Raw genomic sequence first — 144179 nt, 5'->3', positions numbered from 1 at the left:
CAGTAACCTCACTGACATTAAATCATAAGAATAGATAAAATTCCCATATATATCAAAGACCAGAAGTTGTAATTTTATCTTCATCTCACATTGTGTCTATTTTTATAACTCACTTGTTGGCCTGCCTTTGATGGAACTAGATTATTTATGTAATTATCTAAAGGTAAAGGCAGCATTGTCATCTTTATGTATACTACATATTTCTCGGAGGGAAAAAGGAAATTATACTTTTATTTGCATAGAAGATGTTTTGTTTTCTTTAAAAATTTCTGAATATTTTTAATAAAAAATATAGTAGGCATCCAGGTTTATAGAGGACATGTTCAAAAGAAGAATGGAGAATACAAAGACAAAGGGAACAACTCTATATAATTTTTGAAGCTGGTACATTAAAAATGAAGTCCAATACTTTTCGTCTGCTTCGATAGATGATTACCCCAAAGAAGGGACCATCTGTGTGGGACTAAAGATAGAGGAGAAAGAAGCCTTGTATTAGTAAGATTAATTGAAAGTCTCGTGTTCCTATTTACCACAGGTCATGAGAAATCTGAAGTGGAAGCAGTAAGGATTGAAACAATTAATGCAAAATCCTGGACCAGTGGAAAGTTCATGATCTTTGTTTAAAAAAAACTTGTGGCAACACAAAAAAAAAAGAATTCTACAAATTTCATGATTGGGGTGAGGAGAATTACTTTATTAATACATTTACACATAAAGGGTATGTCTACACTATGGAGCTATTTTGGGATACCAGAAGTATCCTGAAATAGCTATTCTGCATCTATTGAAACAGCCTGTTATTTCTGAATAGATTTCAAAGTAATGGGCAGCTTATTCCGACATTCTGGTAATCGTCCTTCCACGAGGGTTAAGGGGATTTTTGTAATAGTGAGTTATTTTGAAATTTGGCACTGTGTAAACAGTGCTAAATTACATAATAAGCTATTTCAAAATAGCATCAAAATAAGCTACTCAATATGCGAAGTGCAAATTGTGTAGCTTATTTTGAGTTAAGGGTGCTGTGTAGACTCACCCAAAGAAAGTAGTTTCAGGATAATTGAGAGATCTGAGTTGATAAAATTCTGGTTTTATACTATTCCTTTAGTCAGGCAGAAAATAGAGCTAATTCAATGAAAGTGTGATATTTTCTTGTGGAAAATAAACCCTTTTCCGGAAGATCCCTTTCAAGTAGGAATAAGGGATCTTCCGGAAAAGGGTTTATTTTCTGCAAGATCCCGTCTAGACTGGCGCTTTTCTCCGGCAAAACCCCGAGTCGGAAAAAAGCGGCAGCCATGTTCATGCAAATGCCGCGGGGGATATTTAAAGCCCCCACGGCATTTGCAATTCCGATTGGTCTCATTAGCATCCCTTTTCCGGAAAGGGGTGCCAATGTAGACACATCCACAGTGTTGGTGGAAGAGCTTCGCTCAATAACATAGCTACCACCTCTCAGGGAGGTAGATTGACTACCCCAACAGGAGACATTCTTTCTAAGTGTAGGAGCATTTTCACTTAAGTGCTGGAGCTGCACCAATGAAGCATCTTAAGTGCAGACCTGCTCCAAATCACCACTCTCCAATCACTCAGAGTAACCAAAATAAAAATTGTGCAATTATTAAATATGCAGCAATTCAGATTCCATAGGCTGCTAAGTTCTCCATTATGGAGAAAGCACTCAGATTTCATATAGCGACATTCAGATTGACATACAGTCCAATAAATGACTGGTTGTAGATGCGCCTGTACAACTAATCAAGGTGAAAATTGAACTAATATTCATCAAGTGTGACATCTCATTTATTTGAAAGATATATTAATCAGCCTGATCCCCTTGATCGATAGATCCTTCAGTCCTCATATAGATTGCACCAGTCACAACACATCTTCCATTCATCTTGTAACCTGGCCTTTCTTCTCTATGTCCAGCTAAGTCTTTTCATAATAAAATTTTCCCATCTTTTTTGAGGTCAGCAGAGTGGTCATTTTAGTGCTCGTGGGTATAACTCAGTAACTTCTACAGTTCATTGGTTGTCACTGAGCCTCCCTATATGCCCAGATCATAGATGCCAAATTCTGCTCTATCCAAAGGCCAGGAGGCTGGACCCCTGCACACCCAGGACCTACACTCACTCCACCTCTGCCTTCACCTGCTCTGCCCTGCCATCCCCCATTCCAACCCTTCCCTAAGCCTTCACCCCACCCCTCCTCTTTGGCCCCCTGCCCTGAGCATGCCCTAAGCATGCTACTTCACTGGGGACTCAGTCATGGATTGAAATTATCATATTTTTCTCCTATACTCAAGGGAGAGATTCTTCAAGCAAAAGAAAAACAAGTCCCTTATGAGAGATGGAAGTCCATATTAAAACAGAGAACCAAGGGTGACCTACATATCAGTCAGTCATACTGGGTTAGCACTTTGGGCTTAGTCTGAAGTCTACTGCTAGTTCCTCTTCTTGGGGCATATTGCTTTGAGACCACATAGAATCATAGGACTGGAAGGGACCTCGAGAGGTCATCGAGTCCAGCCCCCCGCCCTCAAGGCAGGACCAAGCTCCGTCTACACCATCCCTGACAGATGTCTATCTAACCTGTTCTTAAATATCTCCAGAGAGGGAGATTCCACCACCTCCCTTGGCAATTTATTCCAATATTTGACCACCCTGACAGTTAGGAATTTTTTCCTAATGTCCAATCTAAACCTCCCTTGCTGCACTTTAAGCCCATTACTCCTTGTCCTGTCCTCAGAAACCAAGAGGAACAAATTTTCTCCTTCCTCCTTGTGACACCCTTTTAGATATTTGAAAACCGCTATCATGTCCCCCCTTAATCTTCTTTTTTCCAAACTAAACAAGCCCAGTTCATGAAGCCTGGCTTCATAGGTCATGTTCTCTAGACCTTTAATCATTCTTGTCGCTCTTCTCTGTACCCTTTCCAATTTCTCCACATCTTTCTTGAAATGTGGCGTCCAGAACTGGACACAGTACTCCAGCTGAGGCCTAACTAGTGCAGAGTAGAACGGCAGAATGACTTCACGAGTTTTGCTTACAACACACCTGTTGATACAACCTAGAATCATATTTGCATTTTTTGCAACAGCATCACACTGTTGACTCATATTCAACTTGTGGTCCACTATGACCCCTAGATCCCTTTCCGTCATGCTCCTTCCTAGACAGTCGCTTCCCATCTTGTATGTATGGAACTGATTGTTCCTTCCTAAGTGGAGCACTTTGCATTTCTCTTTATTAAACTTCATCCTGTTTACCTCTGACCATTTCTCTAACTTGCTAAGGTCATTTTGAATTATGTCCCTATCCTCCAAAGAAGTTGCAACCCCACCCAGTTTGGTATCATCTGCAAACTTAATAAGCGTACTCTCTATCCCAATATCTACATCATTGATGAAGATATTGAACAGTACAGGTCCCAAAACAGACCCTTGCGGAACTCCACTTGATATCCCTTTCCAGCAGGATTTAGCACCGTTAACAACAACTCTCTGACTATGGTTATCCAGCCAATTATGCACCCACCTTATCATGGCCCTATCTAAGTTATATTTGCCTAGTTTATCAATAAGAATATCATGCGAGACTGTATCAAATGCCTTACTAAAGTCATGCAGTTTTTAGAGCAGTGAGGTCTGTGGCCATCTCCCTCTCAGTAAGACAGCCTTATTCATCTTCTCCACCCTTTCCTGTGGTAGGGTTTCCTTTTTAACCACCCCTTTCCCCATTCCGACCTCAGTAGATAGAACAAACTTTGTGGGTATAGCTGGTTGGTGTTAAGCAGCCTGGGGGTAGAGCAAGGGGAGAACATTACTCTTTTCTCTATCAGCATGAGGACATGCCCCTTAATTGGATCATATCTGCCAAGTAACAGAAAACATGTCTCTGTGGTGAAAGCTGATAAACTAGGAATTAGGGGTTGCTAAGCCACTATTGCATTTTTCCCAACTTTCTTTCTGATCCCATGGGAACTGTCTTCCCCAGCATTCTCAGTGCATTTACGATTCCATCTCTTCAGAATTGCAGCTGGATTGGATGGGTTGTGGAGCTGGGGAATACTCCTGTTCATGTAGTTAACTCTCTGCAGACTCACCAGAATTTTCCTGAAAAATATGATGATGACACTCAGAAATACTTATAGGAGGCTTATTTGGGGGAAATTGGCTGCCATTTGGGATGGGGGAGACCCAGGGAATTGCTAAAATTGGAGAATTGCCTCCATCAGATGGGCCCTCTTTGGACACATGTGGATCTGAGAAACCATATGACAATCTGTTATACCCCATTTTCCAACATGGGTCCGTGTAAAGATGCAAGAATGATTTTTTTAAAAAAGCCCTAAAAATGGGTGATGTTCTTTTAAAAGAAGGTAAAAGAGAAGACTTTTTTCACAAACAGAAGAAGCAGCTGTATTTGTATGCTCAGGCCAAATTCTATCCTCATTATTTACTCTGTTTCCAGTAGCATCGTACATTCCTGATTGAGAGCAGAATTTAGCCCAGTTCAATTTAAAGATTTGAATGGCAACATAACAAACTGCTGTTGTTTCCCATTTCCCAGAGTGAAGGAAAATATTGGGTGCTTGTTATTGTACAATGCTACACAGTGGTAACTGAACCTGGATAATGGGAAACGTTATTTAATGATTTTTAGAGCCCTTTTCCCTGACAGGTCTCTTCTGAAATGTTTCCTGACAGGTCTCTAAAGAATAACAGAGAAAGAAAGTGGGTTGTGCTGATAATGTGATTGTATGGGAGGAAAGGTAATCGGTTGCTTTCACACAATCTGATGTGAACAAAATACGAGCTGTGCAAAATCTGCCCACACATAGTAATAAGAAAGATGCACAATAAGCACTCAGGGTGATTAATTATCTGGGTAGGTTTGTAACCAATTTAACAGTGAAGACTGACATGGTCAGAATACTCTGTCTGTTTAGGGAAAAGAACATAAGTATGAATGAAAGGGATTGAAGTGTATTCTGGCAAATGTTGCACTTAATGCATTTGGTTTAGAATATAAAGCATTGGAGGTAATTCGTAAATGTAGTGCCAATGGCTGTATGTACATGACTCCCATTATTGTTAATGGTGCATGTGTTTTAATTCCCTGAGCAAGCTACTAGAAGTTTATTGAAATAGTTTAAAAAGTTGGCCAAAAGTGTGTATGTCTTAAGAAAACAGAGACTGCTAGAGTTAGTTCACATGGCAAATAGTTGCCTAACTGCCCATTTAGATACATAAACCCAACACGAAGGTACCTAAATCCAATACCAGCATTCATAAAACTATCACTTAGTCACTGCCTAACCCTATAGATGTTTAAATTCCCTTGGTGCCTAAGTTTTCACTGGTAAAGTCTACTGGGCACCTAAGTTTATGCTGATAGGCATGTGCAATGCTACTTAGATCTGACAGACACTGCCAAGCAGCTCCCATGACAGCAGAGCTGCAGAAAGGCTCCCTGGGCTGATGCAGGTCTGGTGACAGGGCTGGTGATCCCTGAAGGTGCAAGGTGTAGAGAAGGCTGCAGTCCTGACCCAGTGTTGCAGAGACCCTGGCCAGGTCTGTAAGTAGGAGGAGGATGACGATTTTCTAACAACAGGAGAGGCCACCCCACTGCTGAATGGCTCCTGCCTGGTACAGAGCCATTCGGCGACTAGGCTCATCCTCTTCCCCCTCACAGTCCTGGCCACAAGAGGAGAGGCAGTCTCTGCTCTGTTGGGCCATGGCTGCACTATCTCTGGCACCTTGTGTCCCAGTGTCTTGATTCACTTGCTGTGCTGGAGGTCCCCTGCAGGCCTTCCGTCAACAATGTCCTCACCCTACACTCAATCCTCCCTCCCTAATTTTTAGCAACAGCAATAATAAAAATAGTTGCAAATCTAAAAAAAAAAAATCCTTTAAAATATATAAATAAAATAGGAAAAATAAAAAATAAAATTATTTTTAATTGTCAGAATTAAATGATAAAAATAAAATTCTGAAGGGCCTAAATATCTATATTATGCACATTTTGTATGTTTATGAAAATTCATGCAAATAAATATGCACTATTAAAAGTTAGATAATACTGGGTTTAGGGATAAAAATAATAAGGGATCACCACAATCTCTTCTCTTCCTAAGTCTTTGCAAGAAAAGGGTTAGACTTCTAATTTTGGGAGGTTCTTAGGTGCTTCACTCTCTCAACAAGCTATGTAGGACTAACTTGGATTCAGCTGGATGGGCTCTCAAACATTAATTGCAAAACTGAGCCTAAGTCTCTGCTGTGGATTGAGTGATTTAAACACACCAGAATACATTTCATATAGTATTAGTTCTTAAGTACAGAGCTGAAAAATATTTTACCATAAATTTAGGAAGCATTTACAGCCGAGATCAGTTACAACACATTAACTAGGATTGGAAAAGGATCCATTTTAATTTAAGTGTTGTGTATTTTAAAACTAGCAATTTATCAGATAGTTATACAACACTTATTATGTATCTTATTATGAACAGTTTATTAGACTGGGGTAAACTATGAAAAATCACTACAAATACATTCTCTTTAATGTTCCATGTTACATTAGAAATGGCTGACTAAACATATCTGCACCATTTATGGTTTGAAGTGCAACCCTTAAAATGTATTTTGGTGGTGGGATGTATTATGACTTCTATGCCGTAAACACTACATACACAGGTTGTACCTGCCTAGTCCAGCAACCTCAGAACTGGACTAGCCTCAAACCAGGGAATTTATCAGATCAGGGGAGGTCAATGCTGGCTGCAATGTTGCTGCTGGCTGCAGGGCTCTGCTCTGCTGGCAGCAGAGGGCCAGCACTAACTGATCAGGGACTGCGGGGATACTCTTGGGGGGAAAGGTAGGGTGACTGTAAAACCCTGCAGCCACTGGAATATGCTCCTAGCCCCTGGCCACAGGGCTCCACAGCCACCTTCCTCTTCCCCTGAGCATCCTCTCCCCGCTCCTCCCCTTTCCTCGCTGAGCCTGAACTCCACAAATGAACTATTTGCTGCACTCTGGAAGCTCTGGGAGGGCAGGAGAGGAGTTGTTGAGCATGAGGGCTGGAACACATGATTTATGAGGAGAGGCTGAAGAATTTGGGCTTATTAGGTCTACAAAAGAGAAGAATGAGAGGGGATTTGATAGCAGCCTTCAACTACCTGAAGCAGGATTCCGAAAAGGATGGAGAGAAGTTGTTCTCAGTGGTGACAGATGACAGAAGAGGAGCAATGGTCTCAAGTTGCAGCGGGGGAGGTTTAAGTTAGATATTAGGAAAAACTATTTCACTATGAGGATGGTGAAGCACTGGAATGGGTTACCTAGAGAGGTGGTGGAATCTCCATCCCTAGAGGTTTTTAAATTCCAGTTTGACAAATCCCTAGCTAGGATGATTTAATTTGAGTTGGTCCTGCTTTTAGCAAGGGGCTAGATCCGATGACCTCCTGAGGTCTCATCTAACCCTGTGATTCTATGGGACCCAGGTTTACCCCATGAGTGCTACAGTCAGGGAACACACAGGAGGATGCTGAATCACAGATGCTGACAGATGAGGAAATTCCAGATTATAGAAGTCGCACCCCATATTATTTATAATATGTTTTTAAATTGTTCAGTTCTATCTTTAGCAGTCTAACAATTACATTTACTAAACCATATAGGAAGACTAGAATGCATTAGTGACATAATAGACAAGTGAAAAATCCTCAGATGTACACAGCAGATATCAACTTTGATATTCCTCTCTCATTTGTGCCAGTATGACCATAGTTACAGTTAAAATGAGCATTTCAAAAACTGGGATGGTTATCTGAATTTTGTTGATCTAGAAATCCAACAATGACTTATTTTAACTGTTGTTAACTAAGGTAGGCTGGAGACAAACATGAGCACAAAACTTCATGTTAAACAGATAAGGTATATATGAGGTAATATCTTTTATTGGCCCAACTTCTACTGGTGAGAAACAAGCTTTCAAACTACACAGAGCTGTTCTTCAAGAGTGTCACAGATAAATACAATCTAGAACAGATTGTTTGGCATAAATAGATAATATATATTTCCAGAAGCCATTCATCAGTCATAAGGGGAAAGAAAGGAGATGGAGAAAGGCAGATGGGAGGAGGAAATGGTTGTTACTGGGTTATATAATGATGTAATAAGACCTAAAATCAAGGGTCTGTATTCAGTCCATGATTCTTAAATTCATAACTTTGTTAGACACTGAGTCTATGTCTATACTGCAGGGTTATTTCAGAATAAGCTATTTCAGCAGAGTTATTTCAAAACAGCTTTTTCAAAATAGCATGTCTAACCTGCAGGGAAGCCTCAAAATTAGTTGGAGGCAGGCTTCCCTAATGTAGACATGCTATCTCGGTTTAGAGCCCCAGAAGGAATAACTTAGAATAAATTCCGAAATAACTGTGCACTGTTGATGTAGACTCAGTGTCTAACAAAGTTATGAATTCAAGAATCATGGACTGAATACAAATCCTAGATTTATGGCTTATTATATCATTATATAACTTAGACTAGCCTTGGTGAGGGGCTATTTTGAAATAGCAGAAATTGAGCATCTACACGGCCCCTATTCTGAAATAACTATTTTGGAATAGCTGTTATTCTTTGTAGAATGAGGTTTACAGAAGTCGAATAAATCAGTCTGTAACTTTTAAATTATTTCAAAATAAGAGAATTGCTGTGTAGACACTTGTATAGTTATTTCGGAATAACAGCCGTTATTCCAAAATAACTTTACTGTGTTGACATACCCTATGTTCCCACGCTCATCTTTTTAAAGTGCTGTGCAGCTTTCCTTTGAGGGTGAGGACCGAGAATCAGATATAGAATAATCACTTTGTGAAGAGAGTTCAGTCACAGATGATAGGGAGTTTTCATCTTTTATCCTTTTCCTGTGTTAGTTCATTCAAGAGCACAGTGATTGTCTTGTTTAACCCACATAGTTGTAATTCAGTACACTGGATGAGGTGTACCACACACTGTGATACGCATGTGTAAGACCCCTGGATGTTGAAAAGGGTATTATATGGAGGTATGTATCCTAGCACTGGAAGGCTATGGCTACACTGGCATGATTTTCCGGAAATGCTTTTAACAGAAAAGTTTTCCATTAAGCGCATTTTCGGAAAAGAGCATCTGGATTGGCATGGATGCTTTTCCACAAAAGCACTTTTTGCGGAAAAGCGTCCGTGCCAATCTAGACGCGGTTTTGTGCAAAAAAACGCCCCGATTGCCATTTTAGCCATCGGGGCTTTTTTGTGCAAAACAGTACTCTGCTGTCTACACTGGCCCTCTTGCGCAAATGATTTGCGCAAGAGGGCTTTTGCCAGAACGGGAGCAGCACAGTATTTCCGCAAGAACACTAACGATCTTACATGAGATCGTCAGTGTTCTTGCGGAAATTCAAGCGGCCAGTGTAGACAGCTGGCAAGTTTTTCCGCAAAAGCAGATGATTTTGTGGAAAAACTTGCCAGTCTAGACACAGCTGAGATGTATCTGCAGGCTTTGCATATGTTGTTTTGGCAGGGGCTGGTGTCACTTTGAATGGGTGCCCCATGTTCTGTGGAGAGCTTGCTTCTTATGATACCCTACATGAGTTCCAGTGTAGGGTTGTCATGAAAGCTAGCAGTGTGGAGTTGGACTCCGATTTTAATTCTGAGTTGAAGCAGATTGATTGAGTATTTGTGTGGCCTGATGGGCGAGGAGCAGGAACAGGAAGGGGACAAGGAGGATAGCTGCAGGGATGGGGCAGGAGCTTGCAACAGGTAGGGATGGATAGGAGTGAATGAGGATAGCAGTTGGGGAGGGGCCATTGTTTTAAAGTAGCTTTTAAAAATTACTATATAGATGCATAAAAGATTGGCTGTCACAGGAAGGAGTCCTAACTGAGGGTATGTCTAGACTACATGACTTCGTCGACGGAGCCATGCAAACTAGTTTACCCGACATAGTCAATGAAGCAGGGATTTAAATAATCCCCTCTTAATTAAAATAAAAATGGCCACCGCGCTGTGCCGACGATCAGCTGATCCGGCACAGCGCGGCAGTCTAGTCGCAGATCAGTCGACAAGGGAAGCCTTTGTTGACCGCTCCTGTAAACCTTGTTTCACGAGGCATAAGTGAGCGGTCCATAAAGGCTTCCCTTGTTGACTGATCCATGTCTAGACTGCCACAGTGTGCCGGATCAGCTGATTGTCTGCACAGCGTGGTGGCCATTTTTATTTTAATGAAGCAGGGCTTATTTAAATCCCTGCTTCATTGACTGTGTCGGGTAAACTAGTTTGCATGGTTCTGTCGACAGAGCTATGTAGTCTAGATATCCCCCAAGAGTGTGAAACTCTTTGTTTGGCAAGCTCTTATGTAGCTATAGTTAAAAAAGAGGACCCATACTAATTCAATTCTAGGGTTGATTAAATTTCAGAAAAAATGTATTTTAATGTATTCAGGGGATCATGTAAGGCAAGTATGTAAGCGGTCTATGTTGGTCAGAGCCTCATGTGTTGGAAACAAATACATTTGCATGTTGTCTCCAGTGAGGATGAGTGTATTAATGTGAACAAAATAAGAACTTCCCCATTCCACTATCCAATAAATGTACTGGACCCAAACTATTTTAATAAATGGCAACATTTTTATCTGATTTTAGTTTTCGTCTCTGCTTTCCACATCCAAAGTTGTCTGGTAATGGCAATACCAAAATCATATATCCAATACATATAAACTTGAGGGTGCCTATATTTTGGTCAACTGAGGCAGATAAAATTTAAGAATATATGACCTTAAGAACATAAGAATGGCCATATTGTGTCAAACCAAAGGTCCATCTAGCCTGATATCCTGTCTTCCTACAGTGGTCAATGCCAGATACCTCAGAGGAAGTGAACAGAACAAGTAATCACCACGTGATCCTTCTGTCATACATTTCCAGCCTCTGACAGAGGCTAAGGACATCATTCCTACCCATCCTGGCTAATAGCCTTTGATGGACCTAGTTCTTTTTTGAACCTTGTTAAAGCCCTGGTCTTCACAATATCCTCTGGCAAGGAGTTCCACAGGTTGATTGTGCACTGTGTGAAGAAAAACTTCCTCTTGTTAGTTTTAAACCTGCTGCCCATTAATTTCATTTGGTGACCCCCAGTTCTTATATTATGGGAACAAATAAATAACTTTTCCTTATTCACTTTTTCCACACTAGTCATGATTTTATAGACATCTATCATATCCCCCTTTAGTCTTCTCTTTTCTAAGATGAACATTCCTAGTCTTTTTAATCTCTCTTCATATAGGACCCATTCCAAAACCCTAATAATTTTTGTTGCTCTTCTCTGAACCTTTTCCAATGCTAATATATCTTTTTTGAGATGAGGTGACCACATCTATATGCAGTATTCAAGACATGGGTGTACCATGGTTTTATACAGAGGCAATAAGAAATTTTCTGTCTTATTGTCTAGCCCTTTTTTTAGTGACTCCTAACAATCTATTTGCGTTTTAGACTGCTGGTGCACACTGAGTGGATGTTTTCCTCAAAAAATGAGGAAGAACGGCTCTTGCGCAAGAGGAGGGGTTTGCGCAAAAAGGAGCAGTCTACACGTCTCTTTTTGCGCAAAAGCCTCTTGTGCAAAAACGGCTGCTCATTAATTATGCAAATGAGGCATGGCAATATTTCATGACAAGCTTCATTTGCATAAGCTTTTCCACAAGAAGGCTACAGTGTAGATTTAGTTTTAGTTTGGTGAGATCTTTTTGAAGCTCTTCACAGTCTGCTTTCATCTCAACTATTTTGAGCAGTTTATTATCATCCGCAAATGTTGCCATGTCACTGTTTAGCCCTTTCGCCAGATCATTTATAAATAGGTTGAATAGGATTGGTCTCAGTATGGACCCTTGGGGGACACCAGAAATTACCTCTCTCCAGTCTGAAATCTTACCATTTATTTCTACCCTTACCATTTCTTCCTATTCCTATTATTTTTTAAATCAGAATTGCCCTTACAAACACTCCATTTTATAGATGGATAGTCATTGTCAGGATAATACCTATGCTAGAAGTTTTTACTTTATTATTTACATTTTAAATATCCTTAAATATAATCTTTTTCTCTACATTTCTATTCTGTCTAGAGGCGAATCTCTTTATAGAGCAAGGTGGAGCATTTCAGCACCAGTCTCCAGTTCTGATTAGTTTGAAATTATATAATTCTTAAATTAACTATTGTCTGTCTTCTATAGTTTTCCATTACATGGGGTCAGGCACAGGAAGAAATGATTTGCTAAATCAGAAAAGAATATTAAATGACATCGCAGATAAATATGAACAGTGGTGCAGAAGATTTATTGAGTAACATGTTAGGTTGATAAATGATAACATTTATTTGCAATTTGAAGATGTGACCTAACTGACACTAATTAGCTTGGCTTGTATAGAACCGATTAGTTTTATAAATTTATTGTTTGTCTGACACTATTGGAAGAAGAATATTTTATTTTTAAAAAATTGATTGGAAGCCTGATTTATTTTTGAGAAGATTATGTATTCTGTTCTTAATTGCATCTGTTGCTTCCTCTTAAGCGTTATGGGAATGAAAGTCTATTTACGAGAGCAGGAGAATATTTATTATCTCACTGAAAGATAGTCAGTGATGGGGTGAAACAGAGTAATTCTGTTGCCCATTGACTCTCTTGGAAAGAAACTGGTAATGAAATGGTACAAGAATTTGCCAGACATAAATTAACCTGGTTTCTTTCTGGTCTTGGATCTCCAGTGACAACAGCTCTATCTTCCACAAGGGCTAGATTAAGGGCATAATTCTAGAAGGTGTAGAGCAACCTCACAGGTGATTAACTTGAAGGAGAGTAAAGGTGCTCAGCAACATGATGCAGGTGCTTAGCACTTTTCTGGATCTCTAGCATCCAAGTATAGTGACATGGAAGGCACCAAGAAACAGTGAGAAACCAAGCACCAGTACTGGGTCTGGGCAAAATCTTTTGTGAAAGAGTCTCATCGAATGTAAAATAAAATATTTCTCACCAGGCTGGGCCATTTTTTGTTTCTGTTTCTGAGATACTATTTTGAGATGCAATTGATACAATTTTGTAGAAAATGATATCCCTGATATAGAATTTCAGGTGTTTATAAAACAAAACTTAGAAAAAGATCAGAATTCTCTATTACCTTTTAGCAAGTGATTTAGATGACTGTTTTGGGGGAAAGTGAGGTGAGACTGCAAGTCTTTGTACAGCATTCCAGGAGGAAGTCTTCATATTTGAGGAAGGAATAGTTTGTACAAGGAGCTGAATTTGGGAAGAAAGTGGGAATGAAGGTTTCATGAATATTGATCTAATTTAATCTTAAGCCGTACTTACTTCCCCCTCAGAAGCCAATGCAGGTTTTCAGCTATTGAAGATAGAAGAGGTCTCCTTGTTTCTACAAATAATTTACCTGTGATAAGCAGAGAAAAGATTAATTAGGATGGGGAGTTTCTCTTTTAGAAAGTTTACCACTTGGGATCCATGTATACTCACTGGCTGTGTCTAGACTGGCCAGTTTTTCCAGAAAATCAGACGCATTTCTGGAAAAACTTGCCAGCTGTCTACACTGGCCACTTGAATTTCCGCAAAAGCACTGACTTCCTACTTTAAGAAATAAGTGCTTCTTGCGGAAATACTATGCTGCTCCCGTTCGGGCAAAAGTCCTTTTGCGCAAAACTTTTGTGCAAAAGGGCCAGTGTAGACAGCTCAGATTTGTTTTGCACAAAAAAGCCCCGATCGCAAAAATGGCTAGATTGTCACGGACGCTTTTCCGCAAGAAGTGCTTTTGCGGAAAAGTGTCCGTGCCAATCTAGATGCTCTTTTCCGCAAATGCTTTTAACGGAAAACTTTTCCATTAAAAGCATTTCCGGAAAATCATGCCAGTCTAGACACAGCCACTATGCTTTCAAAGCAAGACAATTTTTCCTAACAGTGAAACCATTTCCTATTTCCAGGCCACAGTACTGGTATCCAGAGTTGGAAAAGTTGCTCAAAATGGTGTATGAAAAAGACTTGGTTTTGGTGAAGAAATCAGTTCAGGAAAATAAGAATTCACTTGGCTTTCTTCGCCTATTTATATAGAAAGTGGAAATAAAGCCTTTGGAAAGTTCTGAAGCAATTTGGTTATTTTCCTTTCTCAGTATTTTTGTTTGTTTTTGCATGCCCTGCACTTCCAAACTATGACCAAAAGTAGTTGTGTTGAAATACAGCTGCACAGTGCCCTCTAGCTCCATGTAATTGCACTGGTACAGATTTGACTCTGATGAAAAAGAGACCTTCTTGCTGTAATGTTAAGTGTTACTGTCTGCAATATCTATTGGAGGCTTATAAAGTCTCACATACAATCAATGACTTATCCTGATCTGTCTTAGTTTATGTGATCCTTGCACAAGTTTGTCTGAGAGAAACATAACCCATTCTGAATACAGGTCAACACAACTTTTTGTTGATATTAGAAAGGGGGTTATTTTTGCACACACTCATTGAGTGAAAATGTTTTCCAGAAGAGATACGGATTGAAAATTTGTTATACATACACACACAGAGAAAAGTTGCATGTGTCGGCCTTTCTGTATTCTGTTTTGATTGGCAACACTTTGAGAAAACATTTTACTTGAGATTTTTAATTTATTTTATCAGAGACTTTTATAATTTAAAAAAACAATTTTAGTCTACATTCCATAATGGATAATAATCAAGTATCCCAAAGATAACAAATATTCCCTGGACATCAGAAAGTGTACTATTTCCTTATTGTAGGCTTCAGTTTATCCACCATATGGAGGGAATTAACAATCTGGAAGATAGAGGGCTCATGATCAGTGGTTCATTACAAGAGAATAGTAACCTGTTTGCTAAAGGCAACAGATCTATTTACTTATCTTTTTACCACAGGAGACATTTCTGGCACGGTTATGGGCAATTAATAAATCTCTATCACCACATAAAAAATGTGACACTAACATGCTGTCTCTCAGAAAAACCTGCAGCATAATACCTGAAGCATACTTAAAGCAAAATCAAGAGACGTACAAAATAGGTAATTTAACAACAAGATGGCATTTTTTTCAGGTTGCCACTCCAGCTGCCAGTGAAAAGGCCACAGTTAAATTATTTCTTGGCCATCTTCAAGAAAAAGGGCAAAATATAATGGGCAAAATCCTAGTACAGATCCATCAACACAATAAATAATGTTTGTGCAACTCCATACTGAGATTCCTGACCGTGTAAAACTGGATCTATGATACCTTCAACAACTTTCAGTGGAGAGGTGGTGCAGGTGCAGTTATCATCAGATCATGCTAACTTTGCAATGGGGACCTGAGGAGTGAAGACTCCCTTCCCACATCTGCCTCCTCCTGTCCCCTGGTTCAGTTTGTGGATCTCTTGATAGATTGAAAAGCTGATGAGTAATAACATGCCTTTGCTTCAGAACTGTATTACCTACCCCTTTTCCATGCTCCTAGTTTAAATTACTTTTTCGCTCTTCCATACCAGGTTCTTTTCTGTTCCCTCCTCTAGATACCCTTCTATAGTCCCTACTCTTTTCTCCTTTCTGGTCCCCATTTTCTCCCAAGTTCTGACCAGCTCTCCCCTCCCCCATCATTCTCTGTCCCAGGCTAACTTTTATATTCCATCAGAATCATATTTCTTTATGCGGCAGCTATTAAAGTCCTGGAGCTGGCTAGAGAAATTGCCTTACTGGAGACATTGTATTAGCTAGCTTCATTCTGCCCTCTGAAGCCTCTTGCACACCTTTCTGTAAACCAAAGCATAGGAGATTTGTTGGGGCCTTGGAAAGGCCAAGAGCTTGAGGGAGTGGGGCCATACCACATACTACCACAGTACCTCTGGTCAGCACCACTGCAAAAGTGTTTTAAGGCCACCTTTGCCCCACCCCTTCCCCAAGCTATGAAGTTTGTGCCAAATCGCTAAGGTATGGTACAAAAGAGTACCTATATCCTTCTTGATTAAGCTGCATAGATTTTACAGTAACAGCTTTAATCTGGCACTAAATTCTCAGTGATGAGTTACTTTCATCTGCTATTTTAAGTGTCTCAGTGTGCAAACAAATCAGTTCCTGCAATCAAATGTCGGTGGAGGTAGAAAATGTTGTGTGGCTTTGAATGAAAATGTAGACTTCCTCTTATCTATGGAGTTACTACTTATGCCTCTGAAATGCCACTATCCCTTTTGTTGTTAACACTTTAAATGTACAAGGCAAATTAATACAAATGTAACATTTTTAAATGAATGCCATTAGGGTTCATTTCCATGATCAGATACTCAGAAACAGAAGGCAGAAAAATGTGGTATTCTGGCTTTGTGTTCAGAAAAGAGATTCTAGTCAGACTTGAATAAAGCAAGCGAATAAATGCAATTTTCCTAATGGTTATCACTTTTAGTTAGGGCCAGTCTGCCAGCAGTACAATGAGTCTATGATGCTTTGTGGATTATTAAACAAACTTTTTCTGTTGAGAATCTTTGTTTTATATGAACACCAATAGTACAAATTGGAACCCAACAAATCACTTGCAGAGCCTGTATGAAACCACAACTGGGAACAACTGTTCTAAAATTATGCATGTCCATTCTTTCAGTAGTACTGAATCTGAAGCTCCACTATTGTCTATCCTACAATTCCTTGACCTACTGCAATGGTGCGGCTACTTCGGTTGGCGTGGTTCCTTCATGTTGATGCTGCCACTTTCTGTTATTTATATTATCTCCTGATCAAAAATGCATATCAAAATGTGAGAATTTTCACACCCGTGGTAAGTGGCCTCCTGCTTATTTCCTCTTCCTTTCAAAGAGTACAACTGAATATTTTTTCTCTAGTGCTAAACATGCAGTCTCAGTAATATATGCAGGAGAAATTAAAATCAAATGCAGCATTTTAACCTCCATTTTCATTTCCTAAGTATGTTATCTGCAGTTTTCAGGGACGTAGAAATTAAGGGACTGATGTTTGCATTGAAAGCAGTTAAAAAAAGGAAGATTCACTTCATCACTAACACAGAGATGACAGCAAATGTACAAATTATTATTATTAATACTACAGCACCACTGGTGAGCATGGTGCTTTACAGATATGGCCTTTTAAAAAGGACACATTCTTTTACCAAAGGGTTCATATCTCAAAGCTGGAGAGGTTTGCCAAGTATTTATTCAATCCTCCTTAAAAGCCAAATCCTTGGCTCCATATTCTGTGCAGATTGAGGGGGAGAGTAACGTAGCTTTAATCCACCTTTTTCTCTGCCAATATCCTAGGGCCACTGCGTGATGGTCTTATTCTACAGAGCAATTTAGAGCAACTGCTTTTGGTCATAGGTGCTGTGCCAGAGCAGGAATTGCAAAGGTGCAATATTTCCCCATTTTCCCTTGTGGAAGCCAGCATTACCTGAGCATTACCTCTACACTGTTTCGGAATAACTAGCACTATTCTGAAATAACTTAGTCCGTGTCTACACAGCAGGCAGTTATTTTGAAATAGAGTCAAAATACTGTCAAGCTGGAGGACTTCTCATTCTGACCCTTATTGTATGAAGAGGAAGGGAAGTTGGAGGAAGAGTGCTCTGTTTCAAAATAAGTACTGTGTAGATGCTCCCTATTTCAAAATAAGGAGCTATTTTGAACTAAGCTATGCAATTGATGTAGCTCAATTTGTGTAGCTTATTTTGAGTGAAGCCCTGAGGTGTAGACAGCAGAAATTCTCAGTCTAACAGAATTTTCAAGCAGGAGTAGCACAAAGCAGCCACGTCAGACTAAAGCATTTGGCCCAGTGAAAGCTGGGGGTATACAGCACCATAAGGATTTGCCCTAACTTGGAGAAACCAAAACTCAAAAAATAGATTAAGCTCAGAAATAATATGGTATAAAAGCTGGACTACTATGTACAGTTTTGACTGTCTTATATCCCTGGACATGACCAATTTTACCAACATAACGAATCTGTGAAAGTAGCAAAGATACAGACAATAACAAAGGATAATGAAACCAGAATGAAAGGAACATGGGATTTATTAATAGTGTTCTTTGAAGATGGGCTGGATTATTATGTGTTTACAAATTTTACAGAGGAAATGCACAGAAATAGTATGACAAATTCAAGCTAAGTTATTAACAGTACAGATGAATGCACATTTAATCCATGTTTATAATCATTGCATAGATATATGAAAGCCTTTATATGCTATGTTGTAAAACGAACACCTTTGCAAGGACATGCTAGAATAGTGATGATTAAAAAGAGGAAGCAAAACGAATGAATATAAAGTGCATAGAAAAAAGAGGGGAACAAAAGAGTGTGGGGGAGAAAGTGATACCAGACACTTCAGATCAGTGCTTTCTCAACTGATTCACTTCATGAGTAGCGACTACAGACTCATACATGTTAAAAAATTCAGGGTTTCTCTATAGCTACTTGTAACTCCTAGTTGGCATAGCAATCTAAAAAAGGGTTCAAGGTCTGGCCATAGGAATTCACATTTTATAGGTCTTTCAGTAAATTAAAAACACGATTGAACATAAATAAAAAGTTTGGTCTGTAGCCAGTGAACCACAATAGAACATTAAATAAAAGTGTTGGTGAGGAATTTAACAACTAGGGCACTCCGCCACATAGCCTAAAAATTAGGAAATTAAGAGCAACAAGGGAATCTGTTCATGCAGAGCTATTTTACTCAGGATGGAAAACACACAGAGTAAGTTATCAAGTAAGGTCATAAAAGCCAATGGCATAAATGAATTTAAGAGACAGCTAGACATTTTTATGGAGAAAGGGGATTGAAGCATTCAGAGCCAGTGACAAATCAGGGAGATGGGGCTGATATAAAATTAATGAGGACAGGCTTGCTTGCGGCCAAAGACAGTTTGCTGTCCAGTAATGCCTTATGTCCTCTGTCATCACATCCTAATCTGACACTGACATCTGAAGGTAACATGAAATCTATCACACCCCTCTTGGTACATTCAAAAAGAAAAGGCCATCAACATATTTTTTCATGGAGAGAAGAACTCAGTTTTGTCTATCCCCTTTTAATGTATGCACATATTCCAGTTGATGTGAACAGAACACTGTTACAGAGTATGCATTATGATGTGTATTATAAGCCCTAAATGTTTGTTCCCAGTTGTTTTGAAATTCTCAAAGAATCTTATAAGTGGAGACATAGCATTCAAACACATGTATTCAGTTTTCATACAATCTTTCATATCTTCTTCTCTTTCAAATCTTGGACAGCACTCTGAGAGCTTCCAATACCACTGCAATACTCCCCAGGGGTTGTACAAAAAGGGTGCCTAATTCAACTGGCCCAAGATCATTGTGATGCAGGGGACCCTCGCGATTCACAGATTCAGTATTCACAATTCCGTGAGCCTCCTGTCCCAGCCTGGGTGTTGCAGCAGCTCCCAATAGCCGCTGTGAGTTCCCCGCAAGCTCACAACAGCTGCGGTAAGTTCAGAAGCTGTGGGAGGCTCACCGCAGGGGCCGAGAGCCACAGATCCCAGTATTCACAGATGCTGCCATTTGCCGCATTCCTGCATCCACTGCAAATGGCGTGGGTGCAGCGCCATCTTTAGCCAGAATAGGCAGTTGCCTAGGGCACCAGTATTTCTGGGGCACCAATACTGTAAGCTTATGTTTGTGATGCTAAGAGCAAGTCAGGCATAGGGGCACCAGTTTAATAATCCTGCCTAGGGCATCATAAATCCTAAGGTCGACCCTGCGTGGGTTTCCTGTTCTTCAGCATGAAAATGCCGTGTAAGTGCAGAGGCAGATTGTGTTGGGATTGTTGGAGCACCAACATACAGCCCGAGCTCTGATGTGTCCTAGGAATGTGTAACTATACTGCACTGGGCTATGTGAATGTGATACCAGTGTTCTGTAAGGAGCAGATCACAATATGAGGCTGTCTACATCACTGCTAAAAGAACTGGTAAATGCAATGCTTATTCTGCATCAGAGCAAGCAGAGAGCCAAGCAACTCAGCATAGTGAAGGGAGAGGATGATGAAAAGGAACTCTAAAATTTGAGGAAGATAGCGTAACAGTGAGTTAATGTTGAAAGTACAAAGGCCCTCACAAGAAAAGACATCTCCTCCAGGAGGCTGAAGATGTCTCAGCTGTTTGAAGTTGAATTCTAATGCTACTAGTAGAAGGAGGACAGATTTCAGATGGAAGGTCTCTCATGCAGACATACAAGATATATCCCTCTGTGGGCAAAGGGGGAAGCTGGAACACAAACTAATCACCCTGTACTCCCCAGGGGGCTACCCTATCCACTAGGCCAGTCCCTAACTCATCTTACCTCGTGACCTTCAGGACATTCTTTATCCTACCTTCCTAATGCTTGGGTCTGCTCCTTCCATGGGGCAACTGGTGTTGCCACCCGCCCACCCCCACATTAGCTGCCTCTTGGGGGAGACCTTGGGAGGGTCTCTTATCCTGTGTTGGCTGTCTGGTCACTTATAGGATAGGTGGGGGAGGTCGCCATCAGAGCTGCCGAGGGGGGATCTTCTTAGGGGAAAAAGCAATATGTTGTGTTTATTGAGAATGTAATACATAAATTAGCATTCAAACACACACACAGTCATGCCAACAAGATAGTTACCAATTAGAAGCTTGGACCAACCCAGTGGTCAGTTAGGTCAGACAAAAGCCAGGCTTTGTTGGTTGTGAGTCAGATGTTTTGAAGCTATTGGCAGAACAAATCGAAGACACCCAATCTTTTCTAGGATTTTTTATGCAAGTTAATGGATTTTGATGCATTATGTTGTAATCAGTCTAGAACGTGACGATTCACCCACCAGACAGAAAGAGATGACAAAAAACTTTCCTTGACTCAGCCTTACACCTTTCTGGCATTACAGTAAACAACACGCTGCTTGGCATTCCATTTCCCTTGACCAATCATAGACACGTCTCTGAGATCAGTGAGAAAAGACACTAGTCAGTATGCTTCTAATTCTGACAAAAAACAAGAGCCAATTGTCTGCCAGTCTGACTCTATTGACTCCAGTGCAGTATAGTTGGATCCCAGCTTCTTCCACTGTCCCTCCTTTGCACAGGTGGGAAAGGGAGGAAAGGATTCTCTAGTTCTGACATAACCATGTTGACAGGAGCAGGACAAGCCTGTTAGGGATCATGACTGATTTCAAGAATGGAGAGGGCAAACACTTCTTCCTGAATATTAAAGGCACCAAATCCAAGCACTCCCTAATTCTTCTGTTGGTGATCTGTGCACATCCCAAATCATCACTGTACTGGTGCTCACATTTTAGAGGGTGACCTCCAGGAAGTGATTAGAATAAGAAAGCAGCTTCCTATTCATTTATATCAGATATTTACAGAGTTCTGTGATCAGCTAGGCAAGTGTATGTACATAAATTCCAGCCCACCTCTGATCTCATGTTTGTGAATGACAATGAGCACAGATCTGAGCTAATAAAGTGAATTTTAAGCTGTGTATTTTGTTGACAGTGATAGAGATGTAGTCGTGTTAGTCTGATCTTGCGGAAACAAAAGACAGGACTGTGCAGCACTTTAAAGACTAACAAGATGGTTTATTAGGTGATGAGCTTTTGTGGGCCAGACCTGAGGAAGTGGGTCTGACCCACGAAAGCTCATCACCTAATAAACCATCTTGTTAGTCTTTAAAGTGCTGCATAGTCCTTGCTTTTGTTTCAGCAAGATCAGACTTACACGACTACATCTCTATCACTATTCTACATGCAAGGCACTACATTTAGCTGTTTGGAATGGAAATCCATCAGTCATATGAAAAAACTTGCACAGATCCAGACATTGATCTGAGGAAGTAGGTCTGGCCCTCAAAAGCTCATCACCTAATAAACCATCTTGTTAGTCTTTAAAGTGCTGCATAGTCCTGTCTTTTACTTTGTTGACAGTCACTATTATTCTTAGATTTTAAAATTATTGTGAGGTTAATAAAACTTAAAGCATCTCCCTATAGGCACAATGGGTTTTTATTCTGCTTATGGATAAAATAATCCATACACAAGCAGAAGCTACTTCCTAATGAAAATGTTTTTCCCAAATCCATTGCACATTTCTCCCTTAAAACCTAATGGATCCTTCTCAGTAGGTAGTCTTAAAAATAATCTTAGAAAGTACAGCACTAATGTAAAGTTTTTGCATGGAGTGCGTAACATAAAGTGCTTATTTTACTCTCAGATGAAATGTTGATATAGGATGAACTTCTAGCTGTGGTACCAAACACTAATCTCCAAACAATACTAATTTGAAAAGTACCTGATGTGATTAGACTTGCATGGAGTGCAACAATAAAAAGAAACATGATTTATTCTGTTTCCTCCTTTGCCAGTTCCATAATAATCTGCATACCAAAATTTTATATCCATCAGAATCCCAGCATGTGACACACCTGTATGCAGAACTTTACTTTTAAAAATAGAATGAAATACACTATTATGGGCCATCAGGGTGTGTGAGCTCTGCAAGAGCATTCTACTTCACTCCTGTGAAGGAGAAGAGGGGGGAACACCACAATTTGCTCTTATTTTAAAAAACCCAGTGTGGCTGACCCAGGAACTTTATTAATAGATTCTGAAGAAAACTGAGTTCAGCTCTGCATGGTTGGAAAGATTAGTCACTGGAATGGCATTTAACTAGCAGCACCATGAAATTACCTAATGACAATGATAATGCCAACATCATTGCTAAACATAATTCAGAATCGGCCATTAGAAAAATAATTGCATAATCTAATGCTGCTCAAGTCTTTTAAATAGAAAATTCTCTTGAATTCAGATTACTCTAGTATGTATTTAAATAACAAGACTACCCTAGCACAAACAGAAAACAAGACAACTCAAAGTTTGGCTGATACATCCATAAACTTCAAACCATTCTTCAGTGCAGTCAACAGGGAGAGAAGAGCTACCCAGAGGGTTTTAGAGAAAACAGAATAGCAAAGTTCTATGACAGTTAAACAATATGATTTTTGTCATGCCATGATTCAGCAAAATTAAATTGTGAATTCCGATGCTTAGTATGAGCATGCAGCTGAGGCAGGAAAACCAGAGAACATCTAGCATGATAGAGCAAATTAATGTTTCTGGGACAATTTTATGCCTCGGTCCTGTTTCATTGTTAAGCGGAGAAATGCTTTGAAGGAAAGCAAAGATAATTTTAAAAATATGGCCAGAGCAGAGGAAAGGGAGCTGAGAACACCGACTTTCTAATTCCTGCTCTGATTACACTTATTCCCTCTCTGGGCTTGGAATGATTCACTTTATTTATACATGCTCTGATTGCACCAGTATGACAATAGTGTAAATCTTAGCCAGATTTCTCATAGTCTCAGTTACCAACGGTATAAATATGGCACAAATAATAATAAGCTCCCAAAAGGCAGTTTTATCATGATTACTTCCTTAATGTGTGGAAGTCACTTTGAAGATAGGAAGCATTGAACATATACTGCTACTATGTGTTGGTATTAAATACAGATCTTATTTCTCTTAAGCCATCTGTCTCTATTTTCTTACTTGCATTGCTATTATAGCCAGGTTCATCCCAGAGCATTAGAGACAAGATGAGAGAGAAATTTTTTTTTATTGGGCTAGCCTCTGTTGATGAGTGAGACCAAGTTTTCAAGCTTATAGAGAGCTCTTCTTTAGATCTGGGATGTGTGTCACAACTAAATACAAAGTAGACTAGATGGCTTGGTATAAATAGTTAATATATATTGCAAGAGACCATTCAAGGTGCAGTAGCCAGTTACTAACTCTGTAGTTATACAACAACAACAAAGGGATGAGAGTGAGTTACAGATTGTTTAATAAGCCATAATTCCCATGTCTTTATTTAGTTCATGATTTTAAATATATAGAAATATTACTGATACGCTCTCAGACATACTATTTGAAGGTCTTATAAGGGTTCATTTTGAGAATGAGGACTAAGAGGTCAGATACATAGTGATTGCTTTGTGAATACTGTTTACTGATGGGTGATGTGGTGTTTTTGTCAACTTGCCACAAATAAGACCCATCTTATCTGACGATGGCATTTTTACTGAAGGAATATCAGGACTCAGAGAAACCATCCCCAAGCCACTCAAAGGGCCAACTTTCTCCAGGACACGACTGACTTTCTCCATAAACTCTACAACATTAATCATCTCCCTCAAAACATCATCCTTGCCACCAGCGATGTTACCTCCATATACATCCACTTCCCTCACAATGATGGCATAACTGTCTGCCTCAAATATCTACAAGAACATGGACAATACTCAAATTTCCACCCCCAAACACATTGCCAAATTCAACCTATTTCATTCTCTCCCATAATACCAATTTATCCAAATAGCCAAGGGTAACAGGACAGCTTATGCCAACCTCTTCATGAGCCAACTTGAAGAAGAATTTCTGGAAAAATGCACCACAAAAATCAAAGCTATACTTAAGATACATCAACGATATTTTTTACCCACTAAACAGACAACCTAAACTCCCTCATGCATTTCCACCATAACTTCCATAACCATTGCTTTTCCATTGAACTCTCTATAGAACGCTCCCACAGTCACATCAGCTTCCTAGTCACTATGATCAACTGCAGTAGTAGAATTCTATAGTCAACTATACACAGATACCCATAGATCACCACACTAGCCTTCAAAGAGACCACAGGAACACAAAACACACCAACAAATCTGTTATCTATAGCCAGGCACTCAGATACTCCAAAACATGGTCTAAAGAAAAAGTGCTAGATACACTTCCTACCCCACTGTCACAAAGCAAGGACACTTCAGAGAAGTAGACTACCTCAGGGAATGAGTATCACAAATACCTTGGATGCTTCAATATGGAAAACAAACAAACAAAACCCCCTTATCACACACTCCTAGTTGTTATCACCTACCTTGTAAGCAATGTTGGGTGTGTTTAAACAATTACTTGATGAGGACCAATCCTGAAAAAAAAGCTTTCCTGAACTCCTTATTTCTGGCCTTCAAACAACCCTCTACCTTCTCCATGCTTATCTTCAGAAATTAGCTCCCCACAGACCAGGTCCTACCAACTCAAATTGGCACCAAACCCTTCTACAACAACAGAGCCAAACCCATAGACATAACTCCACTGCTGCCATGGACGATATCCTCCACATGAAAAAAACAACAAAAAAATCCCCCCAGTTTAAAAATTAATTTTTAACTATCTTAAGAACAGCCATATGGGGGCAGACCAAAGGTACATCTAGCCCAGTATCCTGTCTTCTAACGGTGGTCCATGCCAGGTCCATGCTCTAGAGGGAATGAACAAAATAGGTTATCATCAAGAGATCCATTCCCTGTTACCTATTCCCAGCTTCTGACAAACAGAGACTAGGAACACCTGCCCCTTCCTGCCCATTCTGGCCAATAGCTATTGATAGACCTATTCTCCATGAATTTATCTAACTCTTTTTTTAACCCCGTTATAGTTTTCAACTTCACAACATCCTCTAAGAATTCCACTGTGTGCTGTGTGAAGTAATACTTCCATGTGTTTGATTTAAGCCCTACAAGGTATTAGCTGCATTTGGTAGTTCTTGCATTATGGAAAGGAGAAAATAACTCACCTTTATTTACTTTTTCTACACGTCATGATTTTATAGACCTCTATCATATCCCTGCTTAGTCATCTCTTTTCTAAGCTGAAATGTGCCAGTCTTATTCATCTCTCCTCATTTTGTAGCTGTCCCATACCCTTATTCCTTTGTTACCTTTTTCTGAACTTTTCCCAATGTCAAGATATCTTTTTTGAGATGAGGCGACCACATCTAAACCCAATATTCAAGATGTGGATAAAGAAATACCTCAATCTGAGACAGTTACTTAAATTTGTTACCTACAAAGAACGGCTAAAGTTTGGGAATCTCCCTACTGTCCTCAGCCATAAAGACTGATGTAAATAAGTACTTTAGTTTCTCCACAATGACCTTATAATCCTTGCGTGCTCCTTTAGCATCTTGATCATCCAGTGGGCCCACTGGTTACATATCAGGCTTCCTATTTCTGATGTACTTAAAATGTTTTTGCTATTATTTTTTGAGGTTCCTTAAATTCCTTTTTGGCCTTTCTAATTATATTTTTACACTTCTTTTGACAGAGTTTGTGCTCTGTTTTATTTTCCTCATTAGGATTTTAATTTCACTTTAAATTATACCTTTTTATCTCTCACTGCCTCTTTTTGGGTATGTCTACACTACCACCCTAGTTCGAACTAGGGTGGTTAATGTAGGCAACCGAAGTTGCAAATGAAGCCCAGGATTCGAATTTCCCGGGCTTCATTTGCATGTTGCTGGGCACCGCCATTTTTAAAGCCCCGTTAGTTCGAACTCCGTGCCCGTGGCTACACGTGGCATGGACTAGGTAGTTCAGATTAGGCTTCCTATTCCGAACTACCGTTACTCCTTGTGAAACTGCACTGCCTCAGTTTATTTGCCTTTTTGGCTACTTAGCCTTTCAGCCGAATCAAACTCCTGTGAGTCACTCTAAACCCCTTGCCTGGCATATGCTTAACATGGGCTCATCCCAGTGCCCACTGCTAGTGTCCCTCTTGTCTCTCAGTTTGTTTCCCCACTCAGCTAGATAATGGTACCTTTAGGTCTTTCTTTCCTGGAGACAGTGTCCTTGTCCTTACCTCAAGTCTCTATCACGGTTCATCATGGTCTCTATTCAGCTCTCCACTTGGAGCTCTCTGTGGTGCTGCTGCTCCCTCAGCCAGTCACCACCAGTCTTCACTCCTTCAAGATGCCAGACACACAAAGCTGACTCTGATCCTGCAGCTTCTTCTTATAGGCCTTCCTTTCCTGATTGGCTGGTTTCATTGCAACCATTCTAGCCTCTTTGGAGGACTTCTCTATCCCCCTATTCTAGCCTCCAGACCTGATCTGACCTGTCACAAGGTCTCAGAGAGAAAAAGGAAGCATCTTTTAAGGAAAATGCCGGAGTGAGACATGGTCAAATTCTGCTGTCAATCAAACCAGTCAATAAATTTAACATAAAATTATCTGAAAGCAGAATTTGGCTCACAGACTTCATTACATTTGGAAGATATGTGCTGGTTACTATGGACACCACCAGGAAAATTTATAGCTGAAATCTCAGAATACCTTAAACTAAACCTATTTTTGTTTTATTTAATGAATATAATAGAATAAAATTTCTTCCCCAGATATTTTGAGAGCATCGGTAGCAGATACAGTAGGCAGAGCATTCTTTGGATGGACCTGCTACCTCAGAATGCTGGGCTGGGGCAGGAAGGGCCAGCCAGAGTGGGTGGGGCTGGTCTAGCCAGGGTTCAGGTGAGTCAGCTCTCTATAGCCAGCCTCGGGTTCCTTTGGTGTTGGTGGGGTAGTGGATTAGGGTTCCAAGAGCCCCAGGGCTTCTCCAACTGGAGGAAAAGGGGATGAGAGGCTCAAGGCTCCTACTGTTGTGGCAGGGCCTCATGCTGAAGGGGCATGGCTGTGGGACTAGCCTCCTAGAAGGGAGGGCAGGATCCATGAACTGTCCATGCTTTGAGGAGCTGAAAATGATGTGGTTAAAGATTTAAAAGCTTGAATTATCCTTATAATTAACTTTTTAGATTCTACATAAATAGCAAGTATATAAGGCCTTTTATGTTTTAAAAACTCGAAACTTACTGCTGTAATTAATTTTCTTTGGTGTGGGGAGGAGGAGTCGTATTTCTGGGGCATGAGCAGTATTAATTCTGACAGGAATATTATCTCATTCCTGTAAAAGGGGTAACAAGAAGGATGTGTTGAGTCTAGGAGTCTGTTTTCTAGTCACTGGTACAGAAATGGCAGCAGTCTCTGCTGAGGTGAGAGGTCTGAAGGACCTAGAGATACACAGTGAGCACTGACAAACAACCTGCAATTAAGAGGTAACATCACCTCAATAGTAATACGTAATAGGTAACTGGAAAGAAAGGCTTGCTCCTGCAACCCATAAATATGTGATCCTTGACTTCAATGGCACTATTCCAGCACTTAGTTTGTAATGAAAGAGTTGCGGGGGCTCTCACAATTTTTTTTCATTCATAACTGATTCAGCAAGCCCAGAGGTGCTGCAGTTATGAATTGTCAAGCCTAGATATGCAGGGGCTCAGTCCAGGCAAGTCCTGGCATAAATTAAGCACTGTGTTATTCATGATTGAAAATACTTTGTGGACGAATCCTATTGCCACTGACTGCGAGAGGGCAAGATTCTATCCCAGAGGAATCAGTGTTGAAGGACAGGTTGGAGAAAGAAAGAAAATTCTGAGGGAAATCTGGCACCAGAATCACTAAACAATTCCATTGCTTTGTGTTTCAAGTACTCATGTAAAACTACAGACTTGTTTTAATCACCCGGAAGAGTCCGTGATGGTTTCCTGATAACGATAGTTCATGTGTAAATTAACATTACTACTTGCAAAGGTGCCAAATGGTTTCTATTTTCTTTCTAGCCAGAGTCTGAATTAAAGTGAACTCAAGCCAAATATAAAAAATAAGGTGTTTTTGTTCCGTTTAATACTTTAAATATTTGTTTTTATCTAATCCTCTTTTTAATTTATGTAAAGGTTATTCAATAAAAACTAATTATGCCTTATTTCAATTATCTAATGTTGTTGATGACAGAAAAAAAATCTGTAAAAAAGGAAAGAGATGTTATAGCATAAATTAGAACAGTAATTTAAGACTTGTGAAAGAGGAAAGAAAGAAAATTATCCAAGGATTTACCTGAGACTTTATCTTCTTTTAAAATGAGACATTTATGTGGGAGATTAAATACTTTTATAATGTTTTGAATCTGAAAGGTCTTTTTACACATTTTGGGATCCCTGAAATCTGTGAAAGGGTTCATTTCTGAATTTTTTAAAAAAATACAATACATTAAAATTTTATAAATTGAAATGTTTTAACTGAAAATTTAAGTTTTATATCTCATTCTTTGTTTATTTCCTATATGCTAATTTCTGTTCTCCACCACACTCACCAAAAAACAGTGTCTGAAACGCGATAGACCTATTCCACACCCATTGTATGGGGAAAGGAGACATCTTACAAACATGCTTTGTATCCATGTGTACCATGTGTACCAATGCTACAGTTACCTCTGAAGAAGACTGGAGGTATAGTCAGTATATCTATGAACCATTGACCTAGTGATTAAACTCCCCGGCTACGTCTAGACTGGCATGATTTTCCAGAAATGCTTTTAACGGAAAAGTTTTCCATTAAAAGCTTTTATGGAAAAGATCGTCTAGATTGGCACGGACGCTTTTCCACAAAAGCACTTTTTGTGGAAAAGCGTCCATGCCAATCTAGACATGCTTTTCCACAAAAAAGCCCCGATCTCCATTTTCGCGATCGGGGATTTTTTGCACAAAAGAAATCTTTGTGTGAAAGGACTTTTGCCTGAACGGGAGCAGCATAGTATTTACGCAAGAAGCACTGATTTCTTACATGAGATTGTCAGTGTTCTTACAGAAATTCAAGCGGCCAGTGTAGACAGCTGGCAAGTTTTTCCGCAAAAGCAGCTGCTTTTGTGGAAAACTTGCCAGTCTAGACACAGCCCACATGTACACAGCAGGGATGTAGCACTACTTCTTAAGCCTTCATGGGAATCCATTCCCTAATGTAGGTTGTGGGGAGTGGTTTCCAACACAAATGCATATAGAACTTCCACAAAGGTTCCCTCTGCAATATCTGTTCAGCCAGACTTTGTGCAAAGAGATGAGTATTTGGCTACATATGTGTGCTGGCTCTATTCCTTTTAAATAAATCAGCTCCACATCAGTTATCTTCAACGGCTAAAAATAATTGCTTCATTTTTGCAAGAAAGCATTTAGGAGTTATAAAGTAAGCCCAAAGGAAAGAAATATCCCTGATGCATGCAATTTATGTTTTTATTTCTAGCTTGCGTTTTAATTCAAAGAGTCAGTGGAAACATCTTGTCCTTTTTGTAAGGGGATCAGTATGTCAGAAATCCATCAATCAATCAATAAAATGAACTTCCTCAGGGCCACAACTGGATGCAAAATGATGTCTCACATAAAAGTGACAGCCACATCACCTATTTTCATTTACCCTTCTATACACTGAGAAATAAATATTTTGACAAGATAAAAACATGTAGTAAAAACAGTATATTGGATATCTCACTTTTTCCTTCCCCGTTGTTCATCTGTGTCAAAGATTTATTTGAAATATGGATGCTCTTCACTCTATTGTTGGATTTTAAAAGAAACATATGGTGCTTTGCAACAAAAGATAATTAGATTCCTTGTCTGCTTTCAGAGTTCTGTTTTGTTAACATACTTTAATGGAGTTTGCAGAGAAAGTAGGCAAGATAAGTGAACAATGACAGGAAGGAGTAAGAGGCCTTAAATAATTATTCTGGGCTGTTCTGGTTTGGTTTTTTGGTACCATCACAAGAATCAGTGATCCATCCAATCCAGTCTCCGATGCTTAACACTTGGGCAGTACCAGCTGCTTCAGAGGAAGGTGCCAAAATCTTGATAGCTAACAAATGTGGAACAACCTGGACATTGGGGAAATTTTTTCCTAACCAGTCTCATATAACAGTGGCTTACAACATCAGGCACAAGGGTTCATCTCCCTTACATTTTACATCCTATCTAATGCAACAGTGCCTGTTCTTACTGTGATACTGGCAAACCAAATGCCAGCTCTGGCAATGTAGACTTAGCTAGAAAGCAAATCATCTCACTGATTTGTTAGTTTTGTTCAAAAGAGGTATTATACAAATGTATTTTGTATTTAGAGTCTCTGAAATGTTTGTAAGTTGTTCCATGCATTAATCTCACATGTAATGGCTGCATTCCATGCTATAAAGAACGACATAAATTTTGTGTTATGACTTTAAAAATGTTTGCTGTGAACTTTTAAACCTGGGCACAGGAATCATCCCTCTCCCTCCCGCTAGTCCAGCAGGACTATCAAAAATTAAGTGGGTCATCATAAAACAAAACCTTTGTTAATTACCTGATAGGGAAATACATGCAGAAGGTATCTTCCCAACCATCTCAATACTGGAAGAGAGAAATAAAAACATGTGACAAGAAAATTTTTCATCGCTTTGCTACTTGAACTCTCACAGGGCTAGAGACATAAAACAAAGACAGAGATCCCCAAAGGTTACCTGGGTCTATCTTGAAGGCCATTTTGAAATGACAGATTAACACAGCTCTGTCATCTTTAAGAATCATAGATGGTAACTCATTTGTGACTATATATTTACTCATTTCTTTTTTCCTAGTAAAAAGCCTGTAGATAGTTTATTACAGAGTTGGCTACAGGCATTGTTTTTGGTGTAAGGTGGAGGTGATCAATTGAACTGAGGTAAGTGACTGGTCTCTTGGGACAGGAAACAACCTAAATAGTTTTTGATTTTTGGTGTAAGTGACCATTTATCACTAAGTCCAGCTTGTGTGGGTGGAAAGATAGATTGGAGAGTCTCCAGGGACTGTCTGTGACTCCATCATAAGACTGTCATAGTGATCCAGGAGTTCACATTCGTCACTGGGTAGGTGAAATCTAATTATAGAGCATACTGCCAGTTGGAGGTGTCTGCTGTGTTTTTGGCAGTCAGCCCTGCAGTCGTGAGTCATATCAGACACTCATTGTCCATATAAATGCCTAATCCTTCATATGAATCCCTCTAGACATCTGACTTCTCTGATAGCTTGTGGCAATAAGTGCAGCGGGTTAATTATTTATTGTGAAAATAAAATAAAAAATAAAATAAAATAAAATATTTACAATTTTAAAAATCCAAGTATTAATTTACATTTTCTATTGTAGAAGTGATGACATTGAAATAAAATGCAAAAAAACCACATTTTTTTAAATAAGGATTTCAGCCAAAACCTGTTCTCCTGCCAGCCAACTTGCCGGCCTAGCATTCTGGCTGCTGTGGGGCTGGAGAACCTGGACTTCTAGAGACTCCCTAGCTCCCAGCCTTATCTTTTAGGTACAGGGTCTTGAAGCCTGGGCTTCCAGGCTCTCCAGGTTGACCAGATGAGTGCTTGGCAGGCTGCCAGGGTGGCAGGTAGCAAAAAGGGCCTCAGAGACATTTAGTCAAGTATGAAAAGGAACTTTTATTTTAATAAAGTTGAAACACATAGTGGAATTTCCATACCAGGGGGAAATTACAAATTTCACTTTTCCTCCCTATTTGGACAACAGGGCTGTGTCTACATTGGCACCCCTTTCTGGAAAAGGGATGCTAATGAGACCAGTTGGAATTGCAAATTCCGCGGGGGATTTAAATATCCCCCGCGGCATTTGCATTTACATGGCTGCCGCTTTTTTCTGGCTCGGGGTTTTGCCGGAGAAAAGCGCCAGGCTAGATGCGATTTTCCAGAAAATAAGCCCTTTTCCGGAAGATTCCTTATTCCTACTTGAAAAGGGCTTATTTTCCAGAAAATCGCATCTAGACTGGTGCTTTTCTCCGGCAAAACCCCGAGCCGGAAAAAAGCGGCAGCCACGTAAATGCAAATGCCGCGGGGGATATTTAAATCCCCCGCAGAATTTGCAATTCTGACTGGTCTCATTAGCATCCCTTTTCCGGAAAGGGGTGCCAATGTAGACACAGCCCAGGTGTTTTTGTTGTTGTTTTAGTTTTTTTAATTTTTAGCATTCCCTGAGAAATTCCATTTTACAGACAGCCCTAATAAACCCTGTAATTAACCTGACTGGCAGCCTGCAACAAAACTAAGCCCCAAACAAATGCCTCAATCCCACTTAAAAAGAAGCCCCAGCCTCTCCAAAGCCCCAAATAAATAGGTCAAAACACTCAAGCAATTTGGGATTGAGGTCGGTATGCGTGGAGGGAGAGAGAAGGGGACAGCAGTTTCTAAAGTTGAGATCCCCTTATGGAAAACCCATATATTTGAAATTGGAAAAGGCTTCTTCTTGAACTTCTCCACCAATCGTAATTTTGGAGCCCTGCATGGATACAAAATTTGTATCCACTGCCATATCTTTAAAAATGAGCCACAGATATTCATGGCCACATCTGCGGATGTGGATACTCACAGATACAAAGTGGATATCCACAGATTTGCAGGGCTCTACTAATTATGTCAGTAAGCACCAGATGAGAGGCATTGTCTCAAACAGGCAAGTAGAAGTCATATCTAATATCATTGCCACTTGGAAACCAGGCAGCCAATGCATAGCCTGTGGTTCAGTAAATAAACTGATGCATTCTGTCCTAGTTTCAGTTTCTGGAATGCAACTGAAGGCCTCCACTGACCGATACACATACTCACTTGATGGAGAGATATAATTCTTAACTTATCTTCTGGTTGCTTTCCCAAACCTACCAACACTACTTCAGTCTTATCTGAATTCAATATAAATAATACTGTAATCACACTTCTTATTACTCCTTTATTGCTAGCTTAATTTTACTTTTAATGAGTTTTAAGAGATGCATGGTATCATATATTCTTAATCATTATGCTTGTGGTAGCTTACATTTCCATTGCTGATTGTTTTATTAAATAAAACAAAATTTACATTCCAGAACAGTAACCTCCTGGGCCTCCTTTTTCAACAAAACAAGGACAAATTCCCTTTTCATGTATATGTTGTCACTTAGAAAAGTGAAATGACATTGGCTATAAAGTTTTATAGGTTTTAATATTTTTATACAGACCCACAGCTATTACATTAAGACTACATCTTACTTTGAGTAATTTGCTGTTCTCTTGTGCCATGGTTTAAAGAATTTGTGTGATTTGTTTTATTTAGCAAGGTATTGTTCTTTGAATAAATATTTGCTATAAGTCTTCACTCAAAAACTCAGATTTTAATTACACCCAAGCTTTCTTTATAAGGTAAAACTCCAAAAAAATTGTTCCTTGGGAAAACTATATTTATGGTACTCATAGAGGACATTTTCTCAATGGCAGACCTATCAGCCACTGTATAATTTGAAATTTCATCTTAGTAAATGTGAGAATAAATATATTTTGCTAACTAGAATTGTATTTATTAAAGAAATGACAAATTAGGGCAGCAATGGGCAATCTAGGCTAGTGAGTGGGCTGAGTTATGGGCCACAAGATTGTTTTAACTGAGATGGTCTTGGAGGATAGTTTTGCTAACTGTGTTTGTGTATTGACTGTCACCTTATCATGACTGCCTATCTCTGGAAAAAGTGTGTTCCAATACTCCTCTGAGACATTTGGACACCTGCTATAAAGTGCCCTTTTTAAAGCAAAAATGTGGCCTTGCACAAAACACATCACCATTGTCTGAACTGAGACTTTTGGTGTACACTACGAGATTAGGGGTAGGCCCACAAAGTATCTCCTGTGATGTCTGCTCCTGTAACTTTTCTTTATAGCTGGGACAGCTACTAGCTGGATGCATTCCCCGCCTCCTCCTGCACCTGCCTGACTGGTTGGGATCCACAGGCAGAAATGCACCAGGGATGAACTGTTGAGGAGGCAAACGGAGTGCTTGCACCCTCTCATGCAGTAGATCGAGGATAAGCAGCAGGACCAGGATGCCAAGTGACAGGAGAGGAAGGCTGAATGAGCAGACAAGAAGACCAAGTGGCAGGAGAGAAAGACAAGTGAGAGGAGAGGAGGGCCACCCAGGACCAACTCACACACCAGCAGCAGACAATGTTCTCCATCCTGACCTCGGTGATGGAGCACATGGCAACATGTCTAGAAACGAGCCACCAGCCAGAACCACGTCTGTCCTGTGGCTCCCACTGCCAGGCTCCCCAGACACCACCAGGGCCCCAGAACACAGAAGGGGGGACCTCTAGGGCAGCTGGAGATTCCAGGACTTCTGGAGGCCAGGCAGTTTTCCTAATCCCATTCCCATTCCCAAGCCCCCCATCCTCTTCCAATTCCCAAATCATTCTGTTCCCTGTTGTTTTTCTCCAAATAAACACTTCTGTTCTTTCAATAACTGTCTTTTTATTGCTTGAATTGGAGGGGTGGAGTAGGAAGGACAGAAGAGGGGAGTAGAGGACAGTGGAAAGAAGGGAAGGGGTGGGAGATGAATGGCAAGCCAGGCAATGCTGTGGCTCCTTGTGCAGAGTCACAGGGGAGAGTATGAAAACTGGCCTTGTATAAATCTATCCTTCAAGGCCTCTCTGATTAGTACTTCCCCTTGCTATGCTCTCCATATGGTGATGGTGTCTGGCTGCTCAAATGCCCTGGCCTCAGCTCCCCACCCTGGGCGAAAGGTTTCCCCCTTGTTCTCACTCAGGTTGTGAAGCACACAACAGTCCACCACCATGAAGGGGATGTCGTGGTTGCTGTGGTCCAACCTCTCTTTTAAACATCCAAGGAGGATTCTTTTTTAAACATCCAAACGCACATTCCACCACCATTCTGCACCAGCTCAGCCTGTTATTGAACTCCTTCTTGCTGGAGTCCAGGCTACCCATGTAGGGCTTCATGAGCCAGGGGAGCAAAGGGTAGGCTGAGTCATGATGGATATGTCAACCTCTCTGACTCTGACGGACTGTTCGGGGAAAAAAGTTCCATCGTGCATCTTTCGGAAGAGGCAGGCGTTCTGAAAGATGCACATGTTATGCATCTTTCCCAACCACCTGACAAGTCTGGGTGTGGTGAACTCACCTAGTGAGGCTCAGTTGGGGAGGGTCCAGGTTCAGGAGGACCGAGGGGTAGGGCTCATTGGAGTGGAGTTATGAGTGTGGAGGATTCAGTAGGGCATGGTCTTGGTGCTAAGGTGAGAGTCTACATGCAGAAGGAGGGGCTCAGCAGGAGTCTGGCTGGAGAGTGTTGGACTCAGTGAAGATTCTGGGTGTGGGTAGTGGGGCTTGGCAGGTTGGATCAGGTGAGAAGGCTCCATCTGCACAGGGTGAGGCTCAGCAGAGTTCAGATGCATGAGTTAGGTATCCATATAATTAATCCCTCACCCCACAGCTGAGGACAGAAGCAAGCAGAGTATGCAAGGAGACTCCTGCAGTCGAGGGAGATTTTTGGGAATGAGTCTGACTTGTCCTCAACTGCTCCTTGTGGGGAAGTAATTTTTCTGTGGGGAAGCAATGAAAATTCTTTGAGGGACATGAATTCTGCATGCACACATTGGCCTGGAATTCCCCCAGAAATTCATTACAGGGCTCTGTGTATACAAGCCTGTCCATCTGGTCTTCAATTAGGACTGAAAATAGAAAGAACAGATTCAAACCTTTAAATGTAGTTTATTTGAAGAAGGGAGTAAATATATCAATTGAGTAGTAATTTATATGAATACCATAGTTATGATTTTAACTGTTATAAAGAATGACAGCACAGGTAATATGTTCAGTCAAGCACAAAGGATGGTATAATGTGTAAAGACTAGTCAGTAGGGATGAATGAATTCAGAACAGCTATTGGATGTAATTTTAAAACTAGGAAACATGGATAAAATATCTTAACAAGTGAAGGTCTGAGGGTTTGGTACAGCAGAATGCGAGATGCAAAACTCCAAGGCTATGTCTAGACTACAGGCTTCTTTCGAAAGAGGCTCTTTCGAAAGCATCTTTCGAAAGAGCCTCTTTCGAAAGATCGCATCTAGACTGCAGGCAGATCTTTCGAAAGAGAAATCCGCTTTTTCGAAAGACAGCACCCAGCGAGTCTGGATGCTCTCTTTCGAAGACTGCCTCTTTACATTGAAGAACGCCTTCCTTCGAAAGAGGAACTTTCGAAGGAAGGCGTTCTTCCTCGTGAAACGAGGTTTACCGCCATCGAAAGAAAAGCCGCGTTCTTTCGAAATAATTTCAAAAGAACGTGGCTTGAGTCTGGACGCAGGGGAAGTTTTTTCGGGAAAAGGCTACTTTTCCCGAAAAAAACCCTGAGTCAGGACACGGCCCAAGAGAGAAACCTCTCATATCTCATGCAAAGCAAGTTCCCCAAAATCACACGTCAACACAGAAAGAGAGCAAACAGGAAAGGAATTAAAATAAATACCTGCAGAAATAAAAACTATGGAAGAGACTTATGGTTAATAAGGTTATTTATCTGGGGAAAGCATTCTGAAAGAAGGAAATATGTGTGATGAGGACCCTTTAACCTGGATAAGATCTGTAATGCAAGCCTCTCTTGCCAAGTTAGCAAGGCAGATTTCTTGAAGCCCAAGGAATGAATATGTTTGCAAGCTACTTGTTTGGAATATATGACATACTGTGCTAGAAATAATTTACTGCCACTATTATTGTTGCCTCCAGTCACTGCCTGACCTAGACCTGGAGCTAAATGTGTTTACTCACCTAACATCCTCTCAAGCCGATTTTTCCCCAAGAGAAGAAAGTTTACAGTGAAAGAGAATTAATGTGCACAACTCATATAGAAAGATTACTACTTGGTGGCAACTCCAAGCTATAAATATTTGCAATGCTGAGATGTCATGCACTGTAGGTATTATCATAGGCGCTGAATCTGTGGGTACTCCAGGGCAGAACCTCCTATGGAGTGCATACCTTCACTCCAGCTGATAATCTCCATCCCAGAATACTGAAAGAACTGGCACATGAACTTGTGAGGCCCCTAGCAAGAATTTTAAATGAATTTATCTATTTGTAGGTAATACCACATGACAGGAAAATAACTTATGTCATTCTTATATTTAAGGAAGGGGAAAAGGTGATCTAGGCAATTACGGAGCTATTAGTCTGACATTAGCAGTATGAAAGGCTTTAGAACACATGATGAGGAAAGAATAATTACATTCATTGAGGTAAATAATAAAGGGGATATTATATAACACGGGTTTATCCAGGGTAGCTCATGCTAGAATAACCTGATTTCCTTCTTTGAGAAAATAACTGAGTTTTTTTAGACAAGGGAATTGCAGTAGATGAAACATAGCTGGACTTAATTTCCCTTGTGGTAGCATGTCAAATGCTTTATTAGTTAAATTAGGGAAGATGGGGATCAGTACAAGAATTATAAAGTGGATAAGGAAGTAGCTAAAAGAGAGAAGGCAGTAGTGAAAGGAAAATTATCAGACTTGAGGGAGATTATTAATGGAGCTCCTCAAGGATCAGGCTTGGGACCAATCTTATTTAATATTTTTATTAATGACCTTGGCACAGAACGCAGGAGTGTTTTAATGCTACAAAAGAGGAAGGTGCTACAATACAGATAATGTTTGGAATATTATACAGGATGTTTTGGATGATCTTGACAAGTAGAACAGAAATGGGATGAAATTCAATAGTACAAAGTGGAAGGTCAGACACTTGAGCTCTAAACATTTTTTGCAGCAAGCTGGAACATGATCAGTTGGAAGTAATGAGAAGAGAGACCTGGGTGTAAGGCTGGGTCACAGGATGACTATGAGCCATCAATGTGATGGAGCTGTGAAACCAGGCAAATGCAATCCTAAGGATGTATCATGAGAAAGGGAGCAGTGACGTAGCTCAAATCAGGCAATTCACACACTCCAAAAGTGCTGGGAAGGAGGCGGGAGGAGTAGAAAGTATGGGGCTCCAGTGCCTCAGTGCATGAGAGACACATGAAGGAGGGCGGCAGCCTACGAGGTCTGTGGGCCACTGGTGGAGGAGCTCCATTGGGCCGCATGGTTGGCCACCAATGTTCTAAAGGTAACAGTAAAATGGCTCAGCACAACTTTTCTAAAATGTAAAATGTGACTGCAATCCAGACAGCTGTTTTTTTTTCAGTAGGAAACTCTCAGTAACAAAATTCAACTTCTCTGAGAAGAACCAGTTATGATTCATTGATATGCACACATTCAAAACACACAGCCATAAATCCCAACTGTAGTTTATGACAGTAATCCTAGATTTAAAAGTTTGATTCCTTGGTTGTCAGGGTGAGTAATCCCAAATTCTGTATTCATAGCAATGACCCTGGGCTGGAATGTCTTCATATATTAGTTAGTGATTCTAAGAGTACAGGCAGTCCCCGGGTTACGTACAAGATAGGGACTGTAGGTTTGTTCTTAAGTTGAATCTGTATGTGTGGGTATGTCTACACTACCCCGCTAGTTCGAACTAGCGGGGTAATGTATGCATACCGCACTTGCTAATGAAGCCCGGGATTTGAATTTCCCGGGCTTCATTAGCATAAGCGGGGAGCCGCCATTTTTAAATCCCCGCTGCTTCGAACCCCGTGTAGCGCGGCTACACGGGGCTCGAACTAGGTAGTTCGGACTAGGGTCCTATTCCGAACTACCGGTACTCCTCGTGAAACGAGGTGTACCGGTAGTTCGGAATAGGCACCCTAGTCCGAACTACCTAGTTCGAGCCCCGTGTAGCCGCGCTACACGGGGTTCGAAGCAGCGGGGATTTAAAAATGGCGGCTCCCCGCTTATGCTAATGAAGCCCGGGAAATTCAAATCCCGGGCTTCATTAGCAAGTGCGGTATGCATACATTACCCCGCTAGTTCGAACTAGCGGGGTAGTGTAGACATACCCTCCGTCAGAACTGGCGTCAGCTGCTGCTGAAACTGACCGCCAGTTCTGACTTACATACAGAATCAACTTAAGAACCCCAGGCGTCCCCAAGTCAGCTTCTGCTGAAACTGATCAGCAGCTGATTCCAGGAAGCCCGGGGCAGAGCAACTCTGCCTCAGGCTTCCTGTAGTCAGCGCTGGTCAGTTTCAGCAGAAGCTGACTTGGGGACGCCTGGGGCAGAGCAGCTGGGGTGCTGCCGGGTTGGTCCAGTAGCACCCAGAGCGGCGCTGCGGGACCAACCGGCAGCGCCCCAGCTGCTCTGCCACAGGCATCTGGAGAAAAGCCTAGTCTGCTGGGGGGGGGGGCAGGGGGGGAAGAGGCATACTAGCTGCGCCCCCCCCCACCCCAGCAGACCAGGAAGACGCGGGCGGTGGACCAAGACGCACCATGGTCCCGTCACCTGGGTCCTCCGCGGCTTTGCTCCCAGTCTCCCTGGTCTGCCAGGGAGACGGGGAGCAAAGCCTCTGAGATCGCCAGCAGCGGGACAGCCGCGGGGTGTCTGGGCTGTCCAGCTGCCGGCTTCCCCGAGGCTTTGCAAAGCCGCGGGGGGGAGGGGCTCGGGCAGCGAGGCAGCCCAGACGCGCCTGGGCTGCTCTGCTGCCGGCTTCCCCACGGCTTTGCAAAGCCTCGGGGAAGCCGGCAGCGGAGCAGCCCAGGCGCGCCTGGGCTGCTTCACTGCCCGAGCTCCTCCGCGGCTTTGCTCCGCGTCTTCCTGGTCTGCAGACCAGGGAGACGCGGAGAAAGCCCCGGAGCACACGGGCATCAGGACCGCAAGGTCCCACAGTCCGTGTCCTCTGGGGGAGCCCCGTTCTTAACTGCGGAATAAGTCGGATCCGCGTAAGTCGGGGACTGCCTGTAATGTGGAATTATCTAACCTTTCTGCTAAGAAAAATAAGTTGCTTTTTAACCATAGAAGCAAAATGAAGAGAGAGAAAAAAAGCCTTATAACATGTGTATTTTAATGTACCCCAAAATAAAGTGAGGGAGACATCATCCCTGTATTTAAGTGGAGGATTTTAAAAGTAAATGGTGACGTGATGGAAAGTACTTCAGAATAAAACAATGTAAGCATCTGGGACTGAAATTATTCACAATTGCATGCCATGCGTGCTGACAGTTCAAGAGGTAAAGCATGGATATTGGAAGTGGCAGAGAAGATATATGAGAAAGTGTGGATTGCAGTATCTGTTTCCCCCCCTCAGCTACTGTATCTGGGGTTAAGAAGGAAACAGAAGAGGATTCAGATCACAGTGAAATACTGTGCCTCTCCTAAAGCAGAAGCAGAGGGAAACAATAAATTGCCTTGAATAGATTTTAATCTCACATTTGAATAAAATGGATATTCTTGAAGCCTTCAATGACCTGAACATTTGTTCAAGAAGATAAAGAACCAGAATTTGAGCTCACTCTCATACATGACCCATGTATATTGGTCTTTTACTTCTTATTTCAGGCAAAATCCTGTTCTGTAAGAAACTCCGAGGGATTGAGTCGCTTAAAAAAATCACAGGTGAAGAATTGTTCAAGTTCAGAGAGCTAATGAAGACCTAGGGTAGTAGTGTTACTATTTGATAGCTATTTAATGATCTATATGAAGTAGGTTAAGACTGCTTTCTTGTGGACACAAAATCATAGAAATGTAGAACTGTGGTTTAACTACCCTTACACTTTGGAATTTTATCCTAATGTCAATCCTAAACTCCCTGGCTGTAATGTAAATCCATTACTTCTTGTCCTGTCCTCAGTGACTAAGGAAAACCATGGCTTGCCCTCCTCTTTAAAACAACTTTTTAGGTACTTGGAAACTGTTAAGTCCCTGTCTTTTATTCTCCAAACCAAACAGACAGATTTTTTCAATTATGCCCTATAGGTCATGTCTTCTAGACCTTTATTCTTTGTGTGTGTGTGTGTGTGTGTGTGTGTGTGCACACACACTCTGGATGCCTATGAGTTTGTCCTCATCCTTACCAAAATATGATCTCCAGCATCGGACAGCTGAGGTATTATCAGTGCTGAGTAGAGGGGAAGAATTACTTCTTGGAACTAGCTTACAACACTCCTGCTAGTACATCCCAGAGTGACATTCTTTCCTTCCTCCACCCCTCAAAGAAGTATTACATTATTGTCTCACATTTAGTAGGGCATTTATTATGACACTCAGATAATTTCTGTGGTACACCTTACTGGGAAGTGATATCTCATTTTGTATGTGATCAATTTATTATTCCTTCCTAAGTGTAGTACTTTGAATTTATCCTTATTGCATTTCATACTGTTTAATTCAGACCAGTTCTCCAGTTTCTCAAGATCATTTTAAATTCTAATCCTGTCTTCCTACCCACTTGCAACCAACCCCTCTCAGCTTGGTATTGTCCACAAAAATCTATAACTGTATTTTCTGTGTCATTATCCATATCACTTAAGAAGATATTCACTAAAATCAGACTCAGGACAGACCCCTGCAAGATCCCACTCAATATGCCCTTCCAGATAGATTGCAAACAATTGAAAATTACTCTGAGACAGTGTTCCTGTCAGTTGTGCATCATCTTGTAGTAGGTTCATCTGGGTTATATTTCTCTAGTTTGTTTATTAGAAGATAATATAAGACTGTATCAAATGCCTTACTAAAATTGAGGTATATCATATGTACAGCTTCTTTCCATCTTCAATGTTCGACAGCCTATCAAGCTAGGATATTAGGTTGGTTTGACATGATTTGTTCTTGACAAAACCATGTTGGCTGGTACATATTACCTTATTTTCTTTTAGATGCATACAAACTGATTGAATATTTGCTTTATTATCTTTTGGGTACCGAAGTTAAGTTATCCTGGTCTGTAAATCTCTAGGATATCCTTATTCCCCTTTGTATAGGTAGGTACTATATTTGTCCTCTTTTAGTTCTCTGATATCTTGCCCATTCTACATCAGTTCTCAAAGATAAGTGCTAATGGCTCAGGATCGCTTCAGTCAATTTCATAAGCACTCTGGAACATATTTCATCACGCTCTGCTAACTTCAAAGATAGCTAACTTGTCTGTGAAATTACTAGCCTTTTCTTTTCCTATTTTAGCCTCAGATGCTACCCCATTTATATACAATACATAAGCAACCACAAAAGGTATAATTAATATCCTCATTGGTAAGCTCAGCAGAGAACCCAAGGTTTAAATTGGAATAGAAGCTGAACTATTTCTCCAGCCCTTTAGAGCTGGCTTCCCATAAGCGAATCACTTGTATGTGGAAGTCTGCATTGCTCCTGCCCATATGGTATTTGTTCTATGAGTAAATGATGTCACTCCCAATGCTCTGCTTGACACCCAAGAATTCACCAGTGGTCTTTATTTGCCTTCAAAGAAAACTAGCTATAGCACATCCACCCTACTATGCCAAAGAATCTGAGGGCTTTCACATACAAAATATAAATGATGGATAAGGTAGTCACCAGGGGATGAGCAAACCCTGGTTCAAGCCCCACCCACACCCCAGATAAGAAGCTGGAATTTTAACAAGGAATCAGCCACCTCTCATGTGAATGTCCTAACCCCCAAATCACCCACTCTTTCTCTGTCACAAATTATAATTAATTAGTTTAAATGCAGCAACTTCAATAGGAGAGTCAGGGAGGCCCACATCAGAATATTATGTGGCCTACTGACTAGGACACATGCTTGAGAGGGGAAGATCCCTATACAAGTTTCTTCTCTGCATCATGCATAGGGAGATCATGAACTGGGTATCTTCCACTTCTCTGGTGGATGATGAGTGCCTTAACTGTGAAGCTAAAAGTTACAATGGATGCCATATTCCTCCCTTTCCTCCCTTCCTCCAAGACTGTTTTGTACAGATAAGAGTGGCCTCTGAGGACACCTACCTGCTATTAATTGGGTGGAAGAGCCCCATCTTTCCCTGGTTTATGGGTCACTTAGGCCATGTCTATACTAGGAAACTATTTCAAAATTAACATTGACTTAAGTCCAAATTTACCAAAATTGAAATAGCTCATCCCCACTATGGAGAAGCCTTGAAATACCGTATATACTCGAGTATAAGCCGACCCGAATATAAGCCGAGGCACCTAATTTTACCCCAAAGAACTGAGGAAAAATATTGACTCGAGTATAAGCCAGGGGTAGGAAATGAAGCAGCTACTGGTAAATGTAAAAAATGAAGATAGATACCAATAAAATTACATGAATATTTATTTCAAAGAAAAACAATAACCTAGCTCTGTAAGGGGAAAAGGGGGTCAACAAAAACAATATGGTTCTGCAGGCACGGCCACAGCTCAGCCCCCGCCGCCCCCGCCCCCGCCCCCGCCCCGCAGCCTCCACGTTCCGGCCCCCTCGCCTGCCAACGAGCCCCCTCTAAACGAGCCCGCGGGGGGGGGCTGTGAGAGACCAGAGCCGGGCATCGATGGGCCAATGAGCCAGCGGGGGGGGGGAGGCTGTGCGAGACCCGGGCCGGGCGTCGATGGGCCAATGAGCCAGCGGGGGGGGGGGGGAGGCTGTGCGAGACCCGGGCCGGGCGTCGATGGGCCAATGAGCCAGCGGGGGGAGCGGGTGCCGGTGCTGGCTGGATTTTACCACGGGAGGGGAGGGGAGGGGAGGGGAGGGGGAGCAGGGAGCAGCGGCTGGTCCTTGTGCACCTGCCCCAGAATCGGGCCCAAGCTCGTGATCAGGGCTCCCGGGCGCTTCCAGAACAGACGCCCACGGTGCCGAGTCAGCTCCTGGCACAGCTGTTCCCGAGCTCAGCGCTGCACCCGAGCGTCATGGCGAACGGCCCCAAACGCCCTTCCTCCCACGTGGCAAGGGCCCATGGTGCCGGGCAGGCAGGGGCTCGGGGGGACAAGGGGACAGGGGGGCCGGGAGGGCAGGGGCTGGGGGGGACAAGGAGACAGGGGCTGGGGGGGACAAGGGGACAGGGGGGCTGAGAGGGTCAGGAGGGCAGGGGCCGGAAGGGCCAGGAGGGCAGGGGCTGGGGGGCCGGAGCTCCGGGCTCACGCGTCTAGACCCGGCCGGCGGCAGAGACGCGCTGAGCCCGCCCGCGAGCAGGAGGCTGACTCGAGTATAAGCCGAGGGGGGCATTTTTCAGCACAAAAACTGTGCTGAAAAACTCGGCTTATACTCGAGTATATACGGTAAGTTAGAATTAGTTTGAAATAGCGCATCAAGATTCAATGGATCCTGCATCAGACTTAGAGCCCCTGGAAGCACTCTGGGGAGGGCACCGAAAGGGTGGAGACCTCCTGTGGCTGCTTGGTCAAGCAGACTGCAACATGTGCTTTCAGGGGCTCTTCTCTATATCCATGTCTTGCAAGCCATTCCTCCGCTGCGTCCCCCTTTCGGGACACAAAGGGAATGCAGTGGGCACATGACTTAGGGTGTGTCTAGACCACTGAGTTTTGTCGACAAAAGTGGACTTTTGTCAACAAAACTATACCAGCGTCTACACTACTGCTGAGTTCTGTCGACATAACGTCGACAGAACTCATCAGTTTTGTCGACGCTGGTATACCTCATTTTACGAGGCATAACACCTTCTGTCGACAGAGTTCTGTCGACAGAAGGTGTTATTGCCTGTAGGGTTGCGTCTAGACTACAGGGTTCTGTTGACAAAGCAGCTTGCTTTGTCGACAGAACTCAATGTGTCTGGACGCTCTTTGTCGACAGAAGTTTTGTCGACAGATACTGTCGACAAAACTTCTGTCGACAAAACCCGGTAGTCTAGACGTACCCTTATTGTACTCTGGTTGCCCTTGTGGATGCCACAGCACTTACAGCATGGAGCCAGAGCTACTATAAAACAGTGCCAGGCCTCATGGTGCAGTACTTCCAAACTGTCCACATACTGTTCCAGCAGGATGAAGAAAAGGACCAGCAGGATGAACCCCAGCGTGGCCTGCACTCTGTGCTCACCCAGGTCCTGGCACTCCTACTGCTGTGCATACCTTCTTATTATTGGAGCATGGAATTACTATCCATAGCAATTCTATTGAACATGTTGATTCATTTAATATTTTTATTTCATTTGATTCTACATTATCTTTCACATACAGTGCCACTCTGCCACCCACACAGCCTGCTCTATCCTTCTGATATATTTTATATCCCGGTATGATTGGGTCCCACAGATTTTCCTCATTCCACCAGGTTTCAGTGATGCCTATTATGTCAATCTCCTCCTTTAATACTAGGTATGCTAGTTCACCCATCTTATTAGTCAGACTCTTAGCATTTGTGTACAAGCACTTTAAAAATTTGCCACTGCTTATTTGTCTGCCCTTCCCTGATGCATTGGATTCCTTTATATGCAATTGTTTGTCTGTTCTGGCCCATGGTTTGTCCTCTCCCCTCCTCTCTTTCTGACTACAGCTAAGAGAATCTCTATCAATGATTCTCCTCTAAGAGAAGTTACATGCACCTCCGCACCAATCGGCTTTCCCCCATCCGATTTACATGCACCTCCACACCAATCAGCTTTCCCCCATCTCTTAGTTTAAAAACTGCTCTACAGCCTTTTTAATGTTTAGTGCCAGCAGTCTGGTTCCACCCTGGTTTATGTGGAGCTCATCCTTCCTGTGTGGGCTCCCCTTCTCCCAAAAATGTCCCCTGTTCCTAATAAATCCAAACCCCTCTTCCCTACACCATCGTCTCATCCATGCATTGAGACTCTGAAGCTCTGCCTGCCTACCCAGCCCTGTTCATGGAACTGGAAGCATTTCCAAGAATGCTACCATAGAGGTCCTGGATTTCAGTCTCTTTCCTAGCAACCTAAATTTGACCTCCAGGACATCTCTCCTACCCTTCCCTACGTCATTGGTACCTACATGTACCACGACCACCGGCTCCTTCCCAGCACTACACATAAGTTTAAATAGATGCCTCGAGAGATCCACAACCTTCACACCAGCAGGCAAGTGACCATACAGTTCTCCCGGTCATCACAAACCCAACTAACGATCGAATCACCCACTACTAACACCTGCCTCTTCCTAACTGGCATTCCCTCCCCCTCAGAGGTATCCTCAGTGCGAGAGGATACCACAACATCCTCTGGGAGGAGGGTCCCAACTATGGGATGGTTTCCCTCTGTTCCCATTGAATGCTCTGTTCCCTTGAGACTTTCATCCTCTTTAAGAGCACTGGGGCTCTCAGACTGGAGGTGGGACAGTACTATAGTGTCTTGGAAAGTCTCATCAACATAGCTCTTTACCTTCCTTAGCTCCTCCAGTTCAGCCATCCTGGTCTCCGAAGCCTGAACTTGGTCTCTGAGGGTCAGGAACTCCTTGCAATGGGTGCACACATACACCATTCGCCCACAGGGCTGGTAATCATACATGTTACACTCAACGCAATAAACAGGATAGCCCCCACTCTGCTGCTGGGCTTCTGTCTCCATTTTTCTTATGAATAAGTTTAAGTATAAACTGGGCTTATTAAATGTCTGGAATGCAGATTATTATAAAGTTATGTTTAAAGAAGGTCAGGAGTCATTAGCGCTCTCTAACCTCCACTCTAAACTCCCTGTTAGTTGCTCCTGTTTGCAAGCTTCCTGGTCGCTGACTCCCAGCTTATAAAGCCCTGGTAGCCCCTCCCCTGACTGAGGCTCAACCAATTAACAGAGTCTTCTAGATTTCAAACCTTTTAGAAGCTCCTTCAAACAAACAAACAAACAAACAAACAAACACAAGTTCAGCATACAGCAAGTAACCCCCCCCCCCACCCCCCCCACAAACACACACAAACACACACTACAGACAGCTACTTACCACAAGGGTCCCATATTTACTCCTCCTTTACCTGGAGAACTCCCTCTCCAAACTCCCTGTCGGCGGCTCCTGTTCGCAAGCATTCCCTCCACCCCCAGTTCAATCAGGAGCTGGGGGTGGGATGAGCACAGGAAGTCTCTCATTCCCTGCCCCCAACCTGCAAGGGGCACATGGCACTTAATGTGGACCGGTCCACTCTAAGGGTATGTCTACACTACCCCGCTAGTTCGAACTAGCGGGGTAATGTATGCATACCGAACGTGCAAATGAAGCCCAGGATTTGAATTTCCCGGGCTTCATTTACATAAGCCGGCCGGCGCCATTTTTAAATGCCGGCTTGTTTGAACCCCGTGCCGCGCGGCTACACGCGGCACGGGCTAGATAGTTCGAACTAGCAAGCCATTCCGAACTGTCTGTACGCCTCGTGGAACGAGGTGTACCGGTAGTTCGGAATAGGAACCTAGTCCGAACTACCTAGTTCGAGCCCCGTGTAGCCACGCTACACGGGGTTCGAACCAGCGGGGATTTAAAAATGGCGTTTCCCCGCTTATGCAAATGAAGCCCGGGAAATTCAAATCCCGGGCTTCATTTGCAAGTGCGGTATGCCTACATTACCCTCCTAGTTCGAACTAGGAGGGTAGTGTAGACATACCCCTAGGTACTCAAAGTCCAGAGTGTGGCTTCAGTGTGCATACCCAGAGAAAGAAACATAGGCATAATGAGTAAATTTAATGCGTACGGGATTGGTCAGCAGCTGAATGAGAGTTTCACAAATTGAAGTAGCATCTAAAAAGGAGACTTTGGATTCTACATCTGGGAGTAAGAAGTTAGAGCTACATCTCTCCAAGAAGAAAAAAACTTGGAGAGTATCTAGACTATTCTAGACTTTCGAAAGAGGATATGCAAATCCTCTGAAAAATTTGCATATCTTCTTTTGAGCTCACTTCTGAAAAGGGCACTTTTGAAGGCGAAAGTAATTAAGATGCAGTTTTGTGGGCAAACCCTCCCGTTCGTAAACAAACCGCGTAAACCTCATTTTTTAAGGAAAAGCGGCTTGTTGACAGATGGGAGGGTTAGCCGACAAAACCGCATCTTAATTACTTTCACTTTCGAAAGTGCCTCTTTCAAAAGCGAGCTCGAAAGAGGATATGCAAATTCCACTCATTCGAAAGTTTAGCATAGTCCAGATACGCCCTTTTTCTGCAAACTTCAATTTTGCATCCATTGTCTTTATACTGTATCTCCCAACTCCTCGAGTGATTCATTACAATGTAATATTGATACAGAAATGTGAGTAGATATTGTTTGCAGGGGGAGAAAAGCCCTTAATAGAAATCTTATACAGTATTTTTCAGACTCATTCTGGGCACAATTATAGTGTGTGTTCAGGCTCATGCTAGCCAACAAGTGTTCCTTCAGGCAGTTATATAAGATATTTGTAAATTATGTGGGGAGATATCTAATAGAAATACCCTCATAATGAGGCTATTCATTACATCTAGTTTTAATTGGTGGTAACAGGCCCTTCCTGGGATTGCTTTTGGCAAGTAAACTAAGTATAGGAGTGCAAACTTCTGGCATTTCCATTTCATTTCTTGCTTCATTAATTTCATTAACTTACAAATTGATGAATACATAGAATTAAAAAGTCATTTCGTTTTAATATTTTTTTTTTAAAAATCACTTTCTCCAAGTTTTCAAACCTTTTAATCTGTACTTCTATGTTCTAGTTCTAATTGTTTTATCAGAAGCATAATTGAACTTGTATGAACTGAATGTCAATGAGACCTGGTATCAGAAAGCTAAACAGAGCATTTCTTTCACTGGATAAAATCCAATAGTTTCTTAAATGTTTGATACACCCATTTATTTTCAGACTCGGACACTTCACTAAGTTTTTAGCACATGATGTGTGTGGGTAGAGAATGGGCAAGTGTTGATTTATGTGGGGAAATCAAATCCGGGCATGGGGAAAAGGTTCCTTTTTTTCTTATACAAGGACAGATTACATGAAATTTTTATTGTTTCCTGTTTAATAGAGGTAGCCTTCATTTTGATGTTTCCCTACAACAGTGACTAATGGTGGCTAATGAGAAATGGAGAGAATGTAATCAATCTTAACACATTTACAATAGTTGAAAACAGAGACAAAAAAAAGACAGAAGAGTGGAAATAGTTTAAAATAAATAATTTTCTGCTGGATAAGAAAATTGTAAGAGAAAATTTAGGGGAAAGCTATATTTTAGGCAGAGATAGATACTGCTGTTCTGCCACCCCTGGATGCATGGAACACCTGCTGCCATAGATATAGGGTGTTAAGTGTATGGAGAATAGACTATTGAAGTTGAACAACACTGTGGGAGTTTGAGAACAAAACATCTGCTGGTAGTAAATTAGGAGGCTTTTCTTTTTTAAAAGTTCCAGGGTATCTCTGTCTACTGTGTGGTGACAGCAGAAAATGCTACAAATCAAGTTGAACCATACGCTGCAAGTGATGTCTGTAGTCAGTCAATTAACCACTATGCATATGGGTTTTACTGAAAGAGGAAGCCCACAATAACAGTAAAATTACAGCTGGTGTCTCTGAGTGAGATATCATAGGCACAATGAAATTTCATAAGCCACAAAAAATTACAAATCAGAAACTTCAAATTTGTCTTCAGAAGTCAATTCCCAATGCTCCCATTTGGAACAAAAAAATCAAAATAGGGACTGTCCTGATCCAATTCCATTGAAATTAGTGGGACTGTCTCCTGTAGGCGAGTTATCGGTACACACACACACGCACACCCCGGTATTGAAGTAAGGGAGGACAGAAGGAGCAAAGGGCTCATGAAACAATGTGAATTTAAAAGTGACTGATTAATAAAACTATATTTTGATATTCAGCCAGCCAATCTGTTATTCATGGATAACCGAGTGGTTTCTATAGAACTATATTTTTCAAGCCACCCTAAAAAACTTCCTTTTATGTTACCATAAGCAGCTGCACCAATACTTTGGGAGCAATACTACTAGTAGATTCTGTTATCTAGAAGCACAGGTATTAGGTCTTCAAAAGTGCATGTCCATACGCATTTGCATAGTTGTATTAAATCTTATGAAAATCAAACAATCCTTTGTTATTTAAAAAAAAACTTCAACTGGTGCATTGTTTTTAAAAACAGTATCAACTATTGTTTTCATCTGAATTCACTGTTTGACTACTATGCTGCAGTACAAAAGCACAACATGAATACTTAATGATGAATTTTCTATCTTAGCTGAACTGATGTTTTCATGATTTTAATGGAGACACTTGGGGGTGTATTGTTATGCAATGTTTAGGGGTTTACCTATGTAATTTGCACTAAAAACATACTGCCCACACAGTTTGTAATGTAAACCCCCCGTAGAAAAAGATATAGCACAGAAACAGCATGCGTCTGGAATTATTTTCATTCAGTAAAAGCAAAGAAAACACCTCCAATGATTTATATATTTTATATTTATGGAAATCTTCCCTTACAGTATTGGAAACCTAAACATTACGCCCCAGTACACTCAGTAAAACTGTCTATCAGCAGGTGCTGAAAAGTTATTGCGGTTTTTCAGTATAGATACAATGGATAAAATTTTACTAAAAATCATGTACAGTGGCAGGACCAAGCCTTGGCAGCCAAATTGTAGCATTTTTAGGGACACATATTGTAACCAAAAGGGGGCTTGGGTGCTACTGAGCTCTGAAAAGTAGAGCGCTGTTTCTGCATTCTGATTATTGTTATTCTTCTAAAACTAACCAAGCATCAAGCCTTCATAATGCAATTTTAGGCTTATCCCGTTATCCTTCTAGCCTTGCATATTATAGGAGTTGTATATTCCAGTATTATTCACCCTCCAGCCTCCTCACAGTAGCCTCATCAAACTTATGTTTCCTGGGCTGGGGAGGCTGGGCTGAATGTGAATGTTCTATTTTCACTTATTCCCAAATCATCTGACACACCCTATAACATGATGATTGCTACCCAAGTTCACCATTGTGGTCAGAGGTTACTTACTAGTGCCTACTCATCTAGCAATTAGTAGGCCCTCTGGCCCCCAACTCTCAAATAATCACTAAACACAGAATCCTTAACAGATCACACTGCAAACTTTAAGCAAACTAAAAGAAAAACCAGACAGATAAATAAGCTCACCTTACTCACTCAAGTGGGTGAGTACATCCCATTGCCTTCATACTTAGCTCCATTCTTCTACTCCAATGTTCTTCCTCTATCTGTCTGCTACACTTGAACCTTCAGTCCCAGATCCTTCTGTCTCAAGCACAGACTCTGGCACTGGCTTCCTTCTTCAGTGTTTCCCCTTGTTCAGGGAGAGAAGAGACTCTATAAAGCCCTCTCCCCTGGAAAGATTTTCCCAGTAAGATGGAAGAGAAAGGAACCCTGCCACACCCTACACTATCGGGATCCTAATTATGGGTGTTTACATAAATAGTGTCCTTGTATTCAACTCCTAATTTCATAAGACTGCTTTCCCTACCAGGTCCTTTTCTGAGAATTTGTTCATTTCAGTAACTGGGAATAGGGTCTTCTGCTCTCCCTATTATTCATAAAGGGATAGTACAACCCATTACTCACCCCACTGTTAAGTTGTCCTCTTTCCTATCACACCCTTTTGGCTCGCAACAGCAGATCTCAACTGGGGATTCACAAGCAATTTCAGAGGGTCCACCCAACAGGGCTGGTGTTAGAATTACTAAGGCCCAGGCAGAAAGCTGAAGCTTCAACCCTAACACGCAGACCTGAAGCCCATGCAACTTAGGTATGTGGGGCTCCCTGTGGCATGGGGACAAGGGCAATTGCCCTGCTTCCTACCCCCTATCACTGACCCTGGCTTTTATATGCAGAAAAACAGATGTAGCACAGATGAGCTGTGGAGTTTTTATAGCATGTTGGGGTGGGAGCTCAGAAATCCTGCGGTAGAGACCTGTATGCCCATTGCTGCCAGATTGCTGATACAGACTATTTTCAGGCATGCCTATACTAAGCTCTCAAAATATTGGAGGTCAAATTTGCATTGCATTTACATAACCATGTAGGCTAATTAGTATGCTCGTGATTATATAATTTGTGCAATCACTGACAGTTTCAAAACCATGCATTCTCTAGTCACCCTTCAAATTTCCTCATCTCTGTTTCACCACTGGCTCTGAGAAGATTTCTGGCCTCATTATAGCTTTTTTCCCACTGTTCTGTATCCTTTTCCTCCCAACTCTCTACTTGTATTTTTGCTCCTCAGTATTCACCCCACTGCTTCCTTCCTTTCTGTCCCTGTTTCTATTCCTATGGTTTTGATTTCCACCCTATGTTTGTTTTCCAACTGTGCTGATTATTTCTGTCCTCCTCTCTTATTACCACTCTGCATCCTAGCCCTCAGTTCTACTCCTGTTTCACCTTCTCATTTCTGGCTTCTCTCTTCTCTGTGCCCCTGTAAATGTCTCTTCCATGCCCTATTCATTCCCCACCCCCCAAGGCCTCTGTCCTTCCACTCCTGCCTTTCAGTTTTCTGCATTCCATCTCTCTGCCTCACTTCCACCTGCCATTTTCTTGTCCCATCTCTCTAGCCCCATTTCTATTCAAGCCCTAGTCTCAGTTCTCTTCCCCCTACCCTAGATCCCAAAGGCTTTGAAATTCCACAAGGGAAGACAGGGTGTCTTGCTTGTGCAGATCTCTTTTCCCTAGGTAGCTCCTTCTTTGGCTCACTTCCTGCAGAGTCCAAAATGGATTCCTTGTGACAGTCAACAACCAGAAGTCAGCATATCGTCTAATGGTAGTTAAGAGGGAAAGCTCTTTAAAATACACCACATATACAAAATGTGTCAAGTTTTCTGTCTCAAAAACCCATATTTCTACAGGGAGATCAAGGCACAGCAGATAAACAGCATAAAACCAAAACCTTCAGGCAAAATCTAGAGCATGGACAGTTCTGTCTGTCTCCCATTTCTGCTCCTTACTTGGCTGTTGCCCTGAGATACAGTGAACACTGAAAGGAGGCAGAGTGACCCCTGCAACCTGCAGAGAATCTGCAAGAGAGACTTTTACTGATGAAAGGAGACACCTCTGTCAACTATAAGACCCTAGAGCAATGGTTCTCAAAGTGTGGTCCATGGACCACTAGTGGTCCGCAGCTGCTTCCCACATGGTCCACGGTGGAAGCTCAATGCCTTCTTCACCCATGCAGCAGGGAGCCCTTGCTGCTGCTGAAGCCTTGCAGTTGATGCACAACTACGAGGCTGCAGCATCAGCTCTGGCCAGCTAGTGGGAAAGTGAAGAAAGCAAACCTGTTATGCTTAAATGAAGCACACGAGATCTTTTATAGGGGAAAAGGCAGTACGCTGCATTTATTGAGAATACAACACTTGCATATGCTTTTCAATCATTCACGCACAAACACACACACACACACACACACACACAGTCTTGCCAAACGATGTTATAGTTACCAGTCCAGAGTCTGTATCAGTCTAGTGGCCAGCTAGATTGAACAGAGTGGGGAGCAGGGCTTTTGTCAGTCAATCGATTCAATGATCCTCAGGATTTGTTGGTAAAATTAACCCAAAGTTCCATAGCAAAGCACCCTTCTTTTATAATCCTTTTCTCTGTTGAAATTAATGTATTCTACTGTGTCATTCTGTTACCGGAGTGTTATCTTGTTGATGTCAATCATTCCCAAACATCTCTTGAAGGATCATCCTGTCCTGGATTGTTAGTTGTTTTTAGGGGTGCCCGCCCTTCACCTTTAGAGCCATCAATTCTGCCAATCTGATGCATTCTTGACCATGGGCATGCACTGGTTTCTCTGCTCTTTGCAGTCTGTCTTTTACAGTTTGTCTTCACCCCACATTCTCCCCCTTCTCTCTTGACCATCTAGCTCTAACGATGACCTTCACACGTTATCTCATTCACACAAAGTTTTCACAAAATCCTTCAAAATTAAACAGTACTGTTTTATATTAAGTAAAAGCAAAAGCAAAACAATTCACATCGAAGGCCCGGGCCTTCAATATTTCTAATCACATTAACAGACACAATATGAGATCCTGTCTCTTTACTTACTAAAACTTTAGAACAAGGAAATATAGGAGATATATTAATATATTACCTTATATTACTAAACCTAAGATACCAATATAAAAAAGAATAAAACTTTCAATTCCAACAAACTCCCCCCCCCACACACACACACACACAATTACATGGGCTGCAGAACTTCACGTGGAGGAGCACTACCTCCATGGTAAGAGTGGTGCGTCCCTTGGTCGCACTCGTGGAGCAGGCAGCAGTTTGAGCTCCATAGGGCACGGCCAGGCGGGGTGGGCTCTCATGGTGCAGAAGTGGCCGTCACCTCCCTCTTCCCTGGCAGCAGGTTAGGCTTTGTAGGGCTCAGCGGCAGTGGGGGGAGGTGACACTGGGACTGAGGACCCTGAACATACAGGAAGGAGTTGGAGGCTCAGGACCCTTTGGGATTTTCACCCACAGGGACTTGGTCTGGGGGGAGGGCCCCATAGACTGGATCCCTGAGGATCCCCACCCCCTCCTGGGCTGGACACCCCAAGGTCACCTACCTGCCCACCCCTGCCTTGATGTGCAACGCCCAGCCTCCGTACCCTCTGCCCCTCTATTTCCCTGATCCCCTCCCAAAGCCACCTTGACCTCAGCTCTGTTCTCAGTGGCACCCTTCCCCCCGTGTCCCTGAACCCCCTTGGCCACCCTACCCCCAGCCTGCTCTTGCACCATCTCTTGCTCCTGCACCCTCCCCCTGGCCAGACATCTACCCCCAGCCTGCTCCTGCAGACATGGTTGCTCCTTGCACCCTCCCATGCTCCTGCTCGCTCCCTCTGGCAGACACCTTACTCCCAGCCTGCTTCTGCACTTTTAACTCTCACTCAGACCCGGCATCCTTACCCTCTTCTGCCCCCCACCTCCATCCCTGATCCTACACTCAATCCCTATTCCACTCACTGGCAGCCGTATCCCACACACTGAACCCTCATTTTTGTCCCCACCACAGAGCCTAAGGGGGTTCGTAAAATCCGCTAACTCCAGAAAAGTAAATCTGGCCTATGGGAAGTCCTGAACCTCAGTCCTCCCTGTCCCTTCCACTCACCCTGTGGGGGCTGGAATGCCAGAGTGAGGTGCCTCAGTTGGGGGCCACATCAGTGAGGGTGAGGGGCTTTTGGAAGAGTTTATTTGCTTCTCACTTGTGTGGTCCCAAACTGATTTTCTGTGGGTCAGTGGCCCCTGACACAAACAAGGTTCCCCACCCCACCGTAAATAAAGAAAACATTGAACCCTTTTGTGTTGGACATAAATTAATATTTTATTTAATTTAAAATGAAGTTTGATAAACTAACATGAAAAAGATGAAGTACTTCATCTGTTTAATAATTTAAATTAAACCAGTCTCCCTAGTTGCAGCACTACAAAATGTCTCAGGCATAATTATGTAATTAATGGTGAGTTTCCATTAGCAACTGGGAGGGGAGGGGGCATGGAATTATTTACATTGAGCCAGGTGGTCTATGGACCAAAAAGTTGAGAACCGCTGCCTTAGAGCAAGAAGAAAGTGTAGTAGGCTTTAGTTTTAAGAGGGAAATCTAAGATAGTTTCAGCCAAACTAGGGATTGTCAAATTCAGATAAGACCAGGCCTTCATGAGTTTGGCAAATATAAGAAGTGTCTTTCAAATGGAACTTAAAATACAAAAATCTACTGTTTGTTAATGATCTTTCCTGAAGCACCAGAAATATTTATTTTAGGAGTTAATTATTTTTGCATATTTTAAAGAGATATGAGATATTTCTTTTTCTTTCATGATTTGGTGATTGAATCATAAAGATTATCAAAGACTAGCACTGGAGGAATTGGGGGGAACAATTTAAATCATAGAAAGAATGCTACACCAGATGTCTCGTATTCTTGCATTAAAATCAGGCTACTAGCAAATTAAATTAACTTCTCTGTGATGGAAGTAACTTGTGACTAACTCCTCCAGTTCTGCCTCTGAATTCTAAATGAGTGTTAATGCAAAGGGGGGTTATTTATTACTTTAAAGAAAGATTATCTGTTCTCTAGCATCTGGCATAGCTTCGGTTGTGGAGGCAAAAATAATGCTGTGTCATAGCAAGGTAGGATCCATTTAAAATACAACAGGCCAAATCCTGAAATTCATACTTAATTAGTACTAAATCAAAATTCTGCTGGTCTTAAATGAGGTTTGATACAATAAACCTGAAACAAATATTTCATTAAGATCTAGTTACTGTTTTGGACCAGTAAATTTAAATTATAACTTTTATTCCATCAAGAAAACCAAAGTCCTGGTTCAAAGCCCACATTAGTGAATGGACTTTGGACTCTGCCCAAAAAGAAGAGAACTCAGAAATCAGGAAATGCCAAATGTTAGGATACATATACTACTTTCATTTTCTCTTATTATATGTTATGATGGTGGTTTTTCTCACCAGTTCAATAAACAGATCAAGACCACCAGCTCCTTCTAACTCAAAGAAAAGGTATAAATGGTCGCTTTTCAACATAGCAGAAGTTTAACCGTAGGTAGCAAACAAGATTTTTCTACTAGGGCCCATGCTATTTAAGGATTAAGGAGTGCAAAAGGAACTGAGCAATTATATTTTGTATATATTCTTATAGTACCCTTGTTGTTGCAGTATCTGAGGGTATGTCTACACTAAAGCACTAATTCAAACTAACATAATTAGAATTAGTTAATTCGAACTAAGCTAATTCTAACTAGTGCATCTAGACCTAAAAACTAATTCGAATTAGCATTTTGCTAATTCGAACTAGCATGTCCACATTAAGTGGACCCTGAATTGAAGTTAAGGCTGGCCGGAACCAGTGCCGGCAGGGCATCAGATTAGGACTTAGAGCATGGAGCTACTGCCTCAGGCTAGCCGAGGGCTGTGCTTAAAGGGACCCGACCCCCACCCCGGACAGACAGTTCTCAGGATTCCCCGCTTGCTTGTCTACCTTAATGAGGGACAGCAAAGCAGACCTGACTTGGAGTGTCCTGAGTGCTCACACTCGGCACATCAAAGCACTCGGCCATCAGCCCGGCTGCACTTGCCGCAGGCTGCCATCTGGGGGGGAGGTAATCGGGGGGCTGTCAGGATCCAGGAGGCCCTGCAGGAGAGCTTCTACCTGGAGGAACCCGCAGAGCCACCCCAGTCCTCCCCATCAGAGGCTCGTACCCCATTCCTCCCTCACCTCCTTCCACTTACCCCTCCCTAGTCCCCCTTCCTGATGTAAAAAATAAAGGACACGTGTGTTCAAAAATAGAAACTCTTTATTTAACAAAACTGGGGGTGGAGGGGATTAACCTCTGGGGAGACTGGGAAAGGAAGTGGGAGAGGGGAAGAGAGAGGGTGGAAGAGGGGAAAGGGAAACCTGGGAGGAGGGAGCTGGAAGGGGGAAGCCAGGGGAAGAAGGAGGAGGGGAAGTATAAAACTATGGTACGCCATATCTTCAGTACTATGTACAGATATGGTCCCCTCACCTCAAAAAAGATGTTTTGGCCTTGGAAAGGGTTCAGAAAAGGGCAACTAACATGATTAGGGGTTTAGAACAGGTCCCATATGAAGAGAGTCTAAAGAGACTGGGACTTTTCAGCTTATAAAAGAGGAGTTTGAGGGGGGATATGGTGTCCCTGGCCTCTGTTTGTGGAAGGCTGGAGATGGATGGCACGAGACAAATGGCTTGGTCATTGTCTTCGGTCCATCCCCTCCAGGGTAGCTGGTGTTGGCCGCTGTCGACAGACAGGTTACTGGGCTAGATGGACCTTTGGTCTGACCCAGTATGGCCATTCTTATATTCTTATGTTCTAAGCTCAGTTCTCAGGATCGGGGGGTCTCACTGGACCAACTTGATTTTCATGCAAACCTGCTCCTGGGTTCACATGTGGTCTTTGGTGGCCAGGCTGGCAGCTATCCTGCCCTAGATGGTCACTTTCCTGTGCCTAGTGCGGAGGTCGTGGACGTTGGAGGCCTCCCCCCAAACCTGGATTAGGTCCACGATCTCCGCACTAGACCAGGCAGGCGCCCGCCTCTTGTATCCCCGGGCAGGCTCCTGGGAGCTGCCAGCCTGGTCCTGGGAAGAGGGGGAGGGTTGGGTGGCAGCGGGTGGCTGGCTCATGCCATGCCAGGTGCAGGGTCTGCCTGCTAGGTGATGGCAGGCTTGCACCTGGCACAAGCACTGTAGCCAGACCGTGCCCCTTTAAAGGCTCTGGGGCTGGGAGGGGGGCAGAAGAGTGTCCCTGGTTGTGCCCAGAGTGGCCACCAGGGCAAGCTGGGAAGGGCTAGCCTCCCACTAGTTCAAATTAAGTGGCTACACAGCCCTTAATTTGAACTACTTAATTCGAACTAGGCATTAGTCCTCGTAAAATGAGGTTTACCTAGTTTGAATTAAGTGCTCCGCTAGTTCGAATTAAGTTCGAACTAGCGGTTTGTATGTGTAGCGCCTATGAAAGTTAGTTCGAATTAACTTTGTAGTGCAGGCATACCCAGAGTGCCTTCCAGAAACTCCAGGGAGCTATGCATAGAAAAAAAATGCAAGGAAGAAATTCAAACTATGCCAAAGTAGACGGACACTTTTTTTTTTTTACAGTTAATATACAGGATAACACTACTAATCTAACCTCTTTATAAATATATGGAGGCCAGCTTTTGTGAATTTTGTATTCATATAGCATGTTTCAGCACAAAGGCTATCAAAGTGCTCTATCATCAGGTAACAAAACATTTGTCAAACACTCATCATATGTGTTTATTAACCTAGATAGAAAAGGATAGAATTTTCAAAAGCACCTAAATGTCAGTCAGTAGGGGATTTGTGCTCCAATGTCACATAGGTACTTTTTAACTTCCCACTCATTAACTAGGAGAGTCAAGACTTAAAAGAAAAGAAAAAACTATACGGAACTTCACAGAGACCTAAGAACTGAGCTGGCTGAAGAAAGGTTTCCATAATTTTTTAAAGCTTTCAAAATGTAGTCAAGTATCAGAGGGGTTAGTCTGAATCTGCAAAAGCAACGAGAAGTCCAGTTAGTCTATAAGGTGCCACAGAAGTGTTGGAGCATAAGCTTTCATGGGCGAAGACCACAAAACTCCAGGAAATATTTATACCTGCCTCTGGAAATTTCCACTACTTGCATCTAACGAAGTGGATCTTTGCCCACAAAAGCTTATGCTCCAACACTTTGGTTAGTCTATAAGGTGCCACAGGACTCCTCACCACTTTCAAAATGTATGGTCTTTAAAAAAAAATAGCTATAGAGCTAGTTGAGAAAAATAATGGTGTTCATCAGTTTTTTGTGTGAAAAATGCAGTGGCATGCTATAATAGCTTTAGGAAGGCATGCAATAGCTCATTTACATGCCTATGCAGTATGCAGTTGTGTCCTTCTTGTGCCATAACTTTGTACATATGGCGCATGCAAACTCACCATGTTGTTATACAAAATAGCATACTCCATAGGAGCCTGACTGCTTTGTTTATTGGGCCACCAGCTCTCTAAACAGGCCTGTGGTCTTAAAGGTGTATGTAGGATGGTCAGGGATGGTGTGTGACACAATGATGATGGTAAAATGTCCCTCGTATCCACCAATACGTGCAATAATAGAAAAGTCCTGCAAGTACTTAATAATAGAAAAGCTTGAAGTATTTCCACTGAAGTATTCTGCAGCAAAGTGGTCTGGTGCACAAATAGGAAAATGCATCTACCACCTTACTGCAGTTTGGGAACTCCATTGCTTTCAGCTTCATCTACTATGCCCTGTACATTGCCCAGAGTTCCAATCCTTCATAGCAGGATATGGTCAATGACCCTGCACAACTCCATCACAACAAACCCTAATGGTAAATTTCCCTATTCCAAACTGATTCTCTGCTGATTGGTACCAATGTGGGGTTGCAAGCTACCCCCACAGTCATCACCACTTGCTTCTCCACCATCAGTGCAGCTCTCATTTTGGTGTTATTCCACACACAATTCCAAGAATGTAGCTTTGTGCATCCAAAAGCTATGAAGCCACTTGCTCAATATCATCTCAGTGCTAGTTTCCCAGGCTCTTAAACTGTTTCTTTACATGGCATGTCAGCTTCCAAGTAATCATCATTTTCCTTGTGAGCCCAGAAATGCTACATACTCAGGCCCAAGGGTCCATAGTGATCTCCACAGAACTGAGCAGGGTGCATTTTGCCACTAATGTTTTCTTTCACCACCTGGTGGGTTGAAATGTCTGTTTTGGTTGCATTAGTAGGAGGGGTGAATGTACTGCAAGTTTGGTGGCTTCTATTCCTTCTGTCCTTTTAGAAGGCCTCTTATTTCTGAGGTTAATACCAGTATCATTAGGTCTTCTTTGATAAATGGCAATGAACGTTTCAGGTTCTCAGTAACTCAAATCCTTTAACCTTTTTAATTTTAGTAACTTTGAGATGGATTTGAACCAGTGACCTCATGGTGAAAGTTTGTGTATTCCATCATGATCATTTGTCCTTGTGATATTATCTTTAACAACTTTGACCTGGATGACATTTGCTGTACCATAGGCCTGTGTGCATGAAGGTTAACTGTTAGGAATACTCTGTTGGCTGCTTTTCTCTTGTTAATGTAACTCACTAGTATCCAGCAATGATTTTTGACACAGCAGAGTCTTCGTTCTTTCATTTAGTGACATCTAGAAAATTGATTGTCTCAGAAGCAGAGTACTGACTATGACCTGTTAGAAAGCAGGAGATTCAATGTTCTGGGATATGAAATTGAAGCCAAAAACCAATCAGCAGAACAAGGTTCATGCATCTGACGAAGTGGGTCTTTGCCTATGAAAGCTTATGCTCCAATAAATCTGTTAATCTATAAGGTGCCACAGGACTTTTCGTCGTTCTTGCAGATTCAGACTAACATGGCTACCCCTCTGATACTTGAGAACAAGGTTTGGCACGCCTCTCAGGCATATCCATCAAAAGCAATCATGTCTTTTCTAAATCAGCAAAATTTCCAGTGGCGATGATTGAGTGAAAATGCTTCCGGTGTGAACTCTTATTTAAAGCACTATGCAAAGTCTGAAAAAAAATGGTGCGTAGCGTTTTTTGTTTTTCCTCTCAGGCTGAAGGGGTTCAGGTTTGAGAGCTTTTCTCAGCATAAAACAAAGATTATGGGAAAGAGGGCAAATCTGATGGTATAGATTAAATGATTTGTGAATTACTTTAAAAATTATTCCCCCTCCACCAAAGAAGATATATTCTAGTTACTCTGCAATCAGAATTTCTGATTTCATGCAGATTGCCAAAAGAATAAACATTTCAATTTCTTCATCAAATTATTGTTTTACAATAAGCCTTATTCAAGAAATTGATGTATTTCCTTCCTGGTTATATCTGAAAATAGTGGGAACAACAGAATTAGTAATAAAAGAAGCACTATAGTAGGTGAGGTTGAAAGTCCCTGTAATTTAGATTATTTAAGAGCCTGGGTTTAGTTTATTATTTGAAACTTAACAGTCTTCATGTGAAATATAAAACCTTTAATTCCTTCTCTAATGCAGAAGTCCACGAAGATGAACAGCCCAGAAGACTTACAAGATAGACAGATTATAGAAGAAAAATAGACCATAGCAAATGTCTTCATAAAAGCTCATTTTTTTCAACAGTTTGGAATGTTTAAGATTTCATTTGAAAGGGAAGTTACACCAATGGGCATTAATTATTTTTGAAGCTTTGTAACTGCCTCAAAGATATTTATAGTGTTACTGAGACCAGCAGTGTTGCTGCAAAGTAATATGGGTATCAGACAGTTAATCTATCTGGATGACATATTAATAGTGGCTTAATAACAGAAAAATCTTTCCATTTACTTGAGGATTCTGCAGCATGCTAGTGCTTCTTACATAGAAGTCTTAATTGCTGGCATCGAATCTGCTCATTTCTAAAAAAATGTATGCATTAGGTAATAAGACATTGTATTACCTGGTAAGGAGACAAAGCTGTCATGAATCTCACACTTTATTAACATGTTAATGATTTGAAACATCTTCCATCCTTCTCTCATATTTATGATTTGCCCAGCCAAACTGGGTGACTGGAGAGTAATTCTCATTTTACATTCTTCAGAGTTTTCATTAATTTCTAGGGGTTTATGGGATTCAGAACTCCCCACTGACTTCTGGCTTGTTTGTTTTTTAAACTAGGCAATATTTTTTTCAACTAGCTATAGTGATAAATTATGTAAACTTTTTTTAAGACTTAAATACTTAAAAAAAAGAAGAAAGTTTTTGCTGTGAGGCTATGTACAACAGTAAAAATGAATTGGCTTTGATAACCACTGTATACAGTAGTGTACTGTGGGATTTTGGTATATTTATATTATTTATCATATGATGCCATGAATTTACAGGGTACTACAAATGCAGAGCCATTTTCATTACTGGAGTCTGGAACTCCATTGAACTGAGCCCACTTACATCAAAGCAAATTTTGCCCCTATACTATTCTTCTGACCTTATTTCATGCCATTGCCACAAGCTGTAGGCCAGCAAAGCACTTAAGCATATGCTTAAACTTTAAGAAAAAAATACAACAAATACCAATTCAAGACATATTTTAAGCTTAGTTCATAGGATCATAGAACTCTAGAACTGGACGGGACCTTGAGAGGTCATCGAGTCCAGTCCCCTGCCCTCATGGCAGGATCCAGTACCAAGACCATCCCTGATAGATGTCTATTTAACCTGCTCTTACATATCTCCAGAAATGGAGATTCCACAACCTCTTAGGCAACTTATTCCAGTGTTTAACCACCCTGACAGGTAGGAAGTTTTTCATAATGTGCAACCTAAACCTCCCTTGCTACAGTTTAAGCCCATTGCTTCTTGTCCTATCCTCAGAGGCCAAGGAGAACAATTTTTCTCCTTCCTCCTTGTGACACCCTTTTAGATACCTGAAAACCGCTATCAAGTCCCCTCTGTCTTCTCCTTTCCAAACTAAACAAGCCCAATTCTTTCAGTCTTGCTTCATAACTCATGTTCTCTAGACCTTTAATCATCCTTGTTGCTCTTCTCTGGACCTTCTCCAATTTCTCCACTTCTTTCTTGAAATGTGTTGCCCAGAACTGGACACAATATTTCAGTTGAGGCCTAATCAGTGCAGAGTAGAGCAGAAGAATGGCTTCTCGTGTCTTACTCACAATACTCCTGTTAATGGATCCCAGTATCATGTCTGCTTTTTTTTGGCATCAGCATCAAACTATTGACTCATATTTAGCTTGTGGTCCACTAGGACCCCTACATACATTTCTGTAATACTCCTTCCTAGACAGTCGCTTCCCATTCTGTATATGTGAGACTGATTGTTCCTTCCTAAATGGAGTACTTTGCATTTGTCCTTATTAAACTTCATCCTATTTACCTCAGACCATTTCTCCAATTTATCCAGATCATTTTGAATTATGATCCTATCCTCCAAAGCAGTTGCAACTCCTCCCACCTTGGTATCATCTGCAAAATGAATAAGCGTACTCTCTATGCCAATATCTAAATTGTTGTTGAAGATATTGAACAGAGCCGGTCCCAAAACAGACCCCTGCAGAACCCCACTTGTTATGCCTTTCCAGCAGGATCGTGAACTGTTAATAACTACTCTCTCAGAATGGTTATCCAGCCAGGTATGCAACCACCTTATAGTAGCCCCATCTAAATTGTATTTACCTAGTTTGTTGCTAAGAATATCATGTGAGACAATATAAAACGCCTTACTAAAGTCTAGGTATACCATCTCCACCACTTCTCCCTTATCCACAAGGCTCGTTTTCCTATCAAAGAAAGCTATCAGATTGGTTTGACATGATTTGTTCTTTACAAACCCATGCTGGCTGTTAACTATCACCTTATCATCTTCCAGGTGTTTGCAGATGAATTCCTTAATTATTTGCTCCATTATCTTTCCTGGCACCCAAGTTAAACTGAAAGGTCTGTAATTTCCTGGGTTGCTCTTATTTCTCTTTTTATAGATTGGCGCTATATTTGCCCTTTTCCAGTCTTCTGGAATCTCTCCTGTCTTCCATGATTTTCCAAAGTGGTGGGGGGAGGAGTCTTTGCTCGCTGAACCTGTCACCAGGAAAATTTCTCGGCTCCTATTGGCTGTCCAATGGGAGCTGAGGGATTTTGCCAGGGGTGGGGGCAGCACACAAAGCCTCCCTGTCCCTCCACAGTGTGCCGAGCAATTAGCAGCTGCTGTTCAAAGCATGAGCTTCTTTAAGGATGCCACCAAAGTGGCCAAAAGTTCCCAGTGTGTTACTCTAAGGATTTAAGAGTATAAACATCACCTCCATAACATTCACTGAAGGTACAGATGGACCTCCCTGGTCCAGCACCCTCAGGACCTGAGTGGCCCTGAATCACAAAGTTTTCTGGACCTGCTCCCCACTGCTAACCCCACTGCTGCTGGCCCCACTGCTCCCATCCCTGCTGCATTCCCCACCATAGGAGGTACCAGTTCGTTTGCTCCCCCAGTCTTCAGCCCCGCTGCTTCTGGCTTGGGTGTAGCTCTATGTCTCACAGTGCTGGCCTGGGCAGGACTGTGTTCCCAGGTGCCAGAGCAGTCCAATACAAACCACTGGCTATGCTGTCTCTGGTGGGGCTGCACTCCCTGCCCTTTTGTCTGGGGCTGCACTCCTGTGTGCCAGCCCCAATACTTTCAGCCCAAGCAGGGCTGCACTTCCCGCTGTGCTCACCCAGCTGGGGATGTGCTCCCGGATCCCATTGGCTATTACACTCCTAGGCACTGACTCTACCGCCTTTGCCCCATGTGAACATGCACCCCCAAGCGGGGCTGCACTCGCTACTGCCAGACCCATACAAGGCTATGCTCCCCACCACACTATTCTCACTACTGCCAGGGCTGCGATCCCCAACCCCTGAACTTGGCCAGCCAGGGCCCTCGGAACTAGTAATATACATGGTCCTACTGGACCAAAGATGTTGCCAGACCAGAGAGTCCAGGATTTTAGAAGTTTAACTTGTACTCAAGAGTAAGTAAACAGGAGCTAAGATCACTTACCAGTTGGAAGAGAAGGACATTCAGCATGGCAGACACACAGCTATAAAATGGCTGGCTGCTTTGAGCAGCATTTATTTATCTCTGCACACTTGAAAAACTAGCAGCTCCTTAAAAGGTGTTCTGGGAAAAAGTCCTAAAATTAACAAATGCAATTGCCTCCCTGCTGAGAAATCAAGGCCCTACCCGGTACCAAGCCCTACCTGATTAACCTGACCCAAAGCCCATTGTAGTCAAAGGGAAGATGCTCACAGACAAGTGGGACTAAAAGGAAGAATAAATGGCTACCTTGAGAAATTCCCATTTCCCACAAACTTGGAGAGCTGAAGGGAAAATAGGAAATTGTAAGTGTCATTTAAGCAATGTTAGTAGTATGATACCTCTTGAGGAGCAGGGAAATATCCCAGCTGGTCACTCTTTAGCTCTGCTGCTCTTGCAGTGAAGCACTGAAACATCCAAATCTGGGCTAACTTGTATGTACATGGAGCAGCAGCCTCCTCCCCTACCCAAGCAGCTGTAAGTTTACTGGTGTCAGAAGGAGCTTGTTCCTCCCAGCCTTTGTAACACAGCAACCTGGGAGGAGGAGGGCAGGTCATGATGAAATCTGCAGCAATTATCTCCTGAGCTTCCTTCCCCACCCACCACTCCCTAGGCCTGCTTGTCTCAATGCATTTGGGGGGGAAAAGTGCTGCAGAAGCTCCCAGGGAGAAAAGAGTAAACTAGCTTTTCAGTCAGACTACATCTACACAGCTGTTTTTGCGCAAAAACCTGTGGAGCATCCACACCTCAAATGCACTTTTGAGCAAGAAAATCAAGTGTAAAATGACAGAACAGAGGGATTTTTCTGCTATAGGTAAACCTCCTTTTACAAGGCATAACTCCCTTTTGCTCAAGAGTTTTTGCACAAAAAGGCAAGTGTGGACACTCCAGAAGGATTTCTTGTGCAAGAAACCCCTATGGGAAAAAGCACGGGTGCTCTGATGGCCATTCTGTGGAGTTAAAAAAAACCAAGAACTTTCTTCAGTTTACACTGCTTTTTATGCCAATGCACAAACTATATAGGGTAACTTCTACAATGACTTTATATGCACATTTCCAACCAATAACAAGAAATGGGTGTCTCAATTAGCACAGTAGGAGCCCAGTATTTTATGATAGATGCAGAAACATAGTTATAGTGCTCATTTATCCATAAACCTTACATTCTACTATTAGAATGAATGCATTTTAAATATCAAGCATTTATTTTAATATTAGACAACTTACTACAGGTAGAATCTTTCTGCTCTGGAACTCTCTGGTCCAGCAACAGCCTGCAGTCTGGAACTAGGGATGTTGCTGGACCAGAAAGGAAGCAGGATCTGGCTGGGAACCTGGCAGCCAGCAGCAGGGCCAGGGAGCATGGCCAGCAGCCGGGGCCAGCAGTAGGGCCGGTAGCATGGTAGGAGCTGGTGGTAGGGCCGGGAGCACAGCCAGCAGCTGAGACAGGAGTGGGGCTGAATAGTGCAGCCAGGGACCAGGCCTGGCAGTAGGGACTGGAGTGCAGTCAAGGCTCCGTATGGTGAAAGATGGCCTCATTTATCACAAACATCAATACTTTCCACTGGTAAGTGAAGTGCTTTGTGTACATTCTAAGTCTGCACAGTTCAGTGGGCTCAAAAATTGTAGGCAATGGCAGAATTTGGCTTGTAGTTTGCAAAGATTTAGAAATTCCACTTACTAAAACTAGTTTTATACAAGGAAACTTTCATTCTCTTAACCTTGGTTTTTAGTAATCTGTCTCCATATGCTGGCTGGGGAAACTGTAACCCAAACATCTGGAGCAATATAACAGATTGTGAAGAAGGGGAAACTTCCCTTTCTTAGCACTAAAGAAACTGTTCTCTATTAATGTAGAAAGAAAGGATTCTCCAAAGTCATTTTTGTCCAACATCCCATCTCCAACAGTGCTCAGAACCAGATGCTCCAGAGGCAGGTAAGAATCTTGGAATAGGCAGATTGTCATAATTTGCCCCTCTCCTAGGACTCATCCAGATGTCTAGTAATTTGAGATAGGCATAAGTTCTGAAGCACAAAAATGTTATCATCATTAATTGTAACTCCGGAGATGCTTGGTAGCAGGATTTATTTAAAAATGGAGTTCACAAACCATCATAATCATGAGTGACTACCAGTTCAGGCAGGTTGCTGACAAGATGTTTGCTTTTAGAAAAGTTTCACTTCAGCCGTTCCCAATGTGCTACCAATGAAACTTTAAACATAAGTGGGGTCAACACCCAACAGTTCCTTGTAGCCAAGGAGAAAAGAAACGGAGTCCTATAGAAAGACCATCCATTACAAAAGATAACCCTAGCTCCTGCTGTGACCTTCAGCAAATCATTTCCTGTCAGATCCTTCATATGGCCTGTTTTAAAGTGTAAGTTTTCTTGGGCAGGGACTGTCTCTTTCTAGGGCCTTACAGAATGCCTAGAATGATGGGGATGGAGGGCTGACCTCTTTGGGACCTTTAGGCTCCACTCTAGAACAAATAGAACGGAGTTTCCAAAGCAGGAGTGAAAAAGTCAGTTCACATAATACTTTAGTTCTCATCAGGCCTGTTACGTATACCAGAAAGTTTGCCTACTTAAGGCCTGACCCAAGGCCCTTGGCATTAATCAGCCGCTTTTCTGGAAAATCTTGCCAGCTGTCTACACTGGCTTCTTGAATTTCTGCAAAAGCACTGACTTCCTACTATAAGAAATCAGTGCTTCTTGCGGAAATACTATTCTGCTCTCGTTCAGGCAAAAGTCCCTTTTGTGCAAAGCTTTTGAGCAAAGGGGCCAGTGTAGACAGCTGAGATTTGTTTTCCGCAAAAAAGCCTGAATCGCGAAAATGGCGATCAGGGCTTTTTTGCGGTAAAGCACGTCTAGATTGGCCACGGATGCTTTTCCGCAAAAAGTGCTTTTGCGGAAAAGCGTCCATGCCAAACTAAACGCTCTGTTCCAAAAATGCTTTTAACGGAAAACTTTTCCGTTAAAAGCATTTCCGGAAAATCATGCCAATCTAGACGCAGCCTATGAGTTTTGGATCTGGCATCTTAGGAAAATGGCTGAGCATAAAAATGTATTTGAAAACTCGGTAGTGCTCTTGTGTCATATCAGACAAGTTTAGTTTGAGGGATCTTGTCCTTCAATTTAAGGAGAAGTAATTCCCTGAATAACTGCCCTGGGACTATATTGTGTGCCATATAAAATGACTTGGGTGAATTATCATGTTTGAAAGCAAGGAAACTTAACTAGTATTCAACATAGTATCTGATTAATAGTCCATATGTCCAGAGAAATAGGTAATTTATAGTCTCACATTTTCTTCTGATCTGTCACTTGCTCTTTCTTGTCAGAATTATATTGCTTCAGAATGCACGAGGGAAGTCAGCAAAGTCTTTTTATTTTTAATTAGAATGTGTTAAATGGTAATAAAGTAATGTGAATACAGTGGAGACCGCTTAAATCCATAACTGTAAATCTACTGCTGCAACAAGTCCATCCTTTGATATTCATTCAAGAGTGTTTCACCTGAAGTGTAGCAGTGACATAAACTGGTGCTAGGAGAGTCGTGTATTTAAATAATTCAATAAAACATCTGTTGTGAATGGCGATATGCCTTGTGATTTAATTGATGGAGGTTTGTTTTGTCTTGAGCCACATAAAATGTGTTAGGTAAATGGCTTGATTAGACAATACTTCTTTAAAAAGATCTGCACTCATCTGATATGTTATTCTCATGCTGGTGGTCTTTATTCAAAAGGACTTTAAAAATTGCTTTGGCAAAATTACATTGTGCGTTTTTGAAAAACAATTTCTACAATTGTGAAAGGGAAGGAATTTGAAGAATATATGCAATTCCATCTGTGTGTGTGTATTGGGGAGCTGGATAAGTTAATGCAAAATACTATTTCATAGCCCAGGGTGCTGCTGCGTAGTTAAAGATATTGTTTAAGGGGCTAAAAAAGTTCCGTGGTTCAGAGCATCAGAAAATGTATCCGTCACACACAAACCTCGAGATACTGCCTGATGTTGGATACTTGAGTGCTGGGTCTGGAGACCACCTTACTGGGCTCTGTATTTGAAGAGATTTGGGCTGCAGTTCTGTTTCCTCCTCAGCCTTCCTGGACAGTTCTTGAAAACAGGTGATCTGTCTCTTACCTGTTCACGGAAATGGGACCATGAAATCCAACTATGCTAGCTCCTACAAGACTGGTGCTGACTGCAGAGGCTCCACACTAGCTTATGCACACCAAGAACTCCAATATGTGAGTGCTCTGGCTTTACTGTTTAACTCTGCAAGGGCACAGGACAGTGAAGCCAACCGACAGTTTGCATTGGATTCTAAAACTCTTTACTTAGATAGTGCAAAGTAAACACATCTAGACAAAAGGCAGAGAGAGAGACCTTATACATTTCTTGCCTTCACTTACTCACCACTCTGGAGCATTCTTTGGGCACAGGACAGAGTCCTCTGGATCAAAAAATTGGATCCTTTTGCCTCCAATTCATGGCTTTGCCATAAGTCATGCAGTCTACTCTGCTCCAGATTGGCTTTTTTCCTTAGACCTTGTCTGGTCCCACAGTTAAACAGGTCCTTGCCACTACCACCCACCCCCACTCCCACAGAATGTCCCTCTGTCTTAGAGGGTATGTCTACACTACAAAGTTAGTTCGAACTAATGGACGTTAGTTCGAACTAACTTTAATAGGCGCTACACTAGCGGAGCGCTTAGTTCGAACTAGGAAAACCTCATTTTACGAAGATTAAGCCTAGTTCAAACTAGCTAGTTCGAATTAAGGGGTGTGTAGCCCATTAATTCGAACTAGTGGGAGGATAGCCCTCCCCAGGTTTCCCTGGTGGCCACTCTGGCCAACACCAGGGAAACTCGTCTGCCCCCCTCCCGGCCCCGGACCTCTTAAAAGGGCACGGGCTGGCTACGGTGCCCGTGCCAGGTGAAAGCCTGCCAGCACCCAGCCAGAAGACCCTGCACCTGGCACGGATCGAGCCACCCACCCGATGCCCCCCAGCCCTCCCCCTCTTCCCGGGACCAGGCTAGCGGCTCCCGGAAGCTTGCCCGGGACCGCAAGAGGCGGGCACCCGCCTGGGCTAGTGCGGACATCGTGGACCTCGTCCACGACCTCCGCACTAGGCACAGGAAAGTGGCTGGCTAGGGCAGGAGAGCTGCTAGTCTGTCCACCTTGGAGCAGGTGTGCATGAAAATCAAGGGGGTCCACTGAGACCCCTGACCCTGAGCCCTAAGCTTACAATGGCCGTACTGGGTCAGACCAAAGGTCCATCTAGCCCAGTAGCCTGTCTGCTGACAGCGGCCAACCCTAGAGACCCTGGAGGGGATGGACCGAAGACAGTGACCAAGCCATTTGTCTCATGCCATCCCTCTCCAGCCTTCCACAAACTTTGGGCAGGGACACCACTCCTACCCCCTGGCTAATACCACTCCATGGACCCAACCTCCACGACTTTATCTCACTTCTCTTTAAACTCTGTTCTAGTTCACAGCCTTCACTAGCCTTCACAGCCTCCTGCTGCAAGGAGTTCCACAGGTTGACTCTTTGCTTTGTGAAGAACAACTTTCTGTTACTAGTTTGAAGCCTGCTACCCATTCCTTTCCTTTGGTGTCCTCTAGTCCTTCTATTATGGGAACTAATGAAGAACTTTTCTTGATGCACTCTCTCCACCCCACTCATGCTTTTATAGACCTCTATCCTATCTCCCCTCAGTCTCCTCTTTTCTAAACTGAAATGTCCCAGTCTCTTTAGCCTCTCTTCATATGGGACCTCTTCCAAACCTCTGATCATTGTAGTTGCCCTCCCCTCTCCTACCCTCTCTCTTCCCCTCTCCCACCTCCTTTTCCCAGTCTCTCCGAGTTTTGTTCAATAAAGAGAGAGTCTATTTTTGACCACATGTTTTCTTTATTTTGTACATCAGGAAGGGGGGCTAGGGAAAGGTAAGTGGAAGGAAGTGAGGGAGGAATGGGGTATGAGCCCCCAATGGGGAGGACTGGGCTGGCTCTGCGGGCTTCTGGGGGTGGAAGCTCTCCTGCAGCCCCCCAATTGCCCCCTCTCCCCAGATGGCAGCCTGCGGCAAGTGCAGCTGGTCTGATGGCCGAGTGCTGTGATATGCCCAGTGTGGGCACTCCGGGCACTCCAAGCCAGGACTGCTTTGCAAGCGGGACACCCCTGAGAACTGTCAGTCCGGGGTGGGGGTCGGGTCCCTTTAAGCACAGCCCTCGGCTAGCCTGAGGCAGTAGCTCCATGCTCTAAGTCCTTATCTGATGCCCTGCCAGCACTGCTTCCAGCCATCCTTAACCCTGGTTCAGGGTCCACTTAATGTGGACATGCTAGTTCGAATTAGCAAAACGCTAATTCGAACTAGTTTTTTAGTCTGGATCCGTTAGTTCGAATTAGCTTAGTTCGAATTAACTAATTCGAACTAAGTTCGAATTAGCGTTGTAGTGTAGACATACCCACAGTGATTATTTAAAACTTCACTTAGCTTATGGGTGTTGTCACATCAATTTTCAATATGACATAGTTCAGTAAAATGACTGAGAATTCAGGCTCTGATAATCAGCACTTTATATTTCACACCAGAAGAGTCTACACTATACAAACACTCAAGTTACAATCACCTTAAATTAAATAATTTTCAATAAAAATGGCCTATTTTCTGCTCTAATCTAAAAATGTACAAGACGGTTTATTTGGAACTACCAAAGGAATACTGTTTTGCCTATAACATAGTTTAATAAAAATGTGTTTGTTGTACAATAAATGTAGGCTTGATATCAACATTGGAATTTCATTTATTTAGGTGGTGAACATTTTAAAGCCATCAGATCAGGAAGCAGAAAACTTAATGTATTACTGCTACTGTTAAAAACCAAACAAATCTTTTAAAACACATCTTAAAGAGCCCCAAACAGCTACAGATGCAGACCACATATTTGCTTAAACATTAGCTACAATTATTCTATTTTTGTGTGACTTCATTAGTCTTATTTAAAAATGTATATTGAATCTTTGCTTAATTAGAATGAATAACTATCCATGTTCTATATAGCAGGAATGTTAAAAGTGTCTGTTCTAATTTATGGGCTGTTAAAATATCAGATTTTCAATCCAAAGCATTAACTGTTCCATTTGAAATTTGCTACATTTGGTGCCATTAAAAAGATCACAGTGCTCTCTTAGATACTGCAGTATTTCCCTATATTTAGAATATACATTAATTGTAATATCTGGGAAGGTGTTATGTGGTAACTATAGGTAAGTGTTGATTTTTTAATTATACACCCTGTATAATGATACGTTTTAAAATGTACTTGATGTGGAAATTTTTGCAGCATTTAAAATGTGTACCCTTTTATTAGAACACTGTAATTTGCAGAAACCAAGCTCTTTCTATTACTTTTGCTCAGTTACCTGAACAATATTTAAATATTAATATTTTAGATAGTCAGAAAGATAGAATATAGTTGAAATGTAATTTCAATACACATTTTCAATACTGAAAGAAATTAAGGTGCAGAGATGGTAGATTTCAACCAAAGATGTCTATGAAACCATACCACAATGTAGTGCAACTAGTTCGGTTTATAATATTTGTTTAACAGAGTTTACAAATAACATACTATATAAAAAAAGAGAAAGCTATCTGGATTAGAATAATAGAATACCAGAACTGGAAGGGGTCATCTGGAACTCAAGAGGTCATTGAGTCCAGTCCCCTGCCCTTACGGCAAGATCCAGTACTGTCTAAACCGGTGTTTCTCAACTTTAGGGGTACTTGAGAGAAGTCTGGGGGGGTACATCAACACAACTGAAATATGGAGAAAACTGAGTTTTTGTTTTAAGTTTTATAGCACTTTGTTATTTTTGTACTATTTACACCCAAAAATGTCATCGCCTCTCCAGCTATGATTAAGTTGTTTAAACAAATGTGTTGCAATGGCAGAAAAAAAATTGTGTATCTGAAAACTGTAGATACAGGGGGTACTTACAATTTTTTAAAGGGGTACTTTATAAAAAAAGGTTGAGAAACTCTGGTCTAGACCATCCCTGATAGACGTCTCTTTAACCTGCTCTTAAATATCTCTAGAGATGGAGATTCCACAACCCCCCTAAGCAATTTTTCCTAATGTCCAGCCTAAACCTCCCTTGCTGCAGTTTAAACCCATTGCTTTTGTCCTATCCTCAGAGGCCAAGGAGAACAATTTTTCTCCCTCCTCCTTGTGACATCCTTTTAGATACCTGAAAACCGCTATCATGCCACATTGCAATCTGGCGCTAGAGCTAAAACCTACCTAACAGCCAACTATCACTCGTTATTTGTTTTTAAATAATTGGGATTGAGAGGTACAGTTTAGAAGTAGGTTGAAAATCAAACTCAGCCATGTGAACCCCTTCATTGCCACTGTATTTCTCTGAGCACACATGTAATATATTTATAGAATGGATTAAATACAATGAGTAGTCCTGTGGCTCCTTAGAGACTAAGAAATATATAAGATCATGGAAGACTACTTATTTTTAAAGTTACAGACTAACACGGCTACCCCTCTGAGACTTTCTAGAATGGATTGTTAGAGGACAGATGAACAAGTCTGAGAGACAGGAAATTTGGCCTTTGCTATTAAATCTTCTCCACAGTTCCCATGTGACAATGAGCAGCTCACTTTATTTGCCTGTGTCTTCATTTCTGTAAAATGAGCATCACCTCTCTGCCCTCCCCTGTGTCATCCACCTCTCTGCCTTGTCGGCCAGCTAGGAACTGCTGCTATTAGCAGTGGCCACAATGCTCCTTCTGGGCTTCCCATGTCCAAAAAGGCTTTGCTCCTCCCCTGACCCAACGTTCTTCCCAGCACAGGCTATTCTGGGGGCACCATATCCAGCCTCTATGTTCTCACATGAAGTTCAGCAAGCAGAATGCTTTTTTGAAATGCCATATATGTATACACTAACTCACCAAATAGTGTGATTTTTTTAATTCTCTCTATTCCATCCTTCTTATCCAAGAGAATCAGCATCACTTTATTTTGTGAGAGTTCAGGAGAACAGTTACTTATTAAACTAGTACTTATTAAACTAATCATGCTTACTATGTTAGTTCCTAAGAGCCAAGAATGAGGATTCATTCTGCTAGGCACTGTACAAACACAAAAGATGTTCTCCACCTCAAAAAGTTTACAAATGAAATAAACAGAAAAAAATATGGGGCAGGAAAAGCGAAATAAATAAACAAGCAGGGTAACAATGGAATGGCACCAAACATCATTTCCAGGATTTTGATGCAGTGGAAGTGGGAAAAAAAGGAAAAGGAAAAGTAGTATTTTAACCACTGGATGTTTTTACTCCATCCGCTCCTGGGTCACCTGTTTCTTCTCTAACAGTGCTACCAGACTATTTGTTGTTTTTTAAGTTTTTCCTGTTACAGACTAACTCGGCTATTCCTCTTAAGCTTATCTACTCACTGTCTCCATTTTTTCTTCCTCCCCTCCATTTGTTTCCTTCTCCCCTCCCCTCCCCCTACTTCCCTTATTTATTCTTGGATCTGCTCTTTCAACACTCCTGTCATCTGATGAAGTGGGTTGAACCCATGAAAGCTCATGATGCCATCTACATGTTTTGTTAGTCTTTAAGGTGCTACTAAACTATTTGTTGTTTTTTAAGTTTTTCCTGTTACAGACTAACTCCACTACCCCTCTGAAGCTTTTGAACATACAAGGCACTGCATTCACACCAATTCCACAAGCCAAATACATAGACAAGGGTTGGAACTTAACTTCATTCACAAGTTTAATTCTTATGCAAATGGAATCAACTGGGATATGGGATGGCTCTCACATTATCTTAACCACCTGCATTCTGCTACAAAGACCTTTTACATCTGCACTTGAAAGGGAATCCTCTGAACTGTCATTCATGTTAAAATTCGACACTCTCCGAGAAGGAATGAACAAACACTCAAACTATCTTACCCATTACCAAGATAGCTTCCCCAATTATCACCTCTAATACCATTAGCTCACAGACGACCCACTCTCCCCACCTCTAATATCATCAATTCACAGACACTTACCTTCCTTCCTCCCCCCCCCCCCCGAATCCCCCTCCTGTTCTGAAATGTGATTTGTCCTTTTCATATGTGTTCATTTTTTTAAATTGTATCTTTTGGTATATATGGTTGTGACTATTTTCTTCCACTATTTGATCTTAGGAAGTGGGTCTGGCCCACGAAAGCTCATCATCTAATAAACCATCCTGTTAGTCTTTAAAGTGCTACATTGTCCTGCATTATCTTCCACATCTTAAAGACTTAACCAACCAAACAAACAATGAAGGTGCTAACGGTACTTGCTGTCTGTGTAGAATCTGGTGTTGGTCATCTTCCTTTCCAAGTGTAAACCAATGATTCTTATCAGCCTCTTGCAACTATTTAGTCTTTAAGATGCTACTAGACTGACTGTTGGTTTTTTAAGTTTTTCCAGTTACAAACTCACTGGGCTATCCCTCTGAAGCTTATCCACTCCCCTTCAATTTTTTCCTTCTCTCCCCCGCTTCCCTTATTTATTCTTGGATCTGGACTTCCAACATTCCAATCATCTGAAGTTGTGCCCATGAAAGCTCATGATACCATCTACATGTTCTGTTAGTCTGTAACAGGCAAATTTTTAAAAACAACAAATAGTCTAGTAGCATCTTAAAGACTAACTCGGCTACCCTTATGAATCTTTTCAAATGTCTTTTTAATCCTGGCTGTGGTAATATAGTGCTCTCAGCACGAGAACAATTCATTTTAATTGTGTGAGACATCTAGATGTTGGCTCTGCCTCCCTGACAAATATCTCCAACAAGACTTGATAGCCTTTGCAATGTTCAAGTGGCTATTAGTGATAAAACTATGTTAACCTTTTCAATAATTAGAAGAACATGAGTGTAAATGGTGGTACAATGGCTTCCTGAACACTAGAGCACATGGGTGAAAGATCATCCTACTGAGACATTGGTAATGGAGGCATTATTTATTCAGTATGTCTGAAGTCTATGTGAAAGATGGAATCCCTCTTTGGAATGCCTCCTCCTTTCTGTGTGATTGCTTCAACTTAGGCGCAAAAAATAGGAGAGAAAAAAAACTACCAAAATGTTTCAAAATATCAGGCAAATCCCTAATAATGTAATCTAGTAGACTAGAAGTCAGGGAAACTTGGGTCCAATCCTATGCCCAAACCTATAGTGACCAAGCAATCACACCAGAATCAATCATCCTCCATGATTTGGAACATTCAGATTTGTGGTTTGTTTTGGACCCATTCATCAGAGACTATATGCAGTTTTTAATATAGCTCTACACTGAACAACATGGGTGTGTCTAGACTACAGGGTTTTGTTGACAAAAGTCCACTTTTGTCGACAAAACTATGCCTGCGCCTACACTACCGCCGAGTTCTGTAAACAGTAAGTCAACAGAACGTGGCAGTTTTGTTGATAATGGTAAACCTCATTCTACGAGGATTAACACCTTTTGTTGACAGAGTTCTGTCGAAAAAGACACTATTGCATCCACACTGTGCTTTTTCAAAAGAGAGTGTCTAGACTTTCTGTTGACAAAGCGGCTTGCTTTGTCAACAGAACTGGCTATAGTCTAGATGCTCTTTGTCGACAGAAGTTTTGTCGACAGAATCTGTTGACAAAGCCTCTGTCGACAAAAGCCTGTAGTCTAGACGTACCCATGGCATATGTAAAGATATGGCAGAAAAGATATGGCCGCTTTTCTGGAATAAGCTGCGAGCTGTCTACACTGGCCCTTGAATTTCCGGAAAAGCAACAACGCTCTACTGTACAAAATCAGCCGCTATTCCGGAAAAACTATTCTGCTCCCGCTCGGGCATAAGTCCTTATTCCGGAACACTGTTCTGGAAAAGGGCCAGTGTACACAGCCCAGTAGTCTTTTCCGGAAAAAAGCCCCAATTGTGAAAATGGCGATCGGGGCTCATTTCCGGAAAAGCGCGTCTACATTGGCCACAGACGCTTTCCGGAAAAAGGGCTTTTCCGGAAAAGCAGCCTGCCAATGTAGACGCTCCTTTTCCGGAAAAACTGAAAACGGAATAGTATTCCGTTTTAAGCAGTTTCCGGAAATTCATGCCAGTGTAGACACAGCCCTCCGGTTTTCTTTGTTAATGTAACTTCAGTAAAAAGTCTATTTATCAGTGTTGCTGACAGATAACATAACAATACATAATAAAAATAGACAAATACCGAGAAGAAAATTGTAAAGACATATTTAACCCTTAAGGAGCTTACTTGGTTCCTGGGTCCTTGTTCTTGCAATTCAGAGAGAGGCATGCTCTCCCTGGGAGGAATCATGGGACAAGAGCAGACTCAGAATTTGCTCCACAACCAAGCAGGGAAGACACTAGTAAAAGTAATAGGGGCCACCCCTCCTTGGACCAGTATGACAGGGGGCCTGGATAGTCTCAAAGGAGAAGCAGTGTCTGAGAGAATAGAGAGAGTTTGAGTCAAATGAGTGATTAGAAGAAGCCTGGGAAGAAGATCTGCTTGACCAATAGGAAAGGGAGATATCTGCCCTGTGAAACTGGTGGGAGGGAACTAGTCATTTTGGGAGAGCTGGGAGTAACTTGCTGCTGGTCAGTCCCAGGTCTGCATGCAAGGTGCCATAAACTTGGTCCTTATCAGTGTTCCCTCTAAACTGTGAGGTAGCACAGCTTCACAGGTGATTAATCAGCCCCACCCAATCAGAGACCCAGGGCTCTGAGCACAGAGCTGACTGCCTGGGCAGGGCTGATTAATCACCCGTGAAGCCATGCTGCCCTGCAGCTTAGAGGGACACTGCTCCTTACTCCCGCTGTTTGAGAGATTTCCCAGTGCATAGAATTTTGCTGGGAAAACTCCATACCCACTCAGGCTAAATTAGGCCTTCCCTGCCTGGATAAACCAGCCACCATGCCAGGCAAGGGCTGTTTTGGCTGCTAGTTCAGGGCTGTTTGTCTGCTGTGATTACTTCAGTGCTCAGGTAGGAGATCAGCATTAGGATTTCAGTAGACATTATATTTTACATCTTGAACTCTGCATCTCTCAAGGGTGAGGGGAAATCTTGGGAACAGAAGCAGACTGATTCCTGCAGAAAGAGGATTTCTGTCTACTGAGATCATCAGCCTCTCCACAGCTCCTGAGGAGTCCAGATCCATCTCTGAACTAGAGGATCATTTGCAGATGTAAGCGGGGTAATGGTCCCGCTATAGTGGGGAACTTTTCTGGCTTCTATACCACCCCGGTGAAATGGACCAGTGAAAGGATCTGAGTGCCCTCTCCCACTTCCTTTACCCCACGGCTTCCTGATCCCGAGGGCCTCCCCTCCACGCTCTTGAGTAGCAGAGCCCTCGAAACCCCAACAAGGCTGGGCCCAGGTTTCCTGGGGCTTAATCCCCGACCCTGTAGTCACTAGGGGCAGGAGTTAGGATGTCCCCACTCCGAGGTGCTCTCTTTACACTGCAGGCCTTCTTGGCCCAGTGATCACTTCATAAGGTTCAAAGCAAATACAATTTATTAAACATCAACTGATTAAAGAGAAAAGAATAAGAAAAAATGAGAATGGTTCAATGAGAACACACAGCCCTGCTCTGTAGCACAGGGACATCAACACAGCAGTCTGCAGAGTGTAAGGACAGTCCACAGTCTCTTCCTTATAGGCCCCTTAGAGGCCCTGGATGTGCTTCAGGGGGGGCTGCAGGCAGGGCACGCTTGCTCTGGCAGTGACCACACAGCCTCAGGCTCTACGTGGCCAGACCCCTCTCCCCACACTATGCAGGTCCCAGCTGCTCACCACATCCAGCTGCAGAGTGTGCTGCTTGGCCAGTATCCAGCTCCTTGCATTGCTTCTCTGTTCCTTTTGGCTCTCTGAGCACTGCCAGTCTGCTGCTCAACACAGGGTCTGCACTCCTTGAGCTGTGTGTGTGTGGCTCTGCTGCTACAAAAACTGCCCCTAAGCACAGTTGCACTCCTCTTAGCAGTCTCTCAGCTCTCTCCTTGCTCAGAGAGACCCTGAACAATCTCAGCTCACAGGGAGGACGGGTCCTGGCCTCTTGCTTTTCTCACTGGCCTGTCCAACTTGTCAATCAGGCTGAGCTGGAGTGTTGGCTGCTTTCCATTGTCTCTGGGGTCTGTCAGTCTCATGGACCCTTCCCCTTTTGATACTGGGAGCTGGCAAGCCAAAAACTCCCACAGAGTTTAAGTAAGGGACTAACAGTCCCCTTACACAGAGCTGAGGGTGTTCCATCCTTTGGTAAGATGGTCAGGGAAAGTATCTGGAAGACACCCTTCCCCATTCCAGGAACTATGTCCTCAACTCAGAAGTAAAGATTGGGGAATTTTATTACCTGCTGCCAATTACACCTGTGGAAGGACTGATCATCTTATTCTACACGTGAATCTTTTGGGCTGTAGTGAACCCATTCAGCCACATTACTGCCACAGAAGATATCTTTGTCACAGATCAAGGGACCTTCCAACATACAGCATACCAATGGGACACTAAATTTTACTTTTGCTCTATCTGGTCATATGACTGGGAAATTCATGGATTCTATCAGCATGGGCACTTGTGACCCCAAGAATAGTGGTTTATTCTCTTACGTTTATTTAATACAATTATTCTGTTGAATATCTATTGTATGTTTGTTATTTCTTGGGGATCTCCAACTGTCTGGCAAGTAAGTTGGAGGTTACCCTGTGGTTAGAATTTTTCTTCCAAGCTGCCCTGTTGACTCTACTAGGAAGGAACAAGTTGGGTAAAGGCACCACCAAATAAATTCATATACTGAAAAAATAAGGAAATTATACCCAGCTAGGCTTGAGGTGAGATCCAGATGAACTCAGGACTGTTCATCAAAATCTGGAAGGAGAGTGGCTCTAAAGGAGATAATTGGGTGGATGGAGTACAATATAAAATTGCCAAAACACACAGGGTGCGTCTAGACTGGCAAGATTTTGTGCAAAAGCAGCTGCTTTTGTGCAAAAACTTGCCGCCTGTCTACACTGGCCGCTTGAATTTGCGCAAGAGCACTGACGTTCTATTGTCCGAAATCAGTGCTTCTTGTGCAAATACTTTGACGCTCCCATTCAGGAAAAAGCCCTCTTGCGCAAATGATTTTGCGCAAGAGGGCCAGTGTAGAAAGGCAGCTAAGATGTTTTGCGCAAAAGCAGGCTAAATGGAAAAAAGCCCTAGTGGTCGTTTGGAGGATCCATAACTGCAGGCAGCTGCTGGACTTCCTGGTAACCCGAGACCCCTTAAAGGCAGACGCAGCCTGCTAAGGCCACAAGGCAGAAGCCCTTCTGGGACCTCTGGCCAGAGCTGTGCCACATGGCCCCTGCTGTCCCCAACGCCACCCAGAGCAGGATGGCAGCTCCAGGGGGTAAGCAACCACCCACACCCCCAGCACAGGAGGCCCCAAAGGGCCAAAAAAGAAGGGCCCCATCCTGGTCCTCAGGGGAGCTGGAGGCACTGCTGGACCTGTGGCAGGAGGAGGAGGCCCTGCGTGACACCCGCTCCCATCGCCGCAATGTGGACATTTTTGCCCGCATTGCCTAGGCGCTCGCCCACCAGGGTCATACAGCCCAGACCCTGGAGCAAGTCCAGGCAAAAGTAAAAGAGCTGCACCTGGGCTATGTGTGGGCCAGCGAGGGCCAGGGGGCAGGAGCCGACACCTGCCCCCACTACCGACGGCTCCACCGCAGCCTGGGCCAGCCAGCACCGCAGGGACCGGACGTCCCTGTGGACACCAGCATGCACCCCCCCCATCACCAGGACCACCAAGGCAGAGGAAGGAGATAGCAGCAGTGGGTTGGAGGATGAGGCCAGCACTGCCACCCTGCAGGCCCCCTTCGGCAGCCCCGACGTCTCCCGTGTGTCCTCAGAGGCCAGGGAAGGATCTACTGGTGAGTGTTGCACTTTGCACTCACAAGGGCGGGGGGGGGGGGGGAAGCCAGGCGCCTGGAGCGGGGATGGGGAGAGCATGTCACTCAGGCCACGTGAGCTGCACTGGCTGTGTAGCATTAGGCAGTATGCAGCACGTGCAACCATGTGGCCGCAGCAGGCAGCTCCAGGGCATGCCTGGGACCGTGCTGCTCACATACATCCAGCAGGACCAGGGAGGAAGGGTGGATGCCGGCTGGAACCAGCCAGGGCCCCAGGGACTCAGGCCAGAGCCCGCACCTCCGCAAGGGTGCAGCGCACAGAACGGCAACACTGTCCCATGCCTGGCTGTGGGCACAGCCAGCTGCTCCTGGGAAAACTACAGCGTCACAGCCTATGAGCGTGGCCCCCACTGAGCCCCTCGCCTGCTCCCGGTGCCTTGACTGGTCCCCCGGGGGAAGTCCCCACTGCAGCCACACATGTCCCTGGGCTACGTGTGTGAGGGCTAGTGGGAGGGGGAGGGGAGAAGTGCTCGGGCCGGCCCTAGGGCCACCTGAGTTTTGCTGCAAGGATGGGACACTCCCCAGTGACTCTCCTGGTTCCGTCCGGAAGACATCCCACGTGATGGGGGACTGAGATCCCAGACCACGTCTGCCACATGTGCTCCCAGGCACTGTGTGGGGATTCATCTCGCTCCCTGTCAAACACCATTAATTAGCCCAAAGCCTCACAGCCTCCACCGGCAGGGAGTTCCACAGGTTAACACAACACAAGTGCCCTCCCATCCTCCATGGGACCAGGACACAGACCGGCGGTTACAATACATGGAGGAGGACCCTACTCCAGGGGCTGTCCTGTATGCAAACATACAATATATGGGGGGAGGGGGGTAACTGAGTGGGCCCAAGCCACACTACTGTGGTGTCACCTGGGCTCAGGGGTAGAGGGCATGAGGAGTGGGGACAGTGGCCGGTTTGCCTTACTGACCCATCCTTTCTTCTGTTCCCTGCAGCGGGACCAAGCACAAGCCGGGAACCCTCTAGCCCTTCAGCAGCAGCAGCAGCAGCAGCACCCCCAGCTGCCCAACCACTGAGGCAGCGGCTCTGCCGCTGGGACCAGCTCCTTCAGCCCCAGGTGCAGGCCGTCGAGCGTGTCGAGGCAGCCATCACTCGGCGTGTGGAGGCAGACCTGAAGTGGTGCCAGGAGGCCTGGGGCTCATTCCAGGCCCAGTACATCTGCATGGCGGATTCAATAGACACCCTCACTGCACACATTGGCCATGCCATTCATTATGGCATGGCCTTGCCCTATGCCCCCGCCATCCCTCCCCTAGCACTGCCCCTGCCCCCTCCTGCAATGGCCCCTCCTGCTCCTGTCCCTGCCCCTCCTGCAATGGCTCTTTCTGCCCCTGCTCCTGCCCCTGCCCCAGCTCCTGCCCCTCCTGCTCCTGCTCTTGCTCCTGCCCACCTCCCTCTGCTGCCTGCCCCGACTCGGCCTGCCCCCATATGCAGGTCCGCCCACGCAGAAGCAGTCACAGGGGCCACCCCTCCCAGGAGTAGCGCCTCCCCGTCCCAATTCAAGGTCTCCTCCCCCTCCCATCTTATATCTCCCCTCTCCCCATTGTAAATAAAAAGTTACAAGTTTGTATTAAAAAAAACCCGGTGTTTGTTGTTTATTGGGAGGTAAGGGGAGGGGAGGGAGAGGAGAGGGCATGGGAGGGAGTTGTAAAGGGAGACTGAGGCGACCCTACTATGGGGCCTGGGAGAACATGTCTGTCAGGGCCTCCCGGATGCGCACCCCATCCTGGTGCACCTGGTGGATGGCAGCTGTGCGGGGCTGTTCGTAGGCCTGGCCCTTGGCTGCTATCCATGCGGGAAGGAAGGCCTCCCCCTTTCGCGCCACAAGATTGTGGAGCACACAGCACACGGCCACTACCTACGGGACATTCCGCTCACCCATCTCGAGACTGGTGAGCAAACAACAGAAGCGGGCTTTCAAGCGGCCGAAGGTGCACTCCACTTGGTTGCAGGCCCTGTTGAGGCAGTCATTGAACCATGCCCGGTTCTGGTCCAGCCACCCCGTGTAGGGCAGCATTAGCCAGGGCAGTAGGGAGTAGGCCGCATCCCCCACGACACAGTTGGCACATCCCCGACAGGGGAAGTAAGTGCCCACCTCCAGCCTGCGAAACAGGCCGGAGTTCCATAGGATGCAGGACTTGTGTGCCCTGCCGGACCAGCCCGCATAAATGTCCAGGAAGCGGCCACGGTGGTACACGAGGTCCTGGAGTACGACAGAAAAGAACCCCTTTCTTTTCATAAAATGGGCCACTTGATGCTCTGGGGCATGGACGGGGATGTGGGTTGCATCCAGGGCTCCCCCGAAGTTGGGGAACCCAAGGGCAGCGAAGCCAGCCACCGTAGCATCCACATCGCGCAGGCGGATGACTCTCGGGAGCAGGACATCATTGATGGCATGGACAACCTGCAGAAGGGCGCAGAGAAACACAGGGGAACACATCATGTAATGCAGGGTGAGTGTGTGCTCCCTTGGACACCCCCTCCCCGTGATGCCCTCTGTGCTCACGCACGCACACACACCAGGGCCCCTTTGCCCCATGCCTCCCCCCCCCCCCCTGCAGCAGCAGGCCTGTGCAAGGGAGGGACGGCCCAAACCCCTGGATGACCCAGCCTGGAGTCTTGCCTGCCCCTGGGCATGGCGTGCAGCACCCTCCCCCTCACCCCACTCCCCCTGGGACGTACCTCCATCACGACAACACCGACAGTTGATCTGCTCACCCCTAACTGGTGTACCACCGATTGGTAGCTGTCCGGGGTGGCCAGCTTCCAGACTGCGATGGCGACCCTCTTGTGGACAGGGATGGGTGCCTGCAGCCGGGTGATGGCTTTCTGGAGCCCAGGGGCGAGCCAGGCACACAGCTCTAGGAACGTCCGCTTTCGCATGTGAAAGTTTAAGGATAACACCGGGACCAATCTAGACGCGCTTTTGCGCAAATACTTTTAACGGAAAAACTTTTCCGTTAAAAATATTTCTGCAAAATCATGCTAGGCTAGACACAGCCACAGAATATTTACAAAGTCATACTTCTGTTAAAGGTGCAAGGTGTATCTGCAAGTAATTCATGGCCTTCCCACAATACCTGGTAATAGAATCATCTTAGTGATTGTGTCCTAATTAACACTTTTCCCCTTCAAGTCAGATATTTTTGTATTAGAAATCCTCAGGGGGCTGTAGTTTACACATGAAGAAAGTGAAATAGGTAAAATGGAAACCAGAAAAACCAGAGAGAGAGAGAGAGAGAGAAAGAGAGGGAGGGAGAGAGGGAGAGAAAGGAACTAGAAATATGCCAGTCTAGAAACTGTTCTATGGTTGTTATTCTCTCAATATTACTAAAATATTTTCCAAAAGTACTCAGACCAATTTCTCCCTATACATGGGAGCACAGATTTACTTCCTAAGTCTGAATTTGATCCGAAACAATGAGCAGAGAGAGTTTTCTTAGCTCTCCAACACTCAGGCCTGAGCCTTCTCTGTTTCTGATCATTAAAAGGAGCTGCTCAATGCTTGGGCTGGAAAAAGAACTTCTACTACTATTCCTCAATCCATATAGAGACTCCAGTGATTCTGGTTAGAATCCGAAGTGTGGGAATCCCATATGTTGAAGCCACATATCTCTCTTCCCTTCTCCTCTCCGACATAACAGAATCACCAGCCAGTAAAGTAAAAATAACAGCCCCCAGTCCCTGATCATAAATGAGAATGTTTACTAATTCATGCTTTTCTCCCTACCCACTACATCTGTCTAAATGAGTCCTGGGTTATAAGTATTGAACAACCTATCAAATGAAGAAGGAAGGGAATGGAAAAGCCAGTTTTGTAGGATAAGGGATCTGAATACTAGCCACACAACATATCTATACAGGCAGTTCCCGGGTTACATGGATCCGACTTACATCGGATCCCTACTTACAAACGGGGTGAGGCAACCCCACACTAGCTGCTTCCCCCCAGTAGACCAGGGAGACGCGAAGCTAGCACCCCCCCACCCCCAGCAGACCAGGAACACACAGAGCGGCTTTTCTCAGCAGACACCTCAGCTTGAGAATAAAGGACTGAGAGAAGTGAGGTGTGGGAGAATAAAACTGAGCTCTGGAGAAATGTTTGGCTAGAGTTTCCCCTACAATATGTACCAGTTCTGACTTACATACAAATTCAACTTAAGAACAAACCTACAGTCTCTATCTTGTATGTAACCCGAGGACTGCCTGTACTGCTAAAAAGAACTGCAACTGCATCATCCTGTGGCACCCTACATGACTCCACCAGCAAGACTTGGTGTAGGGGTGGGCAGAAGTTGGCACATCCATCCCACTGTCTTTATGAAAACAACTCAAGCAGGAGAGATCAGTTGAAAGAGGAAATATCTCAGGCATAACACTTCTCCTGAGACATAAATTTAGTATCATAACACTTGTATGTAAATTAGCAAATAAGAGGACAATATTAAAACTATCAGCTAGAAAATTTCTTCAATACTGTAGCATATTATTTCCCAAGCAGAGAGTCAGGTATATTGAAAAAAAAATCTATAAATCTCCTAGGTATAAAGAGTGGAATTAAAAAAATTGGGCAAAATTACATTATGTTTATAGTTGTCATCAAGATATAAAAGGGAACATTAGTCTTCTAGAATTTAATTTTACTAATTTACTGCTTTAAAATGCAAGTTGATATGCCACAATTTTAATCACACGGCAAATAAGTACTTTTCATCAGAGGGGCTCATCAGATAATTTTGACAGTAATAATGAAATGACATTGAACATTTTAAAATACCTTTGGACAAAAGATAAAAATGAATATTTACAGTTGCTGTTTCCGGAGCTGTGTCTAATTTAAAATGTAGGTAGCAACATGAAACAGAACAGAGTGAGTGCACCAGAGAGATTTGTCTGAATAAAGACTTCAGAAATGGACTTCTATTGTGTGCTGCTGCTGTGAGATTGAAATATGACCATGTATATCATTGTTGTAACCAGCTACCACAGTTATATAATTGTAACAAATCTTATGCAAAATATGTCATGTTGGGGTCAATGTAAAAGGTAAAATTTGATATGCATGTTTATATGCATCTATCATCATATCATAACTGTAGCTGAAGTTATGAATATTGACCACATAGATCTATAGCTGAAATATATTTGTTCTTGGGTGACACCCACCAGATAAACATCTGCTTTGAAACCGGACAGCTTTGTGTTGATGGCCCATCAAATGCAATCGACTCTCACAATGGTCCATAGAAGAAACTCATTCTGGCCAGATGGCTCTTCCTGCAGATGCTAGTGCTCCCTCTGAGTCAGGACTGCATTTTTGACCTCTTGTTAACCAGTGTAGCAAGTCAAAAATGTACATTTGTTACTAGCTTGTTATCTCTAATAATGGAACAACCACTAGTTTGGGGGTGATTCTGCCCTGTTTCTTGGCAAGTTTTTCCTCAATCTGGTATTTTCAGCTGTGACTCACTGAGGCACCATGACATAGTGATTATCAAATGGTAGGATACATCTGAAAGTGATCCTGAATTTCTTCAAGCTCCCTGAAGATAAAGACTAAGAAGTTTCACATCAAAGCAAATGTTGTGACTTTTGGAGATGGTGAGGTTCATTTAACTTGTTGAAGCCGCATATGTCTCTTCCCTAGTCCTCTGTGATATAACTCTTGCTAACATTAGAGGCTACATCTAGACTACAGGCTTCTTTCAGAAGAAGCTTTTTTTGGAAGAGGTCTTCCAAAAAAATGTCTTCCACAAAAGAGCAGCCACACTGCCAAAGTGCATTGAAAAAGCGATCTGCACTTTTGAAAGATAGCATCCAGACTGAATGGATGCTCTCACAAGTAAACTGTGATTGCTATGGACAGAATGGCCACCCAGATACCTGTGCTTTTTCCTTTTTCCTCTTCTTCCGAAAGAACTCCCTCATCCCTATCCACACGTGCCTTTTTTGCAAAAGAGCTCTTTCGCAAAAAAGGTTTCTTCCTTCTAGAATGAGGATTACCAATGCCGGAAAACCTCTTCTGTTCTTTCAATTTTCTTGCGGAAGAAAACAATTGCAGTGTCGACGTTTCTCGAGTTTTATTGGAAAAATGGCCATTTTTCTGACAAATCTCTGTAGTGTAGACATACCCTTAGTGGCAATATCCTTGCTAGGCATTCAGGATCATCATCACTTGACCTGGTAGAACTCTAGCTCATAGGGAAGAAGGAGATGCAGAGATGATTGGGCCAGCTAGGGTATATAAGGATGACATAGTACAGCTTCAAATGGCAGAGTGTGAGAAGAGGGTCAGAGCTCCCCAGTCTCCTATTGTGGGTTGGGGATGGCGGGTTTGTGGGAAGGCTGTCATAAGTGGGGTGGGGGCATTGGGAAAAGTCTTTATATGGGCCAAGAGAGTTCATGATCTGAATAGAAAATATGATATTTCAGGCACTCCAAAATAGCAAGGGTGGAAGTCTCTATATTCCTAAGAAGACACTGTTCTCTCTGTTCTGCATTTTATTAATTTGGTCTCCTTTTTCTTAACCTTAATTCTAAATAGCTAGTACCAAAAGGAGATAGGCAGAGACTATTATTGTTGCACTAAGGGCCTGTGTACACAGGGAGTTATTCCAGAATAACTCCACATCTGCATATCTTTATTCAGGAATAAGCAAGTTCAATCCATTTTAAAAATCACATCCCACTTTATTCTGGATTAATTTTCATGTGCAGAGAAGTCCTAAACAGCTATCAGTGATGGGATGTTGTTTCTTGGTGGTTTGCCCTGAAAAATGTGTCAAGAAAGGATAGCTCACACTGCTGAGGAACTCAGAATAAAGGTAGATTCTACCAAAAATATCTTTCCGCCAGCCTAAAGTCACACACTACAGTTAAGTTAGTAGTCACTGTACCTATGCTGATGGTCTATAAAATGAGACTTAATTGTACACTGTTATTATCTAAATATAAAAGTGAGAGAGAACAGTCACCATCTGCTACATCTCCTAGAAGCTGTGCTACATTTGTCTCAGCTGAAAGCTCCTCTTTGCATATCTTACACAGAACATATGGGTCAATTGTACATCATAATACCAATGTGTCTCCAATTATGATTAAAACAGAATCTTAAAGATCAGGTCATTTCATTTCTAAAGTTGGAATTGTGTTACTAGTTATTAGATAAAATGTAAAGATAATTTGATTTTGTGTGTGTGTGTGAGAGAGAGAGAGAGAGAGAGAGAGAGAGAGAACTTAAGCATCTGGAAAACTATAGAACCTGGCAAATTTCTGATGCCGGGAAATGCAAAAAAGAAAAAAAAAGGAACTGGCCTTTTAAGTGCCGGGCCACTCCTCAGATGAGCGTGCAGCATGTACCTGGGGAGGGGCAAACAGCAGCCGGAAGGAAGCAAAAAGCAGTAAGCACCTAGACTCCCCCCACAGCTCCTGGCACCCCCAGCAGGCCAGGCCCCTCGCAGATCCTGCCCCTGCCATCTCCGCCTCCTGCCCTCTGGCTTCCACCTTCCTCACCAGACTGCATCTCTGCAGCTTGTGGCCCCCTCTAGCAGGCCACATCCTGGCCCTCACACTACTCCCATACCCCTTCCACCAGTAGGCCCCGCACAGCTCCTCCCCCCTCAGATAACCAGAATTTTTAGGTTACCGGCACACCTCAATCCAGATAACATGCCAGATAACACAAGTTTTACTGTATCTAGTTTAACTGCATGCAGACAACTAATGTACAGAGAACAGGACATTTAAAATGCATTTCAGTTAACAATGGATTTTTGAGTGTGCTCAAAATAGGGATGTTAAAACAGTTAACTGGTTAACCAGTTTAATTGAGGACCTGCCACCAGGCCCACCACCTGGCTCCACAGAAGCCAGTGTTGTCGCACTGCAGTCATGAAGTCCTGCCTCCTGACCCAGAAGCTCCTCAGTGGTTAGGGTTGCTCTGGACAAATGATGCTAGCCACCACCAGAGTTCAGTGGCAAGGGCCAGTTAACTAGTAAGCATACCAGTAAGTCTCATTGGTTGCAAAAGGAGAGGAACTGGGCTGATACGAGAAACAACACAGAAGGAGATGCCAATAAACCAAGGGGAGGGCTACAAAGGGAAGGGCTACAAAGGGTAAAACAGGATGTCGGAAAGAAGCTTGAGGTCTGCTTCTGGTTCCACTGAAGTCAGTGAGTGGGAGTCTTGCCATTAGCAAAGGGAATAGGATTTTGCAAAGTGCTAAAGATTAAGCAAAGGCGAAATGGCCTGCATTCAAGGAATGCTGTATTTCATTTCACAGCATTGTTTTGCTGTGCATGTTTTCAACAGCATTAAACATGGTGATGATATTTAGTGCCAAGGAGGGCCTGAGCATGGCAGGCCCAAAATTAAAGAAATGCAAACAGGCCTACCAACAGAGGAGGGGGGACAAAGAGAACTGTTGCTCCAGGCCCTAAGTGATAAAAAGGGCCTGGGACAGCAGCAGCCGGAGCCCTGAACCCTTTAAATTGCTTCCAGAGCGCCATACTGCATGCTCAGTGTGGCTCTGAGGGCTGAAGAGGGTGTGGCACTCCAGGCAATGCTTTGGGCTGGCTACCCTCAGTCCAGCCCCTTCCATCTGAAGCCCCGCCCCTTCTGAGAGAACCAGACCCCCTCACCTTGCAGACCACAGAGGTTATCAGATCTCCTGGATGCAAATATACTTATTTCTAAAGGAACCATCACTGCACTCACGTCTGCTGCTTTGTGCACTTCTTCCATGAAGCTAGGCTAGGGAAATAATTCACTCTGTGTTAGTAGTCATAAGTATATGACATAAATATCTACTCCCCCAATAGTCTGAGTCTCAAGAAACACATTTTTTCTGGGTTATATCATAGCGCCTTATTACTCCAGTTGTTATGTTAATATAAACAGGGCCAATACACAATCTATTTATAGCGGTATAAACAATGGTGAAGGGCTTCCAGTAAGGCAAACTTCGCTCCAGAAATCTGCCCACACAACAATGCCTCTTTGAAACTTGAATGGCAGAGTTCCTATGGATCCTTGTGAGTTAAAGCTGCCTGCCCCAAGTCCAGCCTGAAAGAGACAGAATTGCCCTTCAGGGGGTGAAACCTCCCCACCAAGGTGTAGTAAAAATGCAGTACACAAAAGAACGTGTGCTGCATACCCTACTGAACCATCTTTGTTGGGTTTTGTCCACAGCTCAGTTACACACATTCAGATTGTCATCAACCTATATAATGCATTGCTAGTCCTACTATAAGAAATATACTCAGTACTGATCACTGAATTTCTCTCAAAAATATGTATAAAATAAAAAATAGCATTAAACATTTAGACCTGCTGGGGTTTTTTATATATATTATATCAAAAGAGACTACATACAGTAGTGAAAAGTGTGACAATAGAAATATTTTCTTTGTCAGAAAACATGTACCAATTTTAATGTTCATTTTATATATGATCCCATAAAATTTACACAGGGAAAAATTAAATGTATAAAATGATTTATAGGTGGATTAAAAAAAGCTTGCAGTTTCTTAGTTTCATACATCTTCATGAAAACTGTGATAAATCTCTGTAACCTAAATTGCTTACCCAAGTTCTACAGAAACAGCATAAACAGACCAAGCAATTATCTGTAATAAACTTTTTCTTTAATACAGTGGCACTCACACCTTTGCAGGACACAGGTTTTAATTCATCTTGTGCGGTATCACAGTCAGAGTTTGTATGCTAATCCCACACATTTCTTACAGTTGTGCAGAAACTATTCTCTGCAGAAAGATAATCCAGTCATAAAACTCTGCAGGAATATACTCTGTAAAGCTCCAAATTTTTTCTTTGGACAATGCTGCTTCTCCCTCTACCCCCCAATCCAGCTCTACAAAGTTCCTCCTTTAACAGTGTCAACTGAATTATTTCAAAATTCAGTTTTCACAACTCAATTTAGACATGGGTTTATCCAGTCAATGTGTTCTGGGTGTCAGACCAAGGATAGAGAATGATTTCTTTGCTACATTTAAGAGCATTTGGTGCCTTTCACAGCAACCACCAGACATGTTCAGATTAAATCACCATGAACTGTGTTAAAGTAGAGTTCTATGACGATTCATACTAAAAAAAGTTTAAAGGTGAAATTTTCAAAAAATGCATAATGCTGCTTCCAATGAAGTCAGTGAAAGTTTTACCATTGACTTCAATGTTGTGAATGTTATTTGTACAGTATTGCAATGATGCCCAAGATCCCAAATCATGAATTCAAATGAAATACAGAGCAAAAAGATAGTCCATGCCTTCGTGAGCTTTCAATTGTGGGAGCAGAGTCAGGCCAACACCAAGTACTTTTCAAATTCCCATCCTAAAGTTCCAAAGAAAATACTTTGTTGTCTGTTTGTTGAAAATTACAGAGTTGTGGAGTCTTCAGTTGAGTTTGATGAAAATCTCTTTCTTTATAGACTGAATAAAATTCTGATCTCTTCTGATATACATGATATCAAAGTTTGTATCCAAGGGCTAATGAAACAACAATAGACAATAAAGAGCATCAAATCGGAGATGAATATTACATAGATGTATGTGAGTATAAATCATTATATTTTACAATGATAGTATTTTAAAAGGACCAAAAAGACAATAAAAGTTTGATTGAAACCAAGGAAAAAGTGATTCAGAATAAATTTATATCATCGCCTATAATTTCCATGTGCAGTCTGAGGCCAAACTTGACAATTTAACATAAATGATATTTTCCCTCTAACCATGTGCCTGCACAAACAGATATTACAGTGGATGGCATCAGAAATGGAATTGTCAGCTGCCAAAAGGCAAGCCACAAAAAAAGACAAATATTTGTAGTCACATCAGTAATTGCAGAGATCCTGTAGCTTCCACAAACTAGAACTTTACACTGGTCACTTAGATGACAGTGATATAAACACATGCATATTACAGGATATATTTTATTATTAATAATAATAATAATAATAATAATAATAATAATAATTATTATTATTATTATTAACTCATCATTGGAAAAGAGCAGGATACACAAATTATAGGGTAAATCTGCTCATGCAATATACAAAATGCTGCAACAACAGTCAGATTGGAATAAGACCATGCTTAATTTGTGCCATGGCTTGCCACGACTCAGCACCAGCACTGCTAGGCTTGGCAGTTTATAGCCCTGACACCTCTGAACTTGCCATGTCATTTAAAAAAGTAAAAAAACAAATTGTTTGAGGCCCAGAACCTCTTACATCATAAACTAAACACTGTAACAAGCCAAATATCCTGCCAGACAAACCAGTTTATACCAACGATAACAGTTTGCACTGTTTTTAATGACTCTCAGTTTCAAGTTTATCTGCACCTAAAACCCAGAGGCAAAGGTTTGTAGAACAAAATGTACACCAGAGAATTTCTAGTGTTCCTATACAAAACTGATGAAACTATGAGCAAGCCATTAAACATCCAAAACCAGAACCACCATAAATAAGAATGTTAGAAACCACACTACTATAAATACTATCATAATGTTTGATCTGTGCTCCCAAACTCCAAATTACACCACTTCATCTATCAGGGAATTCAGAAACTGTATCTGGATTGACCTCTCTGCTGGATGTGCTTTCATCTTGCTCTGTGACAGGGTCCATTTCTGGAACAATTTGGGGAGGTGAGCATGCATCCCAAAACTTTTACCCTTGACCTCTCAGATGAAAATTTTCTGCATTGAACCAACTTTTACTAGTGCTAGATCATAAAATAAAGCTTGGTGTCAATTATGGAGTTCTCTTTGCACTGCATGCTGGGGCTGGGCCTTCCCATATTGCAAATGCAGTATGAAGAAATTTTGATGTACTCTGCTCAGTGGTGACTTGTAATATGTGTACAGTCAACGAATGGATCATTATAATTCAAAATGCTTGACAACCCTCCAAGCCTCAAAAATAAGGAGTCAGTGTTCAAAAACAATGACAAGTGGCTTAAAATATTTTATTTAAACAAAAAAAAATGTGTTGTCTGCCTTCTGAGTTTTGAATCTTTAGGGGAAACCTTCAGCTCTCAATTTGAGTGATCATTTTCAGATTAAAAATTCCATCTTAAATGTATAAAGAATTTATACACAATATGTAGGCTTCATCTCTGCATGTTTCAAGGGGCAAAAAACCCTCTAAGCCATGGGAGAAAGAGAAATTGGGATGGGGAGGGGAGGGGGAATGAACAACAGTCCTCCATGCACAGATCTGCTCCTTTTCATAATCATTAGGTCCCTATCACACCAGAATGGCCGGAGTACACTTTTAAAACTAAAATTACCACTGGTTTAAGCTTACTCCCAGAATGTATGGGATTGCTGACTGCCTTTACTGGGCATAATCAGATTGATCACTTTCCCTTGCAAGCCCTGAGTCTGTATATGAAACAGGGTAAACTTTAGTGGGGAGGAAGGGAGCACAGCATCAATTTAGGAAAATATATTAACAACGTATCTATGTGCATGACAAATAGTAGTCAATCAACTCCATTCTCACATACCAGTGGGTATGTTCAATGTGCAAATGTCCCTTTACTTCACCACTGCTTTCTTCCCTACCCCCTAAACCTCACTCACAGTTTGATGACAGCAGGTAGTATAGCTCCACAGCCCTAAGCATACTCAGCGAGGCCTCTTTCCAGTACCTTGGAATGTATTCCGCCGTCTGTCCTGAGACTCTACCACCTTTGGTGATTTCAGTTTGTTTAGTGTCTGGGTAAAAGAAACCTCACTAGATTTTACTCAGCGGATATCTTATGCTGCTTCATCAAAGAGTTCTCTTTGCAGTACACTCCATTACATAATTACTTCTCATTGTCTCCCATCAAAGAGTCCTCTTGACAGTGAAAGATCCTCAGTGAAGACACACTTGTAACATCTAGCACTATTAAACAGAATGCTTGACACATATCTCACTCCTCAAAGCTTCTGAGTTCAGTTCCACTACCCAATTGATATGGGGTTTGTGTATAGTTATGGTGTCTCTCAAGTGTCTCTGGCAGAATTCTGGGTAGAAGAAATCTTATGCAAATGAAACCCTGGTTTCATATTTCCCTGTTCAGAAATAGATATTGGCAGAGAGCTCCTTTCCCTTTGGAGTTTCTAACTGTTTGAAATTCTGGACAAATTGCTTATGAAGTAGATCTTTGTCCATTCTTCCCCCTATTCATGAAGAGAAGGGAACAGAAGGTTTTCAAGCAAAAGGCTTAAATGTGCCTAGCCGTATATCTTCCCATTATGCTAAGTAATGTTTAAGATTCAGGAATCACCTTCATTTCACATTCAGACCTCTCACTAGGTAAGTACTTTAATCAAACAGAGAGAATTTATTAACAATTCCAAAAGAATATTTCCTGGTTTTAGTTTTCAAATTTGAAAGCTATAGCAAGTTACTGTTACTGTTTAAGAATACTATCATTTGACCTATACATGCTCAGTGAAAATATTTCTCAAAGGTATAAATTAGTAAGCTTAACTGAGAATAAAAGTTATAACCCCGTGTGTAAATATTTTATCATTTATCAGCACAAAAAAAGGGAAGAGAATTTAAAAAATGTAATGCTTTTCAAAAGAGATGTTTAAATGTAAATAGATAATGTTTAAATATATGTTTTTGTCATTAGGCCAAAGCTAAATGCAGATCTTAACAGGATATACTGTATTTCACCAACAAAGCATCTCTGAATTGAATGTTTCTTAAGTTTCACACTGGGGGAGAATGGGAAAAGCACAATGAATACATTTCTCTTGTCTCTCCATCTCCCCAAAGGAATTGAAATCAAGATTAAACAGGTAACCTAATTGGTTAAAAATATCAAACTTATTACATATAGGAAAATTACAAAAGTGTCCGAGGAAAGAATAAAGGAAATTTTAATCACTGTGGAGATTTGAAGTGAATGTAAAATTTAAAAAGTCTTAAAACTGCTCATGAACTTTCCTGGAGCTGAGATTTTCCCTTGGTGAGTTTTCCAAGGAGACAGAACCAGGAAGTTAGAATAAAGCAAGTTTGGCATGCATGACTTGCATTTCATTAATCCAATTAATGATTAATTCCTGAAACTCTAATCCAAGATAAATCCCTTTATTACAACAGTGTTGACTAGGACTGCAGCCATTAAGGGGCTGTCAGCAAATCCACTGTAAACCCCTAGTTTCAGAGCCTATATCCACAATGCTGCCCATACATGATTGTAGCTTTAGAGATAACATTATTTTCTAAGAAAGAGGACAAAGCCCCTTTTTGGCCAGTTTCATGTTAACAAAGTACAAAAAAAAAGACACTCTGAAGCTTTTGAAGGACGTTCTCAAGCCGAATTTAATTTATCTTACGTTATTTATAATCTGGTCTACTTTAGAAGGCACACAAGTGTTTCAGAGCCCCCCCCCCCAACTAATTTTGTATAATCTTATGTATGTGTGTTACCGCAACATGAGCTTCTCACTCCTTTCAGTGGTGGTGAGGAATGAGCAATCAGCCAATGTACACTTCTCTTTACTTATGGATGGAACAAGTGGGTATTTAAGCAGAACTTAAACATGGACAAGGGTTAGAGGCCTACAGATAAGCATAAGAAGATCAAACTGTGAATATGGGGCTGTACTGAAGATGTGAAAATACAGGGTCTCTCCAGTAAATACCCTCAAGCACCTACCAAAGTCTACTCCTCCCAAACTAGTCCAGCATCCACCTATTTAACATGTGCCTCAAAATCTACCTACCTTTACAATCCTGGCCCCCATCCAGCACCTGCCCATCCCAATGTATTTCAGCAGCCCCCAAATATCCTGTATTCCTCAGTAGCTCCACTCAAGAGCCCAGGAACATACATATCTCTCAGGAACCACAACCACCCCCTATTCTCAGCTGCTCCACTGACTCCAGAAGCCACTCATTCAGTCACTTCCCCCATAGATATCCTCCTTAATTCACCGTCCAGCAACCTCACAGCACCACCACTAAGTTGTATGCACCTTTGTCTCCTATCACCAACTGAGTTTGACACAGGGTGTGTTGAAGATAACCTTAGGGGCTTGTCTAGACTACGGAGAAGATTTGAAAGAGGATATGCAAATTCAGCAGGAATTTGCATATCTTCTTCCGATATCTGACTTTTGAAAGTGGAGCTTTTGAAAGTGAAACTAGTCAGGACGCAGCTTTTTCAGCAGCCCCCCACTCCCTCCCCTTTTTTCAAAAAGCCACATAAACCTCTGCTTTTGAAAGTAAGATTGGAAGGAGATATGCAAATTCCCATGGAATTTGCCTATTTTTTTTGAATATTTCACATAGTCTAGATATAGCCTAAATATTTGTAATTGGAATATTTAAATAAAACATTCACAGAGCTGCACAAACATTAGCCGGTATCTAACCCCCCCGGTTTTTCAGACCCTAGGAACACCTAACTACCAACCATCAAAGAAGTTACAAGAATATCCTGAGTCTAGTATGAACATTCTGGTATGTGAGGTCTCAAATGAAAGCCAGGGTCACAATGGTCACTGCTTTTAGTATGAAATTAACGTGCAAAGATTATTTAAGGAATTTTGCACATATATTGGAAATATGTTCCTAGTTCTATATCACAGCAGGGGTAGAGAACCATGGTTTCCTGTCAGACAAGGGATTTTTATTTATCTCTTTCTGTTGTATTTGTGTTTGACTGTGGTCTTGGGAGAAACTTTACTTCAGGAACTTGAGCACTGAGCAAGAGGTTAGCTGATGAAACCAAGTAACTGTGGAGGTCATGTAAATGAAGAAACAATTGTTTCAAGAAGAATTTAACTTGGAACAGTTTCTACAAGCCCTGGTCTGTACTAGGAAGTTATTTCAAAATAACTCCACACTACCATGCCCGTTGTTTTGAAATAATGGGCTGATTATTTTGAAACCTGTACTCCTGCCTTCCAGGAGGAATAATACGTATTTCAGAATTAGTGTGAGTGTGGATGCTCAGCTGGTGTCATTTCAAAATAATTGGCCTCTAGAGGTCTCTCACAGCTGCACGTGTGGCCCCCCATGCCACACCTGCCATCTTCACCACTCCCCTTCTCCAGCGGAGCCTTTAAAGCAACAGGCTGCAGGAAAAGGGCCTGTGGCATATGCAGACTTTGCCCAGCCCTGAGCTACTCCTGCAGCATCCTCAGCTGCACCTGGCCTGGGACGCAAGTGAGCACTGGCCTGGCCTGGTGCAGAGATCCTGGATCTCATCGAGGTCTTGGGTGAGGAGACCAATCTCCAGGATCTCTGCACCAGAAGGCTCAACACCAGTGTCTACAGCTAGATGGCTGCCAGCCTGGCCAAGCGGGGAAACACATGGACCCTCGACCCAGTTCACATAAAGATTGAGCTCAGGCTAGGGATGTTAGATTTAGTTTAATCAACTAATCGACTAGTCGATGGATTTTTCATTGACTAGTCAATTAGTCAATAAGTAGAGGAGCAGCAGCAGGGTTGACTCCCGCCCCAATCGCTAACCCCACTACGGCTCTTCTTTTTAATGTATTAAGAGCCAGCAGTCTCTTAATACATTTAAAAGGCTGAAGCGCAGTAGGGGGGACCCAGCACGAGCTGGAACAACTGATTCCGAGCTTGTGCTGGGTCCTCCCCACTGTGCTTTTGCCTTTTAAATGTATTAAGAGACTGCTGGCTCTTAATATATTTAAAAAGCTGGTATACAGCGGGGGGTGGGGGGGAGGAACATAGCTCATGCCGGGTTCTCCTTCCTGCGCTTCTGATTTTTAACTGTATTAAGAGCCAGCAAATACATTTAAAAATCAGCGGCACAGTATCTGTGACTGGGTGTGAGCCAGGAATCAGTTGATTCTTGGCTTGCGCCCAGTCCCTGCTAGCCTCTGCCTCCCCTGTCCCTTACGGAGATGGTGCTGGGGGGTACTGGTTTTTAATCTGGCTCCGCCCAGCATTGGCTTCTGCTCCCCTCCCTTGCTGCCTCTAATAGAAGCAGCCAGGGGGAAAGCGATTAGCCGACTAGTCGATTATATCCCTAGCTCAGGAAGACCTACAATAAAGCCAAGGAACAGAACGGACGCTCTGAGGCAACACAGTGCACTGTGCTGCTACTATGAAGAGCTCAATGCTTGTCACCTTCCTCACCATTGTTGCTCAAGGTCTGACCAAGACACTCCTGGCATTAGTCTGCATGAGGGCGGGGTGGCAGAGGACAACGATGATGCTGAGGAAAAGGAGGGGGCCAGCCAGGTGACCATGCCCTCCAGCAGGCAGGGATAGCAGTACTCTCTGCGAGATGCTTCCAGTACCAGACCCAGCATGTATGGGACACAGAAGGAGGCCAAGCCACCCCTTCACACCCCTCCCGCCCGCAGGCTCCTGGCCTGGCTGGCACCTTCTCATGCTTGCTTGTGCCTGGGACATGGGTGTAGCATGGCTCCCCTGGGACATCCTTGTCCCTGCAGGAAAGTGCCAGCTGTCTAGGCAACAGATGACTTTGCTCAAAGCACATTGCCATCATCTGAACAGAGACCTTCGGTGTCACCTCAGAGATTAGGGCTATGCTTCATGCAGTGTTTCCTGGAATGACTGGCCTTGTAATTGTTCTCCACAGCTGGACCAGCTGCGAGGTGGTGTGTGCCATACTCCTGACTCCGCAGGATCCACTGGAGAAAGGGAACCGGCAAAGATCTGCTGTGGGAGCAGATGGCCTGTCCCCAGTTCCTCATCCAAGGGCTTGATGACAAATGCCAGGAGCAGGTTGCTGACTGGGAGGAGCATTGGGATGATCGGGAGAAGTGGAAGGCTGGCTGGGACCAGCTGCTGAGTTGAAGCCATGTGCTCCCCCCTCACCTCAGAGATGGAGAGCATAACCTCATGCATTAAGTGGGCTACCAGCCACCTCCCCCCACTTCCTCATCTGCATCTGTTCCCCTGGCATCTCCTCCTTGCCTCCCAGGAGCCACTGGGGCTCATAAACACAGGTCAGTGGGAGCTCAAGAATAGCTGAAGCCTCCCAACCACCTGGAGGCAGGCACCAGTCCCACCCCCATCTCTGAGCTCCCCCTCTCACTGCCCCCCCCATTCCAGGTTCTTTCCCCAGACCCTCCCCTGTTTTATATCCCCCAGATAAAGACAATTGTTTGTTAACCCCCCAAAAAAGCCTTTTTTATTTGATTTGCAGGGGGGGGGGGGAGATGGGAAGGGAGGGGTGAGAGAGGAAAGGCACACAGGGGCCCTCTGTGGTGATGCCCAGGGGAGAATCTCACAGCTGGCCTTGGCTGAAACACTCCCTCAAAGCTTTCTTGAGGAGCACAGTTCCCTGATGTGCTTACCGCATGGCACTGGTGTCCGACTGCTCATAATCCCTGGCCAGCCATTCAGTCTCTGGCCGCCACCCTGGCAGGAAAGTCTCCCCCTTGCTCTCACAAAGGTTGTGGCGCACACAGCAAGTTGCCACCATAAAGGGGATGTTTTGCTCACTGAGGTCCAGGTGAGACTCCTGAAACTCCCCTTCAAGTGGCCGGACACATACTTGACCATTTGGCAACTAGTGAGCCTGGCATTGAAGGTCTCCTTGGTGGGGTCCAGGCTGCCCAGGTAAGGTTTCTTTAGCCAGGGAAGCAAACGGTAGGTGTGTGTCACCCAGAATGCACATGGGCACAACCACGTCCTTGACCTCGATGGTGTGGTCAGGGAAAAAAGTTCCAGCATGCATCTTCTGGAACAGGCATGAGTTTCGGAATACCTGGGCATCATGTGCTTTCCCTGACCACCTGACATTGATGTTGGTGAACCGATGCTTGTGGTCCACCTGGGCTGGCACCACCATCGAAAAGTACCCCTTCCTGTTTATATAGTCTGAGGCATAGTGGTCGGGGGCCAAGATCAGGATATGAGTGCGGTCTATTGTCCCTCCCAGAGTTGGGGTAACCCATGGTGACAAAGCCATCAATGATTGTGTCGATATTGTGCAAAGTAATGACCCTCCATAGCAACATGTGGTTTATGATCTTGGCTACTTACAGAAGCATGGCCCCCACTGTGGATTTCCCCACACTGAACTGGTTTCCGATGGAGTGGTAGCTGTCCGGCGTGGTGAACTTCCAAAGAGCCATGGTGACATGCTTCTGCAGGGGGATGGCAGGTTGCAGTCGGGTGTCCTGTCACCTGAGGGCAGGGGCAAACCATTCACAGAACTGCAGGAAGGTGGCCTTCTGCATGCAGAAATTCTGGAGCCACTGCTGGTTGTCCCATCGCTGGAGGATGATGCAGTCCCACCAGTTGGAACTGGTCTCCTTCCACCAGAAGTAGTATTCAATGGTGTCCAGGAGGTTTAAGGTCATTTGCAGCTGTAGAAGCCCTAGAACCTGGGTGAAAGGGTCCTCTGGATGGGGCTGGTCATTTGGGCTGGAGTATTATGTAGGCAGTGGGGATGAAGTGCACCATGAGGCACAGCATGAGGCCAATGATCATGGCACTGCTTTGCAGCAGCTCTGGCTCCATGATGTCGGTGCTCTGGCATCCACAAAGGCAACCAGAGCATACTGCATTGGTTTGGTGTCCCACAAGGGGGTAGGCAGTATAGGAAGGGCATGTGAGACTCAGCCATTGAGAGGAACCCCCGTAAGCATGTGTCTCAGCTGGTCTGACCAAGCAGACACAGAAAGTGTCAGACCTCCTAGTACCCTCCTGGAGAGCTTCCAGAGACTGTAAGTCCGAGGCAGGCTCCAATCAGTGTGGATGCAGTATTTTGAAATAATTCTGAGCTATTTCAATGCTGCCTTGTAGTGTGGACATGCTATTTCGATTCTGTTATTTGGGGAGTTATTTTTTTATGTTACGTATTTTGAAATTATTTCCTAGGATAGACACGCCCCAACAGACCTATCTTGGCAGAGCACAACAGTACTTGGACTTAATGGAACAATGTAACAGTGCAGGATCATGAGCTAGCAGTAACATAATATTTCTAGAACTACAGTCTTATAGAACTGCTAACCCAAAGACTCGAGCTTTTAGATTAAGACACAGTGCACTGGGACTACATACATGTGTAGAGCTAGACTCATTCTTAAGTACCTTGTTCAATTAGGGCCACAGAAAAGATAGTTTAATACCTGGTGTTCTATATATGAAGTATTGATTTTTTTAAATCCTCAGGGCTAAAACCAAAGAGTATCTCCATTCATAGGTCCTTTAATACCATTCTCGAGACACAGCAGCCTAAAGAACCCTAACAAATTTGATCCTGTGTCACCGTCCTGTTGTATAAATATTATCACCACAGGAAGAGGTAAGTACAGAGGAAATATAATGTAGATCAACAATCAGTCAATCCAAAAGCAGGCCAAAAATATTTTCTTAAATCCCCATGGCCCTGAGTTTTCCCAAGCAGCAGGCTGAGCACATATCAGCATTGTCCAGAAGATTAGGAAAACAATTGAAAATCAGAGCCACTGTGAACTGAAAGGCTAAAACCACCAGCTCCTATAGAGAGAAAACAGAAATTTAGTGCATGCAGTTGCAAACGTGGACCAGCATCAGAAATGAAAATTCCAGTAGTCAGTTTAACTATTTGAGGACCAGTTCTTCCAAGTCAGTGAGGCCCAGAGCCATAAACATGGACAGGCACTTAATCCCCAGACTTTATAGACTCATAGACTTTAAGGTCAGAAGGGACCATTATGATAATCTAGTCTGACCCCCTGCACAGTGCAGGCCACAAAATCTCACCCACCCCTCCTAGAATAATCCTCTCACCTATATCTCAGATATTAAAGCCTTCAAATACTTTGAAGACCCCAAGATGCAGAGAATCCTCTAGCTGTGATCTGTAGCCCATGCTACAGAGGAAGGCAAAAAACCTTCAGGGCCTCTGCCAATCTACCCAGGAGGAAAATTCCTTCCCGACCCCAAATATGGCAATCAGCTAAACCCTGAGCATGTGGGCAAGACCCATCAGCCAGACACCCAGAAAGTTCTCTATAGTAACTCCTATCATCCCTCCATTGACCTATTTCCCACTGATAATGAATGGTCAATTAGTTACCAAGATCATGTTATCTCATCAAACCATCCCCTTCATAAACCCATCTAGTTTAATCTTGAAACCAGATAGATCTTTTGCCCCACTACTTCCCTTGGAAGGCCGTTCCAGAACTTCACTCCTCTAATGGTTAGAAACCTTCGTCTAATCTCAAGTCTAAACTTCCTACTAGCCAGCTTATATCCATTTGTTCTTGTGTCCACATTGGTATTAAACTTAAATAATTCCTCTCCCTCCCTGGTATTTATCCCTCTAATATATTTAAAAAGTGCAATCATGTGCCTAACTCCCAGTTTTAGGCTCCACTTCATCTTGACTACCACCTAATCCTGTAAACACCTAAACGAATCTGTTACTTATGCAAAATGCCCCCCATCCCATACATTTCTGCCTCTGTGCATGCATGCTACTGTCTCTCTCCAAGCATCTGGACACATATCTCCCAGAGCAATCCACAAACTGGAGGAAGATAGGCATTTGTCTGTCTGACCCGTTTATTGGGTTCAAAATGGTAGGAATGTTCAAAACCTGCCTGCCAAATGAAGTCCCAATCAAAAACCTTAGAACAGGAGGAGCTAGTGCCCCCTTTAGCTAGTGGTTAGATCCAGGTTCAATTCTTCATAGTCCTTCCTTCTCCTCAGGTAGAGTGAACAAGGTCTTCTTCCACTCAGAAGAGTGCTTCTTCTGATTTGTGGCTCCTTTCATCTTCTCTTCTGAAGCAGTTCCTCTTTGGATAAATAATGAAGGACTCAATCCAGCAACGGGGCTGGGGCTGCATCCCACCTCCCAGGTAAGTAACTACCACCAAGCCACAGTAGTGTTCTCACTGTTACTCTCTGTCTGGCCTAATCACTATAAACACCATCAAACAACTTCAACAGGAAAAAGTCCCAAATTTGAGTAGCCATAAGGTCAGTGGGAAAACCCCAGTCACACCCTTTCTTTTCATTATATGAAGGGAAAGATGAACTTTTGCCTCCTACATCTGAGGTAAGTTCCAAAAATACTGTGCTAAAGTTGCTAGGAGGTCACCTATTCCTCCTGCCATTTTGTGGGGAGTGAGGCAGGCATTTAACTCTTTCTCACAAGTAATAAATTAGGTGCTGAGGCCACCTGACTCCAGGAGATGGCTTCCCTTTGTGGATTGCAAGCAGAGCAAGTCTAGGCCACAAGAAGGTATCCAAGTACAATGTCTAGGAGAGGAACGGGAAGCTTAGGACATACCTCTCTTCTTGGCAGCTCCCATTGCTTGGCATAGGCAGCTGCTCACACGGCATACTGGCCTTTTGGGGGAGTGGATAAATGGAAAGAGAGAGAAATCCTTTGATCATGTCAGGCTACGGAAGCCACAGCAGAGTGTTTCTGGAACATTACTGTAGCACATAGGAATGGCCAACAGCTGAGCACTTAATTCTGCTGCCACTCCTATGCCAACCCATTGGGAGTGGTGACTCCCACCACAGGGCATGGAGGGCTCTGACAAGCTGTCCAATTTGCACAGCAGAATTGGTTTATTTCTGCTGTTGTCAAATATCTCCACAACCCACGGGATGGGGCAAAGGGTATATCTGACTCTTAGTGAAGCAGCAATATTAGCATTTTCAGTGATCAAAGAGGAATCACAATATATACAATGAGTCACAGAAGTCACAAGGCCTTGACCCTAAACAATATGAGAGCTGCTTCAGTGGATAGATGCATTATATTCTACAGCATTAAAGAAAAGAAGAGAGTGAATGAATGGTTGTATTTAAAGTGGGGAGACAGAGAAATCCAGGTGACAGTGAAAAATAAAAATCAATAAGAGAGGAGAGATTAAAACATAGCAACCAAGGAACAAACAAATGACCACAATTGTTTAGTTGGAGGATAGAGGCTACTATGATTTAGAGAGCATGTTTTCAGAGTAAATATTTGTTCTATCTGAGTCTCATCAGTTTACACTTCTTTTCTTGCCTCTCCAAAACTTTAATGATGAAGGGCAACTGACAGTTATTCTACAAAAACAAAAACCATATTCAGTCTCATTTGATATTTTGCTGGTAGTGAAACCCATCTAAAATTATCTATTGTAAATAATTAAATGTTACCACTTGCAAAGCTGTTATTAATTAGGAAATCGAATATGTAACATGAGTAAAAATAATAAAACACTTTGCATGTGGATTCCAAGCACTTTATAAATAGCATCTAAATCCCTCTCACATTTTATTTCAGGCCCCTGTCTTACTGAATAATAGAGACTCAGAATATCTCTTTGGGCTGACATTATTATCTCAATTTTTCATTGGAGGAAACAGAGACCCAAGAGGCTAAGAGTCTTACCCCAGGACATGGTGCCTGTTAGTTGCAGAGCCAGGACTTAATTTTATATAGCCCCTGTCCATTATTATTTATAGAACATGGGATATTATGCTGTATTTTGACATGACATTTTTCAGCACTGTTATAAACGTCAACATTAGAGATGACCTGATCTACTGATATTGCAGTAGCCAAGCTGACCAAATAATGATGGCCAGGTATAAAATTATCTTAGCAATTGGATAGCCCACTTCAGCTCTTATGATAATTAGAGTAATAATCTTTCTCCTCTGAATTCTTCCTTTCTAAGAAGCTCAGTGTTTGTACCAAACGCGTTACTCCTTATGCTTACCTGATCAATCTTTTTATAAATCAGATGCTATCTTTTACCTTTCTTCTAAACTGGGATGCAGTTTCTTAGGAGGAGTGTGACGATTATTGACAGTGTAATCAGACTCTTTATCTTTTAGGGTACATCTACACAGCAGTGTAGACTGCTGATGTTATTCCAAAATAACGAAGAGTGTATCTTCTCTGCAAGCCATTATTTCAAAATAATGGTGAGCTAGAGGACTTCTTACTCTGACTCCTGTAACCCTCATTTTACAAGGAGCAAGGAAAGTCGAAGGAAGAGTGTTCTTCCTTCAACTTCCTGCTGTGTAGATAGTGCCAAAAGCCAAAGTAAGCTATTTCTACTTAAGCTACACAATTGATGTAGTTGCGTTGCTTAATTCAACATTAGCCCTGTTATGTAGACATACCCTTAGTAAATGCTAGGGAAGCTCTTAGATTTTATAGAATTAATTCAGAAGAGGAAGAAGAATAAGACTAGGGTGTAGTCTACATTAAAAGGGAAAGTCAACTTAAGATATGCAAATCCAGTATGTTAATTACATATCTGGAGTCAACTTATCTTAAATTGTTTTCACTCCATCCACACAGCGGGAGGTTGATGGGAGCAAATGCTCCTATCTACTTCCCTTACTCCTCATGAGGAGCAGGACTACTGGCACTGAGGGGAACACCCTCTCAGTTTGACTTAGAGGGTCTTCACTAGACCTACTAATTCGAACCCTGGAAGATTGACTGTGGCAGAGTTGATCTTCTGTGTAGCTCCCTGAGAGCTTCACAATGGTTTCTCAGTTTGCTCAGTCTATTTTTATATGGATGCTCTGCTAATATTTGGCTCCTTTTTTACAATGAGGATAAATGGCACTCTTCCTCTCCTATCAGGCTTTCTCTTTAAAAGAATCCAAACAAACCTAGTATTCCTCAGAAAAGAATGAATAGTACTTCCCCCCACCCATACCTCAGATTTGAGATATATTATCCACTCTGAGGAACTGACTAGTTATTAGGACTTCTGTTGCTATCAAAGCAGGATTTAGCAGAACTCGTAAATATTTTCAACCTCTTTGGAGTATATATAATATTTGTTGTATACAATATAAGGTCATATTCTTTTGCCTTTTCTTGTAATTATATTTTCCCCAATACCAACTAGGGCCTAGGCCACTGTCTTTTGAAGTCAGTAAAAAACTGAATCAGGTCCATCTTGTCTTCAAACTAAAGTGAACGATATTTTTTTTTAAAGTTCAGTCCAGCTATGCAAGACGGTTAGTCCTAAGGATGTTTGGTTACCCTTCACAGAGATATCTGATGAAAATACTTTCAATGAACTATTCTAAAGAGAATGGATTTATATTTTGAATCATTGAGTAGTTTCTGAAGTATGGTATAGAAATCAATTTTCTTATGTTAATGACCCATAAGAGACTCTAGGCATAAATCTCAAAATTGCCTATATGACTTAAAAAAACTAAGTTTAATCAAAAGTCAATGGGACTTGTATGTATGTAAACTCTTTTTAAAATCTCACTCTAATGTTTATCGAAGAAAAAAAATCCTTCCCTCTAAAATATGGAGAGCCTTGGTTAATACATGAATGCTTACACAGCTGGTTTCATCCATGATTTATTCTACACAAATATGGTTAATAATTTCTTTTTTGGGTCATTGCAAAAGAATGATTGACTTATGATAGCAGCTTTTCTGCAAAGGAAATTATTAATCACAATTTCATTTTGAAATGCACCTATGCATGGCACACCTGATTGCTACCACTCCCAAGTAGTTCAGTATCTCAGAAAGGATATTAATTAATTCAAGTAGGTCCAAATGAATAAAATGAAGTTCCTTCATACATCTATTTGTGAACCCCATGATTTTTAAGCAATAATTTCAAGGGTATTTTTCCACTTATTTTCTTCATAAAACCTCTGGTTCTTCAACTGGCTTATCCAAATTTATACATTTCAGATATTTACAAGATTATTTGCATTAAATATCACTGATATTAATGAAAAAAATTCTGACACCAAGATCCATTCTGTCAGGGGAAGTGGTGGAAGTCTAGTTTAAAATGTCGCAGACTGGGAGACACTATAAAACACTAAACAAAACAATCCTACATTGGCAGAAAGATGGATGGAATGAGTTAGTAGGTGTTTTCTATTTCTAACAACTGTGGTTATAACTAGATCAATGTTTGATGACAATCAATTCTATTGATAAAGTCTCTCAATGTCCTTTAAGGGCAGGTTTTACCTTATCTCTTTACAGAATATTTTGGTGGATGATTTTTTATAAGATGTGGTATGAGTAGACCTTCATTGATATAGAAACAAAGTTAATAATTATAATTGAGAATTATTCATTTATTTATTCTTGACATAGACTAAGGTTGTTAATATTGAATTGTATTTATAATTTCTAAAGACAAATATCTTCTGGACATGGCATGTGAGCATGCAAAACTATATATGCCTACATATTCTGAAAAAGAAGCACTTGTATACATGAAGGTAACTCAAATTCTAAGTAATCTCTTCACATACTGACAAGTTTCTGTTCCCTGATTGCATTTCCCAGATGTGTTCTTCTAGGTTATGAATTCTGACTTTGCATGAAATGACTCAATTCAACTGGATGAAAAAAAAAGTCCCAGCTGTGAGGGAAGCCTGAAGCATAGAATCCTCCAATTCAGTTAACTCCAAGTACAAGTTCATATTTTATCCCAGTACAGGGTATCTCGTTTCATAATCCAGTGTTTGGATTCCAACAGAAGATGTGCAATGAACTTATCAACAGTCTTGCTGTAATAGACAAATCATTACACTAAAAAATTAAATTTGACAGAACAAAGTTAAAAATTGGTAATGGACTGTGAGGTACAATATAGATTTTGAGCTAGAGCCACAAAGTGATTTAGGCACCTACCTGCCACTCATTAGACCCCTAAATCTAAAATTTATATCCATCAGCTGTTGCTTTGCCTATCCTACAGACACTTACATGTGTAGGTGCCTAAAACCTTGTCACTGGGCATGTACACAGTTGTTTCAGTCTAGGTGCCCAGGCACCAAAGCTCCAGAAGACTCTTCAGATTCAGCATTACACTGCCTATCTCACACATCAGGCCTGATCCAAAAGGCATTCTCAAAGGCTGGCAGAGGTGTTGGCCATATTAGCTTTGGCCCATTGTTTAGGATATGGGGGACTCAGGTTTAATACCCCCTCTGCCTGATCTGATCATGTCACTTCCCTCTCAGGAGAATGCCCTAACCATTGGGGTACAGATCTCAATCACTTGTGTTGAAGCTATTTCATTTTCTATAAATATTTAATAGCCATTTAGAAGAGGGACTTGAGTCTTAGGGTATGTCTACACTACCCCGCTAGTTCGAACTAGCGGGGTAATGTAGGCATACCGCACTTGCAAATGAAGCCCGGGATTTGAATTTCCCGGGCTTCATTTGCATAAGCGGGGAGCCGCCATTTTTAAAACCCCGCTGGTTCAAACCCCGTGCAGCGCGGCTACACGGGGCACGAACTAGGTAGTTCGAACTAGGCTTCCTAGTTCGAACTACCGTTACTCCTCGTGGAATGAGGAGTAACGGTAGTTCGAACTAGGAAGCCTAGTTCGAACTACCTGGTTCGTGCCCCGTGTAGCCGCGCTGCACGGGGTTCGAACCAGCGGGGTTTCAAAAATGTCGGCTCCCCGCTTATGCAAATGAAGCCCGGGAAATTCAAATCCCGGGCTTCATTTGCAATTGCGGTATGCCTACATTACCCCGATAGTTCGAACTAGCGGGGTAGTGTAGACATACCCTCAGAGAAGTACTCGGACAAGGCTTGTCTCCTGTTTCTGTTGGCCCAGGGATGATTTCTTCGCTTATATAAAGTGGAAGGAAACAGAACCAGAAAGTGAAATTGACTGTAAGAGGCAGTGAAACTCCCCATTCTGATTTCCTTGTGCAAATTCAACCTAATTCCCAAAATAGGCAAAGAGCTTAAGTGCTAAGGATTAATTGATATTCATATTTAATACATTGAAAATGCTACCGGCAATGCAGATAGAGACATTTAAAAATACCACATGGTAAAAGTTGGTATTAGGACTATGGAAAACATCGCACATTCAAGGCTTCATTTGCCCTGTCTTAAAAAAAAATGATGAAGATCTCCCCCAGGGTTTAGAGGAACTCTTGGTGGGGGTGGGAAGGAAATAAAAGATGGCTTTAAAGCAGTGGTGAACAATAAACAGCCCATGGGCTAACCCTGGCAAACTGTATCTGCTTTATTGCTCACCTCTGCTTCAAGCCATTTGTTTGCTACCCAGTTCTGGTTCTAGCCAGCATACAGAAGTTGGAAGCTAGAGCAGCTTTTCTAGGTGACCGCTCTTGATTAGCAGGGAGCATTCCAGCTGAGGGGAATTAGTAGGGTACAGGAATATCCTGATTACACATCCCTTTTGCCACAGCCACTCCAGCTTCAGCAGGACCAAAAGTGGAGGTGGTAAAGGCTATCCTCCCTCTTTCCACCACCTGAGGATTTCCCTCACTAGGGTGTGAAGAGGAACCCTCATCATTAATGCCACTGGGTGATCAAACAGGGGAACAGCAGTTTGTCTTACTCTTGGACATCCACCTTTTTATACTATAGCTCTACCCTACGGTGATCTGTTTCTTTTTCATGACTCAGCCATCCAGCCAGGTCACACATTCCAGTTTACTCCTTTCAGGGTATACAAAAACAAAGTGCAATTATGGGAAAATCGTAACAATCCTGCAAGGGCTTCAGGATTTTCTCCTTAGCTCAGACCTGGGATCTGGAACTTTGTGTATTCAAGTTGTTCTCCAACTCTGTTCCCCACTTATGAACAGCCTTCTATCATAGTCTCCTATTTAGGGGTTGTCAGGAAAGCCCAGGGCCACACATTCCCTTGGGCTCCAATCCAGTGCATAGTGATGGGGAGCTAAGTCCTGCATTTTGGGGTGCAATGAAGATCACTCCACTTTCTAGCCAAGTCCCTTTTTACCTGTAGGAGAAACTAGTACCTTGGATGAACTTTACAGGCTTGCTTAGGTCTCAGTATTGCCAGGCCTGAAGCAGTAAGCAGTCCTGTCCCTTCCAAAGAGTCCAACTCTGTGCCCTTCCACTCCTCTGAGATGCTCCACCTCCCTCGTAAAGCTCCCCCTTCAGCTTGAGCAGATGTGGTAGGACAAAGTCTCCTGGGCCCAGAGTTGTTCCTTAAACCATTTTCAAGTGTGAGGTTTGTATGTCCCCTATTCACTATGGGCAAGGAGGAGTTCACAGAAGACTGAGCTTTCAGGAAGTGGCCAATGCATCCATCACTTTCACTGCCCACTCTGCACCAGCCAACATTAGTAACAAAGGTGGTCAACATTCAATATGAAATACTATTTAAAAGCAAAAAACAAACAAAAAAAACCCCAAAAAACCATGACATTTTTTAAGTGTTCATTTTTTTTTCTCCTAAAGTGTTTGAATTTTTTCAGAGAAATCAAAGGTTTGGGTTGTGATTTTCAGTTTTTCTCCCCAGGCTGGAATATCTTTTCTTCTATTTTTTCCTTTCAGAATGGAGGGGAAAAAAGAAAGTAGGGAGCAAAGGAAAAAGTAAAAGAAGTAGAGTGAGGGAATGAAAAACAAAACAGCTCTTTCAGTTTAAATTTTCTTTAAATGGTAAAAATGTTTACTAAAAATGTTCAAAGTACAAAGAAATGTCATTCCTTTCATAGCCAGTAGAATTCAAGATTTAAATTTTTCATCAGCTCCACTTCAAAATGCAAATAAACAAATACGGAGAACTCCATTATTCCTCCCATCACCTAATTACCCTCCTGGTTGCATGAAGAACAATGTATATATCAATCTCACACCTGACAGATTACATAGCAATGCTGTTTGTAGCAAAGACAAGTACTATTACAGCTGGGTTTTTACAATCTTAAAGTACCAAAGCATACTACAATTTTATAAAATTAAGACAGATGAAAAGTCCTCAATCAACAGTCAATGCTGCATAATTACATAGTAATGTGTGTTTTTTTGACATACCTACATGACAGGAATGTCGGAAGCTCCCTAAAAGTGCAGGGGTCATGAGTACTCAAACTGTGCTCTCCTTGCCACCCTCTCAAGTCCCTGCCCCCTCTTCTGGAGGCCCCATGCTCAGGAAGTTTTTCCCCTCAAGGCACTGTTGACAGGGTCCTCTGTTCTCTCCTGCCCCCACCCTAAACACTCGCTCTTATGGATGATAACAAATGATGGAATCATGGCCTCCTAACTCCCCCCCCCCCACACACACACAATTCTGGCAACCAAGACAGATGATAGGTGGAATGGTATGGCCTGTGTTCCACAGGCAGTGAGACTAGGTCATAATAATGTACCTTTCTGACCTTAAAATCTATGAACAGTAGCACAGTAGAGAGGACCTACGCAAGTCCCTCTGTACCACTGACAGAGCTGCCAATGGCAAAGCAAAAGGGGCAGTTGTCTCAGGGCCTGGCCAATCAAAGGGGCCTGGTACTTCTGATCACTACTACTACTGTGACAGCAGAGGCAGCTGGAGCTCCAAGCCCTTTACATTTCCACGAGCATGCTGCACTCTGGGCAGCATGTAGGTCTGGCTGGGATGGGGAGGGGCATGTGGATGGTGCATTCTGGGCAGTGCTGAAGGCTGGCTGCCCCCAGTCCTGTCCCTTATGTCCTAGGTCCCACCCGTTCCAGGAGTGTGGACCCACCACCACCTTGCCCAGGGGCCAAACAGGACCTGAACACTGAAGATGGGCTTAAGTATTTAAAGGGAATTTATGCAAGTCTTTTGCATGAGGGTAAATATGGGTACTTAGTGCCTCATTTCCTTTGCACAAAAATTGTAGTTAACAATGGTGTAAAACTATATTTCAGTACCTCATTTACACTGGTGTGAAAGAAGAGAGAGTAAAGCCTTTAATACTTTAATTATTCATCTATTTATACTGATATAAGAGAAAAATTCTTTCATCATAACAAAAAAAAAAACCCAACATAGTGATGCTTGGGCAAATCACACAAACTAAAATTTTCACAGGTGACCACTGTACGTCCCTCATGTTCCTGGGTGCCCAACTTGAGATCCCTGGGGTCTGATTTGCAGAAGAGCTGAGTAATCACAGTTAACAGAAGCGCTAAACATAAAAAGGGCCACAAAATGCTAAGCACTGCAAAAAAATCCAGGTCCAATAATCTAAAAGTGACCACCTAAAATTAACTGATACTTTTGACAATTTGGCCTTAATTTCTCTGTTTTGATTCCCCATGTTTAAAACAGAGCTAATACCACGTCCTCCGAAGTAAAGATAATGTCATTAACATTTGTAAAAATACAAAAATAGTACAGCAATAGCGCCATAGGAAAAAACTCCTGATGATATTAGCAAATTTTTATTCAGTGCAGGGTTTGGCTGGTAGGCAGTAAATAATGCATGGGCCATTTGCTGAATAATGAGGATAAAAATAGTAGAAATATCAGGGAGCTACCTGTTCAGTCAGCAATGTCCACCCTGTTCACTGAATGAGAAAGGAGTCCTATGGCAAAACATAATCATGTAGAGCTGAAGACTGTATTATAATGCAATGGGGTGGGGGAGTGGGGGGGAGAGGAAGGCAGGGATATGGTAGAGTGACAGAGGCCTGGAAAATCTGGCATTTCCTAATTTGTGTGTGCTTGACTGTGCAACCTTCATAATGTTCTTTTTGTGTATTGAAGACCCTGTTGCTGTTTTGCTTCAGGGTTTGACCCTCCCCTCTCTAATCCCTTCCACCAGTAACTGAGGGTAGGATGCATGGATGAGCCATCCTTCACATAAATCTCTGTGGGCAGCACTTATTAATCCCATTCTTGTTCAGGATAGTAGATCGTAATGGTGTAACTCTCTCCTAAGGATACCCATTATGACTATAATCATCTGCATTCTGCATTCAAGTATGAGTAGTCAATCAAATATCCTCTCCCCGGCCAGCTAGTGCATACATATATTCTCACTGTTTTTTATTCTACAAGGGAATGTTTGGATTTTCTGATTATATGCAGTGACATAGTGTTTAAAATAATCACGGACTCAAATGCAAAATTCAGCACTTAGAGAATATCAGCTTAAATTGTCTTCAGAGTGATAAGCAAAACAAAGAAAAAAATAAAACATCTGTCAGTCAAGGGAAAAAGTTCAAAGTGGTGAGTTAGATTTGAGTTATATAGAGTCCAGTGATTATAGGATTCTTATGGCTAAAAGTCTTTGTGCTTTGAAAACTGATCCTTTAAAAATTGATCTTTCCCATCCCCCTGATCAGTCTCTCTTTTCCATTAGGTGAACCACACTATTACTTCAGGACCTAATCCTATGACTGCCTTCCATTCCCACTCACATCAATGAAACGGTTACTAGAGGTACACAGCTGCTCACAGGATAGAGCCATAGAACTTGCTGACTGAAAACATTAAATTGAGTTTGATACAGTTGAACCTATGTAATCAAACAGGAGAATGATCTCACATTTAGCTAGTGACTTTCATCGAGGAGGATCCCAAAGCATTTGATGAATTTAATTGTAATGAAATATATAACAATCTTTTTGCCTACCTCTGGGAAGAAATAGAGCCATTTTCATGGAGCACAGCCCAAAAGAAGTGAAAAATAGGTATCCAAATGAAATCAGCTAGAAATTGACCATGACACCAGAGCTGTAATATGTGCTATATGACATAGACTGTTTGTTCTTTGAAGCAATTATTTTTTTCCTGTTTCTCTATTAAAATTCTTGTGATTTTTTTGGTACACATGTACTTGATATGACTTTCTTAAAAATTTGGGAATGCAGGTTGGACCTCCCTGGTCTGGCACCCTTGGGATCTGAGCAGTCCTGGATGAGGGAATTTGCTGGACCAGGGAAGGTCCCCTGCCACCAGCCCTCTCAGACTGCCACCCCTCCCCACCTCCAGCTCCGCTGAGGGCTGGGCAACACAGCTGTCCCTACCCCTGTCAAAACTGCTGCCCCAGCACCAGTGCCAGCATGGCAGCACTCAGCCTCAGCCCCATTACAGCAGCATCAGCTCCACTGCCAAGCTGACAAGGCCTTGCCCCAACTGGGTGTCTGTGGCCACATCTGCACTGCCGCTGTCCCAGATGGGCTTCCCCTGCTGGGCTGCCATGGCCTGGCCTTACTGCCAGTCAGGATGCCATGGCTCTAACCCTGCTGTCAGGCTGGCACACACAGGCTGCTTTGGTCCCAGCTGGGTTGCCTGGCTGCCTGGCTACCACGGCCTTCTACCACTATGAGTAGGGCTCAGCTGACGGCCTTCTTGTCCTGGGCTCTCATGTTCAGGAACATCCCCCTTCCAGACCACAGATGTTCCCAGATGAGAGAGTCCCCATCTTGGGAGGTGTAACCTGTACTTTACTTTTGTAAATGGCCAATACAAAAGCTGTGCCTACAAAATCTCATGATACAATCTACATGTTAGTCTTTAAGGTGCTGCAAGACTATTCGTTGGTTTTTAAGTTTTTCCAGTTACAGGCTAACTCAGCTATCCCTCTGAAGCTTTTTTCATGTGGGTAGTCTCACTGAAATCAACATGTAGACAATCATGGAAGGTTAAGCATATAAACGTATTTGCAGGATCAGGGCATACATTTTTTCCAATCATGAAAGGTGTTGGTAGGGTCACTTTATAAAGGGTTGAGCATTTAATGTTTTCTGATACGATCTCACCAACAGAACAGAATTAAAGACACTCACCTTTGCATTAAGTTGTAATAGAATATAGAACAGGCAATGATTTCTCTGCAGCAATGGATAACCAGGTTGAATGGGCCTTATTATTACTTATTTCTTTGGGGTCAAGAAGATCCACAAGTATAATATACTTTTGCCTAATTTCTTTACATAAGTGACTCTCTCTTATTACTGTATTCCTATGCTGTCTGTGTCTAAAGATTTGCATGTATATAAATTGTGCAGTGGCCAGATCTATTTACATTCTTTATTTTAAGCCTGTCCTATCATTAAAAGTTAGCTTGGCATAGCTGTAGGGCTCAAGGGATGAAAAAATTCACACCCTTGAGCCTCATAATTAAGCCAGCCTATCTCTTCCTGTCTTCTTCCCTGCTCCCCCGCCCCCCCCCCCCCCCAATTGATTCTTCTGTAGACAGGCTGTTACAGACTGGGGAGGTGGATTACCTATCCTGATGGAGGAAATTATTTCTCTTGCAATAGAAAACATCTACACTTTAATGTTACAGCAGTGCTGCAGCTGGGCCACTGTTGCACCTGTAGTGTAAACAAGGCCTAGACAATAATTTAGATCAGGATGAAACACCAAATTTAGATCTCAGCTCTAGCCCCGTGCTTCTACTGCATATTATTTATCCTGTTGTAGTACCAGAACAGATTTGATAATATTGTCACAATCAAAAAGAGAAAGCAGAGAAGAGCCAACTCTATATCTCTTTTTAAAATATTAGTGTGGTGGAGAAGCTGTTACAAAGTCTTAAGGAAGCAATGCTGTATTCAGAGAGGGGGGATTCAATAACAGTGAACATCTGAAAATGTATTTTATACCTGATAGTTTTAAATTAATTTTAAATGTCTCCCCTGGAATATCTCTCCTTGACTTCAGCTGCAGATTTTAGAGCACAGCTACCAGTTTGGGAGGAAAAGGGACCAATCTCTGGATGAAGGGAGATGCCCTAATGAGGAATGTATGGGAGCATGGCAGATACATAACCTCTCCTTCAAATATGGATTATATGGAGATAAGATTGAAAGGATGTCCTCCCCTAGCAACAGCTACCATCAGAGGGCATGTCTATACCGTGTTCAAGGAACGCAGACGCTATTTTGAGAAAAAAAAATGAAATAATTTCATTTTCACCATCCCTATAAAGCTTATTCTTCAAGGAATAAGGGATAGCTCAAAAGAGCACTTTATTTCAAAATTTGGAGCTGTATAGATGTGCCAAACTTTGAAATAGCCTCTTCCGAAATTAAATTGAAAAAAGATACACAATTTGCTTCTCACAAATTGCATATCTTTTTTCGATTTTAGAGTGTTGTCTAGACATATGAAAGTTTTGGTAACAGCCTTTGGGACCAATACAGAGGTACAAAGAATAAAGCAAGAAGTAGAATAGGGCATGTAAGTACTGTGCAGTATCTTAAAGATACATCTGAGGTAGAACTGTCCAGAGAAGTTTCAACAGAAGCATCATTTGTCAACTCCATCTGTCACACTGTCTGAAGTGGTTCACAACCTCAGGGCAAACAGTCAAGAAGCAGGCCAGAGACCCCAACTGGTGATGTGTTCTATAGTTGGATTTCATCAGCAACAAGCATGAACTAATAACATAGTGTAACAGTCTTATCATGGAGTCCCAGACTGGACCTTTGGGCATTTTAGTATTACCTTGCCACATAGGCAAGCTGGACTTAGCGATGGTTGGTTGTTATACACCAAAGCTCACAAAGTATTCAGATTGCTCCCAGTCCCATGAGACCAGTCATTTAGCACAGGCCAATTTGTACTTTAGATCTAATATAAAAAACGATGTTTGCAGCCAATCCTATTTTAAGATATCTAAGGATTTACTAAGGCTTTGTTGACATTTAAAAATTTAATATGAAGCCATGTCAGTGCTTTAAATTGAAAGTGTGGCCATGGCACAAGTGCTAAGAGAGAGATCTCCCAGAACTCTACATAAACCACCTCCACAGGTCTAGTAGCTATGGGTATGTCTACACTACCCCGCTAGTTCGAACTAGCAGGTTAATGTAGGCATACCGCACTTGCAAATGAAGCCCGGGATTTGAATTTCCCGGGCTTCATTTGCGTAAGCGGGGAGCCGCCATTTTTAAAACCCCGCTGGTTCGAACCCCGGGCAGTGCGGCTACACGGGGCTCGAACTAGGTAGTTTGGACTAGGCTTTCTATTCCAAACTACCGGTACACCTTGTTCCTAGTCCAAACTACCTAGTTCGAGCCCCGTGTAGCCGCGCTGCATGGGGTTCGAACCAGCAGGGTTTTAAAAATGGCGGCTCCCCGCTTATGCAAATGAAGCCCGGGAAATTCAAATCCCGGGCTTCATTTGCAAGTGCGGTATGCCTACATTACCCTCCTAGTTCAAACTAGGAGGGTAGTGTAGACATACCCTAAGAGCGCTGTAGCCTGGTTTACACTGATGTTTTACAGCACTGTAACTTGCTGCGCTGGGGGGTATTTTTTCACATCCATGAGCCAGAACATTACAGCTTTGAAAAGTACCAGAACAGACTTAGCCTAAGGAAAGAAATGAGAGAGTTACTACAGATTGAACCTCTGTAAACTGGGACTGTCTGGTCTTGCAACATTCATAGTGCTGCTGGACCATGGGTATTCCTTGACTAGAGAGATCCGGTGGCTGGGAATATACTGGCAGGGGAGCGGGTGGCTGTGAGCCTTGCCGGTGGCTGGCAGCAAGTCCATCAGCTCTACCCAGGTGGCAGCATAGCACTCATTGTGTGTGTAAATGTATTCTAGGATTAGGACCTTTGTTACGCTGCCATAGTATGGCCATGGCTGCCACGATTCCATGGAGTGTGTTTAAGTGTCCTGCTCTGATATTAGATGCAGCCTTTATATTAATCATTTCTCTTTGCCTCCAGAAAAGCTCTGTAAGAATTATTAAAAGTGGAAAGAGAGGGTCTTAAATTTTTAATAGTTATCGGCTTCTTTCATTTTATTAACCACTTGTTTTAGGCAGCTACAAAAGAGCTTATTATTAAATAATACAAAGCCAAAAATATCTTTTGCCTCATGAATATATAGCTCATATAGAATTTTTTGTTTGTGATACAATATGCAAATATTAGCTGAGCAAAAAATGATATTCAGAAACTATTTTATTTTATAATTCATATTTCTAAGAAATATAAATGGATGCTGTATCCAGTTTTCATTGAGATCCTATCAATTTTCCAGCTCGTTTGAGTGAGGTAAAAAGAGGTCAAGATACTTGCCCAAAATTACACAGCTATTCACTAGCTCAGCTGGCTACTAGGATTGGCTTTTTCTGATAGACAACATGTTCTCTTTAAACCACGCAGCTTCCCACAAAGCAGCAATAGAAAATGACAGTGTAATTGCTGGGTATTTTTCTTTCTCGAAGTCTTATCATATATATTTAAACTATTTTTTTTCCAAAATTCTGTGCTAAATAGCATTCTTAAACTGGACAAAGTACTATAAAATGTGTTCTGTAGGGAATAATACCAGACGGACAAAGGAATTAACTAAAGGCCCAATTTTGCTTCCTTAAAATCAGTGATAAATTTTCTAATTTAGCCCAATGGATTATACAGGATCAATCCAGAATGACTCAATGTAATAAACCTTTTTCACCTTCAGTTTATATGGCCTCTTCCTCAAGCACTGTTAAATCTGTGGCGTGGAATGTGTAGTATAACCTGCTTACAAGGCTATCACCAAAATGTCTACAATCACACTTAGCAGAGATTAGGAGGAGCAAAAATTAACATTGCTGGGGTTTAAGTTTTTAAAGTCTGGATTCACTTTGTAACTGTGAAAAGGCTGACATGCTAAACTAGTACTATCAGCATGCAAGCATTACAATTTGTGTTCTAGGCTTTCTGGGTGTAAACAATATGGATACTAAATATAGAGCTGTTTCTAGTGAAAACCTACTCTCTGAGGAAAAACACTATCTACCGCTTCTTCTACCTAAATATGCCTTAAATGACCAAGTAATGATCCAATTTCTAATGAAACTGCTATTCAGGGTGGTATAGCTATAGGCCCTAGTACATTATGTTCTGGAACGTTTTTTAAGCACAGGATTAAGTCTTGAAACATATTCAACTCTTGGTCTTCATAGCTATCTACAAATCTCTCTTTTTTAGTTTGAGTAAAATGGTATGCGACATCCTAATTCTTCTATGGCACCTGTCACTGGTGGGAAGAGGGAAAAGAGGGATGGTAAAAAAATAAAATCTTGAAACACAATGAAATATGCATCCAAAAAGGGTGAATCTGTATCTCCCCCTTCTGCCTGCTCTTTCATGTGGGGAGGGGAGCTCGGGTCAGCCCTAGCGGTATTCAATTTTTTTCTTTGGAAATTATGCTTTCTCTAAGGAGGTCAAACTATATGGACATGATGGTCCCTTCTGACCTTAAAGTCTGTGAGTCCAATTTGTTCTAAAAATCAATTTGAATAAATGTGAACATTGTTTTGAAGTGTTAGGTTTAAGCTAAGAAGAATTGTGTTACTGAAATTAGGATCAGAATGATGGTAAATGAAAACCTCTTTTGTGATAGGCATTTCAAATACCCTAAAGTTCTGGTACTGCCATATAATAATATTAAACTCCTGGGCAATACTTTGCAAAAATGGCAAAATGACTGAATATTTATTGAAATAAAACCTGAAGTATTACTTTCTAATAATGTAGCCTTATATCTTTAATTCTTTTACAATTCCCTGACTGGTTGATGGCAAAGTGGCACTTCAGCTGTTAAAACTTCAGTGCCATTGCTTTAAACACAAGTTAGCAGAAGAGCTGCACCTTAGGCCACCAGTCTAGTCTAATAGGACATTCCCTTTGGGTATGTCTACACTACCCTCCTAGTTCGAACTAGGAGGGTAATGTAGGCATACCGCACTTGCAAATGAAGCCCGGGATTTGAATTTCCCGGGCTTCATTTGCATAAACGGAGCGCCGCCATTTTTAAAACACCGCTAGTTCGAACCCCGTGCAGCGTAGCTACATGGGGCACGAACTAGGTAGTTTGAACTAGGCTTCCTAGTTCGAACTACCGTTACTCCTCGTGAAATGAGGAGTAACGGTAGTTTGAACTAGGAAGCTTAGTTCGAACTACCTAGTTCATGCCCCGTGTAGCCGCGCTGCACGGGGTTCGAACTAGTGGGGTTTTAAAAATGGCGGCGCCCCACTTATGCAAATGAGGCCCGGGAAATTCAAATCCCGGGCTTCATTTGCAAGTGCGGTATGCCTACATTACCCCGCTAGTTCGAACTAGCGGGGTAGTGTAGACATACCCTGAGTTCCTAGAATTGCATCATTGTGCAGAGAAGCAGAGAGGCTTGCACATGCTCACTGAAACGCCCTTTCAAACAGGAATATAGAGGGCTAGTGTAGGATGTGCACCTGTTGCCAAATCCCTTTGTGAGTCTGCCCTATAGGTGCTTTCTTAGGCCAGGTCTACCTGGAAGGTCAGCTTAAGGAAAACAACTCCAGCTATGTAAAATGAATAGCTGGAGTTGGCTTACTTTAGGTCACGGGTAGGCAATAATTTTAGCTGCCAGGGGGAGGGATTTCACTTCAGAAATTTTTTAAGTGGCCCCGGGCTGCCCCAGAAGTGCTGGGGCCTTGGGCAGAAGGGGTGAAGCCAGGACACTTTTGTGCTTCCCCGCCCGCAGATGCTGATTGGCCTGGGAGTGGGGGGAGCGTGTGATGTCTTTGCCACTCCCCAGAGAGAACCACCAGCTGTTTTGAACATCAACCAGGGCCTGGGGAGCAGGAGAACCACAGGAAGTTTCTTGCTTCCTGCCCCTACCCTCAAGGGGCACACAGTACTGGAGTGGGAGAAGATTTTGCGTGCTTCCCTGTCTCCAGGCCCTGATTAGCTTTGGGGGCCAGGGAGCAGCAGGGCATCTGGAGGCTGGAAAAACCCACTTGGTGGTCTAGATCCAGCTTGTTGTGGACCTTTTGCCCACTCCTGTCTTAAGTTGAGCCGTGGCGGCATCCACACACTAGGAGTCCAACAAGAGCAAATGCTCTTATCGACTTCCCTCACTTCTTGCAAAAGGAGAAGTACCGGATTCCGGCAGGATCTGTCCCAAGCATTCAATTTACAAGTCTATACTAAACCCACTAAATCAAACACCAGAAATTCAACCTCCGGATTGTCAATCTTCCAATAAGTATAAAAGTGTCCTTACTAAGAAATGGAACCACTTCATTTTTGCTGGACTGGGGATGCTCTTTATTGCAAACAGGTTCCTGGTTATCTTAATAGTAATGATTAAAAACAGAAGGTCACCTTCATCACTAGAGAAACGTCATTCAGATTCTTCTTATTGAGTGAGCTGATGCATGAGGTGCAATTGAGGAAAATCACTTTGTTTTCTGACTTGATACAAAAAGAATGAAAAATTAGTAAATGGTTCTTCTTAGACCCTATTGGTGGACAGAATTCACCATTTGACTAGTAGGCTGTGTCTACATTGGCATGATCTTGTGCAAATACTCTTTAACACAAGAGTTCTTGCGTTAAAGTATTTGCACAAGAGAGCGTCTACACTGGCATGTGCCTTTGCGCAAGAGAAGTGCTTTTGTGCAAGAACATCCGTGCCAGTGTAGATGCTCTCTTGAGCAAGAAAGCGCCGATGGCCATTTTAGCCATCAGGCTTTCTTGTGCAAGAAATTCATGTTGCCTGTCTACACTGGCCTCTTGCACAAGAACAGTTGCGCAAGAGGGCTTATTCCTGAGCGGGCGCATCATAGTTCTCGCGCAAGAAGCCCTGATTTCACACATTAGAACGTCGGTGTTCTTGTGGAAGAACTCCCCGCCAGTGTAGACAGGCAGCATGTTTTTGTGCAAAAGCAGCCGCTTTGGCGCAAGATCATGCCAATGTAGACACAGCCGTAAGGTGTCAAGTTAATGGTCCAACACTTACTACTGGGTATTCCCAATGATGTTCCCATAGAGCCTAGTGCTGCTTACTGCAGTGCTGCTGGCTGTTTGTATACCTTCTCAGCTCTCCTACTATAGTTGCAGGTGATATATGCCAGCCATGTGTTACTTCCCTTGTTTGTCTCACCACTATTTAACTCCACATTAGGAACCTTGTTTCCCTTGCAAAGAACATCTGCTGGTGTGAGAGGCATGCTTTTAATATGTTGATTTATCATTGTCAGATGCGGGGCTTTAATGCTGGAATTTGAATATTGTATTTAAGGCACTTTTGTGATTACAGATGTTTTACATATAAATTGCTTTATATTACCCAAAAAAATCTTTTGTTATTATAAGGCAGCCTCATGCCCACACATTTTACATTTTAATATCTTACTCTGCATTGCTAAATGGATGTGAATTGCTTTCTGTTTAAAATGGATGGGTGTGTGAAATAAAGGATCTGCAACTGCTGCTGCTATCAGAGGCAAAATTTTAATATCCTGGTTATTTTTCAGTTATTTTACTGATTGGACATAAAGTTATGGGTGATATTTATTACAAGAATGGATATCAGAAGACACCAGGTAGTGATCTGCAACTGCTACCCTAAGACTTTTATAAACCTAAAATCAACTTTCCACACATTTACTCTAGCTCATCTGGATTGTTTCACAGAGACTGCAATGCTGAGTACTGTAGTTGAAATAACACCACCATCTACTGGACATTCTATAAGTGTAGCAGATGCTTTAGGTAACAAAAAGGAAAGCATGTCAAATTTCCAAGATGTCTGCTTTTGAAATTATGGATACATTGTTTTGGCAAATCCTAGCTGCCTAATTATTATTTTTCACTAACAGTCTGTACTGATATGATTATAGAATGCTTTGTTATATTCTATTTAAGACACATAATTAATAAAGGCTAGCTAATAGGGTTGAGCTGACAGTGTGGGATGAGAAGAAAGCAGAGAGCCTTTCCCACAGCAATTATGCTCCACGAAAAATACATTATTGTTATTGTTTCTGCTGATCCACTGCTAAGTCATGAGTGTTTGTTCACATGAACCCTGGAAACATCAAGGCCCAAATATAGGAAGTAATGTATGACAAAGACCCAAAAAGAGGGACACACAAATTATTCATGCAAGAAACCTCAGAGTTGCAGGATTTTTTGCTATGGTATGTATGTCTTTCTGTAATCTGTTTCAGGATTATTTCTGACATAAATAATAAAGAAGGCCAGATGTGTTTGGATGTAGGTAGTTTTGTGATTGAAATGAGTAATATCCCCAGAAAGGAGGCACGATGGAGAAGTATGGCTACTGAAGCCATGCAAAGATTCCCTCATGGATCCAAGAGTCACAAAGATGATTGAAGTGTTGGAAACCATCTATTATAGTGATAGGCTAGACAGACAGATTGCTTTAAGGCTAACACTAACAAAAAATAAATGTTAAGGGATGACTTGATTATATTCTGTAAGTACCTACTAAGGAACAAATGTTTAATAATGGGCTCTTCAATCTAACAGCAAAGGAACGAGTAGTCCTGTAGCACCTTAGAGACTAACAAATATACAAATGCACACACACACGTTCACGAGCTTTCATGAGCAAAACCCACTTCCTCAGACGAGTGCTGAAAAAGAGTGCAGAAAAAAGGGCGAACTTCCAAATTTATAACAGAAAAATTAAGATGGTGAGAGAAGAAAAACCCTGTCAAGTGCAGTGCCCATGCTGTGCTAATGAGACCTCTTCTGTGGGCTGTAAGTGTCCCATACTTAGCTTTTGATGTCATTTGGGTGTTGAATAAAATGGCCCATCCAGTTCATGTCTTTGTTGAAACCATGAGACACAGTGTCAAATTAGTAAACAAAGGCCAGTTCCACAGTTTCTCTCTGTAGTTGGTTCCTGAAATTCCTTTCTAGAACAATGGCTAGTTTTAAATCCATTGAAGAGTGCCCCTGTAGGTTATAATGTGCTCCTTTAGGCTTTTGTGCATTACCATTTCTGATATTCAACTTGTGTCCATTCAACCTTTGTCATAGGGTATGTCTACACTAGCTCGTTAGTTAGAGCTAGGTAGGCAAATGAGGGCAACCAGAGTTGCAAATGAAGTCCAGGATTTAAATATCCCGGGCTTCATTTGCATGTTCCCGGGCGCTGCCATTTTTAAATCCCCCTTAGTCTGAACTCCGTGCCCGCGGCTACACGCAGCACAGAGTAGGTAGTTCAAATTAGAGATCCTAATTCGAACTACCATTACTCCTCGTTCCAGATTTTAAAATGGCGGTGCCCGGGAACATGCAAATGAAACCCAGGATATTTAAATCCTGGGCTTCATTTGCAACTCCGGTTGCCCTCATTTGCCTACCTAGCTCGAACTAAAGAGCTAGTGTAAACATACCCATAGAGACTATCCTGTATACAGTTTGTCTGATATACATGACAGAAGGGCATTTCTGGCACCTATCACATTAGAGGATGTGCAACTGAATGAGCTTCTGATGTGATGGCTTATGCGGCTAGGTCTTGGGATGGTGTGGCATATATAGGTGTGTGGACATGTTGGCAACGGGGTTTATTGCAGGGATGAATTCCTGGGTGAGCATGTCTGAGGTGTGATGTATGATTGCTGGAAAGAATTTGCTTCAGGTTAGAGGGGTTGTCTGTAGGACAGGACTGGCCTATCCCCCAAGGCCTGTGAGAATGAGAGACCATTTTCCATGATAGATTGTAGATTGTTAATGATGCACTGGAGGGATTTAAGTTGGGAGCTTCAGGTGATGACTAATGGTGTTCTGTTACTTCCTTTGTTGGGCCTATCATGAAGAAGCAGGTACCTGGTTACTCGTCTGTCTCTGTCAATCTGTTTCTTTCACTTCCCTAGGTGGATATTTAAGTTTTAAGAATTCTGATAGAGATCCTGTAGGTGTTTGTCTCTCTCTGGGATTGTAGCAAATCATAACAGCACAAGGTATAACAATCCAATAGACAGAATCTGAACTTAGACAAGTTCAGACTGGACATAAGACACAAGTTTTTAATGGTAAGTGTTATTACCCATTGGCACAATTTACCAAAGATTGTGGTGGATTCTCTATCACGGACAATTTTTAAACCAAGATTTGGTGTTTTTCTAAATGAACTGCTCTAGACATTATTTTGGTTTAGTGCCATGGCCTGTGCAGGAGGCAAGATTAGATTATAAAAATATTTCCTTCTGGCCTTGGAATCTGAGAAGATAGTAAAACAGCCTATGGCTACTAAAGATGTTAAAATGCATTTAATTAAGTAAACATGTAACTACTAACATTTCAGTGCTTACACCGGGGTGGGCAAAAGGGCCTCTGTGGGCTGGATTTAGCCCACCAAGTGGATTGATCCAGCCCACGGAGGCCCTGCTGCTCCCCCACCCCCAGGCCAATCAGTGCCTGGGGGTGAGGGAGCACAAAAAAAGTTTCCTCTGCCCTGCCATGAGTACATGGCACTTAGAAACATTGCACGCTCCTAGCATGGTGGGAGGAGACTTTGCATGCTCCCCCACTCCCAAGCCCTGATTGGCCTGGGGGCAGAAGGGGAAGTGCACTAAGTCTTCTCCCACCACCAGCGGCATGGGTGCCTAGGGTGAAACTGGGGGGGAGGCAAACACTTCACTCACTCCCGCACTTCCAGACCAGTCATGGCCTGTGGGTGGGGAAGCAGGGAAGTGTCTTGGCCCCGCCCTTTCCACTTGAGGTATCACCCCTTTAGGTGCAGCCCTGGGCCACTTAAAAAATTTCTGACATGGCCCCCAGCAAAAAATTATTGACCACCCCTGGGTTACACAATTACACACGGGGCAACAGTCAGCTCCTGCCTACCTCGTTCCCCTGTTTCTGTAACCACCCCCAGATGGATTTGAACCTGGGACCTCTGAAGTAGTGTATAGGAGCCTCTACCCTCTGAGCTAAAAGCCACATGGCTCCCAATCCATCTTGTAGAGATCTCTTGATCTTAACTGTTGCTGTGGTCTAGGTTCCACTTGCATTGCTCAGTAACCACACTAGGTGTATGGGTTACACATGATTCCTCTGACACAATTTATGTATGCTTGCCTGCATATTTCAAAGCAATTTGCTGTAGTGCATCCAATACAATATTCTTTTTTAGGAATAACATCACTAATAAAACTATACAGCAGATTATTTCCTTTTCTAGAAAGCCAGGACGTCTCAATTCAGTTTTAGAAAAAAACAAATGACCCTGTGTTATAAAACCTTTAAACGTCAGTAACAAGTCTTTCTTGGAGCTGCAGGAAGAATTAATTATTTACATGTTCCTCATTTACATGTTTCTCATTAACTTTTTGCCTACTGTTAACAAGAGATTTTTAAAAGAATTCTTTTCTATCTGTGATCAAAATTTACTACAGCCCCATTTCCAGGCAATATATTTAGCCGTTCCTTAATTATTTGCACTTAATCACAAAGTGACATTTGCAAACTGTAAGCACCACTAAAACACAGAAGATATTCCATAAATCCTTGCAAAGTCACATTGGTTCGTTAGTCCTGAATTCAACTGACAATTTGCCCCTGATGTTTTATGTGAAACTGATCCCATGGATAAATACAATTTTTTCTTTCAAAATTATATAAATTCTTAAAATAGTTCAGGGTCATGCACCATATGCCCATTTAAAGGCCAGATTCTGCTCTTACGTGGAATCACATCTTGCTTTTGAGAAGCCACAGTGTGATTAAAGCTATCAGAATTTGATTTTCATTAACAATGTCTTGTTTTCTGTGAAGCTAATTCTGGGAAACTTTCAGACTTTTGCAATGACTAGTCTTTTTGTCCTTCATGCTTTTGGCTTGTTCTCCATCACAGGATACTCATTGGAACTTCATAGTGTAACCCATCTGCCAGATGGACCTGGCAACAACAAGGGCTGGGTTCAACATCTATTGGTTCTTTTTAGCAATACAGACAGAACTGACTCAATTTCCTTCCTGGTAACCTAGGAAAATTACAGAGCACCCATGGGTGCCTCTAAGAGGCAATACTCATCAATTGTAAGCACAGAGTCTGAGTGTAGAAAAGACATTTTTAATGAAAGGGGAGATGTCACCCGACATTAATTAGGAAACATGCCTCAAGCAGGGTTCATAAACATAGAAAATGTTCTGCCTCACACTCAAGTTCTACAACTAAAAGTTTCTTTACTGTGCTCCCCTCTGCTTCTTCATCATACGCCATTCACAGCACTTGTACTTGATCAATGAAGAGTCAGAAGTGCATGTGCATGAGTTCACATCCCACCAAGGGAAGAAGAAACCTTCCTTGCTTTGCCATCTGAGTATTTGCTGTGGCTGGTCTCTCTGTCAACCCTGGCTCTGCTCTGCTGGCCACACTGCCAGCCACCCATCAGTTACCGTCTGCTTCTCTGCTGTGTTTTGTGCAGGGCCTGATTCACTAGGCATGCTCCAGGAAGAACACCCACCTAGAGGATCCTGCCGGGGCTTAGGCATGAGCCTGGGCATCAGGACTTCGGTGGCTGTCTATGGTCGCTGGTAGATTTGTAGACATCTAGAGTATTCTATCAGTGAAAACTTGGCTACCAGGGAATTTACATGAATATGGGATAGGTGATAGCTGATATGGGGGAGGGGGGAGTTGATAATCAGCATTTTGGATTTAGGTGCCTAGAATGGCAATTAGGCACCTAAAACCCTTGGGGGAACTAGCTCTCAAGACTTTGAACTTGTACGAATGCTTACTATACCTGTGTAAAGGAAATGCCTTCATGAATCAAACTGTTGAATAATTTGGTCCATCACTGGCTAGTACAAGATATCTCAGGGTAAATCTCAGGGAACTCCCTAATGACCAACCATGATGCAACTTGTTCATACTAGAAACTCTAACTAGCCCAGTGGCTGGTTTATGCCTAGAAGAGTTTATACCCATTATAAATTTTAAAGCTCTTTCACATAATTGTATATATCCTTTTTATTCACATAGATCCTTTTTTTAAACTTTTGCATATAGTAAATTCATTTCTGTGTGATGCTATCAAATATCATAGATTTAAGATAAATTACTGAAGTAAATTGCACTGAAACAGTTTACTGGAAACAAAATAAAATCATGACTAGGTGATGAATGACTTCATTCTATAGTCTTAGACCAATTATTTAACAAAGCATTTGCTACATTTGACTTCAGGCCAAGCAACAATGTAATCTGATATATAGCAGCATAAAAAATGCACAAGTTGTAATGCATCAGAGGGCATACAACAAAAGCAAAGCACATTTTAAATAGGGTTACAAATCAGTTATGTTAATAATTTAATCTATGTTATTTGGTGGATGCCACCAAACATAACAAAGTACTATAATGTCATGAATCATAAACACCATATACCTTACTGTGGCTGCCTGAATTAATTTATTTGGCGAGATTTTATTCCCAGTAATAATTGTGGGTTCAATACATGGGAGTTGCAAACAAATGGGGTGGAAACAAAACCCTTCCCTTTTTAATGGCTAGAAAGAGGTGACTTGAAATCTTTTCTGTTGTAATATGGAGTTGTGTATGGAAAGTGTTGAGAAATGTGACACATTCTCAATAATGAGTGACTTGTGAGTTATGATTCTTTGGTTCTATAATCAGGTCTTGTGTAGTGTCACACAACCACTTACTTCCCTGTGTCTATCTGTCAGGTGGATCTAAAAATATGTACCTCAGTGTAAGAGGGCAACTGTCCCACTCTAGCAAGGGATGGGTTAAAGCAGGCTGGAGACAGCCTGTGCAAACCCTTCCAATCAGAGAGAGGCTTATAGAAAGCCAATCAAAGGGTGGGATGCTGGGACAGTCCTGTTTATAAGGAGCTGCTCAGCAGAGCAGAGGGCAGTTGGGTCCTGACCAGCAAGGGCGCAGGATGTGTTCTCTGGGAAAAGCACCTTACGTGGAGATGTTCTAAGCAGTCTCAGGAGAGCTAGAGAGAGAAGCTCCTTCCTGAAACCTCCCAGGCTGAGGAGCTTGATATAAGACTGCTACCTGAGGTCTCTGAGCCAGGGCCCAGAGTAGTGTGTGGATCTGGGTGCCCCCTTTCCTCCTTCCACCACATTTTCTCACACTGAAGCATTGTCTATATAGACTGCCAGGCCTACCAATGGTGGGAAATAAAGGAGGTAACTACCTTAAGGCCCAGTGGTTCCTGGCTGCTATTGCTACTACTGCAGCAGAAGCAGTGCCTAGAGTTTCAGACCCTTTAAATTCCCTCCAGTGCTTTGCATGGCATTCTCTGGGCAGCTCTTAGGGCTGGCTGGCAAAGCAGGGTCACCATGCAGCATGCTCTAGGAAGTGCTAAGGGTTGGGGGGATGCCATGGTCTGGGCAGCACTGAGATTTGGCTTCCTTGCTCCTGCCCCTGCCCCTGCCCCTTCTTCCTGAGGCTTTGCCCCTTTCTAGGCATTTGGAGCTGGGTTTCATGCTTGCCAAGGGCCCAGTGAGGCTGTTGGCTCCCCTGCAAACTGCAGCTTGCCCCTGAAGCAAGAAGTTAGACTTTGGGACTGAGTTGGCCATAGTAGCAGGTAAAAGGACAGAACTACTGATACCCCCGGAAGGAAGTGAGAACTGAGTAGTGGGAACTGGTGAGGGGAGTGTCATGAAGAGGACCCTGCAGACCAAGGAATGATGCAGGTCATGAGACAAAGGATGGAGACAGCAATGACAACAGGCGAGACACTGGCCAGAGGGTGGAGCCCTCCAACAAACTGAGCTAATTCCCAATGTGACCAGCAGGAGGCACTGCATCAGGGACCTGACCCTGTTATATTCAGATACCTTCAGTACTACTTTGATTAATGAGCCTGTCATCCAGCCTCCTGCACAGGCAAAGAAGAGGCAATAGGTGAAGATAAAAGAAGCTCTCAGAGAATGCACACACTACAGCCCAAATCCTAAATACTTTTGACAAACTATACCTATGGACAAGAGCTGTGCTTGTGGTAGGTTCCTTCTGTGACACCTGTGAAATGTCTTTGGACAGAGTCATCAAGGATAGGAGAACTGTCAGTGAATCTAGTAATACCTACACTGTGAGAACTCTCACATATTCATACAGCAGTTGCAGAAGACTACTATGCTGCTAAGGCTGTAGTGGAGGACAGTGACTGGATTGGCTAACACTCCAACCTACAGAAAGATTCTTTCCTCTCTTCTGGTCAATTGCACAGAATCTTCCCGCACTATACTTGGGCTGGACACGAGTCCCATGATTTGCCCCTTTCTTTTGTAAAGCATACTGAAAACAGAAAAGAGAGAAGAAAATTGCCACAGAAGTAGAAAGCATCTTTGCTAGAATTAAAACATATTGCATTAGTATGTTATACATTAGGAAAGTCTGTCTTGGCACTAAGTGGTTTCTCATGAGTACATTGTACAGTACATATCTACTTTGTGCTCAGAATGAAATCATGTACATCTCATTCTAAACAACCACATTTCAATTCTTTTGATGCCAAACCTACCCAAAAGGATCTGACCAGTTGAAGAAACTCTGCTTAGTTGTACACCATCAAATAATTCAATCATAAGAATAGGAATGACATATGTCTGTGATGGAACAATTATAAAAATATCAAATTGCAAGAAAATTAAGTTAATAAAGATATCTTTAGAAGAGAAGCTCTTTTTTGTTCAGACTATGTTAGCTCCCAAAGAAAGCCCATTTGAATGAGATACCCTTCTAGTCCTATGGAAAAAATGTGAAGTTTAGGCATTGGATGCTGTCTATAAAAGAGTTCAGATTGATACTTCACTATTATTGTTGGGGTTGAATTAGGGCTCATGCTAGGGTAGTAAATAAATCAGAGGTTGTGCAGAATTTCCTACTGGATATTAATTTAAAGTCCTGTGAGTTTCAAAGAGTGTGAAACTGATGCTATACAATTTAAATACATTGTAAATATGATGAAAACCCCATGAAGGAAAAGGCATTTATATGATCATTTTTTTAAAAAGGATGAATTCTTGTCTGAGATATAGCTAGAGTCAGAATGCCAATATCCTATATTTATCAGCTTAAAAACAATGTAAAATATAAAAACAAAAATAAATTCTCTCCCTTTGCAAAATGTTTTCCTTGATCAAGCAGGTCCACTGAGTCACAGGTGACTAATGCCAGTTCTTAATGTCAGATTATAGTAATGCTTCTAAAAATCATCAGAGGATAAAGAAGAGAAAATGGTATTAATAAATGGCAATGAGAAGAGCAGCTGAATGTAGACAAGATTTAGGTCTGGTAAATATTAGAAGCCATGGGCTCAATGCTTAATAAAAAAGCTCCCCACAGTAAAAAGTGGCAATAAAAGAGTTGACCTAGATAAGGTCAGAAAAAAAAGATAGTAGAAAATGGACAAACCAAAGGCTAGAGGAAATGGAAAAGGCATTTTAAAAAGAAACCTGCCTGTAAAAAATGTGGACAGAAGTACTGTTATTTAGACACAGCCCACTGTCTGCTTCCCCTAAAAGCCAAATGGATTTGTAAAATAAAGTTATTATTCCTTTTTGTTTTACATTGGAATGGCTGTTTACTTTAGTAAAATTATTTTATGACATGAATATTATTGGAATTATAATAATTATTCTTTATTATAAATCCTGCCCACTCCGGTAGCATCTGTACAGCCAACACAGGCTGTAATTCTGTTTCACTGACATTTCCAAGGGAACAGAAGATAAATTCTAGATCTCCCACTTTTTAAAATCAACTGAGATAATATATTTAAAATGCTTCTGCTGGTTTTGAGTACCCAGTATTCTTACTTCTTTCTGAAAGATCCTGTAATGAATCTAGCCCTAACATCTATGAAAGATGAAAAATTCTGTACTTGTGAAGTGCCTGAAAGTGCATTCCTTGAGTACATAAAATTCCTACAGAAGTGAGAGTCCTGTGGCTTTCCAAGACCAGGCCCTAAGTTAGTCTCTGTCCTTTCAGAGTTCTCTTTTGGGATCTGTCCTTTCTAAATTTTCCCATCAGGTAAAAATCCAGTGAAATCAATGGAGCTACACTGATAACTTCAACTGAGAACATGGCCCTGTACCCCCCCTGACTTATTTTGTTTCAATTATTTTTCAGGATAGACTAAATCAATGCTGTGCAGTCAATATTCAGTTTCACATTTCTTTCCACTAGCAGAGATGACTCATTAACTCATCTTATTAAAAGTAGAAGAGTAGCCAAAGCGACTTACAAACAATGAAAGTGAGAGAGAAACCCCACTGCTTGTGAAAATTCCACCCCAGAGCTGGATATTAAATAGTTTGCTGAGACTGGCCAATTGGAAGATTGTTTTTAGTATTATGGTTGTTGGTTCTATATACTGAGAGGTCATTATCAGGAAGGCAAAGTCTATTTTCGGCAAATTCAAAGATGCAAAACCACTAATTACAGATCTATATTTAGAATGAATTGCATCTTATACTTCCAAGGTCAGGGGAACCCATACCACCAAAGTATCATGTCTGATATCCAGACCATATCACAGTGAATGTAATGTCATGTAATGTACTCCCAATGAATATATTAAGTTTCTCACTAATGCTGAACCCTTGCCATTTAGGACTTCATGTCAACAACATTGATAAAACTCAGATCCTATTGATACAAAAGTCCATTGTCTTAATATGTCAAGTAAAGAAATATCTTCCATCCATATCTGGAGGTATATGGCCTGTGATCTACATCTGACCAGGTTCGATTCAGAACAGATGGGAAGGGAACAGCTATGCACTCGCACAATGATTATATTTTCCACTACAACAACAACAAAGGATTAGAGCCAGATCTGCAGTACAGCCTCTTTTCTCTCTGAGTTTAGTAATCTTACAGGTCTCACCCATACTAACTCCCACCACCGATCTAATCTAGGTCACTTCAGCTACGCAAATAGCATAGCTGAAGTCGACATACTTACCATAGCATCTTGTGTGCAGTAAAGACAGCAGAGGCTGCTCTCCTGTCAACGTCAGCTAATTTTATTGTCTTGGTGGAATACCAGTGACAATAGGAGAGTGCTGGGAGATTGATTTATCACGTCTAACTGATAATTAGATCGACTGCTGCAGTGTAGATCACTGGCATAGAGGAGACAAGCCCTCGGAATCACTGTTCAAAGTGTAAGGAGAAAAGTTGAGAAAAGGATGAACACAATGACCCTCAACCTTAGAAAAAGTTCCCGTGGGTGACGGCTGAGGTGCAGTATCAGTTGAGAGGTATGGAGATATTCACATTGTTGTTGCCAGTGTAATATCTGTTCTGGAGATAAAATTAGGGTTTAATTCACTGGCACAAGTTGGACTTCCCTGGTTCGACACCCTCAGGACCTGACTGGTGCCAAACAGGAGCATTTGGTGGACCAAGGAAGGTCCCTGGCCACAGGCTCCCCATCCCACTGCTCCTCCCTAGTGGTGGATCTGCTTTCACTTCAGCTGACTCCCCTGCCTCCAGTCCCACCTGGTCCCCTCACCATTTGACCCCACTACTGCCAACCAGCTCTGGCTCTGGCAGCCTGGCCAGGGCTGGTGCCAGACACCAACTCCGTCTGGACTGCTGGACACTGGCCCTGGTCCCCCTGCAACTGACACTAGCCCTCTTGCCACAAGGCTCCCAGCCTGGGGCTCTCTAGTCTAAGAATATCCATGATCCTAGTGGACGCTAGTTTTGGGAGGTACAAATTGTATTGTCAGTGTTACTTTGCCCAGCCACTAAATTTCACAAAATAGCCAACTCAGTTCAATTGTGCTAGGTCACTTATGATATAGTACATTTGATTACCAATTATAAACTTTTCAAATCATCAGCATGAAGAGACAAAATAAAAAAAATTTGAACTTTTGAAATGGATCTCTATCTTTTGAAATACCAGCTATGATGTATGATGTCACTAAATATACTATATATTACAAAGAGTTTCCATTAAAGGTTTAGAAAACCCACTTGCCATAATCTCTTTGGCTGTGTCTACATTGGCAAGATTTTGCGCAAAAGCATTTGCTTTTGCGCAAAATCTTGCCACCTGTCTACAACTGGCCATGAGTACTTGCGCAAGAACACTGACATTCTAATGTAGGAAATCAGTGCTTCTTGCGCAAATACTCTGACACTCCCACTCAGGAGTTCTTGTGCAAGAACTGTTCTTGTGCAAGAGGCCAGGCAATGTTAATTTCTTGCGCAAGAAAGCCCAATGGCTAAAATGGCCATCTGAGCTTTCTTGCGCAAGAGAGCATCTACACTGGCACGGATGCTTTTGCGCAAAAGCACATCTCTTGAGCAAAGGCACATGCCAGTGTAGACGCTCTCTTGCGCAAATACTTTAACACAAAAGTATTTGAGCAAAATCATGCCAGTGTAGACGTAGCCTTTGCGGCTCATTTTCTATGTGTAGATGTGCATATATCAGATAAGAATAAATCACAGTAGGAAAGAATAACACCTGAAATATTCTCCATTCTTGAGTGAACATATAAGCAAAGAAACTGGTCAGGAAATTGCCCTATATTGTTTATGTGCATTGTCTAAAAGTTATTACCATTCATTGTGCTTCACCCTCTATAAGTATGCACACTTGAAGTTTAATTATGTATGCTCGGTTTTTATTATATATTTTGCATTTATTATTTATACTTAGTAGTGCCTAAAATGAGTTGGGCACTGTTCAAAGATAGAAGATGAGAGTGCCTCTGGGCCAATGTGCTTAGGGTTAAATCCATTAAAAGACTCAAGTGTTGGAATGCCTAATTTCTAGGCACCTTGCCAATTAATAGAATCCACAGCCCTTATGAACTCAGGCTCCCAATGCAATGTATGGGGAGACAGAGGTCCCCAAGAATGAGGGCTGCAAGCTGAATAAGAGCCAATCAATCTACCCAATAGCATATGGCAAGGAAAAGAGTGTGGCCTAAAATTTACACATTTAAGGGCACATCTACATTATAGAGAAGGTCAATGCTGCTGTAGTTGATCTTCCAGTGTTTGATTTAGCAGGTCTACTGGGGACATGCTAAATAGAATGCTGAAAGTGCCTCCATTGACACCGGTATTCCTCACTGTCATGAGGAATAAGGGAAGTCAATGGAAGCATTTTTCTTGTCAACCTCCTGCAGTGAGGATGGTGCCAGATAAGGTATTCACCCAACACATGGGAAATTGAACTTCATGTGAATTTGGAGTTATCAGGCAACCCCTCCTCCCCCCTCCCGCCCACAGAGGAATTGGCCAGACAATGGGCTACAGTCACTACTAAGGGAAGTGGCTGGACAGTGGATCACAGAGTGAGGACTGAAGAGGACTCCATGTGAGTGACTGTCTACTTCATGGATTCTGCTCACTGTATAACACATGTAAAAATAAATAGGGTGTTGAACGTGTCATGTTAGCATCAATTTTTCTTTAATTTTTTTATAATTAATATAAGCTAATTTCCCTCTTTTTTTTGGACCTGCCATTGCTCCCTTGATTTCTAGTACCACGCCTTGCCTAATATTCTTAAGTTTGCCCCCCCATGCACTTCTTTTTATTCTGTTGAGTTAGCTTGATTTTTTTGTTGCAGAAAAATGCTGATTGAATTAGCTCAGGGCTAGTGCAATATATTTCTACCCATACCAGTTACTCATATCAACACTTGGGGTATGTCTAGACTGCATCCCTCTGTCGGCAGAGGGATGCAGATTAGGCAGGTCGACATTGCAAATGAGGCAGGGATTTAAATATCCCGTGCCTAATTAGCATAAAAATGGCTTCCACTTTTTGCTGACTCAGCATTTTGTCAGCAAAAAGTGGCAGTCTAGAGGGGAATCTGTCAAGAAAGAAAGCCTTTTTTGACAGATCCCTTATGCCTCCTGCAAGGAGGTTTACAGGATCTGTCGAAAAAGGCTTTCTTTCTCGACAGATCCCCCTCTAGACTGCCACTTTTTGCCTACAAAGTGCTGAGTCAGCAAAACACGGCAGCCATTTTATGCAAATTAGGCACAGGATATTTAAATCCCTGCCTCATTTCCAATGTCGACCTGCCTAATTTGCATCCCTCTGCTGACAGAGGGATGCAGTCTAGACATACCCTTGGAGAGGTTCTACACTATCTTTTGCTCTGAAAGAAATCACTTCCAGAATGGTGACTAGATTAAGTTGATCTAGTCCAGCAGTTCTCAAACTTTTTGGGCTCCAGAGCCCTTTACATGCGTAAAAATTTATGCAGAGCCCCAGTGGTCCACTGATTGTATGTGTTGTACCTATCAATGTTTCCAGTTTGTCAACGTTGCAGAGCCCCTGGAGATGTCTCGCGGAGTCCTGGGTCTCCGCGGAGCAGTTTGAGAAACACTGATCTAGTCTATAACCTTTTTTTGTAACTATAATGGGAGTGGGGAAAGCACCATGCAAATGTTAGATATACTATTTCCTTGCCCGTGCTGTATCTCTGCTTACTTCTTGACTAGGACTTTAACAGGGTTCAAAAAAGAGCTAGATAGACTCATGGGGTATGTCTGCACTACGCCGCTAGTTCGAACTAGCGGGGTAATGTAGGCATACCGCACTTGCAAATGAAGCCCAGGATTTGAATTTCCCGGGCTTCATTTGCATAAGCGGGGCGCCACCATTTTTAAAACCCAGCTGGTTCGAACCCCGTGCAGCGCGGCTACATGGGGAACGAACTAGGTAGTTCGAACTAGGCTTCCTAGTTTGAACTACCGTTACTCCTCGTGGAATAAGGAGTAACGGTAGTTTGAACTAGGAAGCCTAGTTCGAACTACCTAGTTCGTGCCCCGTGTAGCCGCACTGCACGGGGTTCGAACCAGTGGGGTTTTAAAAATGGCGGCTCCCCGCTTATGCAAATGAAGCCCGGGAAATTCAAATCCCGGGCTTCATTTGCAAGTGCGGTATGCCTACATTACCCTCCTAGTTCGAACTAGGAGGGTAGTGTAAACATACCCATGGAGATTAGGTCCATCAATGACTATTAGCCAGGATGGGTAGGAATGGTGTCCCTAGCCTCTGTTTGTCTGGAAATGGATGACAGGAGAGGAATTATTTGATGATTACCTGTTGTGTTCCCTCCCTCTGGGTCATCTGGTAATGGCCACTGTCAGCAGACAGGATATTGGGCTAGATGAACCCTTGTAAGATGGCGTCCACTTTCTTTGTTCCCTCAACCCCTGAGTAGATTTGCCTAGCCCCAGACCACTTTCCCGTGGCCCCAGAGCCATCTTTTCCCTTACCTCAGGATCTCAGCGTACATACCCCTGACGCCAGCAAGGAGCTGCCTTCAACTCCCTGAGTCTCTGCTTGCAATATTGTTCTGTCCACAGTGCTTGCTACCTTCAGCTCACAAGACAGCCAGTCCATCTCCCTCCTCAAGCTTCAGGGAGTAACTGAAGCTGCTTTTCTGAAGCTCTCTTATGTAGGCCAGCCTATTCCTGATTGGCTGCCTTCTGCACAGCCTCTCTAGGGCTCCATTAACCCCTTATGGGCCAGTGGTCCACTAGGTACTTCAGTGGTAACCCTAACCCCAACCCCTGGCTTTGTATTATGAGAAAACAAATTCATCCCAGTTGCACTGGAGAATTCATTTTGTGAATTTACTGGCTCTTGTATGTCTTTACTTTGATATTCCTAGAATGAAATATTGTGGATTGGGTCAAATTCCTCTCTTAGTGGATTTAATTCTGATTAGAAAATGAAATCATACAAGACTCACCCCCTTCCTCTGTTTTGTTCACTTGCTTTACCTACCTGCTGTTGAGTTCTGCTTGCTGGAGTCTCCTCCCACAATTCTATCTTCAACTATTCAGTGGCATGAATTAATTCACAGGGATGTAGTATTTCTTGGTGAAGATTTTGGATGAGCCCTTCTCCTGACACTACCTGTACCATGTAAATAGGTAATTCACCTTTCAATTGCTTTAGTGCTGCATATACTAATGGCTCCCATCTACCTGCAATTTTCTGGTTTCCTCTAGGACTAAAGTCTCACACTATATCTTCCAGTTATATGGTATATATTATTACTTTGGCCTCCTGTCATCATTTGTTTGCCAATTGATTTTTCTCACTTTCCTTAGTAGCTAAATCATATGCTTAGCAAAATCTATGTCTCAGAGCCTTCCCAGGTTGCTGAAGTGTTACCTCATCTTTCCCTTTCTATTACATCCCAAGACACAGATCAATTGATATCAAGGGCTGCCTTCCCAATATTAGAAAGTGTGGGGACTTCAATGTTGTGTCATTCTTAGTAAAACCTATATGCACGTATGAGTTGTAGAATATATTTCCCCCAGTTGCTTTTATATTCTTCAAGAGCTCCTAACATAATACTTAAAATTGCACAATTTCCTTGAGGATGGTATGGAGCAGTGCACAGTTTTACCCCATGTGATTTTACACAGCTCAGCAATCAGATCCAATTTAAAGTTTGCACCTTGATCACTGTGCATTTTTCTAGACAAACAATGGAGGCTGAGAAAATTCTTCCACAATTCACTAGCCACAATTCTATGTATTTGGTTTTTTTTGTTTGTTTGGGGTTTTTTTGGATAGACCTGAGCATATTTGATAATCAATAATTACAAGAACACTCCTGATATCAGAGATCTGCAGTTCTGTAGTTAAGAAATAAATGAGGACTAGTTCAAGTGGGCAAAAGCTTTGATATTCACAAGTTTGGCAGCCTCTTGACATTTATTTTTCTCCTGAGACATATCTGACATTTATCTTGGCTGCTGGAGTCCCATGGGACCAATAAAATTGATCTCTAGCCAATTTCAATGTTCTCTTCATGCCCAGGCAACCCATACATTCCTCACCATATATCCCTTTTAAGGCTCGGTGTAGGAAAGCGTGATCAGTTACTTGCTGCTTCACATCAACTCCTCTCTTTTCTGTGTTCCTGTACAAAACTACAACCAACAGCTTTGGCCTTTCTCATAAATGGCCACTTGTTGTACCACTTTTCCTCCTCCTCCTGACTTGAACCCAGAAAATGAATCACATGTGTTATATACTTATCACATCATCTTCCTACGGAAGAGATGACTTTGTGTAAATCGCATTTTCTGTTGAAAAAATATTATGACTGAAATTTCCCTGCCAGAATTAATGAGCGCATCATAGAAAGAGAACCATGTTACTTATGAAGATTTATAGATTGTTCATCAAACTGTCTGGTGGGAAAGCTCCTGCCTGATTGTAAGTACTGAAGAGTTGCAAACATGCAGTTAGATGTTAGACACCTTATATTCTGGGTGCAACAGATGTACCGTTATATTTCCTTAACTAAACATGTAGATATGGACACGTCTCAGCTGAGAGCATAGTTACTAATAGCTGAGGTGTAAGGACTCCATCCTGTCACCCAGTCACATCTTCCTTGTCACAGTTCAGGGCAACCACACTTATATTTATCCTCTCTGGTCCAGCAAAGGCACCCACTCTAAGGCTCCAGCCTCCTCAATATCACCTCTGTCAGGCCAAGATCCATAACTCCTTCCTTTCTGACTGGGGTATTACCAGGGAGAACAGATCTCTGCCTATACCATGCTATTCCCCAACAGACTGCCTATGCAGGCCTGCTTATTTCTTCAGAGATGGTGGACAGTGTAATTGCCAACCACTATACATTTCCCCACATTTCTCTCTAAGGTCTTGTCTACACTTACCTGAATCATTGATCAACTTCAGCTATGCAAATAGTGTAGCTGAAGTGGACATACTCACTGCAGCATCTTTCATGAGGTAAAGTTGATGGGGACTGCTGTTCTATTGACACTGGCTACTCTTCTTACCTTGATGACATGCCAATGTTGACAGGAGCACTCTCAGAAATCAACTTATCGCATCTACTGCAGATGCAATAAATCGACAGACTGTGGATCAATCACTGCAGCATCGATTCACTGTGAAGTATAGCCAAGGACTAAGCAAGCATTTTTATTCCTAAGGTAAAAGCATTACAGGGAAAACATGTTAAAACAATGAAAGAACCTACATATATGGTAATGAGCTTAGCAGAGATCACCTTCCACTTCCAATGGGGACTGTGATGAGCGGTAGGTCCTTCAGACCCCACAAAGGGGCTTTTCCTACAGTCACTAGTTTATAACAGTTCTTATGAGGCTTCAGTGGATCATAAGACCTTCCAATCCTTTCTTGAGGACTGGGCCCCCAAATGTGTCCAAAGATCCTGTCTATTTGCTGGCTCTGAAATAAAGCCCTGAGTCAGTTTTAACTTAGGCTATTTAATCACAAATCCTTTATTTGTCTATTGGTCCATGAAGAATCCAATGTGAACTAGTAATTGTGATCCTATCTCCAGATGGTAGTAGCTCCCTGGTGGTATTGCCACTTGAGTGAGTACACCTAACCATGTCCATTATCCCTGGTACCTGGTAGGCTGTAGTTCTGCATGGATTTACAGAACATCCATCAATAGTAGATAAATATTTGTATTTTTAATTCAATTAATTCAAAAATACTTAATTGTCGAGGATATTGTCAGAGCTGTCACAAACCTCACTCAATTTCATTGGGACTACCCGTGATTAAGGATTCTCTGGTTGCCTAAGTGTAGCAAATTCAAGGCCCGAGCTGTCACTCTTTGTGTACTTATAAACAAAAGTGAGGATTATGTACACATTGGTTACTTAACACATTAATTCTTCAGAATCAGAACATCCATACATCGCAAGCAGCAATGCTGTGACTCACCAGGAAATGAGGACCAACGGACTGAAGCATGTCTTGCTGTACAGAGAATCAGAGCTGAAGTATAATAGTATTAAAGAGTTTACTGTAGACATCATTCTTTCTACTCTTTGAAGCTATGCAGAGAATTAGACCTTCCTCTGGATTATGAACTACTTGTTTAAAAAGAGCCACTGGACCTCACTTTAGTGAAGAGCCGCATACTGCAACTTTCATCCATTTTGGACTCATGACATTTGACATACCTTTGTTAGACAAAAAAGTCCTAAATATGATTCCCTGTATCATCTGTAGTTGTTGACCACTTTGGATGCAAGAATAAATACTGTCCATTTAGAAATGTTGACTGATTTAGTCACTGTGACGATTACTTAGTAGCCATGAAATCATTTGTAAAATGCAGATATAATAGCACAGATGATGAATTAAATCAGAGAACTTTTGTTGCATCTCAGAAAATAAAATGATTTTTTAAAATTTAAACATGCATTTTAGTTATGATGATATATTCAGCACATCTGTATAATAAAGTTTTGTGTTTTAAAGTTCTTATGGTAAAATAAGTAGGATTTTAAAATCCTGCATCATTATTCTTGCTAATGTAAAAATTTCCAAAAAACATAATACTGTTCTTACTGTTTTTCCCAAATTGCTCTCATAGGGCATGTCTACACTGTGCCCATGCCATCTGACTTGGGCTCAAAGAGCTTGTGGCAAGGGACTATTTAACTGTGATGTAGGTGTTCTGATAATCCAATGAGACTACTGTGAGGTTTTCATTTTACAATCATTATTTCAAATGCAATCAGAAACTATGATGAACATAGTCAGGCCTAGTAATCAAAGCCATCACAGTCAGGCACAGTGGTTGGAGCAATGGCAGTAAAGCCCAATGTTTGGAGCCAGGGAGTCAAAGCCAGAATCAGGAGCCTAGAGCAAGGCTGAAATGAGAGTAAAATTTGAGTAAGTCTAGGAACAGGGCTAGAACAAGAACAAGGCTGGAACACCTTAAATCTTGGGTTGTCTGTTACCACTGTTAGACAGGAAACAGTAAGTGGGGTTACATACCTGGCTTGGAAGTCACCATACCAGTCCCTTAATCGTGGATTAGCTGAAGCAGCTCCCATGGTCCCCAGGTAAGCACACTCCAGACAGCCAGGGGAAGACAGGAGCAGCACGCTGCCTGACCCTCCCTCCCCTGTGCTCTGGCCAACTGGGGGAAGGCTAGGTCTGATTTCCCCACTTACTTAGAGGACCATGGCGGGGTGCATTCATTTCCTTGAAGTCCACATTTTAAAAAAAAAGCGCGCACACCCCAGAAATCCCTGCATATAGGCCTAAAGTCAGAGATGGTATTCCTAAAAGCATACACTTATCCCCAACCATATATTGTTTGAACATTCTCAGACACGCTACAAAATATAAAAGCAGTTGTTGTGTTTATTCTTTGAAACAAAATACTTCTGTTTTGATTTACAGCATTTAACCTGATTTGAACTAAATATAGTTGTTTATAGAAGTTTATGCCATTAAGGAGACAGATGAGATGCAGTCCAATTATTTAAAAGAACATATACAAAATAAACAAACTTGACAAAAAGAGATGAGAGATGGATATAGAAAATATTGACCAGTGGGAAGAAATATTACATATTCTATTTCGTATGTCACACAAATATTAACACACATCATGAAATTTAATAGCAAATTCCTCACATTACAGACCAAGCAGACCGTACATTATTAGATGCTGAATAAATTGTCCATGTACATGGAGTATGTGTGGCACATTGAAACTGTGCTTAGCAACCCTGAAATTTCAAATGAAACAAAGTTTATTTTAAAAAATCTTAAGAAAATTTTATTTTTTTCTTTATAAGTAACATTGAATAGATTTTACATTTTGTTTACCTAATGTGGAATTTCTGCTTATGGAATAATTTCAATGAGATTATAATTTTTATAACAAGACGGCAGTCTTAATGTTAAAAAGAAAGCACTCCTCATGTTACAACATTGTACTTCATTACTATGGAAACAACAGAACGTAATACATACACTTAACAGCATGTCTACACTAGGAAATTATTTCAAAATAATAACTCTGGAAAAAACTATTTTGAGATAGTGTGTCCACATTACAGTGAAGCATCAAAATTAGTCCGAGGCAGACTCCCTTAATGTGGACACACTACCTTGACCTAGAGCCACAGGAAGTATTGGGGCTATTTTGAAATAACTATTTTGAAATAAGTGTTATTCCTCGTGAAAAGCAGGAGTAAAGATTTCAAAATAACCAGCCCCTTATTTCAAAAAAATAACTGCCTACTGTAGACCAAGGCTGAGATAGCAGAAAACATTGGATGGACACAATTTCTGTTTTCTATTTAAGTCACATACCTTCAAAGAAAGCTACTGTTTGTGCTGCACAAAGTAGCTTTCAGAGGGAATGGCAGTTGCTGTGGCAGTTGGTACTGAGTGTCTGACCCTTTGTTCCCTTGATTGCCTTTGATCAGCTTTCCCCTGTGTGACTCACGAGGGGGTAGGCCTGACCTAGGTGAGCAGGCTTTAAAAGCTAGAGGCAGAGTGACCAGGGGAGCAAAGAAGACAGGGGGCTACAGATGGGAGTTTAAAAGAGAGTTTTACAGAGAGAGGCCTATGATTGTCAGGAAGACCCGTAACACCTGTGCCAGCACTGCTTCTGTCTCCTCCACCTGCGCATGTAGCCAGACATGCCACCTGAGCTTGGATGCCTCTACCCAGATCCTGGTGTGGTTTTGCAGGGACTGTGGTTTGCAAATCCCACTTACTGATATCCAGGCTGGGAGGACCATCCAATGTGAAAGGTGCCTCCTGGTGGAATCTCTCAGGCAGCAGGAGAGAGAGATGGAGGAGGAGGTGGCTAGGTTGAGGAGCATCTGAATCCACGAGCAATTCCTGGACAGTGTTCATGTGGAGACAGCTGACGTAGCTGTCCCAGTACACAGGACTGCTGACACACCACTGGTGGAGGAGGAGACGGCTCAGGGTGGACGTTGGCAGCTGGTTACTTCTGGCATCAGGCAGTGCTCCACCCCTGCTCTGAACCCTCCCAACATGGTAGTAGGAAACAGTTATGCTCTTCTTGATACAGGAGATAAGGAATCACCCCCTATAACAGAGGAGAAGCCTCATACCCCCAAGGCTAGGAAGTTTGCTGCCATCACTGTGAATAGGAAATGTAGGATACTGGTGGTTGGAGACTTTTTTCTGAGGGGGATGGAGGCACCCATCTGTCATCCTGACATGTCATCTTGGGAGGTATGCTGCCTGCTGGGGGCCCGTATCCTAGACATTACGGAAGTATTGGGGTATGTCTACACTACCTTCCTATTTCGAAATAGGAGGGTAATGTAGGCATACCGCAATTGCAAATGAAGCCCGAGATTTGAATTTCCCGAGCTTCATTTGCATAAGCGGGGAGCCGCCATTTTTAAATCCCCGC

This window comes from Pelodiscus sinensis, chromosome 7, assembly GCF_052426305.1.
Source record: "Pelodiscus sinensis isolate ZL-2025 chromosome 7, ASM5242630v1, whole genome shotgun sequence".
NCBI classification, from domain to species: Eukaryota; Metazoa; Chordata; order Testudines; family Trionychidae; genus Pelodiscus; species Pelodiscus sinensis.
This window is presented reverse-complemented; position numbering follows the sequence as displayed.